Here is a 144,179-nt window from a genome sequence, read left to right on the forward strand (position 1 = left end):
CGTGAAACACCAATTAGGAAGGACCTTAAAATAATAATTCCAAGCAACATGACACTGACACTGGAAGATTAGTCGTTCCCATCTTTATAACCTGTCATATAAATTACCAGTGTATTATTTGCCTTTAATAAAACATTTTCTGCGTTGTTAGTAGCCCCTACACTAAAATATGGAGGGTCAGTATAACAACTGACCACACATATTTCCTTGAATTAAAAAAAATAATAATAAGGGGTCAGTAAGATAAATGGAATGGGGAAGGGAGGGCGGGTGGATGGGGGGGGGGTATCGCCTCGCCCCATATTATTCAAACTGACCCCGCCTATCCTGTGGAAGGTCACTAACAAACCTAGTCAAAATAATTAATTTGTTTATCAACCACGTGTATTTAGCCTTAACAGACATGAAAATCAGCTGATGTATAATGTACTAGATCAAATTCGATGTAACTCATTGCAGACTTGGAGCGGTCTTCTGCGCATGCCCGAAAGTGATTATCAATTGAAGCTCACGGCAAAAATGTGCATATTTTTGCATGTCCGCACGCATTTAGTGTATAATATGCATAATATACTGACTAAAGGTTAGGGTTAGCATCACCATGGTTACAAAATATATATATTTAAGATATTTTTCGTTCAATTTAGTTAATCCAGTATATACCGGAGTCTGTAATTTATACCGGCGCTCCAAGTCTGCATTGAGTCACAGTCGATCAAATTTGTTACTTCTGTTCATGCTGCCATCTACCTACATACTGATGATGAAGTTTCAAATTTGGACTGAATATGGTGAAAAACGAGTGGGTCATCGCTCACATGACCTGCCTATTACTTCTTTCAACTTCACCTAGCATCTCTGACGGTTTTATAGTAATATCTCAGTCAATGACCATAAACACGAACTTTTAGGCCCTGTCTGCATAGTTTTTATTAAATTAAGGGCCATAACTCTTGTTTTGTAGAGTGAAATAACAAATAATTTCATAGGTGCAGAACTTGCTGAATAATATTCCTGAAAGCTTTGCTGGCTGCAGGTCAAATACTTTTTGAGATACATGCGGCATAAACCTTTTTAGACCCCGCATATTTTACTACATCAATAAACGTAAGTCTGATCTGGCTAAATGAAATCCCAAACGATACCCAAGGAGCGAAACTTCACATGCTAAATAACAATCCTTTAATGGCCCAAGACTCTCGATCAAATGCTGTTTGAGTTACGCTATGTAACAATCATATAATCTTTCGTGACCCTGGATCAAATACTTGTTGAGAGACATGCGTCACAAACTTTTTGGCCCTTTATGCACATTTTAACTGTCAAGGCCCGGGTCATAACTCTGGTCTTTCTGTGTGAAATTCCAAACAAAATCCAATGTGCAAAACTTAACATCCTGAGTAGCAATCCTATGATGTTTGATGACTCTAGGTCAAATACTTTTAAAGATATCCACGATAAAAATGACAGATACATTGACAATCGGAATGACAGACGTACGGACATGGGCAAAACATGCAAGATGTAAGTTTCCATGACATCATAAAAAATAACCGTTTGATATAATTTCTGCAAACAGCTAGACCTGTAGGGACATATTCCGAAGTTATATGCGTAATGCCACCAAATGTAATGTACTAGGTCAAATATTGTTTTTTCATAGCTGTTTTGGATTGGTTGAAAAAAGGTATAAAACACGTTAGATTCAATGAAACATAAGCTGACTTGTTCAAAATATGTCGTCTTGGATGGTGAAAATATCTGTAAAATCTAAAATTATACGTTGTTTGTGGTGCAATTTGTAAGCTGCATGGCTATATGTTTGATTCTGAAATTTGCAATTTAGTACAGTAAGTACTAGTGGGATTTTCATCACTAAATTCCACGCACAGTTGAAAGTAGTTGTCTGGTTGTCTTTGAATGAAAATTAAAAAAAAATGGATCGGATAATCCCATATATAATTGAGCCGTGCCATGGAAAAACCCAAACATGGTGGGTTTTGCGACCAGCATGGATCCAGACCAGCTGCGCTTTCCGCGCAGTCTGGTCAGGATCCATGCTGTTCGCTAACAGTTTTCCCAATTCCAATAGGCTTTAAAAGCAAACAGCATGGAGCCTGACCAGACGGCGGATGCGCAGGCTGGTCTGGATCCATGCTGGTCGCAAACCCACTATGTTGGTTTTCTCATGGCACGGCTCATATCATGAATTCAAAGGCTATTTGACTGTAGAAATGACACCTCGTGTGTCAATGAATGTTTTGAGGGGGTCCTACAGTAATTTCTTACAACGTTTGGAAAAATCAATAGCAGAGTCTGACCACTACTAACAGCGTTGTTGACATTTTTTTTCAAATAAATGTATAACATAACAAACTGAATATTACAAGAATTAGTTAAAACCCTATACATTAATTGGACCTACCTTGGATATTCATCTTCAGAGACTGAGCCTGAGACCGCCAGAATTCATTTCTACTTTTTTCAGCTACAGATTACACTAAATTAATGTTTGGCACTCTCTTTTTTCCCCTATGCCACAATTCTCTGGAATGGTCTGCGTTGTTACATTGCCGTCTTAAGCACTGGCTGTCTTAGCAATGGGTGTTTTTACCACTTTTACTTTAACATGCAATCTGTTGTTACTTCACGTTCTACTAGGAATTTTCGCAGTAGTGTTTTAATACTTTTCCTTCACTTATCACTCCAAAAGAGGGTACTATCCCCCGTAGGCCTACACGTTGTTAACGACAGGCGTGATTGCGTAATATTAAAAAAAAAATAGACGTAAAAATTGGTGTAAGAAGGGGAGTAACTTTGTTGATCTTAATAATTGTGTTTACTTGAGTAATCTTCCATTGAACAGCTGGGTTTGTTGCTGGTTCCCGGTAACCGGAAATATGATAAGGGGTGATCTCAAACTATTATTTTTACATTCTTGATAATTTTTATCTAATCGGGATTTATTTATGTAAATAAATGATGGGGAAAGTTATTTTATATGCTTCAATAGTATTTGCATAGAATTACTTCTTTTCTATCGAATATTTATATATACCGTTTACGTTCAAATTTTTATATTGAAATGGTCCCTTATATGCAGTAAGTTAGACCCAAAATGGCTGCACTGGAAGAAGGGTTTCAATATGGTCTCTCTTCAAATTCAATTTCTGCTTCAAATAGAACTGTAGTTCAAGTTAAATTGACAGATACCTCATTAAGAATTATAGAGGAATATTTACGGAGAAAGGTACAGGTATTTTTCACTGACAAATTTAAAGCTTTTTGAGAAAACGTGCTGTCTGTCTTGTTTTTGCAAGCACTGCAATTTTCTCGACTTGAAAACCTTATATGGAGATGCTTACTTCGTATATGATATGCTGTTTCTGTGTTTACGTATATTTAGTTGAATGTGTTTTTAGTATTATTATGTCAAATAATTCAATTCTTCTTCAGAATTATATTTTAAACCTTCACATATGCCGAGTCTGTCTGTCAGTCTTGGGCAGCCAAATTATTTTGGACATATGTCAAAACCTGAATACCTTTTAAAGAATTGGTATTCAACTAAATAAGGTACTGCACATAATGTGATAGATAGTCTGACAGTATGTCTGTATTTTCAAACAGTTTTTAATCGGGTTATTGAGATCTATGCCTCCTTTTTTTACCAGCTTGGTTTATTTGGAGGTAGTGGCTAGGGGTCTGGTTACCGGACCTCTAGACAACCTGTACAGGGCAGGTTAGAGGTCCAGTAATCAAAATGAATACTGAGAATGGTATTTACAAAGAGCTAGGAGACTACATTTTATCTTTAAAAATGGGAGATGATTTAAAAAAATGTTTTAGTATTTTCTCGTTGTTTTGAATACATAGAAATAGAAGTATTTATAACTCTGAAATCCCAGAAAAAATATGATCGCAAGTGCGACAAATAATTAATAGTAATTTGTACACTGTAATCGAAAGTTTTATTGTTTTTCTTGTGTTTCTCAGGACTGATGAATATGAAAAAATAAACTGAATGTTTTCTTCCCAATTTAAGACAATAGATTGTGCTCATGAATTGTTGAATTTGTTGTACTGCTTGAGTAAATAGATAACGATGACTACCAGAAATCGCTGTTAAAATATCATATTCAATATGTATCAAACCCAAGTGAGAATGAATAGCGTTCTCAGTATTCATATTGATTACCAGACCTCTAGCCTGCCCTGTATGGGTTGTCTAGAGGTCCTTTTACCGGACCCCTAGCCACTTCCTTATTTGAAGGCAGTGGCTAGCCCGAACTCAAGACACAGAGTTTTGAATTTCCATTCCATTTGTAAACAAGGTTACATTGTAAATTGCACGCAATTTGTTACATTTAACATTAAAATCAGCTTCCCAGCCATTCTGTTCACCAGACTGAACAACTGCGATGTCATCTAAGACTAAGGGACATTCTCCCTGACTATAGTGGAAGTTCTCAAAAATAGCAGCCCATTATCACCAAGCTGTGTTATCACAACTTTGGCGTCTTTCCTTTTGCTGTTCATACAAAACAAACATCATAATTTTCAATGAAGCAGTTACAAAAAGCTGTATAACAGCAAATTTATATCGATTAATCATAGCTTTTCTCGGCAAATACCATACACAGCAGTAATACAGTACATAAGAGAACATGTTTATTGATTACCAGAGCTCAAGCAATATTGTCTTGTTGACTTTTGGTAGAGGTCTGGTTACTGGACCCCTAGCTACTTCCTTATTGGAATCAGTGGCCTATAGCAGCAAGTCCAGTACCTAGTTAATTCAAAAGGAACGTGAAAAAACAACGCAGACGTTTCCGTCCATTTCATGGAAAATTAAAGACCTTGAGGGATATTTTATTCGTTGATGAGTTTTTTTAAGCATTTTATGCTAGAATAGCTTTAACGTGTGTTCATTCTGTGTTGTAACATCTTCAGAATCCCTTTGGGGAAACGTTGGTACCCTCGCCCTACTGGGCACTGGCACCAACCAATCCCTCGGGATTCTGCAGAGGTTATAACACAAAATACATGCATTATCCCTACAAGCCACATGATCAACCACATCATATGACACAAGGTCAGTAACTCTGTCACCAATTTTTCATGAATTTTGTCCCCTTTTTAGCTTGACTTTTCGAAGAAAAAGTAAAGCTATTACACTTGAGTCAGCGTCGCCATTGGATATTGTTTTTAATAAAGTCAAAATTAATGCCTCTGTTACCATCAAAGCTATTGACTTGGAATTTGAAATAGATATTTACTATCAAAGTCTACACCAGGAGAAATAAGAGCTGTCACAGGAGACAACACACTCGACTGTGTCGATGTTGGATAGTGAAACTGGGCACATCTGAGGAAGCTGGAGGTGTCAGTGGAGTGTTTAATGACTCCAATGGTGGATGAAGATATTGCACAATAGTTTGAGTCTGTGTCAAAATACTAAGTTACAAGAGAGATAAAGATAAAGTGTATCAAAACACTAAATAAGTATAATTCTAAGCCAAAATGGGGCATAATTCATAAAATATTGGTGCAAGAATTATGTAGTACTACCTTGTGTCATATGATGTGGGTGATGATGTGGAACAACTACTTCAGGTTTGAATCAAATCCATTTAGTAATAACTAAGATATAGTGAAAATGCATCAAAATTAACCTTAATTTCTAAGTAAAAGGGGGCTTAATTCATGAAAAATTGGAGTTATGCACCTTGTGCCATATGATGTGGGTGATAAGGTGGAACAACTATTTTCAGTTTGAATCAAATCCATTTAATAATAACTGAGATAGAGTGAAAGTGCACCAAAACTTTAACCTGAAATTCTAAGTAAAAGTGGGGGATAATTCATTAAATACTGGTACCAGAGTTATGGACCTTGTGTCATATGATGTGGAACAACTACTTCCAGTTTGAATCAAATCCATTTAGTAATAATTAAGATAGAGTGAAAGTGCATCAAAACTTTAACCTGAAATTCTAAGTAAAAAGGGGGGATAATTCATGATAATTAATGTGAGAGTTATGGCCCTTGTGCCATATGATGTGGGTGATGATGAGGAATAACTACTTTAAGTTTGAAACAAGTCCATGAAGTAATTACAAAGATAAGGAGAGAAAAAAGAGAAAGTGTAAAAAAACTTTAACCCAGGTGGGGACGTGAAAGGACGCCACGCCGGGTTGAGAAGGATAGCTCTGTTGTTACTTAATAGATTTTTATATTAATTTTGATGCATTTTCACTACCAGGTATATCCCAATTATTACGATTCAAACATTTTACAATAATTGTAACACATTATCACCCACATCATATGACTCAAGGGCTGTAACTCTGGCACCAGTGTGTAATGAATTATACCCCCCCTTTTTTACTTAAAATTTCATGTTAAGGTTTTGATACACTTTAACTCTATCTCCATATTATCAAGTGGACTTGATTCAAACTACTGTCCAATAATTATATCCTCATTATCCACATTGGAGTCATTAAACACTCCAGTGACAACTCTGGCTTCTTCAGATGTGCCCAGTTTCACTATCCTGTATCGAAAAAGGGAGCACGCTGTCTCCTTTGACAACTCTGTTTATTACTGATATATTTGTTCCTACAATGATCTTTCTGTAATATTTGCTTGTTAAGTAATTATTTCACTAATATTTAATAGATTTATATGGAACTGTTCAACTGACACATTTATTAACCTTTAGCCTGCTGGCAGCAATTGTATCTGCCTTTGCGACCAGTGCAGACCAAGATCCGTGCAGTCTGATCATGGTCTGCACTGTTCGCTATTCAGTCAGTAAATTTTCAGTGAACACCCCTTTGAATAATAAATGGTATTGCCCAAATTGAATGATGGACCAGTCCATTTTAGAAATTTAGCAGGCTAAGGGTTAAAGTGTCACAAATATAATGGGATGCTAAGCCCATTGACTATTTGGAGCAGGGGAGCAAATTAAGTTGAATAATAAATGGTATTGCCCAAATTGAATGATGGACCAGTCCATTTTAGAAATTTAGCAGGCTAAGGGTTAAAATGGTTAGTATAATCAAGCGTTGGTTTTTAGCTCGACTATTCATAGAATAGTGAGCTATTGCACTCGCCCATGCGTCGGCGTCGGCGTCTGCGTCCGCGTCCCGATTTTGGTTAAGGTTTTGTATGTAAGCTGGTATCTCAGTAACCACTTGTGGGAATGGATTAAAACTTCACACACTTATTCACTGTGACAAACTGACTTACATTGCACAGGTTCCATAACTCTATTTTGTTTTTTTTACAAAATTATGCCCCTTTTTCGACTTAGAAATTTTTGGTTAAGGTTTTGTATGTAAGCTGGTAACTCAGTAACCACTTGTGGGAATGGATTGAAACTTCACACACTTATTCACTGTGATGAACTGATCTACATTGCACAGGTTCCATAACTCTATTTTGCTTTTTTACAAAATTATGCCCCTTTTTCGACTTAGAAATTTTTGGTTAAGGTTTTGTATGTAAGCTGGTATCTCAGTACTTACTAATGGGAATGGATTGAAACTTCACATACTTGTTCACTATCATGATCTGACATGCACTAAGCAAGTCCCATAACTCTACTCTCTTTTTTTTCAAAATTATGCCCCTTTTTCGACTTAGCAGTTTTTGGTTAAATTTTTGTATGTAATCTGATATCTCAGTATCCACTAATTGGAATGGATTGAAACTTCACACACTTGTTCACTGTCATGATCTAACATGCACTGTCAAGGTCCCATAACTCTACTTGGCATTTTTACAAAATTATGCCCCTTTGACTTAGCAGTTTTTTGTTAAGTTTTTGTATGTAAGCTGGTATCTCAGTATCCACAAATTGGAAAGGATTGAAACTTCACACACTTGTTCACTGTCATGATATGACATGCAGTACAGAGGTTCAATACCTCTACTTTGCATTTTACAAAATTATGCCCCTTTTTCAACTTTTGTATTCATTCAATTGACAAGGCTGTTGAATAGTCGAGCGTTGCTGTCCTCCGACAGCTCTTGTTGTACTAGTTCACCCATGTTATACAAGTTAATGCTGCATCATTTTGTTATAGTGAAAAAGGCTTTATTCTAATACATTGTACTAATCTACAAAATTAGTAGAATTCTTTTTTTCGTACATGTGAAACAATACAAGGAGATAAAAATGAAATCAAATTATTGTGTTGCTTTTATAATTATCAGTATAGATCTGTTACGTCCTGTTTATGATACTTCACCATAATTAATTCAGTGTTTCTTATTGTTCTACAGCCTAGCCAAGCTGTCAGTAGTGCATTGTCATATTTTACCACAGTATGTCATTGTAATATATTTTGTTGGAGGAATTGTTTTCATTTTACTGGTCCTTATTCACATGTAAAATCAGATGTCTGAATTTGATGTGTAAGATTTCTTTAACCTTTGCCTGCTAGCGGCAAGTGATTCTGCCTTTGCAACCAGTGCAGACCAAGATCATCCTGTACATCTGCGCAGGCTGATCATAGTCTGCACTGTTCGCTATTCAGTCAGGAAATTTTCAGTGAACACCCCTTCGAATAATAAATGGAATTGCCCAAATTGAATGATGGACCAGTCCATTTTAGAAATTTGGCAGGGTAAGGGTTAAAGTGTCACAAATATAATGGGATACTAAGCCCATTGATTATTCGGAGTAGGGAAACAAATTAAGTTAACAGTGAATTACATATAAAGTTTGGGGGACTGTCATTAACTTTGGAAGACTGCATGGCCGAGTGGTGAAGGTTGCAGACTTTGTATCACTTGCCCCTGACGGATTACATGTATATGTTCAACCTCACCTGGGGTGTAGAATTCTTCAGTGAAATAGCCCGCAATGTGGCCTGCGGAAGATCTATGGTTCTATTAAACCATGATCCAGCTCATACCAAAACAATGCCAAGAGTCTTACTCGACCATCAAAGCGGGGACCTACATTGTGTTGGTGCGACTTTTAACCCCGAACAAAACAAGACAAAACAAATCAGATTGAAACTTAACAAAATGTGAAAAATTCATACTAGAAGTAGCATGATTTTATCTTAATCTAAAAAGTTAGTTTGACAGGAAATTATTTGACATTTCTAAAGAAAGAAGTTTATTTCAGCGAAACGATTAAGGGGTAAAGCTTTTATGAAATATGGTTCCTGAAAAAAATTTAATGTCAAACTAAATACCCTGTCCAGGTGTATGCATTTGAACTTGGGTACAGTTGAAAAAGTTTTGCTTGCAATTACATTTAGATTTTTGAATAAATATTTTTGCTTTATACTGTCATATTGAAAAACGCTTTCTCGGTTTATAAAAATATTGGCATATCCTGCCATATAATTTGTGTTTTCCATATATTGGAAATCAAACAAATTAAACTTAGTCTCTTTTTGGGCTACATTTAAAAAAGGTCTAAGTTTGCTGTCTTCCGACCCTACTTTTTAAAGTTGGGTAGGTAGGTAGGCAATTCCTTTTTATTTTTGGTGGGGTTATACTTTTACCAGGATACATGATCTTTTCTTACAGAATATTTCTTCTGTAAAAATAAGATTAATCAGTATTTGTTGTATATTAAATGGATGAAATTTAATAATCCAATTTAAACTTTCTTACTCATTATTTTGCTTACTTGAAATATAATTATAGGCACTTGTCATATCGCAGTTTAAAAAAAAATCCAGCATTGTACAATAAAAACTTTTGGGGCGCAGCATTTTAAGCGGGTAGGTAGGGAGACAGCAAACAAACATATTTTTAATTTTGGCCTTGTTGAAATTTTCTGTTGAGAATGAAGTTCCATGTATAGGTAAATGAAAATTGTGAAGATTGACAGTAAAGTCTTTTGCTTAAGGCTGAGGTAAGCCTGTGGCAACTGTGTTTTATTTCAGAATCATATCTTAATGTGAACATTTTCATGTGTTTGTATACAGTGTTCAGCAATGAAAGAGGACAGAAATGGCCGTTGTAACTTTAAACATGTCAGATTAAACCCGCATGAATGAATTTTTAAATATTCAATAAAATAAGGAATAAAGTTTTGATAGAACATTATATCTATTGACCCCAGACGTAAAATTCAAGTTCCTTCTGGGGTGTTTCATGAAGAGGAAAGAGACATGTGCCTATCATTTCGAGCAAACTTTAGCTCAGCATTTTGACAAGGAGAACAAATGTCCAGATATAAAGTCACTTTTAGGGGGAAAACTGCATGATTTGAAAGAAATTGTTTTGAGGGGTTAAACAGCTCAAATACTGTATTAAAGTGCCATTTTATAGAAATTCACTGAAGCAGAGAGGTAACCAGAAGTACAAAATCAGTGGTGGTCCCACTGAGTCACTCTACTAAGATACAACTCTTATCATAGTAATAATATACTTGCAGTAATCCAGGCTACATAATAATAACAGGGGGTTAAATAAAATCTTACCATGCTGGACACGATTGATTCTGCCTTTGCGAACAGTGTAGTCTGATCAAGATCTGCACTGTTCGCCATTCAGTCAGTATCTGTTTGGTTACAAAAGCACCCCTTAAATTTTAACAGTTAATGGTACTGTTCAATTTGAAAGATGGACAAGTTCATTATAGAAATCTAGCAGGGTAAGGGTTAAATGCAGTAAGATAATGTTTCCTGTATTGTACTGTATATCCACATTCAAAATCTAGCATTATTTTAGAAGATATCCTTTGAAAAGACTTCGTACTTAATTTTGATGTTAATTTAGTAATCTGTCTGGTATTTTCTGTGAGCATATGCATGTGCTCAAATTACGAATGCTAAAATGCTGTGTTTCAAATTAAATATTTGAGCCGTGCCATGAGAAAACCAACATAGTGGGTTTGCGACCAGCATGGATCCAGACCAGCCTGCGCATCCGCGCAGTCTGGTCAGGATCCATGCTGTTCGCTAACAGTTTCTCCAATTCCAATAGGCTTTAAAGCGAACAGCATGGATCCTGACCAGACTGCGCGGATGCGCAGGCTGGTCTGGATCCATGCTGGTCGCAAACCCACTATGTTGGTTTTCTCATGGCACGGCTCATTTATGCTTGTCGTGATTGCACAGTAATTTGAAATAATTATATGAACAGATGTTCTGACAGAGAAAACTTTTGAATTTGAAATGTTTTCTGCTGTTTAATATGCGTATTTAGTATTTTTTTATGTAGAAATTCATTTTTAAACCAGATGGAGAATTTAGTCTTAGCTTTGCAATATTAGAAAAAGCTGGTTTCCAGGAGACCCCCTTATTTTGTGGTTAGACATTGTTGTTTCCTGCTGATATAGAAATACTTTATTTACAGAAACCATTTTCACAAGTGCTTTCTGATTTTCTCAAATTTCTGGTAGCATTATTAAAAAGCCCTTTTCGAAGCTCAGTTCTTACATGTTACTTACGGAGAACAGGTTTGTACTGGTACAGAATCCAGGAACACTGGTTAGGTTAACTGCCCGCCGTTACATGACTGAAATACTGTTGAAAAACGGCGTTAAACCCAAAACAAACAAACAAACAATTCTTACATACTTTGTATTTTCACCCAGAGGTTTTTAATGTGTTCATTTTTTCTCATTTCAGCCCTTACCTACACAGAAACCATGTATACAGTTCCAAGGAAATCAAGGGGTATGTTGCCACTCTTTTTCTTTTTGTTTTAACTTTAAAATAATGTTTGGTAATAATGTATAAATTTGTCCTGCAGATGTTTGTTCACAAAGTTGATATTTAAGTGAAACATTTTCTTTAATTTGAGAGATACGTAGAGTTAAAATGCTTAGACACATAGGCATGCAATTAAGTAAACTGGTGATAAATGAGTGCTATGGTTTATTTCATTGTTTGTTTCAGAGCATTCAGATTCCGGAGGGAGGGGACAGTTTGAGAACATTTCATTTCTCCCTCTCGGCAATGCAGGGTGATCCAAATGGAAGTTTTGATGCAGTCTGTCAGCCGAATACAAGGTGAGAATTTTTTTCAGTGCATAACACGTGTAACTATTTTATATAGGACATCTGCCATGCTATCTGTTGTATATTGCATGGCCATGTGTAATATGCATCCCAATTTCAGTCTTAAATCTAGGGAGGGGGTGGTGGGGAGGAGTTCTTCCGCTGGGAATGGGTCAGCCACAGGACCGCACAACAGGCTGAATGATCATGCCTAATGCTCTTAACCTCACATCTGCTTAGGAAAATTTTATCACCAGAAGCATATATTACATGTAAGTACTGGTAGTGGCCTAATCCGTAATAACAGACAATTTTACATAATTTTTTTCTGGTATTGGATCTATATAAATATGTAATACACAACCTTGATTCAAGGGGGATTGGTGGGAGTGGTGATGAAGAAAAAAAGCTGTGTATGCAGGGGGCAGGAGAGTGGTGGGAGGCTATACAGTATGATTGTAATGGATTTTGGTATAAGTGCTATGGTGTAGCATCACTCTTTCAAATATGTGAGTTCAAAGGAAATCTCAGGAAATCTTGAGTACTGACCAGGAGTCATATCTTAGAAGATATCCAGTATAATCCACTCATTGTAAATCAAACTGAAAGAGAAATAATTGAATGTGCAGCTAATGAGATACAGAGGGTGTGGTAAATTAAATATTCACATTTGTGCCATTTTTCATAAATGATTGACATATTTTAGTGCAAATCTATTGCAATGATGGAATGTTATTACATTTATGATTTACTTCAGTCATTAAAACAAGTCAGAAGATATGATAGGTATGGACAGACTAAAAACAAAGTGTTAACTCAGACTTAAAAGCCAAGATCTTGGTAAAGTTTGATGCTAGGCCAGGTTGAACTTGTAGATGCAGAGTTGTGGCCCTTCCATAAAAGATCAGTTCAGCACAAATCTTGCCATTTTATGCAGAATTAATATTTTCATTTATCAAAAACTGTTTGAACAGGTGACAGATTTAGATATAGAAAATAGAGGCATTAATTATCTGCAATTGTTCGCCATGATATTGTTATTAAAGGCTATTGTTGATTATGTATCCACTTTCTCTCACCAGTGGGGTCATGTCCTGAGTTGACCGATGTCCTGCCTTCAATGTTTTGAAATATCTTATCTCTGCTACTAGTTTGATGTCACTATTCACCTGAACAAAACATGTGATTTTGTTTAGCACTTGCTGTACATTCCCCTTTTATCTCTGGCATGATACTGTTCAAATCAATACGCCTCATTTTTAACCAACTACTCTAAGATATATATATATATATATGTAGTACTAACAGTAGCTTAATTTTGACTGTATCCATGAGTTTAAATTTGTTGGTTCAAAGTTTTTGCAAAAAATTGCAAGTTTGTAGAATATTCAAATTATTAATTCCCCCGCCACAAGTGGTGGGGGTTATAGAAGTGGTCTCCGTCTGTCCATCCGTACCAGTTTTCTGCACCATATAACTTAAACCCCTAGAGGGATTTTCATGAAACTTGGGTGAAATGATCACTTCATCAAGACAATGTGCAGAACTCATGAGTCAGCCATGTCCGGTCAAAGCCACAACTCAATGTCAAAGGTTTGAGCCTTCCATTTTTTGTCCACTCTGTATCTCCTAAACCCTTTGAAGGATTTTCATGAAACTTGGGTCAAATGATCACTTCAATAAGATGATGTGCAGAACTTATGATTCAGCCATGTCAGCTCAAGGTCAAGGTCACAACTCTAGGTCAAAGGTTTGAGCCTTCCATTTTGTGTTCACTCTATATCTCCTAAACTCCTTAAGGATTTTCATGAAACCTGGTTAATGATCATCTCGTCAAGACGATGAGCAGAACTCATGAGTCAGCTATGTTGGCTCAAGGTCTAAGTCACAACTCAAGGTCAAAGGTTTGAGCCTTCCATTTTATGTCCACTCTGTATCTCCTAAACCCCTTGAAGGATTTTAATGACTTGGCTTTAATATTTCCCTTATCAAGACAATGTGCAGAACTCATGTTTGAGCCTCCAATTTCCTGTTCCCTTCTTTTCTGCTTAACCACTTAAAAGGTTTTTCTTGAAACTTTGGTCAAGTGTTTTATTGAGATGGTTTGCAAAACCCGCGAGTCAGCCATGCAGGCTCAAGGTCAAGGTCACAACTTTAAGGTATTGATGTTGTCATACATGGACTATACAATTAAAATATACTTGACAATGTCAATGCTTCCACATAATTATATCAACACTTTCACTATCCATAACAGTGGAGGGGATTTAGCTGTCTGTTCAGTAAATGGTTAATGATCATGATGACAGGCTGATCATGACCTGCACTGTTCGCCATTCATTCAGTATCTTTTTGGTATGCATCCATTTTAACAGTTAATGGTACTGTCCAAATTGAAAGATGTACAAGTTCATTATAGAAATTTATCAGGTAAGGGTTAAAACAAGATTTTCACCAATTCTGGTCATTGTTATGTTTATATTTATAAGTTTGCCCTTTCATGCCTTCATAAATTTTGAATGTCATAGTCTAACACTTCCTATTGTTATGACAGCTGTGAAGTAACTTGATTGTATTTAGTATATCCTAGAGTTGACAAATTGATAACACTTCTTGCATTCATGGGAACACCAGTGACATTTTATGTAAATTTCCTGGTCTGATAGTCCAGGAAATGACATTTCAAGGAAATAGTTTACTTATATATTGTAGATTAGATATAATATCCAAATATTAGAAACATCTAATATATTTAAGTGTTTTAAAAGTGTGTGTAAATCTTAAAGTTCCATAAGGCTTTAAATTTTATGTTAAAAACAGATGTCGAAACAGCTGTCCAAATAGATGTTATGCATAATACTTTCAATACTGCACATGAACTTTCACAGCTAGAGTCATAAAGGGAGGTAATAAAAAACAATAGATTCAATAATACATTCTACTTTGGTCATCAGTATTCAAACCTTTGACAAATATTAGAGAAAACAATTATGGTAAATAGGATTTAACACAAAATTGATATATTTATGTTCATGATATATTTTATGTTCATAACGGAAAAAGTTGATATATTTATGTTCATTATATATTTTATGTTCATAATGGAAAAAGTTGATATATTTATGTTCATTATATATTTTATGTTCATAATGGAAAAAAGTGTCAGCCACATTTTAAACAGAAGGCATTATGAGCCTTTAAGGTAGTATAAATATTCTGCAATGTAGAATTTTACTTGACCTTTTTTTTTTTCAAAGTATCATTGTATTCAAAAGAAATTCAGCCAATAAAAAACAGGGTTCTGTTCTTGACTTATTGTTGGAACAATTTAAAAATATTGGTATTTCGGTCAATCTTCACAGTGTACTGTTTATTATGGCATATGTAGTAACTTTAAATGAAGCTTTTCATAGTTACTGTTGCAGATTTATCTATAATTTCTGATCATGTAGCCATATAAAATGTATAGGTCTGTGTGCTTTAAAATTAATTTTTCAAAGTTCCTAGCATATCAGTTAGAGTCCTTGCCTTGCTACTTGTTTTATGTTTAAAGCCCTGCTCCCATCCTACCTTTTAACCTTGAATTGTCGCTAAAAAAGCATGAAAATCCCGACTATGAACAGTGACGCCTGTCAAAATAGAGTCTATTTTATATAAAATTCTATATGAAATACTAATAAGCTTTGATAATGTGGCAGTTGAGTCCAATAAGTCCAGGGGTGTTCAAAGATAATCCGTCACACATCTGTTGTAAAAACAATTACTGGGTTTACCTGTATTGGAAAATAAACAGTGATGGTTGTATTGAGGTCAACTGCCACACTATCAAAGTTTATTAGTACCTGTGGTTTTGCGTGCTAAAGTGTGGCACATGGCCGTTAACTGTAACCTATTGTAATCATGGGTTGCATACACACAAAAGAATATGAATAGCCGCGGAGCAGGGATTTAAATATTGAAAAATGTTGTTAAGCCCAAAACAAAAAAGTTTAAATATTATTTTGAATTATTTTACATCTACATCTATTAATTGTCGAAATTAATGTTGACAGAGACAGTAATGATGATTGTTTACAGGATATATTAAATTCCCTGGCAACATTTATGTTCAGGCATTATTTTAAGTTTTCTTGATGCATGTTGTTACAATGTCACTTCTGATGTATTAAATGTACAGGACTTAACTTTAATAACATTAAAATTTTATATTCTGTTGGATAAGTTCAGTGATTTTTTTCTCAAAATTGTGACTGGGTCCGGTACCAGAAAAAATGTGAAAATTAGCGTCGTTTTTCTCAAAATTGTGAATTTTTCCCCCTTAATTGTGAATTTTTTAAATACTTTGCAAATCAGAATGTTTAATTATTGAATATGAATATATGGGTGTAAAAAGATAGGTATCTAAAACTTACATTTATATATTTATTCCAAAACAAATTAGGATATCATTTAAATGATTTGTACCTCGACACGCTATGAATAAACGTTTCGTACCAAAACGCACTATGAATTAACGCTCTAGGGTTGATAATATAGGGTGACGAAACATTTGATTCGTATAACATCTTGGTCAGAGAATGTTACAATATGTAGATTTATTACATGTTTTTCAGTGAATTATCGAAATATTAGAGTAAAATGTGTCTGGTATTTTCTCAGTGAAAAGTATCAAATTAATAGTATGTTTTTCACTGACCAGTAAGAATCTCTAAAATTGGTAAATTTAGTCAAAACATGAAATTAAAAGAAAATTTGTTTGTGTTACACAATTATATGATCAAAATGTCTTTCACTCATGAATGAACACAACCACCATATCTTATGTTTTCACTTGTGGCTATGCCACTTGTGAAAATATTGCATGACATTGTGGCGTTCACTTATTGAAATGAAAGATATTTCAATCTTACACTGAAACAAAGGAAAATCCTCTATTTATTGACCTGCGTGAAAGTAATAAATATTGACCTCAACATAAGTACAATATGTTCATTGTTTCAAAAAGTTAACATGGAAATTTTTTAAAATTCTGATAATATTTAAAAGGAAAGACAATACTTAAAAGGGAAACTCATTGACTGCCATTGCACAGTTTGATTTCTCATATTTTTAGGATTTCAAATTTGTTTGGGACATGCAATTTATGATGCAACTAACCATTGCTTAGGCCTCACCAAATTAAAAAGTTATTCATCGGATTTGCTGCTTGTATATTTTCAGAAACACAAAAAAAATATTTTTTTTTGTTTTTTGCTTGCGCTCGCCCCATTGAAAAAAATCAGTCTAAAATTTTTTGGTGCGCTACTTTTTACGGACGTAAAAGTGTATAAATGCTTATAATTCCAGTCCCAGATTGTTCTCAAATGGATTTTAATAAAAATAAATACATACTACGCACACATCGTCTATAAAAGATCATTACACCTATATTTAGTTGCATTAAATTATTTCCCCTTTATGCAGTTACGCCATTTTCTTCGAATGTTTACCAAATTACATGCTGTAAAAACCGATTTATTTCTTTGAAAACTGGATGGAGAAAAACATACTAATTCATTTGATAACATCAATCTCCATTATTTTGGTAAGGGTAAATACTTATTGATGCATGTCACTTATCAGTTTTCTGTTTTTCCTGTCCAAATCATCAGCATTTGCATACGAAAGTTGGTGGGGTAAGGAATTTACATTGTGAGTTTTCAGACCAGTTTCGATTTTCAAATTTTCCAATCATTTAGTAGACTAATGTTAATACATGTTAATCTCCATTTCAGACCTTAATTGAGACATTGTTTCAACAAATTCAATATGTTATGAAAGTTTAAAGTTAGAAATAAGACATCATACTCGACTTTTCTGAATCGGAGCTTTGCCAGTAAAAAAGGCATAATAGTCAGAAGCTTTGAAAGTAACAGAGCTATTGGTCATTATATAAAACTTGAATAAAAATATTCTATGTTAAAAAGGGACACAACTCTGTCTAGATTCAGACTTAAGACAGGGGTCTAGCTAGGTCCAAATTTTTGGGAGAAGTCACTTCTCCCTCAAGCTGATTTAGGGAGAAGTGGGGAGACTTTAGGGAGAAGTGGGAAGACTTTTTCTACCGCAATATGATGTTGAGTGATTCGAAAGGTGGCTGTAAATTTTCTTGTTTCTTGATAAAAAACATTGATGTGATCATTCATTTTCTTAGTTAGATCATTTCCAATACAGTGGTAATCCTTTCGTTACAAAATTCTGAAAAAAAGTAGTTTTCAAAATTCAAGCCGATGCTGTAAATGTAACCTGCCGAATTTTGGTTATATCTTATATGAAGTGTTTATTATTAACACCGAGCAAAGAAGTAGAAGTGTATTTATTTTTATAGCTCTTTGCACCGAGTTATTCACCGAGGAATGTCAGTATCTCACTCGAATTATAAAACTGAAAGTAAAATGTGTAAACTAGAAATACATAAATTCAAATAAATTCATCAATGGAAGTCAATTTAACGTAGTTAATACATTACATGTCGTTCTTTTATCATAGATAACAAATATTTGTGTACCATTTTCCAATTAATCGCATGGTTAATCAGCAGTTTCTTTAATAAAACATTGTGTTGTTGTTTTTTTTTTGCACTCGAACATGTTGACAATTAACGCGAAGTGTCAAAGACATAAATGCGGCACTGATTGGCTTAACACAATAGACTCTGGTGTACCGGATAATTTGATTCGCTTTCACACTTTTCGGGAAAATCTCGCAAGTACCTGAGGTAGGCGGAGCTTAAATTATGCTACCGGCGTGTGTTTGTGTATTCATTTATGACACCGTGCAAATTGTCAACGGTCCGGGTAGCAGTAATTAGCGAGTGCGGAAATCAAAGAAAATCGGGCGACTTGCATTTCGCTTGAGGTTAGATTTGAGCGAAGTTTAAAGTTCTAGAGCGCCTATTTCGCTCAAGTCGCCCACTCGCGAGAGCCCTGTTAAGAGTATTGTTTCTCCTGGTGTAGTCTTTGACAGTAAATAACTATTCTAAGTTTCAAATCAAAAGCTTTAATAGGTCTGGTAACACTTACAGAGATATTTGATGTATTAAACAAATGTTATAAACTTTGTAAAGTCAGCTAAAATGCTACATTTTCATAGCAGTAGATATTCAAGTCACATATGTATGTGATAAGTATGGTTTAAGGTTATGCATAGTTGTTTATTACATATTTTCTAACAGCATTTACAAAAGCATACATTATTTGATTACAGTGTACTGTATGCCAATGTTTTTACCTTTTTTCACGAGTTTGCGTTGTTGTGCGTCTGCAGGTCAGATTTTCTCAATCCCTGGGGACTTACTGTTTAATTTAAAAGGGCAATACATTCTATTTTAAGGTTTTTATTAGTCAGTCGAGAGCTGAATGAAGACAAATATATTTCTTCGCTCTTCGCTCGCTCCTGATTTTCTCAAAAACCAAAAAAAATATTTAAATTATTTTTTTGCTCGCCGCCTCAATTTTTTCAGAAAAAAATCCGATGAACAACTTTTCAATTTGGTGTGGCCTTAGCTTGATTGGCCGCAAATTGTAACATTCGCATAAATATTTTCAGATGCGTATATATTTTAAAAAACAAAATTTGTTGCATGGCAATTGAAGAATGCCTGTAAATCTTATCTGGCCGCATTGCATTAAATGCCGCCGCCCCCCCCACCCTCCAACCCACACACACACACACATACACACACTGAGAGTCTTCTAAAAAATTTTAATTTTTCAGAATGAGACCAAAAATATTTTTACAAGTAAATATAAGGTAACTAACAAAAATACCAGGACTCCAGGTATTGTTGAGTGTGTCTATATCCCATTAATTGTGAAAAATAGGCTAAATATTCACCTGATGTTACATAGCTGCAAAATTGATGTTTTTTTTTTATATCTTATTATGTAATATATTCCTGTCACGCAACTGTTTCTTTGTAATATTGTCATGAAAGAAGGCTACTTTTCTATTGGTCTGTTTCTAAATTGTCACCTAACAATGAAAGAATTTTAAAGAAATTAAAATATTAGTTTTAAACATGACTGCATTGCTATGCAATGAAAAAGAAAATGCACACAATTTTGAATGATAAAATAATTGATTTATTTTCAAGCAAATCTAGTGTAAAAATCAACATGCAATTTGCTGTAAATATTATCAAAGTTTAACCCAGTAAATTTTCATTGAACACCCCTTTGAATAATAAATGGTACTGCTCAAATTAAAAGATGGACAAGTTCATTTTAGAAATTTAGCAGGGTAAGAGTTAAAAAGCAGTTTTGGCTTCTTAGATGTAGTAACCTTCAACATTCACACGCACCCCACCGCCAGCCATGTTCAAGGTATCTTACTTGATTGTGCTCTCTTAAGGACATCTGATCTTTTAAGTTCAAATGTTCATGTTAAATCGCAACACTTGGTGCCAAACTACTCGAAGACAATATTTTGTTCTAGTTACACTTCAAGCTCACATTTCAAATAACTCCATTCTAAAAGCTAAGCTTATTACAGTAAACATATTCCATTCAAAATAATTTCATTAGTCAGGATCAACATAACATACATTTATTATATACACACAAAACATTCATTTTCTGTTAAATTGATTTCGACTAAATTAAATGAAATTATTTGCTTCTTAGTAACATCCTTAAATTTTTGCTGGATATATTTTTCTGCCATTCCTCACCACAAACCCTTTCGGCGGGAGGATACCAATTCATTGAATTTGCTTTTTTCCAATTCATTATAAGAGATAGTTGTCTTTATTTAGTATAAGGAAATCAGAGTGACACACTCCGATATGTTGCATGTGAGATAAAACCAGATCAAATTACATATAATAACCCTCTTAATTAAAGTAATAATGCATGCTAGAAATATTACACCAGTATTATATTTATATTGGCAAAAACTGAGGTTTCTTACTAGGCTGACTTTCTTGAAGTCCTTTGTTGCAGAAATTTATGAGAAGCTCAGAAAGTTCCCATTAGTCTAGTCTTAATAACCTAATACTGATGTATTTTCAGAAATGGTAAGCAACTTGTGCTAGAGGGCAGTATGACAAACAAAATTCAAATCCATGCCACCAATGAGTTGTTCAAAGCTACAAAAGACAGAGTAACTAAAGCTGAGTTGGACAGCAAGAAAGTTAGGTAAGTAATTTAGAAGGTGGTTTTGACAGTACCAGATTTTATCATTAGAATGTATATAGCTCATATTCTAACATGGCCCGATTTATTTTCCTGTTAAAGAAGAATGAAAATTTTGTTTTGTCATGCAACAATTCTCTGTACATCAGAATAATTAGTACCTCATTATCATAGCGTCAAATGTTATAGTGACCTGCTGGAAAAGAAACCCATACAAAACTGGCAAATATTTGGTGGATGTAATTAGGGATGTACATAATAATGTTAGAATCAAAATAATGATTCTCGAACAGCAACTGGTCCTGGAATGAAATCATTTGGTGTTCTGATGCTTATTATTATATCACGAGGACTGTGCCATCCTTTGCATCTGAACACCAAACAGTGCTTTTATTCAATAACAAATCTGTTTGGAATATATTAATTCTTAAGCAAAAACCAGTTGTGTAGGAGACTTAAACAGGGTTGTGTTGAAGCAATTTTGACAATTTAATACCATTCTTGTTTGATTGTCTCTTATGTTACAGCCATGTTTGATGTGAAGTTGCATTTGAGCCACGCCATGAGAAAACCAACATAGTGCGTTTGCCACCAGCATGGATCCAGACCAGCCTGCATATCTGCGCAGTCTGGTCAAGATCCATGCTGTTCGCTTTCAAAGCCTATTGCAGTTAAAGAAACCGTAAGCGAACAGCATGGATCCTGACCAGAATGCCACTTTGTTGGTTTTCTCATGGCGTGGCTCAGTTTTGGTGTTTTGTTTTTAGAGAACAAGTACATAGTGTAAGAAATTCATGAATACTTTAATCATTTTTACAGCACCAAAGAGATCAAACCAAGTGGACCTCATATAAGTCGGAAGAAGACAACAGTTATACGTAACCCACACCCTCCAGCCATACCAAGACATCAGCCTGTACAACCTACAAAACCAAAGCCATCTACAGCACCCCCTGTCAATTTTAGCAAACGACCTTCACCTTCATATGGGAGTCAAGGTCATGCTGTGTCTCCACACAATCCTGCGACGTCATCCAAACCCACATCACCAAGTCTGTCTTCTCATAATCCTAGTGCTAAACCTTCTGGTAACCCTGCTGTGATGTCTATGCCATATAGGTAAATCATTCAAATATTTATGAAGGTTCCCATGGGAGAACATTACCTTGATAATGGAGTTTCAAAATGATATACATCAAATATTTATAGCATTCTGTTCTGTTTGTGTGTTATTTATACTGCTTATGTTCTTTTACTAGACAGGGAGTGGAAATTGCACTTTTTAGCAAGACTTTTTGAAGAATAAGAGGAGCTATTGCTCTTGCCCATTTATCAGCATCTGTGTCAGCTTCCTGATTTATTGAAGTTTTCATATGTAAGCTTGTATCTCAGCTCCCTCTATTGAGAATGGATTGAAACTTCACACATTAAAATGTCCACTGTGATGAACTGACATGCATTGTGCAGGTTTTGAAATTGTCATGAGTGTTAACAAAACAGTACTCCTCATTCAATCAACTTTGGCTGTTGAATAGTCAAACATGGCTGTCCTTTGACAGCTCTTATTAAACCAAAATTTGCAACATTTTCTATGTTTGGTCATGTGCTGTTCAAATTCAAGTGTGCAGTTCTTCTTGAAATTTAGCGTATAAACTGTGCTATAAGTTCCAGGTTCTTGAAAGTTGTAACATTGCGTGGCTGAAAGAAATGGGTGTTTAAGAGAATAATCTGTAGGAACAAAGAAATCAAGATAACTGTGGTACAAAACAAGATTGATATTTCAGTGCCTTTGTTTTGGTACTGGTTTTTGTCGAGCCCGCTTGTCAAGGTAAAGACATAGCTGTCCAAATGGCTGTTCCGTGTATGTGTGTGTGAAGTGCATCCGTGGGTGTGTCAGTCCTGATTTGTTTGTCCGGACCATAATTTTGACATGCATAGAGCAATCTTGTGTATATTTGGCATGAATGTTAACCTCAAAGAGACGGAGTGTCCTATGCAAAGCCCAGGTTCCTATCTCAAAGTCAAGGACACAGTTAGAGGTCAAAAGTCTTGTCAGATCTTGTCCGGCCCGTAACTTTGACATGCATTGAGGAATCTTGTTTATATTTGGCATGAATGTTTAACTCGATGAGACGGAGTGTCATGTGCAAACTCCAGGTTCCTATCTCAAAGGTCAAGGTCACAGTTAGGGGTCATAGGGCGGGTTTGACATGTTGCTTGTGGGCATCTAGTTATAGCTCAGTTATTTGATCAGACAGATGGATAGATGGATTACATTAAACAGGTCTTATCTGCTTATATGGAAATATTGCACAGTGTTATAAATTTGCAAAATAACAGTGGCCACTCTGCACATAAACATAAATGTAAATTTATTTCATTTGATAGGCTTGTATTGTAATTTTCTATATTAGTAGCTAGAAGCAAACGACAGCAAAAGACAGTATTGTAATTTTCTGTATTAGAAGCTTGAAACAAACAACAGCAAAAGACAGTTAGTTACATATATGCAATAAATGACAGAATGATGAACATATTGCCTTTTGAAATAAAATAGATTATTCCGTGAGCTGTTGCGGCAAACACTTTCTTTAGCAAAGAAATGTTTTTTATGAAATCTAAACATTGCAGCTTTTCTTTGTATTTATAACAGTACTGAAGAAACGTCAATATTATATGAACATATTTTAACGGATATCTATTGTCGGTGTATTTTGATTATCTTACATGACTTTGTGTAGTCAATTTAATGAAAACAGCTGGTATTGATATTTCTTATAGCATGATTTGAATTCTATATCTTTCTGATCCTCCTCCTTCACCCACTTCCTCTTGCCCATGTCCAACTGCCTCTCTTTCACTCCGCCTTTGAAGAAGAAAGGATATGATGTTTTGCTGATTGTCGCTCTGTTGTTTTGTCGGTCCATCTAGACCATTTGGTTTCCATTCAATGCGTAGGAAATGCTTGGCCTTACAATGGTCAAATTTTCCAATCGTCAGTAGACCGTAATGTTTTATATATCAGTAGGTTAAAGGTCAAGGATACAGTGACCTCAAGGCTGAATACAGTTTCCAGTCAGTAACTAAAGAACACAGGCCTACAGTCACCAAACTTGACAGGATGATTGCCTGTGGTCAAAGATAACACATAATGTTCAATGTGTCAGTAGGTCAAAGGTCAAGGTCATTGTTACCTCAAGGTTATTATTATTTATTTTTTTTGGCCAAATTTCTGAAGAAGGCTTTGGTCTTGATATGATGATTGCCTATGGTCAGTATATGATTTCTATTGTTTTTGGAAACACTAGGTCAATATTACACACACAAAAAACATAGATTTTGGTAACTATCAACTTCTCTGAATGAAAACAAATTACTCTCAGCAGTTTCCAAATTCCACTAGTGTTGGTGGCATTCCCAAAATGATGAAAAAAGGCATGATTATGGGAATACCTGGTTGTAGTGGTTTTGAGTCGACAACATCAGCAAAATATCAGCTCTCTAAATGGAGCAGTTCTTATCCAATGATCACAAATTTTGGTCACAGTATAATATCTTGGTCAAGTTTGTTCACCAACTTGATCTTTACAAGTTCCTGGAGATTCTCAAAATTGTGAAAGTGCCTACTGTAATTTGAGCAGTTCTTATACAGTGTTTCGCCATCTCAGTTATAATGTTCACGGACAGTAATATCTACACAAAGTTCAATAACTAGCTTGATCCGCTGATTTTCTGGAGTTGTGGCCCTTGAATTACTCAAAATTTATAAAATTGACAGTGTCCGCCCTTGAACTTAGCACTTTTTGACCATACTTCACAAAACTTGGTCACAGTGTTTATGGGCATAATAAGTTGGCCATGTTCAGTAGCCATCAAGATTCTCTGAAATACTAAAAGTTTATCAAATTACTGCGTCTAATTTTAGATTGTCTGATCTAGTATTGAATGTTTATGGACATTTTATCTTGGCCAGGTTGGAAAGTTCTTGTCTCCCTGGCGTTATGACCATTGACTTTGTTGAAAATGTGAAAATTGGTAACTAGTCTTCTCTAAGCAGAACATTTTAAAATTCAAAAGAAATTTACTGTGACAAGCGTATTTTGTGACAGTTAGGCAAACTGATACTTTTATCATTACAAGATATTCTGTGAATTCATTTAGATGCAATAATTACTCAGTGCAATGTTTTCTTTTTTAGAGATCGAATAATCCATCTACTGGCTATAAGGCCATACAAGAAACCAGAGCTGATCATTCGTCTCAGAAAAGGTATCACACAGTCCTTCTTTTTATCTTTTACTACATTTATGACAAGGAATTCTTACTTTACATATTGGAACAATTTTAGCATATTTCTGTACTGTAAGGACCACAACGGAAATAAAGCTTTTAAGCTCTCTTTTTGTGTTATTCTCAGTATTGATTTTATAATTTGTCATCTACAATAAATATTGCACTTTCATATTTATTATGTTGACACTGAATTTGTATCTATTATGATATATTATCTGTTTTACCACAATAAATTCTGTCTATCTATTCTGTATGACTGTCTCTGATGGGACACATTTCATGCTGTATAGACAGGTGAATTGAAATCAGTATTCAACAACAGTTTAAACTCAGAGTATCTTTGTATTGATCTTTAAAAGCATTATACTTGCGTTTATCACTATTGTATGATTAAATAATTATCAGCAAGTTTGGTTATGAGTTACAGTTTTAGACATGGTCTAAATTGCTCAGAAGACTGTGTCCACACAGTAACATTACAGTTTTATACATTGTCAAAATTGCTCAGAAGACTGTGTCCACACAGTAACATTACAGTTTTATACATGGTCAAAATTGCTCAGAAGACTGTGTCCACACAGTAACATTAGTTATTCCAGCCAGATCTGAGTCTTTGGGGACTTTGATATCTTCATTTGCATCTCAAATTTTTTTCTTTTGTCTCTGAAAGAGCGGGGCGTATTTTGTGAACACCTGTGGCGGCAGGCGGGCGGCAGGCACCCAAAGCATGTATGCTTTCTAAGTCAAACACTTTTCATTCGATCTTCACCAAACTTGCTGACAATGTTTGTGGGCATAATATCTTAGCCAAGTTCGATAATCACCCAAATCACCCCAGGCATTCATGGGTTATAGCCCTTTAATAACTCGAAAAACTGTGAATTTAGCCTTGTCCGCTGTCTAAGTTGAACAGTTTTCATCCAGTCTTCACCAAACCTGTTGACAATGTTTGTGGGCATAATGTCTGGGCCAAGTTTGATAACCAACCAAATCTCCCCAGACTCTCTTGGATTATGGCCGTTGAATTGGGTCAAGTTCAATGACAGGCGTATTTAGTGACAGTCTTGCACTCTTGTTGATCAATATGTCCTGCTTAGCTCAATAGGGGGAGCGCTGATCTACAAATCGCGGGGTCATGAGTTCGATCCCTGGGCAAGGTATATGTTCTCCATGACGATTTGAAAAAAGACATTGTGTCTGATATCATTCATCCTCCACCTCTGATTCACATAGGGACGTTGGCAGTTACTTGTGGAGAAGGATCAACATAACATAGATTTATTATGTACACTTAAAACATTCATTTTCTGTAAAATTAATTTTGACTGATGAAATTATTTGCCTCATAGTAACATCCTTAACTTTTTGCCGGATATATTTTTTTGCCATTCCTCACCACAAACCCTTTTGGCAGGGGATACCAATTCAACGAATTTGCTTGTTGATCTATGATATGCTAAGCTTCTGTGAACATGGATAATTTTGGTCAGGGAAAATTAGACTTTGGTCAGGGAAAAGTCAGGGAATTTCATTATCTCTGCTTTGTGGGAACCCTGAGAACAGGTTTGTACTGTACAGAGTCCGGGAACACTAGTTAGGTTAACTGCCCAACTTTATATAACTGAAATATTTTGGAAAAATGGCGTTAAACCTAAAACAAAACAAAAGGAAAAACCAAAAAATAGTGCTGTATATTAAGTGAACATTGGGTGAATATGAAATGCCAGATAAATGTAGTCCATCACAATCGACCTTTAATAACGTTTTATCACTTTTCATTATATTCTGTTAAATTTATTTTACTTAAGGGACAAAATGACTGGGTATGAAGTGTTATATACCTATTGTAAAATAATGTAATTTTTATTGATTTTTAGCTTAACTCCCAGTATTTTGAATTTTTTGAATTCTAGAGCGGTTGTTGTCACAGTTTTACTTGTTAGCTGGTTTCTCTAAACCTATTAGGCCTTTTGCTTTCAAACTTGACACATACATTTGATGTCTAGAGCGACCTCACAGGACAAGTTAAATAGATGTCTGTAATTTTTTTTACAATATAAATCAAAAGGGAAGTTAGCTTTTGAATCCGAGGGAGATAAAAATAGCTGTTCAAATTTACTTTCAGCTGTATATGTGTAATTGTTAAAATAACCCCATCTTTGTTGGGAAGCAGGATAGGAAAATCAAATCCAGCAAATTCTTAACTTGTTTTAAACCTTAAGTGAACACAAACAAGTGTAAATGATATGAGCCGTGCCATGAGAAAACCAACATAGTGGGTTTGCGACCAGCATGGATCCAGACCAGCCTGCACATCCGCGCAGTCTGGTCAGGATCCATGCTGTTCGCTTTCAAAGACTGTTGTTATTAGAGAAACCATTAGCGAACAGCATGGATCCTGACCAGACTGCGCGGATGCGCAGGCTGGTCTGGATCCATGCTGGTCGCAAACCCACTATGTTGGTTTTCTCATGGTGCGGCTCATATGATGTTAAAAGGCACTGGCTTTCAGGTCTATGACAACAAAGAATTTTTTTAGATATTAAGTAGAGACCGTACCATAGCTTTTCGCATACTTTGATTTTTCAAACTAAAGTGATTTTTACAAGTGCACCGGTTACGATAAAAATGTAAACAACGGACTCTGTCTATGAAACTTTGAAATGAATGGATGACAGTCGATCTTAGTCATAATACTGATTGACAGTGAATGCTAATGACTCCATGTGTTGCAGAAAGGTATTTAGTTTGTAACTGTAATTTCCCATTAATTGAAATTCTCTCAAAACTGGTAAAATAATTACTTATATTTGGACAAATCTTATCGTCTTTGCCGTTCGGCAGCTGCAAAAAGGGCAATTATAAAATATTCAGTGTAAGTAATATTTCACTGGTACTGCCAGTTAGTAAGTTCATACTCTGAACTACACGTCAGAGAAATTTGGGCAGATTTGACCAATTATAACGTTGGTAGCATTAGATTATATTTTTTCTTTACACAAAAAATGCCGTTAGGAAACAAAGCGAATACGCCAATAATCCGGAGTTCACCGGTTATTGTTCCAGTTCACGCAATGTAATCCAGCAATTAAACTGCATAGCTATTAGCTACTGCTGTTATAGGGAAGTGGTAGAGTGTCTGCCTTAGGTGTGAGAGGTCCTGGGTTCGAATCCCAGTTGGAGCTTAACTATTTAGATTCTGCTAAAGCATAGTTTTTCTGTTAATAGACTGTTCCAGATGTTCTAAATTTTTAGCACACAGTATCATGGATCAGTATTTAGCAATCCAGATCAAAGTTGAATGTTAAATCAAATGCACCCAATTAGAAAATATTGACTATATTATGTCCCTTTGATGTTTATGCTCTCCATGTTCAAGAAGAGTTACATGTCCTTGATCACAAAATTTTGTTATCATGAAAATATTAAATGCTCATAACTCCGCAATTCTGGTTAAAATATTGTCTATATTTCTGTTTTTGAGAAATATATGGACATTTGTCTTCATTTCAAAGCTTTTTAACTTCAAACCTATGATTTGAAAAACTTAGGTACTATCTCTATATTAAGAAATTATTGCTATATTTCTTAAGAAAGTTTTGAAACTTTATTACTGACGGAAACACATGAGAATTTGTTGTATTTGATCATTTTTACACTGAAAATTGAAAAGCATTCGAAACACTTTACTCCTTGAACACAGTCTTAATTATTAATATCTATATTTAACATTCATTAAATACCATTCCTTTGTGGTGAATTGGTAAAGACATTGGGAATGTTTTTATGGCCTCCGTGTGCCAAGGTTCGTTTCCTGACTTGTGCATCTTTCTATGCCCCCGAAGGGAGGCATATTAGTTTTCAACTGTCCGTTGGTTAGTTCATTAGTTAGTTCGTTCGTTCATCACAACGTTAACTTTTTGCATGAAGACACTTTACTCCCGAACCACTGCACCCAGGACCTTCAAACTTCACATGCTGATAGTACTTATTGAATACATGACCCCTACTGACTTTGGGGTCATAGGTCAATGTCACCAGGTCAAAGGTCAAGGTGCTGCAGGGGCATTTGTCACCATTAGTGACAGCTCTTGTTTCTCTCTTGATTTCGCATTTTTAAGATAGTTTAAAACCAAAAGCTCATTTTCTAACATTCATAAAATGACCAAACTTCAATTTTAATGAAAAATCATTTTTATTAGCTAAAATCTGTAGGTCAGTGCCTTTAAAGTTACAAACAAACCTTTTACATGACCAAATATTCAAAGCAGTTAGATACAAAAGTCATATGAAGAAGTTGCTATTAATTGTAGCAGGTGGGTGAGCTGATCAGGGGGACACAGTGCTTTACAAATGTATTTCATGTTTATCACATTTTATATCTTGCGTTTATAAATGATTTGAATATGACTGCAAAAGTTATTATTTTGCACCTGATAAAAGATTATGTAACAAGACACCTCAATATAATTGAACGGGGGCATTCAGGTTCAACTGATTATACTTTTAACACTTGTCGCACTTTTTGAACTAATGATACTAATTATAATCAATTTAATGTGCTAACTGACTGCACATTGCCAATCCCAGTGATAATTCTCATTTCTTTAAAGACATTTTTAGATATAATTATGTCTTGTTTTGGGAAAATTTATTAAAAAATGAGAAATTTAATTTCAGTAATACAGTTGGTATTACCAGCTACTTTTGTTAAATTATTCTGTTGTAGATTGGTCAAAAAGTTCTGCTGTAATTTGTTGAGCCTTTTTTAACACTTGATTTTCACTGATAATGGTCAGTTTACACAAAATTGGTATTTTTTATTATCTTGTCACATTGGACAGTAAAATGACCACAACTCTCAGTGACAGTCGCTAATTGATAGGTCTGAACAAAAACACTATTACAGAAACCATTCCCTATACCAGGCCTGGAGTCCTTTAGACCTGTGAAACATGACCCAAGGCCGTAATATACAGATTGGTTGACAGCCCTACAAATTTTAAATGATCAAGTACATAGATTTACTTCAAATGGGCATCAATCATAAATTCACTTCCTTCATAATGATTCAGCTGAACAATTTCTCAGTTTTTAGCTCACCTGTCACAAAGTGACAAGGTGAGCTTTTGTGATCGCGCGGTGTTCGTCGTCCGTCCGTAAACTTTTGCTTGTGACCACTCTAGAGGTCACATTTTTTGTGGGATCTTTATGAAAGTTGGTCAGAATGTTCATCTTGATGATATCTAGATCAAGTTCGAAACTGGGTCACGTGCCTTCAAAAACTAGGTCAGTAGGTCTAAAAATAGAAAAACCTTGTGACCTCTCTAGAGACCATATATTTCACAAGATCTTCATGAAAATTGGTCAGAACGTTCACTTTGATGATATCTAGGTCGTGTTCGAAACTGGGTCACGTGCCATCAAAAACTAGGTCATTAGGTCTAAAAATAGAAAAACCTTGTGACCTCTCTAGAGGCCATATATTTCATGAGATCTTCATGAATATTGGTCAGAATGTTCACCTTGATGATATCTAGGTCAAGTTTGAAAGTGGGTCATGTGCTTTCAAAAACTAGGTCAGTAGGTCAGATAATGGAAAAACCTTGTGACCTCTCTAGAGGCCATACCCTTGAATGGATCTTCATGAAAATTGGTCAGAATGTTCACCTTGATGATATCTAGGTCAGCTTTGAAACTGGGTCACGTGCCATCAAAAACTAGGTCAGTAGGTCAAATAATAAAAAAAAACTTGTGACCTCTCTAGAGGCCATACTTTTCTTGGGATCTGTATGAAAGTTGGTCTGAATTTTCATCTTGATGATATCTAGGTCAAGTTTGAAACTGGGTCAACTGCGGTCAAAAACTATGTCAGTAGGTCTAAAAATAGAAAAATCTTTTGACCTCTCTAGAGGCCATATTTTTCAATGGATCTTCATGAAAATTGATCTGAATGTTCACCTTGATGATATCTAGGTCAGTTTCGAAACTGGGTCACGTGCGGTCAAAAACTAGGCGAGTAGGTATAAAAATAGAAAAACCTTGTGACCTTTCTAGAGGCCATATTTTTCATGAGATCTTCATGAAAATTAGTGAGAATGTTCACCTTGATGATATCTAGCTAAAGTTCAAAACAGGGTCACGTACCTTCGAAAACTAGGTCAATAGGTCAAATAATAGAAAAACCTTGTGACCTCTCTAGAGACCATATTTTTCAATGGATCTTCATGAAAACTGGTCAGAATTTTTATCTTGATAATATCTAGGTCAAGTTCAGAACTGGGTCACATGAGCTCAAAAACTAGGTCACTATGTCAAATAATAGAAAAAACGATGTCATACTCAAAACTGGGTCATGTGGGAAGAGGTGAGCGATTCAGGACCATCATGGTCCTCTTGTTTTCTGCTTAAATTGCTTTTCATTAAAAATGATTACCTTTCAAAACGAGCGATTTGAAATTTGATGCTTTGTATCTTAACATAATGTTGTAATGTTATGTACATCCCCTTGCATAGATAGCTTGGAAGGGAATAGCACAATACATCTAGAGGCTGTGGGTTTGACCTTTTGTTGCGGCATATGTTCTCTTCGATGATTTGACAGAACGCTTTTTATGGACATCGTTTTTCACTATCACTCATGAGGTGTAGTTGTAATTATAATCATTAACTCAAGAAAGATTTAGTATTTCAGCAAAATGTAGTGTAAAACTGTTATCAAACAAAGGGAACTAACTCTAATATTTTATATGTATTTTGAAGAACTTTCACCAGCAAGTCTATATAATATGTAAACAATAGTAAACAATGATTTGCTAAGAAGGTAGCCTATCATTGTCTCTTTTGTTTAACACATTGTTGAATCATCCCAATTGCTGATTTATGCATATTTATGGACATAAATCGTCATCGCATTGACAGATTTATCTTCATTCTGACGTAATTAAGTGTCAGGTATTTTCTTTTGCTGTAAACATTACTTTCACAGGTCCGCAAAGTACAAAAATCAAAATCATTATTTACACCATGAGTAGGTATATATTCCACATGTTGTAATAAATAATCTTACAATCAGTGTATTTTTTTGTTACTTAAATCTTTGCTTACTGTCAAGATTTCAAGTTGTTTTTGTTTGTTTAAGGCATGTTTACGAAAAAGCAAAAATAGGTCATCAACCGATTTAACTGATTTAAACCATTTCACGTCTCGCATGTTAATGTAAATACAGGCTTTTAGCAGATAATAAGACATTGATGTGTATAAAGAAAACACATTAAATGTATTACGCGAATAAAACCTTAAAGATGTATTGTTGTATATGATATAATAAAAAGTAATGTATTAGTGCTGTTTGATGCCCTCTGGATATTTGATCAAGTTTATTTGTCACTGCATTAATTTTGAAAGCAACTTAAACATTTTTGAGACATTATTTTAGACAAACAGGGGCCTCAATGGCCGACTAATTAAGGTCACTGACTTTAAATCACTTGTCCCTCACCGACGAGGGTTTGAACCTCACTTGGGGTGTTTAATTCTTCATGTGAGGAAGCCATCCATCTTGCTTACGAAAGGTCAATGGTTCTTACCCAGTTGCTCACCTGTGATGAAGTAGTGCAAGGATGGCACCTGGGGGTTTTCTTCCACCATCAAAGCTGGAATGTCGCCATATGACCTGAATTGTGTTGGTGCGATGTTAAACCCAACAAAACAAACAAATTATTTTAGACAAGTCATTTCAAAAGCGTTCAGACATAATTGTGTAGATGTACTGATTGTGGGGTCGTGTGTTTGATTCCTGGGCGAGGCCTATGTTCTCCATTAGGATATCCTGCACCTCTGATTCCTGTGGAGAAGATGGCAGTTACTTGAGAACAACAAGTTAATCCTAGTACAGGAAACAGGAACACTGTTTAGGTTCACTGCCCAATGTTACATAACTGAAATACTGCTGAAAATGGGTCTAAACACAAAACAAATGAATAACCATTACTTCAAATTGACCTCCTTGTTCACTTAACTTGATTGTCTTGCATTTGAGCTTAGTCGGGTGAGTTTTCTGGCGGACCCAGTTGCTGTCCAGATCCAATGTTGTTGCTTCTAACTTGGAGTTTGCTTGTGAACCTGTCACAAATCTAGGCTTCTTTCCTAAGACATGTTGTCAAGCTAACTGATGACATGAATTGATAAATTCTAATGAAATCAACTTCTGTCTTGCTGGTATAATATAGATCAAGGTCACACACAGAAATTGGGTTTTGCTTGTTATATAATAAGATGTTACTGCGGATATTGTTCATATTACTGGGGGCATGATCTACTGCTTAAAAGATTTTGATTTGATAAATTCTAATTAAATCAACTGCTGTCTTGCGGGTATATATAGATCAAGGTTACATTTAGACACAGAAATTGGGTTTGCATGTTGAACAATAAGATTGTTCATATTACTTTGGGCATAATCTACTACTTAAAAGATTTTACCCACATTTGATAAAGTATGTCTCTGTGTTTATGTATATATGACTTTCCAAATGAAAACCAGATTGTTAAATTGTAAAGCAATTCTGTGTAAATTAATATGCAGATGTAAGAAAAAGTGCTAGATGTGAAATTTTGTCTTAAAAATAAACCTTCCTTAGAGAAAAAAAAATTCTCTATAAATAACGTTAAGTCCAATGTGCTGGAGAGATAAATACTACTTTGTGTTTCATTTATAGAAAGTAATTATAGAAGGATATTATTTTTATGTATTGATGAGAAGAAAATTAATACCATATTTTTAACATCCAAGGTCAAGGTTGGTCTCAGCACATTCACCTCAGAACAGTTTCAATCAAAACAAAATTATGTTTCAATATTATGCTAAGGTTTTTAATCAGATCAGTCAATAAATGTAATAAATGATTCAAACATATTTATTAAAAGAAGAAAAAATTGGTGAACATTTTACAGAACCCAGTAGAGGCCCTTGATTAAACTTAAATTAAACTCAACCCTTACTATGCTGGGTATGATTGATTCTGCCTTTCGAACAGTGCAGATCATGATCAGACTGCATGGACCTGCACTGTTTGCCATTCAGTCAGTATCTTTTTGGTATGTACCCCTTTTAACAGTTAATGGTACTGTCCAAATTGAAAGATGGACAAGTTTATTTTAGAAATCTAGCAGGGTAAAGGTTAAACTAACAGCATTACTGTTTTATTTTCAGATGGTGTACGTGAGAAAGACAAAGATCAGTTGGGTGTTATATTGAACCAAGTGGCAGTTGCCAAAGATAATTCATTTACACTTGCCAAACATATATATGCAGATGTTAGAATGGACTGGCCATTCTATACTGACGAGGATAAACAAATTTTGAAAAAGTAAGTCTGTTCTCTCATTCTTTAACCTTTAGCCTACTGGCAGCAAGTGATTCTGCCTTTACAACCAGTGCAGGCCAAGATCAGCCTGCACATCCGTGCAGTCTGATCATGGTCTGCACTGTTCGTTATTCAGTCTGTATATTTCAGTGAACACCCCTTCGAACAATAACTGGTACTGCCCAAGTTGGAAGATGGACTAGTCCATTTTGGAAATTTAGCAGGCTAAAGGTTAAGTGAGGCGAGTGTCTTAAGGTACAGTGATGAAGTTTCACACTTAATGACAGAGATGCAAAGTGCTCCTACAGTCAAATATTCCATCTTCACTAAAGCAATTTGATAGCTTCCTCAGATACCAGGCTACTGTCTGAAGTGGTCAAAGAGAAGTAATTCAAAGTTGTCAACTATAACCACTGTCAGCTGTGGTTAGCTGACAGGAAAATAATAATAACTACAAATAAAGAGGTCATATTTTTTGGTTCATCCTAAACACTATTAAACCTAGTTAACAGTGACAACTACAAATATAGAGGTCATATTTGGTACATCCAAAACACTGTTAAGCCTGGTTAGCTCACAGGAAAATGGAGGTAACTACCAAAGAGAATCTGCAAGCACTGGTAACTTGACTGGCATTTGTAACCAAGAACAAATTCATGCTGGAGTAAAATATGCAGGCACTGGTAATTTATCTGTCATTTGTAACATAGAACTTTATTGTCAACAAGGTCATATTGGAGTAAGATCTGTAAGCACTGTAAACCTGACTGCCCTTTATTACATGCCCATTAAGCAGCTGCTTGTAGTAATTTTAAGCTTGAAAAAATTGTAACATTTTATATTTTCCCTTTTGACTTGCTCTTTGATGAAAGTTTAGCAAGTTGTGAGGTGTATGCTTGCGTAAATAATTTTACCAAGAATATTACAATCGAGAGAAATTAAACTCTTTACACCTCGTGGGAAAAAATCAAATTACAAGTAAAAGATGTGTATTTGCTATGGTAAGTTGTTCATTGCTGTAAGAGAGAATAGTGTGACACAAGCAGAATTTAAATGTACCGTAATGATTGCCGGTACACACTTTTGTACAAAATTTTTGTTATTGAAATGTATGCTTGTATTACAGAAAATTACAAAGTGCCTCCACGGTGTCACCATCCGCATCTCCTAATAGCAGAAGTCCAGATAGCCAGTCAACCAATCTCACACAAGTATATATTGTTTTTGTATCCATTCAAAATCTAGACAGGGGTGAAATTGTTTATGGAAAGACTGATAGCTTTCTGCCTAGAGAAACAACCGTTTAGTTTTTGCCACAGAATTGTACTGAATGTTTGAATATTCTGTCCCAGAGTCCTTTGATTCATGTTGATAGAAAACGAAGAAAATAAAACATTCTTAAATAAAACATTTTACTGCATAAAACTTGCATTTATGCAATTATAACTTCATAAAATTTTGTTTCTTATTAGATGTGGACATTTAATGCAGTGTAACGCAATTTTATGTCATTTATGTATGATGTTCATTTGGCTATGTTTCGCTTTTATTGCCATTTTTGCATGTTCGTCTTGCTTGTCACATAGCTGAGGAAATAATTGATCTGTGTTTTATGGGACAATTACAACTGTAGAGAATAAAATGTGTTTCCAACGATACAGTTGTGTGGCATTCACACTATGAAATACTGTTTTAAAAAATTGTTGAACAATGCTATAAAGTACATCAAACATTTTTATGTGATTCTAGAATATATAGGAAGTCTCTGTGTTATACTTTGACTTATATACTCTATCTTTTAAATTAAAACTCTATTTTTGAACTTTAAAAACTTTTTTAATTTTACAAGATACTTAAGTTGTGTGTTTAAGATTTTGGCATGTCTCTTTTTGAGGTACAAGTGATAAAAAAGAGTTAGAAAATTGTATAAAAAAAGACTTCATTGAACAAGTGAAATTGTAAATTGTCATCTAAATACATATATCTGTTGGAAACAGTAGGTGATGTTTTAATGCCACATGGTACTTGTTTAAAGCTTAAAGCTATTCCTTAGTGTATTTCAGATGTCATCTGTAATAGGGAGCTTGTTAATGGAAGCTCATTGAAGGGAACTTGTAATAGGGAATTTATAAAAGAGAGGTTATCAAAAGTTTGAGATATTTTGTTCTCAATACTGTTTTAAAAGCACTACATTTTATTGAGTCCACTCGGATTCAGTATTTTTTCCATGATGGTTGCTGGTTGCTTCTTCTTGTTTGGTCCACTCTGTTTCAAATGAAGTATGTTTATGCAAAGGTGACCTCAAAATATTTACTATATACCTATAAATATTCTTCAGAAGACATGGCTTGTATTTCACAAAGAGATACAAACTGATGATAAATCAAAAAATTGAGCCGCGCCATGAGAAAACCAACATAGTGGGTTTGCGACCAGCATGGATCCAGACCAGCCTGCGCATCCGCGCAGTCTGGTCAGGTTCCATACTGTTCGCTTTCAAAGTATATAACAATTAGAGAAACCGTTAGCGAACAGCATGGATCCTGACCAGACTGCGCGGATGCGCAGGCTGGTCTGGATCCATGCTGGTCGCAAACCCATTATGTTGGTTTTCTCATGGCACAGCTCAAATTTATTTACAGAAGATATCAATCTGTTTCTTTGTTTTCCCTGTCCTTTTGACTACTTGCAAACAGTTGTTTGATCTGAGACTTGTGTTTGACTATCCTGGCTAGGTCAGATGCCTTTTGTGATCAAGGCTTTGTAAAATATTATCGAGATTAAAGCTACTCGCCCACAGATTGGGTGAAATTTTTCAACATGTTCATTTCTGCCAAGTTTGGCATAGAATGTATATCTGACACTGAAAAATGCTATAGTGGGCAAAAATAAAAGTTAGATATTGGTAAAAATGTAAGAAGAATGTAAATTTTCTATGTTAGTTTATTACCTTCTGCACAATATTTTTGTTTATTTATAAGAATATCTTTCAAAGATCTTTTGTCAATAAGTTTGTTCCACTAGTTACCTTCAGAGTACTCACTTTTTATGGATTTTTGAAATTATTTTTGCGCATAAAATATGTGGGTTAGTCCCTTTAACCCTTATCATGCTGGACACATGCAGGGAATAAAATGTGTTTCCAACGATACAGTTGAGTGGCATTCACACTATAAAATACTGTTTAAAAAGTTTGTTGAACAATGCTATAATGTACATCAAACATTTTTATGTGATGCTAGAATATATTGGAAGTCTCTATGTTATACTCTGACTTATATACTGTTTGAAATTAAACTGTATTTTTGAACTTTAAAAACTTTTTTTAGTTTAACAAGATACTTAACCTTTATCATGCTGAACACAACTGATTCTGCCTTTCCGACCAGTGTAGATCAAGATCAGCCTGCACATCCATGCAGTCTGATCATGATCTTCACTGTTCGCTATTCAGTCTGTATCTTTTTGGTAAGCACCCCTTTTAACAGGTAATGGTACTGTCCGAACTGAAAGATGGACAAGTTCATTATAGAATTTAGCAGGTTAAGGATTAATAGAACAACCCAGGTTAAATCTAAGCTTGTTATGGTAACGTTGTTATATAAAAATGTATATAATTTTAGACCCTGTTCTGATAGTGATCAATTTTTTTAATTTCAGAAAAAATCTGAACCGTTGAAGCGATCAATAGAAGAAAGCCATCAAACTGTTCACCATAATGCAAAGAAGAAACGCATTTCCTTGTATGACAAAAATGGACACAAATCAGAGAATGGATCAAGTAGTACGGACAAGCACAGTAGTAATAGCAATAACGTTTCTTCCACAACAGATATATCGGATAAAAAGGAAAATATTGATGGTTTGTAAAATTGAATTGATTGTGGTTAACTTTGATAATATGCTGAAGATGCAATTATGTTATTGTAAATATTGATGGCAAATTCTATACAGTTTGTGTGTGTGTGAGTTTTTGTGAATGTATGCTATAGATATATATGTATATACAGTTGAAACTCGATATCTCAATTTCCTAATGATCAAACGTTTATTTCGAGATAAACGAAATTTGAATTAAAATAATATCTTGTTCATGTGTTTTTGGGATGCAACTTTAAAGTAATTTTGATATATTGATTTTCAACTGTATATATATATATGGATAATTGAGCCTCACCGTGAGAAAACCAACATAGTGCATTTGCAACTAGCATGGATCCAGACCAGCCTGTGCATCCGCGCAGTCTGGTCAGGATCCATGCTAATCACTTTCAAAGCCTATTGCAATTAGAGAAACTGTTAGCAAACAGCGTGGATCCTGACCAGACTGCGGGGATGCGCAGGCTGGTCTGGATCCATGCTGGTGGCAAATGCACTAAGTTGGTTTTCTCAAGGTGCGGCTAATATGATATATATGTATAGTTTTGCTTGATGCTCAGACAATTTATTGAAAGTGATTCTTCCTGCTTTTATCTTAATACCTTCTTAATTGCTTTACTTGCAAACAAAGCTTGTACATTCTACTGCTGTGCAAGTTGGATTAAGTGACTGATGTACTCTCGAAGGCAAGCTTAAAAACGTATTTAAAGAAAAAAAAATGTTTTTTTATTCATTAAAGAGAATTTTTCATGCCAGAAGAAAAACTATTGAAATCTGTTACTGTTTGATATTTCAGATACGGTTGATTCCACTTCTGATACTCCTGAATATATGAGGTAAGTTAAAAACACAATTGTATGTGTCCATATAAATGTGTTACTGCTCAAACTGGATATGATGATCTGAGCTCTACAGGGTTCACAGTCATCTGGGTAATGAGATTTTAGAGGGATTCAGACACTGGTAATATTAAGTTCTATTCAGTCATGCTTGAATTGCAATTTAAACAACTACGGTTGGAGTTCTTGGGCAGACTCCCAACTATTTGTGTAGTCCCAGGACATTTTAAGCTTGACTATTCAAAGTATAATGAGGGCGACTGTACTTACCCTGGTGTTGCTGTTGATACGGCTGTTGCATTCAGGTTTAGTTTTATGACAAACTTCTTAATTTCACTATAACTTCTGAGCTACTGCCCCATTATCATGAAAATCCAAATAAGGGTTGGTCATGGTAAGGGGTTAAGGCATAGGTGTACTAAAAGTCATGGTTACTCTGGTCAAATGGTGTAATAGTGCTGGTTAAAGTTTCATATGAAGCTTCTCGGTTTCACTGTATCTTCTTAACTACTGCCCCTATAATCATCCAACCTTGGGTAAGGATTGATCTTAGTTAGGGGCAAACATCTTTTGGTTTAGGTTCAGCTGCCTTCAAGGTCAAGGTCACTAGGGGGTTAGATTCTCTTGTACTGTTGGATAAAATTATAAGACCTGCTTCTAAATTTCACTTAAATAACATTTTTTAGTGCTAGTATGCCTCTTAACCCAGCTTCTAACCATACTTTTAAAAACCACAAGCAGGGCCTACTTGGCTGAGTGATTAAGGTTGCTGACTTGGTTCAAAAACTTGGCCTCAGTGTAGAATTCTTTCATGTGAGGAAGCCATGCAGCTGGTTTATGGATGGTCAATAGCTCTTGTGCCGGTGTTGCCCTTACATTAAGTAATGTCTAGAGGGGCACCTTGCATATTCCTCCTAGATCAAAAGCTGGGAAATTGCCGTACGACTTGTAAGGTATAATAGAGCAAAGGAGGCAATTATCGACCCCTTAAGACCATAATCTACCGTACATATTCTTACTTTCACTTTCGGAGACAAAGTGACACATATATTTGAGACAAACTATCATTGGTCGATTTCAACCAATGAAAACACTTGTTACATTACAGAATAAGGTATGGTCAAATATTCTGTCTCGTGACGTGTCTGCCATTATCGACCCACTTCTGCTATTATCGACCCCCTAGTTTAAAAAAAAAACACTGAAAACACTGAAAATCATGCATAATATTATTATTAAGTTAATTTTTATTTGTCCTTTATTGTCATAATTGCAATTTGAAATTATGCAACTGATCATATAAACAAACCATAACTTTACTAAGATTTCATGGAAAATATTATTTCATGTGTGCTTTTTTTTATTTATGAATTTGGTCTTTCATACTATCACAGTTTCATATTTGGTCTTTTGACTGACAAATTGTAAATATTAGATAATAGTTATTTGTAATATAACATTAGCCACACACAAGAGATAAATAATTCAAACACTCAAACAAAGTTGATTATCCATATTATCTACAGCCTTAACAACATATTTTAGCATTCAATTTTTATACATTTAAAATTAACTTTTTGTAAGTCCTCTGGAGTCAACAAGTGAAGTTCTGGTTGCTTAGTACATTTAATGTGCCACCATCCAGCGCATTCATCACAGCCTTTTCACTCATTTGGCTTCCCATTAAACTGACCACAACCCTGACATTGGTCTAAGCTGTCTGCACTGTTCATCATCATTTTGTCCATCAGAGGAATCGTCAAAATCGTCATAACTGTCACTATCATCATAAATGATAGAAACATCTGACTATGACGAACTTTCAGAGACTCTGCGCTTTTTTTTCTTTTTATTTAAGGAGAATTTTAATCCTTGTGATCAACTAAAAATGTGCATTCATAACTTTATCATGAGTCATCACAGAACATTAGGGGTTCTAACTGACCAATCAGAGAGCTGCATTTTAGAGTACCTGCCAGTTTCCACTTGGGTATAACAAAGTATATTTACAATGAACATATAGTGACTTTAGAAATAAACACTATTTTAGAAATCAAATCAAGATTTTTCACTGCACATGCTTCAGATGATGCTACAAACAACAAAACTTTGAAGTTTCATTGACATGTTATATTGATTTAATACCTTTATTTTAGTTAAAAGTTTGAGATTTTACACAGAGAGTCTAAGATAAAGTCCGAGTAAAATGTAATCAATACCCAGTTGAAATAAGTATCATTCCACAATGTTTTGGACATGTTAAAGTTATGAATTAAGTGCTTCCTCAAAGCAACAAGAAATTATATAAATTTAATTAGTTGGGGGTCGATAATAGCAGAAGGTCATATTTTCAATCTGCTATTATCGACCCCCACATAATCCCTCCAGAAGTTGCAAGAGACTACAAAAATGGCTGCTAGAAATGGGTTCTATATGTGTATAGTAGGATTAAATACAAAATTAAACTGATTTGATCCATAAAAACGGTAAATTTGATTTAACAGAAAGATACCTACCTTAACGGACCATGTAGTGGTTGGCACTGAAATTTATCTCATGCAGTCGCACTGTATGTAAACATTCAAAATGGCGCATGAAGAAAATTTGTGACGTAAAAATGACAGTGAATGACATGATCACATGATTTCTAGGAATAAATGTGATTAAGTATCAATTAAGGGTGGGGGTCGATAATAGAAGAGGGTCGATATTAGACTCCTTTGCTCTACTAAACCCAGCAAAAAAAAAAAAAAAAAAAAAAGTTTTTAAATCGGTGAGATAATAATAATTTTGACCATGAATATTAATGTTTTTTCAGGCAGTACCATACTATAGGAGATGATGATCAGCGGTACAAGTATAAACAGGCATTTAATGAAGAGTACGAGGAATACCGTGACCTACATTCTAGTATAGATCTAGTCTCTCGAAAGTTCTGCGAGATGCAAGAACTTAGAAGGAAAACCCAAAAAGGCACTTCTGAATTTCAGGTACAGTATATTTCTCTTTGGCAACAGTGTTGGTTCTGACTGTCATGGATTGTGGCCTGCTTTTTGATTTGCCAATGTTTGCCAAATAAGTTATGGAATATAAAAGATTTACAAATTAAAATAGAAATGAAATTCACGATTACCTTATTAAATGCTTCACTGTTTTTGGTTTTCGGTAAATGGTTTTAGAAACTTAAGGAAGAAAAGTACCAGTTTTACAATGAGTATACAAATTTTATATTTTGATTCGTTATAACGATTTCAACCTGATCAAGAAAGCTTTCCATTGATGCCTAAATACTTGTAGTTATTACAAATAATTTCCATATATATATATATATAAAGAAACACGTTTGAGCTGTTAAAACTCCGGTGAGCGTTCTAGGACCATCATGATCCTCTTGTATATATTTCAACTTTCATGTATTTTCAGGATCTGGAGGATAAAATCCGCAATGCATATATGCTACAAAAAAGTGATCCCAAGTTTATAGAACAAATGAAAAGATATAGGTACCTCCACAAAAAGCTCGCTTATATCAAAAGCCTTATTATGGACTATGATCAAAAGTTTGTGACAGTGTTGTCTTAGCAGTGACCTTTGACCTCAGACCTTGGATTCAGCTTTACCACAGTACAGGAGAAACCCAAATTTATTATTTATTGAAATCTCTTCCAAATACGGTACCATGTGATAAAGGATATGTGATTTTTGTCTGCTTTGGTGTGATTGGACATGAATTGATCATGTGACATTGCAAATGATAATCTTGACTGTGATTTTGGTTTGAAGATCTTCTTTATTAAATCTGAATGGCAAAGATCTATGTTTAATCCCCACTTTTTTTTAGCTGTGTAAAATTTTCATGAATCTGAATTAATTCCAGCGGGAAATTGTTGTTTATACCTTAGTGTATGAGATGTTCACACATAGTGAGAGCAGGAATGAGGTATAAGCAGATACGCGTATTGTTCTCTGAATTTTGAATCTCGTTACATAAATTCAGTGGAATTTTTGAAAGTTTACACTTTAACGTTTGCAGTGTCACATAAAGATTGACAGATGTTGATATAGAACTATAGCAGTGAGCTACTTGTTAACTTATTCTCAATTTTTCTCCCACTCCCTCTGTAGCTTTATGTATATGTAAATAGAAGGGTGCTAGTATATTGTACAGTTGAGATTGTGAAAATTTAGAGAAGCCATTGGCAATCCTTTGACTGTATCCTTCCTGTTGTTAACATATACTGTAAAATCATTTAATTTAGTGGTTTTGGTCAAAATGGCAGTTTCGTAGGGATATGAATTTATGGATTAAATTTTCAACTTTTGAATATAAAATGAATGGGAATTTTACTTGTTTATTGGGATTAAATGTCATGGATTGACTCTACCACAAAATCCATGAAAATTAGTCCCCCACGAATATTGATGATTTCACAGTAAGTAAACTTGACCAAAAGTCACAACCTGTCTAACATCTATATACATATGACAAACTTTCAGTCTCAGAAATTTCTGTTTTTGGAAGTCTAAAAGTAGTAAAATACTTCACCGCTGATGTAAGTTTTGGCCCTTTTTTTTATACATATTTTCATTTCCCGTAAGTAAAGACCTTTTCAGACATTGTTTTTACATTTGTTATAGTCTGTGGTAATTGCAGTTAGTCTCTTGTGGTATGTTGTGCATACTGAGAAATGTAGAACTTATTTTGATATGTTTACATCGATCACCTTCTGCTCACTTGTGATGTAGAAGCATTTATATATGGTTCCATGACAAAATACTGTCATGAAAATTATGCATACAATAAGATAGTGCCATAGTATTTACTTTTGTGAAATCAGTATGGTGTTGGAATGCAAGAGTAGCTGTTTTTTAAGTAATCTGTGGATACAGATTGAATTGAGAAAAAAATCCGGAAGCATCCATAACTGTCTTTCTCCACTATTAAAGCTAGGAAATTACTATATGACACTATAATTATGTTGGTGTAACTTTATGAAATGCCAAAAAAAAGAATAAGGTTAGGATTTGTGCCAAGTTTAGTACAGCTGCTCCTAGTTGGAATTTATTCTTGTGTTGTTATAGTCCCACCACTGTAGGTTGAATAAAGTTCAGGTTTTGAAGTAATTGCCAGTCTCTACATCCAATATTTATTAGGGGTATTTTACTTTAAACTTAATTGTTGATTCAGTGTAATGGGTAAGGTACCCCTGTTTATTTATTTACAAGTATTAAATTTTTTACTGTTTCTTGAAAGATAAAGCTTTTTGTCATTGTTCAGATCTAGTCGTCATAAAAAGTTATTTAATTTTCATCCGCTAAATTAGGATTTAACCCTGAACACTAATCATCGATGCTCAGAATAACCATGATACCATTGGATTTATCCAATGATTAATTGTTTATATATAAACTATTCTTTTTGCCCAGAAATGGCCTAATTCTTGTTCATTATAGTGTTTTCACACATTCCATTAGCTTACGTATTGTAGAGAATACAAGTTTCAGATTTGCTCCTTATTAAATGTGATACAATAGATAACCAAAATGCACTCATGTAAATATTTTACCCACTTGTCTGGTTTGGTTCCGTTTTTGTGCTTTTGACGTAATGAGTGATATATTGTAACAAATAATTTTTCAGTGATGCTTTAATCAAATACATGAAGGAAATGGTTCATGTTTCAGATGATTGGCTAAACAAATAACTGTTACGATACTTAGGCCTGTCTCAAGTTCAAAGTGTTGTTATTTCAGGGACGTGGTGAAATTTCACAACCATATTGCCTCGGTAAAAATGTATGTTCTAATTCATTTATGTATTCAGAAACGTACGGAATTATGTCGGGCTTTCCAGATGGTCAGACAGTATCTTCTGTTCAGTTAATAACATATTTTTGTCTGATTAACCTTAAGCCTGTCGGCGGCAAATGATTTTGCCTTTGCGACCAGTTCAGGCTGATCATAGTCTGTTTGCTATTCAGTCAGTAAATTTTCAGTGATCACCACTTTGAATACAAGTGGTACTGCCCAAATTGAGTTATGGACAAGTCCATTTTAGAAATTTGGCAGGGTAAAAAGGTTAAAGCAATAAATGCCACAGTTTTACTTTAAACAACAACATGCTGGCCCTTTAGTTCAGTTGCTCAAGAAAAAAAAGGATTCAAGTTTTAATTTTTGAAAAAGGCAATGTTACTGAATAAAATAAAGACTCTCCACCTGTGATTTGTGTACAGAAGTTGTTAGGTATTTATGGAAAATAGACGAGTTCTGATAATTGATAAAAAGAAATGTGTGATAGGTTTATTCTTTCGTAGCATAGAAGGATCTTATAAGATCTTATAAGATTATTGCCATTTATAATCCTATAGGATATGAGGCCTAAGTATCGAAACAAATAGCTTTAATTTGCTCAGATTTTAATTCCTTTTATTGAAATTTTAAAAGACTGCATATTTTTTTAATTCTGGAATTGATGCATTCAAGCTGTGATATTATTGGTAGTTTAAAGAGTTTTAGGTCAGATTTCTGTAGCTGATGTTCTTATTGCTACATTTTGGGGGCCATATTTCTAGGTCTATTTAAAACAAGGTAAAGAAAATACTACAACTTGAAAGATAAATATAGATTAAGAACACTATGGCCAAAGTTAAATAAATTTCTGTCTTTGGATATGTTTTATCCAACTAAGTTTTAAGTATTTCATGACATTTTGAATGTCGTTTTAAACTATATTGCTAGTTGTGCTTATGATGAGCATAAGACCACGTAAATATACACTTTGTGTCAAAAAAGCGAATACATTCACAAGTCTTTTTGTTTCCTCCCTCCATTGCATGTAGGGAAGTTTATAGGCACTTGCCTCAAAAAAAAAGCTTTGGTAAGAAATCCATGACTTACTTAACTGACATAATGGCAGAGAGTACTATTTCACCTAGTACAAAAAAATGATAAAACTTAGAAGTCTGTGTGTAGCAAGGGTGATAAGACCAGGATTTGTATTGCATGTAATAATTCTGTAATTTCTTTCTTCTTTGATCATGATGTAAACATTGTGTTTATAGATAGTTCACTTTGGCCAAGTCAAATTGTAGACAAAATGTAAATGCATAATAATCAAATTGGGCATTTATGGTAAGATATATCTGTGCACACAAATGTATGATATTTTGACTTAAATTCATGTAATATTGACATAGTTGCTTTCTGTTTTTGCTTGCAAATCTCTTGGCACATTGCCTGTGTTATTCTTATCTCAATATTCTAAACAATAAGATAAATAAATAAACAAACTACAAAAAAAAACATGTTTACAAAAAAACAGAAAAATGCTATTGAAAAAAGTCCTGTTTCACTCATTGTAATTGCTGTTTTTCCAGTTTTGATTTTTGTGAAGTTTATTTTCCTCAGGACATTGAAAGAAGACATTAAGGATACTGTCCAGGGTTTGATCTTTCAGGGGTTTAGTAGATGGTCATCAGAAAGTATATTTTACCCAGGACTAAACATTGAGGGTTTGAATCTTACTAGGTTTAGTAGATGGTTTAAGTAGCTGTAATACTAATGCTTACATTAGCCAGCCTGGCAAGCTGCTGTTATGTTTGAATTAACCCTTAGCCTGCTGGCGGCAAGTGATTCTGCCTTTGCGACCAGTGCAGACCAAGATCAGCCTGCACATCCGTGCAGTCTGATCATGGTCTGCACTGTTCGCTATTCAGTCAGTAAATTTTCAGTGAACACCCCTTTGAATAATAAATTGCATTGTCCAAATTGAAGATGGACCAGTCCATTTAGGAAATTTAGCAGGCTAAGGGTTTAGTAACAATTCTTTATGATAAAATGTAATTATGCATTTGCTGCGTGCGTATTTTCTGTTTATCATAAAGTCTGGATACGTTTAGTTAGCATAAACTTCCTTTAGACTGACATACTAAGTTTAGAAAGTCCAGATAGTGCACAGAAAATTGATGTCTTGTACCAAAATAAATTTTGGAGATGAATAGCTAATCAGGTACATTTTTGCAGTAGAAAATGTTTTTAAAAGGTTTAAATATGACCAGGGTTTGCAAGTGTTTGAAGGGTTCTGTCACTGTTAAGGAAAAGATGTTCTGATTCTGCCTTTGCAGCCAGTGTAGATCATGATCAGCCTGTACATCTGTGCAGTCTGATGATCTGCACTGTTTGCCATTCAGTCTGTATCATTTTGGTAAACACCCCTTTTAACATTGAAAGATGGACAAGTTCATTATAGAAATTTAGCAGGGAAAGGGTTTTCACAGAGTTGAAACAGGACAACAAAAAAATTCAAGGTAACTGTAAATTTCACTTATTTCTGCTTAATACATGGCAATATGATACAGTATTAGGCATAAATGATTGAAAATATATTTGAATCTACAATTACATTTATATTTAAACTTTCTTTCTTTTTATTTCTTTTGTTTGATTTCTGTATAATTTCTTTATATTGAAGTAACTACATTTCTCCTTGAGTAACTTCCCCTTGTACTAAATACTAAAATTTTAAGTGCAAAACTGAAATAATCAAATCTTTTTCGATAGTTTCAATTAAATGACCTGTGCATTTTTTTTCTGAAAACTCGGAACATTTAAATGATGTGATTCTCGTGTATTTTTGATGTTTTTCCATGATATATATATGTATTTGTGTTACTTAAGGAGAAATATAGTATACTTTTTCTTGTCTCTTGGCCTTGGGGTTTGTTTTCTTCATGTGGTGCTCATTTGTATTTATACCAAAACATATCAAGTCATGTTTCATCAAGTAACATTTGAGTTTTTTCCCGTATTTTAGATTTTGGTCAGGAATTGAAGTTTCCAGATGTTAAGTTATCAGACTTGCGGTTATTTCAGAACTTCAGGGGCCTGTAGAGCATAGTACTTTTTTTGCTAGCTGCTTGCATTTGGGTATATTTTCATTGATAGATAGAAATTGGGGTGTCATGTCTAGATATTTTGAAAAAATAGCAAGGAAATTTATAATGGGCATTATTTCTATTTTTGAAGGAGTTAGTTGAACATACGTGTATGCTTCATTGAAATACCTGAAGTGCGGAGCGACATTGAGCTAGTGTTGTGGATTAGATTAGCGGTAATAATGAAAGTAAATGGCGAGCAGAGTCAAATTTTTAACATAGTGTTATAAGAAATTTTTATTCAGAAGGACAGCTTCCTTAAGACGAAATGTTCTTAACGATTTTGAATTCTGATATACAGTCACAAGTGTACAAAATTACATAACCTGTTGCCTCCAACATGACATCTTTAGGGACATATGTGTATTACAAACAGCTCGTCCTTTTCCTGGGTTACATTTAACCATTCGCAGATTATGGATATACCTTCTCGTGACATTTTCTAGGATGTTTTAGGGATGTGATGCCTTATAAAGGTTTGTAGTTGTGGCCATCAATGATGTGATAATGAGCGTATAATCAAGCAGTTTTCCATTACTGTCTTCAAATGACTACACCATTCTAGATGGGTATATCTTATGTAAATAGTTAACAATATCAAAAAAAATTCAAACGTATAGTTTTCCCTGCAATTATTTCATTACTCGTATTGTTTTTAAATGTAATATTTTTCTTACTAGAAGTGATGATACTAAGTGCTTTCTAAATTTGTGTTGATAACTTTTGTGTATTTTTTTTTTTTTTTTTTCATTGAAGAACATGATGTTTATGATATTATATTGATGTTTCAAAAGATGCTCATGATAATGTTGAGGTGATAAAGAGGCCCTAGTGAGGTTTAGGCTAACTGTAGGTGTTAAATGGTTTTATTGAGGTTAAGACTGGCTGTAGTTGATAAAGGGTTTTATTGAGGTTGTGCCTGGCTGTAATTGATAAGCAGTTTTATTAAGGAGGTTGATGCTGACTGAATTTGATAAGACAGTTTTATTGAAAAGAAGGCTGGCTGTAGTTTGTGAACAGTTTTTATTGAGGTTGAGGATGGCTGTAGTGGATGAACAGTTTTACTGAGGTTCATACTGACTAATTGATAAGCGGTTTTATTGAGGATGAGGATGGCTGTAGAGGATGAACGGTTTTATTGAGGATGAGGATGGCTGTAGAGGATGAACGGTTTTATTGAGGTTGAGGATGTCTGGTAAAGGATTTTAGTGAGGTTGAGGAGGAAAAGGACTTTGAGTGGTTGACGAGATGCTTTGATGTGGTAACAGCCAATTTGAGGGGAACACAAGCTGTAAATGTTATGGATGAATGCAGTATGAATTGACCAGAAATGGAGTTTCACTAAGCAATTGTTGTTGTTGTTGTTTTTAAATATATATATATATATATACATGTATATATAAAAGGGAGCGTTTGCAATGTTGTTCCCCATTTTTTTTTGTCTGAAATGAGTTTGGAGAAAATGTACAAAAATGAAGGTGTGAAAATAGAGAAAGTAAAAATACAACTTTGTTTGAATGCAAAAAATGAAAGGTCTTGATTATTTAGCCCATAGAATGTAAGAGTGCCATCTCGAAAAGGACCATACATTTTTAAAAAAAAAATGAATTATTTGCACTTGCCTATTTGTAGAAGATTATTTCTGTGGAAGAAAACAAGGTTTTATATGCATTTAAGCTTAAATTTGTTAAAGTTGAATAGACTAAGTCCTCCTTAGATGCATGAAACTTATAGACTGGTAGAATCAGTGCTTGACATATTCGTAAATGCTACAAGTAGAAATTTTACTTGATATCCTGAAATAAAAGTTGTAATTAAATTATTATCTTAACGTTAATTGCAAATAATACTTAAGTTGTTTTTTTTAACAATCAATGAAAAAACATTTTTTGTCTTAAGGTATGAAAAAAGTACTCTTAGGTCTCTTAAATTAAGTCTAGATAATAAAAGTATCAAAAGAAAGCTCTGTGTTAGTTTAGTTTTGTACTAGAGAACCATTAAACTTTCATAGCCTATTCCACAGTTTGCTATAATGGCGATGCTTTTTAAATGACAACTTCATTGTATTTTCACTTAGCTCGGTAGTAAAATGACAAATCTGTATTTTTCAGCATCTCACCAACTTGATTTGTACATAACATCACCATCATATTTATAATAATCTATTTATTCTGTTGTACATAGATGACACTATACCTGTAATCTTGGGATGTGTTTTAATATTATTTTTTGTTTTCTCTTTGGAGGTGCGAAATTTTTTATTTATTTGAAATTCTGAAATCAAATTATTTAAGATATTACTTTTCAGATCACAGGGTTAATACACACCCTGTGATACAGTCTTGGTACAGTGAGCATTTTGATTGTATGTCAGTGCTATGAACTATGTGCTTGCTAACACATTTTATGCAAAGATTGATTTTTTTTATCATGCCTGGCTCACATACCATAGTCCTGAATGGTTTTATTTTCAAATTAATGGCTAATTAATGTAAATAAAAAAAAAAAACGTTGGTATTTTTTACATATAGTATATAAATGTAAAGGGTAAGAAGTGTTGTAATGAGATGCCATCATGTTTTATTTTTGCCCTATGTTTCACATCAAGAGTTTTTGCCCTATCATGTATTTCTTTTCTTTGTTTTAAATTGCCATCTCTAGATGTAGCATTGTCAAGAAATACCAAGAATTTCCGAAATTTGTTAACAAAACTTTTTTTTTTTTCAAGGAGCAGTTTAGACAGCATACACCAAGATTATAATACCATAACTTTGTTTGAAGGCCAGACTAAAATGAGCCTTGCCATTGGCAGTTTTTCAGAACTCATAAATAAACAACCAATCGTATTCTAGTTTACAAACGCAACATTATAAATTATAACTTGAGTGTTATCAAAATACAGTTGATGCTTCTGTTTTGTAAATAGAAAAATTTGGAAGCAATTGAATGAAATTATATATGGCTGCCATTTTATGTACTATAGTTTACAATTTTGAACATGGAAATATTTTTATGCCCCCCAAAGAGAGGCATGTTAGTTTTCAACTGTCTGTTCGTTCAATCATTCGTTCGTTCGTTCGTCACAACCTTAACTTTTTGCATGAAGGCACTTTACTTGCGAACCACTGCACCCAGGACCTTCAAACTTCACATGCTGATAGTACCGAGTAAACGACCACTATTGACTTTGGGGTCACCAGGTCAAAGGTCAAGGTCACCAGGTCAAAGGTCAAGGTGCTGCGGGGGGGCATTTGTCACCATTAGTGACAGCTCTTGTTTTTGTCTTTTTCACTTTGTAAAAAAAGGACACTAATGAATTTCGGCCAAATGCACTTTTTTTTTTTTTTTTTTTCCCTTATCATTTTGCCAGTCTAAAAAGAAAAAGTTGATTGAGATTTACTACAAATAAAATACAGAGCAACCTTTTCTTGTGTTTTCTAGTCAGTATAAAATAAACGAATGGTGTATTCCTTGTAACAGAATGCACTTTCTTTACACTTGGTGAGGTTGAAGTAGTATTTAAGAAGTAGAATGTACTTTTGTTACACTTGACAAGGTTGAAGTTCAATGTATTTAACAAGTATATTATTTTTTGGGCAGGAGCTGATACGGTATGTCACTTTAAAATATTTTTTTAGAAAGCATTTATACACTCGACATAGAATGTCTACTGTACACAGAGAACTTTTATATGAGCATGGAGCATTTAATTGGGGTTTTTTTTTTTTTTTTTTTTTTGCCAAAATCAGTTCAAAAAAGTCATCATGAATATAAATGTTTGATGTATACCAGGAGTACATGTTAATAAAAGTAATTGTCAAAGCTTTTGTTAAAGTGCATAGTGGTATAAAAAGTTGTTAAGCCTTAGTTTAAACATATTTATTCCTAAGAGTACATGACATAGATTTTTTATAATTACAGCAACAAGTTAACATATGAAAGACATGTCTTAAGAATTCTTCTCCGCCTTGAAGAATATAGAAAAGGTTAATTTTAAAAAACTAGATTTTGGAATGAATTTTTTTTTAAGATAAAGCTCATTTTCAGAGAATCATCAGGCAAAATACCATTGTGTGAAATAAAAAAATCTGCATTTGTAAATGCAGGCTGTGTGTTTGCTCCATCACGGTACCTAAGTAATGCCCCGCCTCCTGTGTTTTCAAGAAAACATCTGATTGATTTCATTTATCAGCTTATAAGTGTTCCATTTACACTATAATATGCATCAAACAAGTTTAAATTGATTATTATTTTGTTCTGGGAAAATGTATTTTATGTTGATTTTTTTTTTATTTCCTTTTGTATGCATGCTATTGAGTTTACATGTTTGTAAATGTGGTTTGTTTTATGTTATCATTACTTTGCATGGAAATTTGCTCAGTACATTTTACATAGCTTAATGTCGGGGAACGTATCTGTAGATAAAAAAACTATCGGTGGCAATCATTAGAATAGTCCGATTGTAAAACACGTATGTCAGAAAGTAATACACATCGGTCAGATAGTTACGTAGTAAGCTGTGTAAATCTGTTGTACGGACAGATATTCATGCATGGTTTTCCCTCGTGTTTTAAAGTTGATGATCTATGGACCAGCCCTACGGATTGTGAGTTAGAAATCATACTAAATACTGCTAGCATTGTTAAATGCAGCCTAATAAACAGCATTGCAAATTTTATATTGTGTTTTCTTATTCTTCTTCTTTTTACTTAACCCCACCTATTTAGCTGTATAGGGAGAGCGCAGATCTACAGATTGCGGGGGGTCATGAGTTCGATCCCAGGTCGAGGCGTATGCTTTCCATGACTATTTGAAAAAAGACATTATGTCTGAGATGATTCGTCCTCCACCTCTGCTTCATGTGGGGAAGTTGGCATTTACTTGTGGAGAACAGTGTTATACCATACAGAATCCAGAACACTGGTTAGGTTAACTGCCTGCCGTTACTTAACTGAAATACTGTTGAAAAAGAGCATTAAACCCAAAACAGACAAACAAATACAGTCAACTAAGGTAATTTAGTAGAAGAAAACAACTTTTTATGCCCCTGGTTGAAGGCCTAGGAGGCATATAGTGTTTGATTTATCCTTCTCCATCTGTCACCAGATTCTTACAGTTGAAATGAAACTTTGTATACTGTAAAATCATTTAATTTCGCGTGCATGAAATTTCGTGGTTTTGGTCAAAACGACAATTTTGTCAGGATATGAATTAGTGGATTTCAAGTTTTGAACATAAATGAACGTGAATTTTACTTGTTACTAGTCCCCCACGAATATTAATGATTTCACAGTAGATCAACATGAAGTGGACATGTTCTGTCTCTTTCTTTTCTTTTTCAGACAATTGCCTGTGGTCAGTAGATGACACTTATTATGCTAGGGGTCATTAGGTCAAAGGGCACCTCATAGATTGAAAATGGGGGTGTACATTGTATTTGTTTTACAAATGCATCTGATATGACTTTAAAAAGCTACACCTACATCTGTAATCCATTTGAATTGAAACTTTGTATACATCAACAGCATAAAGCGGCCACTTGTGTATTTTTGAGACTTCCATGTCAGATTTGTTTTTAAACTTTTATATTACAACACCACCACAATGCTGCATTCTGCACTGTTACAGTTTCTCTTCTGTTCAAATAAAACGTCATCAAGATAAAGTACACATGTACTTTTTGTCCGGAGTTTCATGTTCGACTAATTTTTCTATCTGACTTTCTATCTTAACTTGGCAGGAAGTACTTGTCAATGTGTAATAAGCTATTGTGATCACACCGCCCACGTATTTCTTCAAACAGCCTCTTAAACCTGCCGGTAGATGTTGAGTAAGCTTGGCTTAGATGTACCATGGATGGTCCTCTACCAGACTGATTAATAAAATTCCATTCCATGCAGAATTCTGGTTGCCATGGCAACCGAAAGGGAAAAAGCTTAGAAATCATCTCCAAAACAACAAGACCCAGAGCTTGGATATTTGCTTCGTAGTATTGTGTAGTGGCTGTCAACCATATTTTTCAAATAATGCCCCTTGGTCAGAATAGGCCCTACCCTTGGGTTCTCCTGTTTAAGTAGATTTATACAAGAAAAACATTCAAAATCTTTTACTAAATCCGTATTAGAATGTGCCATAATTTAGTTCTTCTTTACCAGTTTTTTTTTTTTCAAAACATGCCCATGGGATCAAAACTGAACCGACACTGAGCTTCACTTATTTTACATAGACTTATGTAAGAGGGAAAAAATAGATTCTTATTTAAAACCATAATGCCCCAGCTTAGCTGTTTTACATAGACTTTAGCCCGATTGCGGCAAGTGATTCTGCCTTTGCGACCAGTGCAGACCAAGATCAGACTGCGCATCCGTTTGCACAAGTTTGTTTAAATCCTACTCCTGGGGTCAAAACTGTCTGATTGCCTAAATGGCATGAGCATAGGTATTTGGCATGTCGCATTGTGTAGTCCCTCTACCGAGCCGTTCATATTATGTCCCAGGGGTCAAAATTGGCTCTGGCAACGTCACTTGTTATACATAGACTTATACTGGAGAAATGTTCAAAAGATGTCCGTCATTCATCCCCAATTTATTTAAAGAACAACGTTAAACCATAAAAAAAAATCTTCACAAGAGTGTTCCTTGGGTGGTCTCATACGAAGTCCAACGAAAGTTGCCGAGTGTCTTAACGGTCCATTAGCTTTAAGAAAATTTCCTATACCAACTATATTCCACAGGAATGTTCACTGGGTGGTCCCTTTAGTGATTCCTTCAAATCTAGGTCACCCGTACAGAATTCTGGTTGTCACGGCAACCAAAGGGGAAAGAAAGAAAAAGCCTTCTCCTCGGACACTACTTGTCGGATGCCAAACTAATTTTACTGCAATGTCCCTTGGATGAATATCTACCAAATACATTCAAATCATTCTATTTTGTTAAACCTATATGGCTGTATGGAAGTTGGAAAATCTTTTGTCGAACTGCTTGCCAAATTTTAAAATATTTTCACAGCAATGTTCCTGAAATAACCATCAAAACATTCCGCTTCGTTAAAAAAATTGGCCGTCAGTTGTTAGCAAGACTAGATGTAAAAATCTTGTGTGAAACCACTAGTCCCATTTTCAAAATAATTTTACAGCTTTACTAGATACAAGAATCATTTTGATTGTCGAGGATCAACGATTACAACATTAGCTATGAACTTAGCAATAATCCTTGGGTGGCCCTCTAACAAGTTCCTTCAAGCCATGTTGATTTGTTAAAAAGCATGGCTGCCTGTTGGCAAGACTAGGTCTCTAAAATCTCCTGGGAAACCACTGGTCCGATTTCAATATAACTTATAGCAATAATACTTGGGTGACCCTCTAACAAATTCCTTCATGTTGAATTACTATTTCTCGGTATCATGTATCTTTTCCCGCCTACCCACTCCCACCTCCTCCACATTCTTCCCAATTTCAATGATATTTTCATTGCATGATCCTTCACCAAATTTGTTCAAGCAAACTGTAAAACTCAGGTGAGCGATATAGGGCCATCATGACCCCCGTGTTCATGCATGCATGCATGGAAATTCAGCTTGACATAGGCCTACACTTTGTATGTCATTGAGGGATGAGTCTTTTAATTACTCAAACGGAAAGTGTGGTTTTCCTTTATCTATTATTGCTATCCTACTTAGATCTAATTAGTATCAAGTTGTCCTTCAAAGCATTATTATAAAAGGAAATTAAAAGAATACAAATTAAACAAGGATATACTCACGTAAGAGATTTTGTATTTTCATTGGAATATAAAACGACTTTGGTGGGAGTTTCCTTTGTAAATTATAACAATATCTTTTATAAATTCAATTTTTACTAGATCTATTTATGAATAGATGATCGCTATAAAACTTCCTGGATGTTGTTATTAGCATAATTTTAAGCAAAGTCCCCTTTAAAAATTGTTTTTTTTTTTTTTTTTTTTTTTTTTTTTTTTTCAAAATTAGCCTACGATTTTACACGGTTTTTATAATGCATTATGGAAAAATAGAATGTACATGGTGGCAACAAAATGTCATTATTAATTAAATATGCATTGAAAACTTAAAAAGATGGTTCTCGTAAAATGAAGTTGCAATACACACAGAAAACAGGAAACGCCTTAGATCTACGGATAAGGTGGGTCAAACAGTGAAAAATATAAGGACCTACAGGTAGAACACATTCAAGCTGAGCACCTCGGACATTAATATAATATTGATGATACCATTTACTAGATGTGCACGAATGAAGAAGGCCCTACTAATCTTTGAGGACGAAAATATTTTGTACCAGATTATTTTATTTTTTCCCGCGTTTTAAACTTTTAGAAGGGTTGTGTCATTTTAGTTCTAAGGCAACACATCGATAACTAATAACGGTGCAGACAAATATCCAGTCAATGTTTTTTTACAAACAAGTTTTGGTGTATTATCAGCAAAATACATGCATTTATGGTTTATTTTTGTACATACAATATGAAAATTTAGATTCAGACGTGTATCTAGAAACATTTCTTTCACAATACTTGCTGGTAAGTAGCCTTCGCACAAGATTTATGAATGTCTTTCGTTTTCGCGAGTCTTTAATATCCTGATCCGTAACTATTTGGAACAAACCATTCTTGGAAAAAGTGGGGCACTTTTTTTTCACTGCAAATATCTTTAGTGAAAATTACTTTTACCGCAGTAGGCCTCCATGTACCATTTCTCGACCCAGTTTTACACTATTTTGTGGTAATTATATAGGTTAAGAAATAATCAAAAATATCTTTTTTCAAAGCTGTGTATTCTATTTTGGGATGTTCACTTCTATTACATGATAAGATATCGACATTGACTGGTAGACTGGCCTTTTTCAAAGCTGTGTATTCTGTTTTGGATGTTCACTTCTATTACATGACGTAATACAGTAGTGTACATGAAGGTAGGTTTGATCGATAATTACATTCTACAGAGAACCAATTCTCGACCTTTTTTACGGTGTCATGACACCAAATCAGTCAAATATTTCAGCAATAAAATTTAATGCATTTATTTAAATAGTCCATAAGTTTATATATATTCTCATCAAAATTTGAACACATGTATGTGTTAGATCTGACAGACGGAAAACATATCAAAACATAAACAATTCGATTTTCTTGTAAATTTTATGAGGTCGGTGTACTTAGTCAGTTAGAAAAGGATATGAATAAAATATTCTATAAAACTCTTACCAATTCTTTGCTAAAACTGGCAAAAGACCCATGAAAATGCCAATAGATTAGTAAAGTACCTTTGCAGAAAGCGGTAATCCGGTGATATATTGAAATCGGTCGAGAGATGGTAGCGTTCGATAGTTGGTACAATGAGGCAATACTACATTTTTACTGAATTCAAAATACTGTTTAATCGCAGTAAAAGTAATTTTAAGTTCAGTGGCAGTAATAATGTATTTTAACGCAAATCGAAATTTATATTGCATATAAATTCTACATCTACATCTACATCTACATGTTACTTCCAACAATCATTAGCGATTATGACTGGAAGGCGCTTGTCTGGGCAGTGTTAAAAAATGAGAAAACTCATTAGGTGCAAAGAATAAAAATTGCTACAGGTGCTAAGTTAAAAACATAGTGAAGGAAGTTACTGCAGATGTACAGTAGCCAGCCGCTCAATTTGCTTATGTTTGTCTGGTGGATGAGCTTGGAACTTACAGATGGTGTAAAAGTATTTGAGCACAGTGTAAATCTTTAATTAATAGCGAGCTAAGTCATTTTGATTTTAAATGCTTTGCAAAAATATTTATTTTGTTGAGGATGACCAACCATACCCGACTTGTTGTCTCGTTCCCTCCACATAATACCTCTAGTACATTCTATAATTCGTTCCCAGGACGTAACATCACAGAGTTTTGTTTTCTATCTCAGACAGACGCATCCGCCTATGAGAAGGGATTTTCCCTAAGTTGCTGGATGTGATTTTGGACAGGCTAATAAAAAGTGGTATAATATAGAATAAGCACTTTCCCGTCTGGTCACCGCGGTCAAACTTTTAAGCGTACATACGTTCCTTCATCCAAATAATGGTTGCTTTCCTACCCTTTACATACGTTACGTATCTATGATTGTTTCGGACGGTCAACGTAGATTAAAATATATTCGGATTATTATGTTATGTGGTGGAAAAAAATATTTTTTTACGTAATTTTTAAGACGCCGCTACTATTGACATGCGAACGAAATTAAATGGGATTCTATGTAATTGGAAAGAGAATACAGTGTCGTATGGGAAGGTGGTGATTTCGTATGCGTGTATTAAAAGCTTAAATGCTTGCAATCATTACACTTGTTGCTGCCAGTCACTGAAAAAGTTACACCAACAAGCTGTTGAATGGTGACTATAAGGGAGGTTTCCTAAGTATGTATTACGTATATCTGATGTAACCATATGACCAATTGAATCCGTTTCATCAACGAATGCCAAAAAAGCATAAGAGACGTGGGTATTTCGTAGATTGTTACATGAAAATGCCTTTACTAGTCATGAATTAAAGAAAAACACCAACTGATGTATACATTGAGCAAGAAAAAACAAAAGAAGCAAGTATACTCTTTAAAAAACAATGGATAAAATTACATTTGCTCTATTTACACTTTCGTCTTTGAAAAATCAATTTCAGCTTCCACGTACAAAAACAATCTCTCTTATTTTTATACAACAGACCTCCCGATGGAAATTATGGCGAATTTTAACATCTGCTTTTAATATGAATGACAACATGGACAGGAGCGGACACAAAAGCACAAGAGATACTAGCAGTTATAGTGAAACTAATCATGAAGTTGATAGCAATGCCATCGAAGCGTTTCACACTAATGAGCTTGACAAAAGGCTACAACATGAGGCGAAAATAGGTCGGCGGCAGTATGAACAGTGCGTTACTACACAAGGTCAGTCTGAAGGTTCGGGTAGTTCTTGTCTATTTTGTTCTTTTCCAAACCATAGAATGGCAGTCATGTTCTCATGTCATTTTATTCGTAAACAGTAATATAAATATCGAATGATGATGTATGCACATCAGCATACAGCAATTTATGGCGTTAACTTATTCCGACCCGCCGCTACGGGTCGGTGTTACGATAGGATTGTTTCTTTCATAATAACGAAAAAGATCGAAGCTTTCGAATATCATGGAGGCTTTTTATCTGGCTTTCCGAGCAAGCTATTGCAAAATGCATTTGCAAGTTGAGAACCAGCTGTCGCAATATGATGAATCCAAAGAGACTCTTTCTAAATGAAGCTAGATTGTTTCAAAAATTACCTTTTTACGTAACGGTATACCAGTATATATGTACTTCCAAGATATTTCAGTCTAAATTATTTAGAACATACGTATAATAAACGAGCCAGTCTGACTAGCTTCTACACAAAGCTAACCATGTATAGTTATTAGTGTGGCATTGAGATGCTTATAAAGTTGAACACATTTTCCTTCTTCTTAGGGCCTGCAACAAACAAAGAGACAAAAAGCATACGTGATAGTTTAAGTTTGTTTTTCTTCTTGAATTGCAGAAGCTCCAAACAAATGTTACAGCACCGAAAAGATGCCTAAAGAACGCGACAGTATTGTAACAGAACAAGGAGAATATTCGCAAAGACAGAACGTTCATAGTTCACATAAAAGGTATTTGCTAAACATGCTAGAACATAAACATTGATATGTATGTGCTTCTTTCTCTTTAACCGACCGAACTTCTATATTTCATGTACCTTTTCACTTGAAATAATAAAACTGTTTTGTAACTGATGTTCATTTCAAATGATCGAGGTATGGTGAATGTTAGGATATTTTTGCTTCCTGATTTTTTGACATTTATCATTAATATCTAAAGTCTGTATGATTCAGGATTCAATATTCAAGATCTTGCGCCATTCTCTGTGCCGCCTATAATTTCAGGGATATAAACTAGCTATTTTTATTTAGGGGCCCAGACTGTCAAAAATAAATGTTTAACATTAGGTATATGGGCATTTTCTCCAACAATTTAGGGGCCATGGGCTACTGGGCCCCTGCTAATTTATATCCCTGAATTTCATTGAATTTTCTTTAAACAGTAGCTGTAAGTTAGTGTTCAGAGGAAGGGGGAAACTTTAGAAACGTATTACAGTAAGAGTTTCTATGGATCCAGTTGTTCGAAACTTTAACCGGCTGTTAAACTAACCGCCGGTTAAATTTGTATCCAAAATATTAATTTTTATGGGAAACACTAGTACTATAATGGTTTGATTTTATTGTAAGGACTTTTTATTGTTAAAAATACTTAACTTATAACTTTGTTTTTCTAAGTCTTCTAAAATGTGGAAATATAACCCTAAAAGTTGATCGACCATTAATCGCCTGCTCAAGTTTCGAACAACTGGGCCCTGGTTGCCTATCGTCAGCATGACGATTTTTTTTTTCGAAGTTACAAAGTTATAAGTTTCCGGACATACTTTTAGAAATACTTTTAAATTATTTCCGGTGTCCGTACAAAAAGGTGTGACATTTATACAGGATAGGAGAAGAACGTTTTACCAGTCATTCCGCTAATGCAATTGGGGATACGAGTACCATTTCAGAATTATGTCAATGAATATCTGCATGCCCAATTATTAAGTTATTATTCATTTTAAAATTAAGTGCTCTAATTTTACATCAGTCTTTCCAAATTTAAACCGTTGCGAAGTTATAATTAGGGATCCAAGTTTTACCACAGGATTGAAGAAAAAGAAAAAAAAAACAATGTGCAATGCAGTGACATTTACGAAAGAGAAAAAACTTCAGCATGTTGCTAATTTTATAACAACAACAGATATTGAAATTTCAGCCACAGGACTGACCATGCGAGGAACGATGCCAAGCAAAGAAGTCAGTATCATTTTGACAAATTCTATCCAGCCGAAGCGGGATTCTCTACCCAAATGGTATTATTTCATAACAGTTTAAAAGGGCTTTAGTGTGCAAGTTTCTGCTTACCTTATGACCAAGTTAGTTTCTTCAAACGGTTATATAAGCAGTGACCAGTTTTGTAAAATACCTATTTCATAACGCCGCGATTGTGACAATGTCTTTAGACACAAGCATTGTAATGATTTCATATATATAGCTTCCAGATTTATATCGATTTAGACGAGATCAGGAAATTTTAGTTCAAGGTATTAAATATACAAAAAAAAAAATATCCATGCAACATATACAATACAGTTTTCTTCTGTGTGAATACACCATGCATCTACTGTGTTAGTAATGCAGTAAAAGTATACAAAAAAAAAATATGTCTACACATTCGATTTATAATTATGAAGTACAAAAAATATATCGAAACACGCAATACATGTACAACTAATTTCGTAATTAGTATGAAGTAACTTTTAAATGTCGATTTCTGTTGTGTATATGCTCTATAAGTGCTAATACGTCTGGGTTTTTCAGCTTTCTCTATATTTATTCTATTTTAACTTGCAGTTTTACATGTTTTCCTCTACAGAACCGAACTTACGAATATTCTCAACAAGAGGACACAAGAGCGCCATCTCTTGGTCAGGCATACATAACCCGCCACCAGGGTCCGCCTGAACACACCGCTTTGTCATATGGCAACAGTCCAAACACACAACATAACGTTCGAACAAGAAGTACGGTGCAGACAAGCCGATCACCTGTGTCCATTCCTTCTCCCGGAAGCAGCAAATCAACCACGCCAAGGCAGCTGGAAACAAGCAGCACCTCGCGGAGTGGAACAAACAGGTCGTCATTAATACCGCCAGGTCTCAGTAAAACGAGTACACCATACAAGCTGCAGCAGACAAAGCGAGTACCACTGCCCATCGGCATGACAGTCAGTAGTAGCCAAACTTGCACGCCAAACAAATTTCCAAGTCATAACACGAGGTACTATTTCCTGTTTATCACTATTCATTCTACCTCATAATTAATCTAAGAATCAAACTTTACAAACATACTCATATGAATGAATCTAAGCATGTAGCTCCCAAGCAAATATAAACATGCAGTAGATACATGTATACTATTTTAATTGTACGTTGTGTATGTATTTTAATATTTATTTTATGATAAATCAACAAGAGGAAACCCGATGCGGGTGTTATATCAGGAGACAAAATCGTGCCCCTCCCGAACGTCCATGTATCTCCAACTCAATTTCAAGGTGGACACCCCATTTTCAAACATTCACCCACCTGCTCAGTTTGACAAAGGTGGAAACCCACTCGCGGCTGTCCAGCTCTCTGCTAAATTTGACCAAAGTGGGCATCCCCGTCCCGTACATCCAACCATCTCCTGCTCAGCTTGACCTTGACTAACTAAAGGTGGGCACCTCACTCTCGGACATCCACCCATGCCCGCTTAACTTGACCGAGTTGGAAACCCCGCCCAGTATTATTAAGTAAAAACCTAAGAATGTAACCTGAAAAAGTAATCACATATATAACAATTTTGAATGTAATAATGAATTAAAAATTATAGATCCTTTTGTTTTTGAAAAATAAAGAGGATATATTGCTTGCCTCGGCCAAACGTTTCAGCACAGGAGAGTTTGTCCGGGAGAAGCGGGCTTTCCCCTCGTGCGTCTAGTCCGTTACAATTTACTTCATTTACGCTTGTGTTTTCAAGCTGAAAAAAGTGAGAAATATTAAGGGTCCAGGTTTTTTAACTTACACGTCAGCAAAAGATCATTTTGTGGTTTTTGAAACGTGTTAATTGTAGCATGCAAAGTGAGGGCGTGGTCTGTCGGATCTGTCACGATGGGGATCAAACAGAAGTACTTATATCACCCTGCTACTGTGCCGGGTCCATGGGTTTGTTACACGTGTCATGTCTACAGAGATGGCTTGGCTCATCAAACAAGACCTCGTGTGAAATCTGTAATTTCCAATTCGCCTTACAAAAAAAGACGATGCCGATTTCGCAGGTACTGTTTTCAATTTCATATAAATGTCTTGTTTTGTCTTTGTTTTGTCTTTACATGATACATGAAATATACACATAAGGCATGTTGCCTTTATACAAAAGTAAGCCGGTGTTAGACTTGCATGCCAAATTTAAATGCTAGAACTGAAGTTTTAAAAAGATGTCCATCCTTCCGCCTACCTGTCATGATCGAAAACTGTTGCATTTACATAACATTTACAGTTACGTATTATCGTTTGTCGAAATGTATGTCAAACACGTGTTTCTTTCAGTTTTTGAAGGAACCTGGGACCACGCGAGATAAGAAAAATGTGAGATGTGATCTGTTGTCTTTCCTACTGATAACTCCGCTTACACTCGCCGTTACTGGGATCTGCATATATGGTATGAATTATTATTATTATACCAGATTTATATAGCGCCCTTTTCATGTTCAATTTCACGTTCAAAGGCGCTTTACATAGTTCAGCTGAATTGTATACACGTCTGCCATATTCGATTCGGCTTGTGGAAATCTCCTCCACCCAAATAACCGCCCCCATCCCCTCCCACCAAATAAAAAAAACTGCGTCACGGTTCTGTAGCTGTTTTCTTACGTAGCTTTAATAAATGCTAAATATAAGTATAAACAATTAACATAAATTGCTTCCTAACTGCTAATATATGATTATTTAATGCAGTGAATACCCTATATTTTATTGTCTAGAAAGACCTATAAAAACAACTTCAATCATTTAACCTAATGTTATCGCATAGTGCGGCAATTTTCCTTTGATCTTTGCAGCATGTTATACATAGTAACACACATTATTACTACAAAACTGTGCTGATATCTTACAAAACTGTTGCGATATATATCAACACGGAAATCTCTATGGAGTTTCATAAGAAAAAAAGTGTTCCGATATATATCAGCACAGTAAAACTGTTCCGATATATATCGGAACACTTTTTCTCTAGTGAGGTCCTATCAAGGGAGTATAATTTTTTCCTTTCAAAGAAAAGATGATTTTAGCTCCAATTTACAGTTCACAGAGAAAGAATTGTCACAAACACCTACATTTATAAAGTAAAAGAATACATAAACTAGAATATTTCAAAAACTTGATAGTTATTGCCAAATTCAGAAATACATGAAATATATGAAATTCTGAGATTTCTCAAATGTTTCTTTTTCTTTGATTTTTTTTACAAACAAAACAACAAGTTTTACAATATGTCTGGCCAATGAAATACAAATATTTAAAACCAATGCAGAAATTTGTTGGGTACTTTTATCTAGGGAACACATTTTCTAAAACAGAATTTTTAGTGTTTCAGTCAGCGAGGCGCAGAAAGGGAATCAAAATAGTAAAAATAATAATAAACAAATTTAAATGAAAATAATATATAAATTTTAATGATAAACTATGCGATAAAACAGTTATAATATGTAGTGCTCGTGTGTTACCAGGATATATCAGAGCTAGGGGTACATCTCGTTATTTTTCTCTTCACATATCTGTCTCGGCCTACCGGCCTCGACGATATGTGCAGAGAAAAATACCCTCGATGTACCCCTAGCACTGATATGTCCTGGTAACACACTCTCACACATACTATAACTATTACAGAAAGAGAGAGGTGCGATAAAAAATCATGGGGAACATAAGGCAAACAGTACATTATCTCGTGCTTGGTAACGTAAACGCATTTACCCGAGATTTCAAACTTAACACAGTCACTGTTGGCATTAGCATGCAGTATTCAATAGTACTTTTATCAAAATAGCAGTAAATTAAGTAGATTTAACTAACTGTGGATTTTAAATCATACCACCGTTGCGACGTTTGCTGACAAAAAAAATGAGGTGTCGGGGGTGATAGGTTCAAGCTGTAGAATCTGTTTCACCTTTGACCCGAACTAAATTACTACATTTAAGCCAATATTGATCTACTGTGTATTGTTTCAGGTGCGGACCATTATTATGCAGATAGAAAAATGGAGAAAAGTGGTCTGATAGGCCTTGCCGTTAGTCTTCTATTCCTCTATCTTGTCTGGCTTGCGGTAAGTTGCCAGTGGCTCACTTTGGGTGGCGCGTCAGTTGCTTTGTATTTTGTTTACCACATTTGTTGTGTGGTTTAAGATCATCTTAACCTTTACTATCATGAAAAGAGAATTATAAAACCCGAATTGTATTTGCGTATAATTGACACGTAATTTCTACGTGATAACAAATTTTTTTAGATGCATGATTTTCAAGTATTTGAACTCATTAAAAGTGAAGTAAAATTAGACTTAGGTACGGTTCCAACGTCAAACTCTTTTGATCGACCCTCGTATAATATATATGATGTAATGTCAGTATCGTTACAAAAGCTTCTTTTGAACTATTGAAGGTTGCTTTGAGACACAATTGGCGTCTGTGGAAGGACTGGAAGATGTTTCACCAGGAAGTGATCTTACTTTGTACCCCAAGTGACCCAGAAAAGCATGCACCGACTATTGTACCAGTATAAATGATATTCTAAAATTAAAACAATTTGATAAGATTAAATGTACATAGTAAAATGAGAGCATTCCCTTGGCCTTGCTGCATGGATTAAATTGTCAAATAAAAAGGAATTGATTATTAGCAAGCGTCACCAGAACATTTATTGACATCAGGATGTAGTATGACTTAAAAAATATTATCGATGGAATCGTATTTAAGTGACCCATTTAGTTCTGATGATTTTCTTTCATTTTGCTCACACTTACAAATTTGATGATTAGATGGCAAGAACATATATAACTTTCATCTGTTTCCATTTTTGCAACTTGCGGAATAAAAAATCTTTTATTTGACATAAACAGTTACTTTATAAAGTATGATTTGTTGATGACAGCAAAAGACTTAACATTTAATAACATTGTATTTCTTCAGCATAATTAACGTATTTGCTCTCCACAATTTTCGTTTTTTTTTCATTTTGCTCACTCACAGACACCAAATGCGCCTTGTTCAGAAAGTCTGGACTCTCGGTCAACAGTTGGCAGCATCCACTTGCAAAGTATCAAAGTAAGCGTGCAGGGTCCTATGACAAGATATAAAGGTAGAAAAACGACTAGCAGAACACAGCAGAATGAAGGACCTGGTCCAGATAGAACGTCAGATCGCGTTAGTGAATGCGCTAGTGATCGTAGTCGCAGAACGCAAGGTCAAGGCCATTCAGCCAGTCAAGCTGATCGCAGTAAAATACACGATCAAGAAGACCATTTCCCACAGTTCCCATGTGAAGGCCAACCAAAAAGACAACGTGTAGAAGGAAGACAGAACATTAAATATGCCACAAATAATAACTTCCACTATTATAACACAGAAGAACGCAGAGTTGACAAAGGAAAGAAACTTGGAAAGAAATATTTAGCAGAGCAACCTTGTAACCCTAGTGACAGGCAGAGTCGGCATTCAGGTAGATGCAGTTCAGGGAGTTCCAGTATTCTTACTGAAGACAGCCAAAGGCGTAGAAGACATAGAGCGCATATAGAACCACAAGAGCGATTCAGAGAAAGAAAGACATCTACTAATGAGAGCGGACAAAATAATATAACAAATACGGCATATATGTCTATGCATAGGAATGAATACAAGAAGCACAATCACACATTCTTAAACATCGAAAAGATGTCTAGCGGAGGCATTAAAACTGATCAAAAACAAGAGAAAATGGGTGCAGAACTTGATATATTCAGTCGTGGTGCTAGCCCTCCTGAACAAGAAAAATCGCACGATAATATACCATATGACGATTTCGTAACTAAATGGGTAAATGATCAAAAGAAGGTAATAGTTACGGAGAATCGACCTTCAAAATATCCGGAGTCTATGAATTCTCAACCTTCCAATGTACTCAGCGCGGAAGAACTTCCTAGCAAAAGAATGCATTCCCTGTGTGAAACTTCTCATTGTACTTACAACCCTAATCCATTGCAAAATCTTGAGACAAGTAAAGAAAATGAAAGGAGCGAAGTAAACATTCGGACGCCAGCCGCACTTTCAGTTAGTTCTTCAGATACATCATTTGAAAAAGTGATAAGAGAAAATAATTTAGATAATGAAAATGATAACCATTTTAATCAACCAGGAAAAAAAGTTTACCTCTAGATAGATTACTGACATGCATGCATTTGATTTTCAATTGACAGTTTTTGTGATATGCGAGTATCTATAAAATGATATTCTTTATATAAATCTGCATATTGTGTTCCAGTATGGACTTTAGGTTCAACAAATGTTTTGTGTTAAATATGGTTAATGTTTTGAAGATATGTTCTCTTATTCTTAAATGCATGTATGCATTAAAATTCATACACCGCACCTCGTGTTTATTTCGGTTGCAATACAAAGATAAAACTTGTTAAATATGAAAACTATAGACGAGTCATAATGACCTCAGAGCGTCGCAACTTAAAAGATTTTCTTAAATCTTGAAAAGCTTGATATTCTACACGGCCGTCAATCAACCTATTTTCTTAGAAAATGAGGAAAGAGTAGGGTAGTATGTTTTCTTCTAAGTTACGGGCTAATATCCCGTCGCCCGAGATGAGTACCTTTTATGACCCTTGAGAAGTCTATTATGTAATGTTGAATAGTTAAACAACGCTAGTTATTTGTTGTTTTTTTTTTTGTCCGTTCTTTACAATTTTGTTGCGTCTTGTATCTGTTTCGAAGGAACGACATAAAAAATACGTGCAAGTTTCCGACCAAAAAGCTAGATATGTTTCTTATTCCAGCAAAATCTCCGATTGTTCACATGGCGATGCACCTCAAAAGTATGATTTTGACTGTAAGCTAAAGGTATGCATGGTGCTACTGTTTCCTTAGTCTTTCAAAATAAACTAGGGCAGGGATAGCTACTATAAGATAATCATGGCTGCCCGATTATTTTTTCCTTCTTACTCTGTCCGTCTTGTGTATTCCATATCCTGTATTTAAGCACTTTTGAACGTGCATACGTGTATAACTTTAGAGTGCGATATAAAATGTGGTTTGATAATGATTTAATTTAGTTTATTTTGTTAGGTGAAATACTTGGAATTTTTACCTAAAGATACTTGAACATCAATGTACATCCCACCCTAGCCCCTAGAGCTATTCTAGTTTTCAAACTGTATCATGGAGGTATATCTACATTTACCTGTATAGTAAGTTCTGGTTGTAGGGGCCGAAAACCTCCCAGATATGGTCAAAGTTGTGTAAAAATGATAATTCTAAGTTTGAACACTACCCAGTCGCCTATGACCTCTCCTCAAAATCGTATCGGGTCGTATTGTGGATGCATCGTACATGCAATTTTAAGCGCAATGCTGATAAAACAAAAGATATGTGGTTAATCAAGGCATATATAATTCCAGGCACAATGCTTACATACCGAGGAATGCCAGTATATAACTATTATAAAATCGACAATCTCGGGTGCCAATGGCACAGTGACCTTCAAATAAGTTTATATCAAGTTGCTGATATAGGCTGGTGATATTATCAAGTAGGTCCTTTTAGATGCGAGTAAGAATTGTGTACTGTACGGTTTATCTCACGGGTAGCCAAAAGGGGTTCTTTCAATACAGGGATAGTATAACTATAACCGGAATTCACAGTTATAAAGACGGGTGGACAGGTCTTAGTTTGTCCAATGAGGTGCTATAAATGCCATTAAACAACTCGTTACAATAATGTAATCGTGTGAGGCAACGGCAGCCAATTCATAAGGTTTCATAAAGTTTGGTTGCATCACAGTTTTAGGTGCCGACTGCTCTGAACTGTTACGTGTAGTTGTAGATATACAGTACTGCACACAGAGTTGAACTATTGTTACATGTCCATGTTAAAACTTAGCGCTGAGAGATAGAGAGATAGTAGATAGAATCTAGATGTGGGATGCAGTCGGAACAATGTACGGAACAGTACAGCGAATAGACACTCCGCCATTTCCACCACATTAACTTCCGCTTTCGGTTTCGTTTTCATTTGTTGTTTTTCCCCATTTTTTTGCAGCTTCCTTGATTGTCATTCAACTATCTGCTGCAGGTACGTAGATTTTACTTAATCCAAATAAGAGGTTTCGATATGTACAGGAAAGAGGCCATATCTGGTAATTTTGAAGAGTAGGGGGCCTTTCACGGTGTTTCACAACTCCACTGAGCTGTAGTATATACTTTTACCACTCGTGGACATCCTTTTGAAGTAGAAAAATCATGCAAGATGAGCATTCGTAAACATTTCTTTTCCAGAGGATTATATCATCGTGGAACAATCTACCTGCACAAATTGTCACAGCTCTAAATTTATGAACACTTTTGATAACATGTTGGACAAATGTAATACTACTGGACATGACCTAGGTTCCCAATTTTGAGGGGGCTGTTAGTAACTGAAGCAGGTAGCGATGTCGGCAGGATAATATCATATAAATGTAATATACAGGAAAAATACCTTGCAGTATCTTTTTTTAAGTTTTGGGGAAATGGTGGCGGGGCCCAAAAGGAGGGGAAAATTGTACCTTAACCACTTAAATAGGGGGAAAATTGGGTCATGATATTAGCAGTATTTTTCATTATGATTTAAAAGCACATTGTCTCGTGTTTTAAATGGTACAGTTTACATTTATTTATCATGTACATCTAAAAAGGCATTTGTTGGTCAGGATATGTAATTTATTTTTCAGAAATTGGGGAAAACAACATGCTTTTAGGACAGGGGAACGGGCCTGAATTTCGGCCCCCAAAATGGCCAAAAAAACCACTGCCTTGCAGCTTTTGGTACTTTGGTGTAGGCTGTGTGCCTGTGTACTTTCTTGATTTACCTTGATTTACATTATTCAGTAAAGTACTGCGGGTGTATTGGGTATCTGTTTTATGAAATATGTATAAATTTTTCAGACCTCAATGAACATGGCTATTTTGAGTCATTTGTGGGTATTCTGAATAACTATGAGTTGCTTTCATTCATTTCTAACCATAGCTAGATTTCTATGTATGGGCACTAGTTAAGTTTAATGGGCTTCTTTATGCTATGTTTACTTTGCTACCATTCAAATTTGAACTTCATAAAATAACAAGAAATGCTTTAACTTTTTTAATTGCTTTAAATTGAACAGTGAAACAAACTATTATTCAGTGTAACACAGAGTAAGATGATTATAAAGATGATGATAACAAGTACACACTGACAGTGCTTTACAAACATACCTGAAGAAGAGACATTTTCAAATGAATGAGGTAGTACTGGTGATTAGTTAAGAGTGATGAAGGAGAACTGAGGAACATTTACTTAGTTTTGAACAAACAGCTGGTTACTATAGAATAGAATAGAAAAAAGTATGGTGATTCAGAGTAGCCCATGTCTAATGATTTTTGTTCAGTTTATCATAAATGTTTCAAAATCTATACACTTACAGTGTGATAGGAATGTAATTTATTTCATATTCATGCATTATCACCCACCTAAGACAGAGGGATATAGTTGGCATTGTCCATATGTCTGTCTTTCTGTCCATCTCTCTGCCTGCACATACAGTAGGATATTTATGTGGCTAAAAGAACAATATAGACCAGTAATTCTGTTCATTCCATTTCTTTTATGCGCCTAATATTTTTTTACATGACCAAAAAGAACAATAGAAAGAACAAAGTGGTTACCATATTGTATACATCTGCCCGTTGGTCTGAAGCCATAACTTTGACAAGGTTTGGTATATAAAACAATGGGTTAACTGTTGTAGGGAAATACCAGCCTGAAAGTCTGTGTAAGACAGATTTATGGCTTTTTGTACATGTATATGCATTACATATATAGTGCTTTTATGCTTCCCAAAGGGGAAGCATGTAGTCAGTGATCTGTCCATTGGTCCCTCAATTCTTGTCTGGAGTATTTTCTCAGCAACCACTGGTTGGAATTTAGTGAAACTTTGTAGGAAGCTTACCTATCAAGGGGAAATAGGCATATTGTTTTCATGTTCCGGTCTGTTGATTTTTCACTGAGTTATTGCCCTTTAATTTTTCAACGGTACTATAATATACTACTAAACTTCATAGGAAGCTTTAGTATGAAGAAGAGATGTGCATTTTGTCTTCATGTTCCGGTAAGATGCTTTGTCTTTGAGTTATTGCCCTCTGATTATTCAACAGTTGTATACTATAGTACTATTCATGGCTGGAGTATTTCTTAGCAACTATTGATTGGAATTTAGCCATACTTGGTAGGAAGCTATCAAGAGGAAATGCACATATTATCTTCGTTTTCTAGTCTGTTGATATTTCACTGAGTTATTGCCCTTTGATTATTCAACATTAGTATACTATAGTACAATTCTTGTCTAGAGTATTTTTCAGCAAACACTGGTTGTAATTTAGCCAAACTTCATGGGAAGCTTCACTATCAAGAGGAGATGTGCGTATTATCTTCATGTTCTGGATTGGTGATTTATCTTTGAGTTATTGCCCTTTGATTATTCAGCATTAGTATACTGAAGTTACATTTCTTGTCCGTAGTATTTCTCAGCAACCATTTATTGGAATTCATCAAAGCTTCATGGGAGGCTTCACGTATAAGAGGAGATATGTATATTGTCTTCATGTTGTGATAGGATGATTTTTCACTGAGCTGTTGCCTTTCTAGTACCATTTCTTGTCCAGAGTATTCCTCAGCAGCCACTGGCTGGAATTCATTGAAACTTCATAGGAAACTTCACTCCCCAGAGGAGATGCACATATTATCTGGTCTGATGATTCTGAGTTATTGCCCTTTAATTTTTCAACATTAGTAACGGCAACATTAAATCGCCACTATTGGATGTACGCACGTATTTAGTGTACTAATATACTGACTAAAGGTTAGGATTAAATTTAACATAGGTTTAATAGTATACATTCAATGCATGCGTACACTCAATGCGGGAGATTTAATGCCAACCACATTAGTAAACTGTAGTGCCATCGGATCCTAGTCTGAAGTAATTTTCAGCAACCACTGGCTTGAATTCAGTGAAAATTCACAGGCTATTTCACTTTCAAGAGGAGATGCGCATTATTTTCTTCATGTTGCGGTGGAATGATTTTTAGCTCACCTGTCACATAGTGACAAGGTGAGCTTTTGTGATCACCCTTCGTCCGTCGTTCATCGTCAGTCCGTGCGTCCATGCGTCCATCAACAATTTCTTGTCTGCACGATAGTGGTTTCATTTATGATTTTATTTTAACCAAACTTGCACACGACTTGTATCACTATAAGATCTTGGTTCTTTTCTTGAACTGGCCAGATCCCATTATGGGTTTCAGAGTTATGGCCCCTGAAAGGGCCAAAATTAGCTATTTTGACCTTGTCTGCACAATAGCAGCTTTATTTATGATTTGAATTTTACTAAACTTGCATACAACTTGTATCACCATAAGATCTTGGTTTCTTTCTTGAACTGGCCAGATTCCTTTATGGGTTCCAGAGTTATGGCCCCTGAAAGGGCCAGAATTAGCTATTTTGACCTTGTCTGCACAATAGCAGCTTCATTTTTCATTTTATTTTAACCAAACTTGCACACAACTTGTATCACCATAAGATCTTGGTTCCTTTCTTGAACTGGCCGGATTTGATTATGGGTTCCAGAGTGATGCCCCCTGAAAGGGCCAGAATTAGCTATTTTGACCTTGTCTGCACAATAGCAGCTTCATTTATGATTTGAATTTAATCAAACTTGCACAAAACTTATGTCACCATAAGATCTCGGTTCCTTTCTTGAACTGGCTACGGTAGATCCCTTAATGGGTTCCAGAGTTATGGCCCCTGAAAAGGCCAAAATTAACTATTTTGACCTTGTCTGCTCAATAGCAGCTTCATTTATGATTTGATTTTAACCAAACTTGCACACAACTTGTATCACCGCAAGATCTTGGTTCCTGTCTTGAACTGGCCAGGTGTCTTCATTAGTTCCAGAGTTATGGCCCCTGAAAGGTCCAAAATTTGCTATTTTGGCTTTTGCAGCCATATAGAGACTTCATTTATGGTTTGATTTGACACAAATTTCCAAAATATCTTCAACAACAATAAATCTTGGATTCCATTACGAATCTGTCAGGTCCAATTGTAGGTTCAAGAGTTATTTTATATCTGATTACCTCCCCTGATTGTAATCAAAATGGATTGATATCAGTAAGTACTTATTGGACTGTAGATAACTATGGACTGATTTTATGTCAAATTACCTCCCTTTATTTCAAATTAAAATGGGTATATCTCCATAACTAATGAAGATACTGATCTGAAATTTCATTTATGTCAAGAGATGGACTTGGACAATCAGTGAAAATACATATCGATTGAATTTATAACAAATTACCTCCCTTTAATTTTTATCTAAATGAATACACCTAAGCAGCTTCTAATGAGATTAGTTTGAAACGTTATTTATGTCTTCCATGGTAAAAAAAATGGTCATATTAGATAACTCTTGATTGAACATTTATCGATATGAATACTTTACTAATATATTGTTGTATAGGCTTGTACTCTGTATCTTCTACATGCATATACTATTGCATGATTACCTCCCCTGATTTTAATAAAAATGGGTTTGTCTTGGCAAATATTTATAGAACTCATTTGAAATTTCATTATTGTCTTTATTTTGACTGAGGCAATCAGGGTAGATAGCTATAGACATAAAATCAGTCCATAGTTATCTACAGTCCAATAAGTACTTACTGATATCAATCCATTTTGATTACAATCAGGGGAGGTAATCAGATATAAAATAACTCTGGAACCTACGATTGGATCTGACAGATTCATAATGGAATCCAAGATTTATTGTTGTTGAAGATATTTTGGAAGTTTGTATCAAATCAAACCATAAATGAAGTCTCTGATTTTATGTCAGATTACCTCCCTTTGTTTCAAATTAAAATGGGTGTATCTCGGTAACCATTTAAGATAATGATTTGAAATGTCATTTGTGCCATCAGATGGACTCGGACAATCAAGGTAGATAACTTTTGACTGAATTTATGACAAATTACCTCCCTTTATTTTATGTAAACAAATATATCTCAGCAGCATTTAATGAGATTGGTTTTAAATGTTATTTAAGTCTTCAAGGGTGAGGAATAGTCATGTTAGTACAAAAATGCAGCATTTGAGCCTAGGACCCTCAAACTTGGGATGGAAATTGGCCCTGACTAGGTCAAAAGGGACTGTTACAAGAAAATGTTTATCCTGATGATATTTAATGTGTATGCCTATGTGCTCTATGTCAAAACTTGATCATGTCATTTTGAGCAATGGTACTCAGGTGAGCGATATAGGGCCGTCATGGCCCTCTTGTTCAATGTGATATTGCCCTTTGATTATTCAACATATAATATGCCCAGTCTGTGAATTCTACTTTTGTTCTTTTAATATGCAAGAATCATACTTTGCGGAGCAGCCATTGGTTTAATCTCAGACTGGTTTGAAGAATTTCAGTCACCAGATCACCTGTTACCAAAATCTTCCATCATCATTCATCATCATTACTCATCTTATAAATATCATCAGCATAAATTGCAAGTTTTCATTCTTCAATATCGATCACAGGGGCCTCCGTGGCCGAGTGGTTAAGGTCGCTGACTTCAAATCACTTGCCCCTCATCGATGTGGGTTCGAGCCTCACTCGGGGTGTTGAATTCTTCATGTGAGGAAGCCATCCAGCTGGCTTACGGAAGGTCGGTGGTTCTACCCAGGTGCCCGCTCGTGATGAAATAATGCACGGAGGGGCACCTGGGGTCTTCCTCCACAATTAAAGCTGGAAAGTCGCCATATGACCTATCATGTGTTGGTGCGACGTTAAATGCAACAAAAAAAAAAAATTCAACATCGATCATTGTCACAGTTATTATTGATCTCCTTTATAAGCATCATTATCAACACTCACTTGAATCTGCCATAGTTAATCATCATCATCCATCACCATTTCTCATCTTCCGTATCAGCATCATCAGCATTAATCATCAGCTATCTTTCTTCATCAAAATTGATGATCAGCTTTTACCATCTTCATTCATCTACATTTATCGTCATTCAATATCATCAGTCATCACCATCACTCATCATCAGAAAGGTGTTAAGAACTAAATCAAATCATGTTTTATGTTCAACAGAGCTTCACATCATAACTTCAGTTATATGGCTTAAATGCACTCACAAGGTTTTTGAATTTACTACACTGTTTGCATTTGTCTCCTTCTTACAATCTCAAAACTTGTGGTTCCTACAATGTTACTGAGTTGTAAAAGTTTATGGAAGCTTTTAAGTTGCAGAAAACATGCAAACCTCGAATTTAAACTCTGTAAGTGCATCATTTTATAAGAGCGAAACATTATGATTTCTAATATGTACATAATTGAAACAAATACCGTACAGGGTTTTCACTTTTTTGTATTGACAGTGACTTAAAGACAGAAATGAGCGGGAAATTTTGCAAATAAATAAACATTTTTCATGCTAAAATGCATTTTATGGATTTGGATTGGCGCTGTCGATATGTTCAATGCATTTTTAGCTTATCTGATTTTTTGAAGAAAAAAAAAGATGAGTTTTTGTCATCACTTGATTGGTGTTGGTGTTGGCATTGCCTGGTTAAGTTTTATGTTTAGGTCAGCTTTTCTCCTAAACTATCAAAGCTATTGCTTTAAAACTTGCAACACTTGTTCACCATCAATAGCTGACTCTGTACAGCAAGAAACATAACTTCATTCTGCTTTTTGGAAGAATTTTGGCCTCTTTTGGACTTAGGTCAAACTTTAAAACTTGGAGCAGTTATTGCCATTAAAAGCTGACTCTGCACAGCATGTACGGTAATCTACATTGCTTTTTGCAAGAATTATGGCCCCTTTTGGACTTAGAAAATCAGATTTGGATTCTTGGTTAAGTTTTAGGTTAGCTTTTCTCCTAAACTATCAAAGCTTTTGCTTTAAGACTTGCAGCTTTTGTTCATCATCAAAAGCTGACTATGCACAGCAAGAAACATAACTGCATCCTGCTTTTTGCAAGAATTATGGCCCCTTTTGGGCTTAGAAAATATTATAAAAACACAGGGGCTGGACAAATTTCTATTATACTGATGAGCATCTGCACCCACAAGGCGGTGTCCTTGTTAAACACTTATTTTCATTTTTCAGGTAATGTCTGTTTAAAAGAATGAGAAATGGGAGGTCAGCAGTCTAAAGATAAACATAAAAGAGCTTCAACAAATGAAGGTAACTGTATGCATCCTACGCCATCCCTGTCATTTGCGCAGAGATATATTTATTTGTCATATATTGCCTTATATGTTTGTCGGTCAAAAAACTTTGTCTACACTTCTGGGTTCGATTTCAGCAAAACTTTAGAGGAAGGTTTAGTTCTGTAGGTAGTTTTGCATACTAATTATTGCTTGTTCAACATCATCTTTTTCTTGAGTAGAGCCTAATAGAGCAATTTCATCTCATAAACTGCTAAATGGATCTTATTAATAAAGTATATCAGCAATGACTTTCAAACTCTATGCAATGATCAAGTATTTCTTATAGAAGGTCCCTATTGATCTTGGGGGGTAGTGTTTCAGAGGTCAAGGTCACAGAGACAAGACTTAATTTCTGGTTAATTTTGTTTCATTCTAACCCTAAAGTGTGAAAGTATAATGGCAACCACCTTCAAACTTTACCCAATGGCTTAGCACCACTTGAAAAGGACCCTACTTGTTTTGGGGTCAGTAGTTTGAAGGCTAAAAATAGTTTCTGAACAGTTAAGTCATAAAGTGTAGTAACTATGGCTTTCAAACTTTACACAATGACTTAAATACCACTAGAGGAAAGTTTCTTGTTAGCTCGACTATCGAGCTATTCTACTCACCCTGGCGTCGGTGTACGTACGTCACACCTTCGTTAAGTTTTTGTATGCAAGTACATACAGCTATCATTTAAAGGCATATAGCTTTGAAACTTATGTTTTCTTTTTCTAGATCAATTACCAACCTCACTGGTTCAAGTTCCATAACTCTGACATGTATTTTGAGCAAATTATGTCCCCTTTTGGACTTAGAAAATTCTGGTTAAAGTTTTACATGCAAGTAAAATACTATCTCCAAAACTAATACAGATATTGAATTGAAACTTCACATGTGTCTTTGGGGTTATAAAACTAGTTGATAGCACCAAGTCCTATAACTCTGACCTTCATTTTGGCCAAATTATGCCCCCTTTTGGAAAATCCTGGTTAAAGTTTTGCGTGCAAGTACATACAGCTATTACCAAAAGGCATATAGATTTTAAACTTAATTTTTCTTTTTTTAGATCAATTACCAACCTCACTGGGCCAAGACCCATAACTGTGACATGTATTTTGGGCATATTATGCCCCCTTTTGGACTTAGAAAATCCTGGTTAAAATTTTACATGCAAGTTACTATCTCCAAAGCTAATGCAGATATTGAATTGAAACTTCACATGTGTCTTTGGGGTTATAAAACTAGTTGATAGCTTCAAGTCCCATAACTCTGACCTTCATTTTAGCCAAATTATGCCCCCTTTGGACTTAGAAAATTCTGGTTAAAGTTTTGCGTGCAAGTACATACAGCTATTACTTAAAGGCATATAGATTTGAAACTTATTTTTTCATTTTCTAGATCAATTACCAACCTCACTGGGTCAAGTCCTATAATTCTGACATGTATTTTTGGCCAATTATGTCCCCTTTTGGATTTAAAATATTCTGGTTAAAGTTTTACATGCAAGTTACTATCTCCAAAACTAATGCAGATATTGAATTGAAACTTCACACATGCCTTCGGGGTTATAAAACTACTTGATAGCATCAAGTCCCATAACTCTGATATGTATTTTGGTCAAATTATGTCCCCTTTTGAACTTAAAACTCTTGATATTTAACATTTTGGGTAATATTTTCCTGCTTCTGGGACAATATTTCGAACAGTCGAGCTTGGCTGTCTTACAGACAGCTCTTGTTTTTGGTTGGGGATGGGGGCAGTCAGATGCTCAGAGGTCAAGGTCAAGGAGACCTGACTTATCTTCTGTTGTTTTTTAGCTCCACTATTCAGAGAATAGGGGAGCTATTCTACTTGTCCTGGTGTCAGCGTCGGCGTGAGCTTTCTTGGTTAAAGTTTTTCGGCAACCTTTGATTTTCTGTCATATCTTTGTTACTATTGCTTATATCTTACTGTAACTTCACATAAGCATTGTCCAGCATACAAACAAAGTATATGCAGGGGCTGGGCCCATTATACCCAAGGTCAAGGTCACCAAGGTGTTATACTTTTAGTTTTTCAGCAACCTTTGTTTTTCTGTCATATCTTTGTTACTATTGCTTACATCTTACTGTAAGTTCACATAAACATTGTCCATCATATAAACAAAGTATGTGCAGGGTCTTAGCCCATTATATCCAAGGTCAAGGTCACCAATGTGTTATACTTAGTTTATTTTTAAGGTTAAAGTTTTTTGGCAACCTTTGTTTTTCTGTCATGTATTTGTTACTATTGCTTATATCTTACTGTAAGTTCAAATAAACATTGTCCAGCATACAAATAAAGTATGTGCAGGGGCTGGACCCATTATACCCAAGGTCAAGGTCACAAAGTTGTTATACTTGGAATTATTTTCATGTTAAATTTTTTTGAAAGCTTCGTTTATAGACATATCTTTTGTACTTTAAAAGATAATTACTTGATATTTAAAATGTTTCTTTATAATCATCATCTGCATGTGTGGTTACAATCCCCATGACTCTAATTGTATTTTTGACAGAATTTTGCCCCTTTCATACTTAAAAGCTTTTTGGCAATCTTCGCTTTCTGGATGTAACTTTCGTACAATATAAGATAAAAACTTGAAACTTAAAACGTATCTTTATCATTATCATCTGCATATGTGGTAACAATCCCCATAACTCAGATGCGTATTTAATCACCAAATCTCACAATTATTAATTCCTCACATGTTATTTTATCTCCCTTGACCCAGTAAAGACAGAGTTTTTCCCCTTGATTCTTTAGAAATACAGTCGAAACTCAGTATCTCAAACTCGCTTACCTCGAAATTCCGCTTAAGTCGAAGAAATTTTCAAGTCCCGTCAAAATTCCTTCTTTATATATGTAATTCAACTCCGGTTACGTCAAAATTTGACTTACCGAAACTCCAGTTGTGTTGAAAGGGATTTTCAGTCCCGTCAATAGAATTAAAGTGCATTGTAAACTCGGTAAGTCGAAGTGAGAAAAATTTGCGATAAAATTTCACACATCTCATTGTGAAGGTGGTTTGTTTTCAACACGTGTCCATGTTTATTGCCTAAGAAAGCCAAGATACCGATATATCAAAGGTGAGGTGATTATCAAAATGAGAATGATGTCATACTTGTTTGCACGCGCCATAATGATGATTGTTTGATGTAAACATTAGATTTCTTTAATCAGCTGTCATTTGTTTTTGAGACATTACGGAAACTTCTTTTAATTTAAACTAATGAATTTAAATTAGTTTGAACAGTTGCAATCTTTAGTAAGGATTAATTAGAGGTAATGGCAATGAGACTGTATAAAAAAATAAATTCTTGGGGGAAAGCATCATTCTTTCAAAATATCAGATCGAAATGCTGTCAATCATCCGGGAGAGAAACGTGGTACAAAAAGGAAACTTGACTGAAAATCATTTGAGGTTAGTTTAATTTTTATTCCTCGACACGGCATCAAGGAAACAGTTTTTATTTTTTATTAAATCTTTTCGTAATATGTACATTATATGTATATTAAATTTATAGTGTGCCCAATAGCAGGTAATTAAAAAGGTGTTGGAACCAACTTTTTTTTATCATTTAGTCCATATACGTCCCTCCTCATAACTCGAATTTCGGTTATCTCGAAATAAAAAGCACAGTCCCTTGAAATTCGAGATACCGAGTTTCGACTGAACATGTAAGTTGAAAATGCTTAGAATTTGCTCACATATTGTATTATCCCCCTTGGCCCAGTCAAAGTTGAGTTTTCCCCATTGATTTGGTAAAAAAAAAATCAAGAAGTATTTTGATTAGAATCACCAAACCTCACATAATGATTAATCAGCACATAACCTTTGCTCACATTTAGTATAATCCTTGACCCAGATAAGCAGAGTTTTTCTCTTGATTTGGTAAAAATATGGATTTTTGACTGTATCTAAGTAGCTCAAGAACTTTTTTTACATCATTGTATATCACTTTTGGGTGGTGATGCATGTGCAGTTGTGTCAGGATCACTTTATTAGGCAAAGTTATTGCTCTTTAAAATATTTTACAGTTCATAAATTCCCACATAACAAAGTAATCCATTGATGGGTCTCCATGAAATTTAACACAAATACAGATCACTATATGGCAGCAGTGTATGAATATCTTTCATCAGGATCTCTTCAGTAAATGCAGACTTATTGCCCTTTAATTGTTTTAAAATTCATAAATTCACACATAACGAAGTAACCCATTGATTGATCTTCATGAAACTTAATACAAATATAGATCACTATAGAGCAGTTTTTTCCCTTGATCTTGTTAAAAATAGGAACCAACAAGTCATTGCATATTCCGTTTGTACATAACTTGAATATATCTGGAAGTTAAATACCTTTCAATATAATCCCCTCATTCAAAAAACAACTTATTCGGCAATGGATATTAAAATTCTCTGAATTTGCATGTTTTGCATATAATTTAATAGATGTGATTAAACATAGATAAATACTACCAAAATATCCTTAAAAGGAGAACTTAACTTGCCTTTGGCTTTTACTAGTGAACTGACTTGATTTAAAGAAGCTGTGCTTTGATTTCTGCAAAAAAAAGTTTTAATTACCTTTCTGTAATGATTTATGGATTTATTCTGTGCTTCTATTGTTACAGACAATGAACAACATCAGCATTCACCAAAATCTGAGTCCTCTAAGTCATATGATGAAGGCACTTCAGTGGATATGGAGACAGGAAGTTTTACACAGGAAATACAGACAACTTCACCCTCCATAACTGAAGAGCATTCAGTTGAAGAGTCAGATCTTAGTGTGATGACAGGGCTTCCTGGAGAGGAGACCCCAGTACTGGATGTTTCTTTGCATCCAGAGGACAAAAGACAAACAGAAACACAAGAAATGTTGATTTCTAAGCCTCAGGGAAATTCTAATTATTCAAAAGAAACTAGTACACAGTTCAATATTTCTGTGAATCTTGGAGAAGATCCCTGTGTTTCCTGTAAAATTCCTTATCAGTCAAGTAGTATAGACAAGCAATGTCCAGAAAAACACAAGGAATTTGACAGTAATGGAATGGATGCAATCAGAGAACATGTAGAGAGAGCTGGTAACCCAAATTCTCGAGATAATGCTGAATTCAGTAATTGTGACAGTGTTTCTGGTACAGAAAAGTTTACTGTAGATTGTAGATATGACAGAATTGAGTCGGTTAAGTTAAAGGATATAAAAGAAGCAAATGAAAACTATCAATTACCAATGCATTTTGATTCAGGAGGACATTTAAAGAAAAAGGTGACTTTTGAGAATGAAGACAATAGATGTAAGTGTGATTTGGCTGACACTGATTGTGCAAGTAGTACTCTCCGTCAAACTATTTTCACAAATGTGATTTTTCTACCGGACAAAAGTAAGGGTGCTTCACCAAAAAGGTATGGTCCTAAAAGACTTGGAAGTATCTATGATGGAATGCCTGATGATGATAATGAGAATAATGATGATGAGGAGGAGGAGTTTAAAGTTAATCAGAACATTGAAATAACACATGATATTGAAAAAGGAGCTGATGTACAGAATTCACTAACTAATGCAGAAAGCAAAACGCATAGTGACATTGTAGAGACTTTTGTGTCAAAACAAGAAAGAAAAGGTGCAGATGCTTTTAAAGCCATTTCAGCAGCGGACAGAAGTGTAAAGAATTCAACTGATGAAGACATAAAAGCTAATATTCCAGATCAAGTAAATGGTAGTCTGAATTTTGTAGACGATCATTTTGGATTATATACAGGAAGTTTAGCAGAGGGTATATCAGAAGAATTTCAAGCACCGGGAGAAAATAAAGAAGGCAACATGAAGCCAAGCTATGGTGTGTTAGGTCAAGTAATTCCTTCACCAGCAAATGAAGTAAACAATAATAATGAAAACAAACTGTCAGAAAATAGTAAGCCCACTACCTTTTCATATGCATGTGAACACCACCACTCTTTACCAAGCCAAGAAGAAATTGATAAACAAAACATAAAATGTGTTGAAAATAATTCAAGTTCAAATATTCTAGCATTGCCAACTGCAAAAACTGACCATGAAGAAAAGCCATGCAAGAAAATGGATAAAGGTATAAGGAGCTTTGATGACAAAATAAATGAACAGGAAGAAGTTGAAATATGTGAGATTTGTAAGGAACCAAGAGATTTATGTTTTTGTTTGTTTTCAGGCATTAAGACTGTAATGTCTGTCAGAGCTAGTAGAACACCTTTTAGTTACATGAGATATTTGAAAATAAATGAAAAAGAAATCAACTGGCCAGTTTTGAAATGTGCACAAGCATGTTTCATTAAAGGGTTGAAGTCAAATAAAACTGACATTTCAGAAGACAACCGTGTTACCTTTGAGTTTGATTTACCTACCTTTAAAGGCTTTTTCGGACCACAGCAAAGCCAGTCAGTCTTAAAGGAAAATGACAACCTTGATGGAGAGTTTGAATACACTAAAGACAAGGGTGAACTTTTGATGTTTTCAATTGAAAAGAAATTTGGAATTGACCTTTCTGGCCAGAAGCTCTCCAGCAGTATTGATTCAAGTAGAAATATAATGGTAAATGACTTTGATGAGTGTAGTGATGATGATGAAGTATCAGTAAAAGACGATGGTAAGGCTTACAGTGATGAGAGCTCAAATAATGAAAATGACACCAAAGAAGATTTTGATAGTGTAGAAGAAAGTCATGAAAACAAAACACTGTTTGATGAAAATAAAGTGAAAGTAATTATGCCTGATGAAAAATCAGTAAGTTCAGGCAGGAATGAAAGTTCCGACTTGGAAAATAATGATTATTTAGAGAGTAATGCAGAACATCGTCCCGAGAAACAAGCATTTTACAGTGACTTTAATTCTGAGTTTACTGGGAGTCAAGACAGTGGTTTTAATTCAGGAAGAAATTCAGGAAATAATGGTTATAACCAAAAAGAGGACGATAAATCACATTTTGAGGAAAATAATGCCCACCACAGACACTCTGATGGTAATCATGTGCAAACTTTGAATAGCTCAGAAGGTTCTTCATTTCATGCAGCATTGAATTCACAAGAAAGTGATTGGCAACAGAATAGCAGTTATGCTCATGATGTGCTTGATGATAAACTGAAATCTGATATGCCAGAAGAAGAGATCATTTCAAAAACCAGAGTTACAAACTTATACAAAAATGAAGATCCACCAATAGGTTCATATAAAGGAGATTCCGATGCAATGAATAATGAAGAAAAAACTGATTCAGTCAAAGTTGAAGATGATGAAAACAATTTTCAGTGTGATTTGGCTGGTGAAGGGAAAGCAAAAGATCTTCCTGTTGAAAATGTTCAACAAAAATATGAAGATGAAAATATAGAGGATTCTTTTGAAAATGAAAATTTTTTCGAGCATGAAATGGAAAGTGATGGAAATGTAATTTCTGGTAATGAATCTGATGAAAATTCAGATTTTACTGATTTAGATAGGTCATTTGCAAAGGACATATATGAAGAAAGCAAGGCACATGAGGTAGATGAAGTTGTGAGTTGTTCTAACAGTGATAAGGAAGATGTATTATCAATTTCGTGTCCTGTGGTTGACAGTACAGGAAATAAAATATCTGGTAATATTACCAGGGAAATAAATTCAAGTGCAGGTGATATAAAAAACAGTATTATTTTACAGGAAGTAGATTTTCAAATCGAAAATGAGAGATTGTTATTGAAACCAGAAGTACCTGATTTTCCAGTTGAAAATAATATAAAAGATGATATAACAAACAGAAATAGGGAAAATTTGCTATCTTTGCATGAAGAGGACAAAATTGCTACTGAATCTTGTGAAAACCAAGTTGAAAAATTGAATATATCCGAAACTTCTGGAGTTCAAAAACTTGGTGATTCGGGATTTTTGTCTGAACAAGCAGATGTTGAAACTGGAATGGTTGAAGATCATGAAAAGCTAAAGGAACAACTGAAAAATTTTGAAATGACTCAAGCGGATATTTCAAGTCAACAGAATAAAAGTTTGGTTGATGATTTAAATGCTCGAGTAAATGAGATTGATACATATACATTGAAATGTGAATATAATGAAGACATGAAAAAGCATTTGGCAAGTGTGTTGAGAAGGAAGCTTACAGGAATTGATGTTGATAATAGATTTGTTGAAATTTCTAGTGATGAAGAAGAGGAGGCTGAAACAGGTGTCAAAACTCAAACAGGATATGTTTCAAATGTAAAAGAGAAGGTAAAATTTGATAAAAGTAATGTAAATGAAAGGGAAGTGGATGAGGAGGTGATACACATTCCATCTAGTGATGGATCTGGAATTTTTACTGTTATAAGAGGAGGAAGATCCTCCTCCTCACAAGATAGTGCTGGATCTTTTTCTTCTATAGAAAATATAGGTTCTTTTCTTTCTGGAGGAAGAATAGGATCTATGCATTCTGAATTAACAATTCCAGGGAATTTATTAAGTGAATTCTTGTCATCAGATGTAGACTTTTCATTACCACCTGAGGAATTGATGAAGCAGTTACATGAGAAGAGAGGTGGAATAGGTGGATTTTTAGAAAAGATGACACAAAAAAGGGACGGCTCAAGACAACGTCCTGTAAGGCGTCGTAATGATAGACGTCCTAGAAGACCGGAGAATGCAAAGTCTGATTTTGCTTCAAGCTTCTATGATAGTTTTGACAGGAACATAGACTTCAGTGATCTTGGAAACCAGTCAGAATCTGCTAGTCAAAACATGACTGTCACTGATGACTCAAATAAAAGCAGTTCAAACGACTCTGATTCTGAAAGCATGCTAAGGAGAAGTCTTGAAAGGCAAGCAGCAGAAAGGTAAATGTTACAAAGACTTAAGGGAACTCCTTTTGCTTATTTCGGTATGTTTCATTATGAAGTTTTAGCCTAGATATTTACTGAAATTTTATTTAGACTTATTTTTTGTACACCACAAGTTAAATCAATAGTTTTGAACAGTTATTTAGATCATTATAAAGAGCTCCTCCAGAATGAAATCTATAAGAAGACTTTTTTGAAGCATAGAACGCAACCAAGCAAAATAAAAGCACTCGGTTTGACTGCATCTGTTCATGAGAGGTAATGAAATGTTCAAAACCCTTCATGCCCCCAGGTAGCACCTGCTATAGTGGAACTCTATTATCTATAAACATCAAATGGATTTAAAACTTTTAAATACAGAAATTTCTAGAAAAAATCTTTTACATATTTTGACAGTATATTGTACAACCGACTCCCTCCTTAAATTCTAATTCTTTTTCATTATTTGTTTTACTGTGTGTCTCAAAGTAGAAATTAGAAAGCTCATTTTACATGCAGCACAAAGGTTTTTTATAAAAACTCCCGCATTTACTTTCTATTTACAGTTGAAAGCAAGATTTAACTTTTGAAAAAATTATGTAAAAATTTTTTAATCTGAAACCTTGTTGATTAAAGCGGGTGTAGAACAAATTTTTTTATAGCTATTCCTTACATGAAAGATATAAAGTAAAAGATATTTTTAAAAGATCACGATAGGGTAAAAGGGGATTTTTTTTAAGATGTGAGTAAAATAGCTTCATTTGCCAGTCAGCACTGAAAATTGACTGTTGACATAATATCTTGGTTTTGTGCCACAAGCCTGGATGACTGGCTTACTTTAGAATGTTGTTGTTTTTGAATTTACCATTGAACCATATTATTTTACATTTTATTTTGTAGACTAATTTGATAAATGCAGAACACAACTTTAGAAATTGGTATACTGTGAAATCATTAATATTCATGGGGGACTAATTTTCGTGGATTTTGTAGTTGAGTCAATCCACGAAATTTAATCCCAAGGAACAAGTAAAATTCCCATTTATTTTATGTTCAAAAGTTGAAATCCACGAATTCATATCCCCACAAAATTGCAGTTTTGACCAAAACAACGAAATTTCATGCCCACAAAATTAAATGATTTTACAGTATCACAAGATTTAAAAAAAATATAAGATTAGTGGCAGGATAAGAACTTGCTTGTAAGAAAACTGATCCAAATGTTAATAGAGGTTACACAGTCAGTACAACCTCATGTGAGGAAGCCAGCTGGCTTATGAAAAGTCATTGGTTCTACTCAGATACATGCTCGTTCAGTGCAACCAGCATATGGGGATCCATAAGAACACTGAAAATTGTTTGTTATATGAATGTTACATTGGAGCCAGTAATTTGATAAACTGGTCTAAAGGGAAGAAAATATTTTTATTTGTAGGAAGGTGTTTGCTGCTCAGGGGTGCTATTTATTGAGATTATACTGGACTGTATTATTGATAAGTGAAATAAGTTTTAATATTCATTTAAGCAGTTTTTAAGAATAAATTTCCTTTTTCACTAATTGGGTTTCCACTTAAACATAATCATACGTGTTTCACAGATAACATGGATAAAAGATTGATGATGTGGTTCTAAAAATATTTCCTCTTCAAATTTACAGTGTTTAAATTCAAACTTTGAAAGCCACTTAATTCTTTCGTTTCTGAACAATGAAGGATTTTTACCAATTGGTAATTTAAATACACAGATAACTACCTGCTAATATTGCAATGCTCCTGTTATATTTGTGCAATTTGTATAATAGTAATTTAATGGTTTATTTTGTTTTAATTTAACACTGTTTTTCTGCAGTACTTAAAAATAATGATCAGTTAATTTATTATATATATGATGTGGTCCAATTTTGCTCATCTGAGCACAAGTGCTCGAAGTGATTGCGATTGCTAACTGTTATATTGTAGTACAAAACATTGACTTTCACCACAAAGTGCTTGAAAAATGATGGCTCCGGACTTGATGTCTGTGACTCCTAAATAACATTAAGAATTAATTCAGAACCTAATTTAACCATTTTTACATAGATACAACAGAACATCATTGCTTTTTATTAACTCAAGTAAGATAGTCCATGCAGATTTTCCAGTGACATGCAGTTTGTAGCATCAAATGCCAAAAAAAATAATTTCATGTCATAATTTTTAGTGAAAATTAGATTATATAACACATATTTGTATTGATAGGTAATTATGCAGTGAATAATTTTCAGTACATGAATAAAATCTTTAGTGCCATTTAACTGCCTCATCATCATCATCACAAAATAAGAATGATTGTCTCTCACAATACATTTTCTCTGTCTAGGATAGTACACGAGTATGATGCAAGTAGTGTGTCAAGCAGCAGTGTTTCTCTACAAAGTTCAAGGTCATCCACTCCAGTTCCTAACACTGATGATGATAGCATGGAAGTGGTTAAGCTCAATGACATCTGGAACCCAGTCCTTGAAGAGGAAAAAACCAAATGTAAATCTTTAATATTTACATTCATGATATTATATTGTATGGAAAGCGTTTATTTTTGTATAAACAGCATTGGCGTAATGATATCTCTTTCCTTGAAATTGCACGCACAATCTGAGGTCATTTACAAAAAAAATCAAAATGGCGTCATTCAGAAAGTTCTTTCAAAATTTGACTCCATTTTTATACGCCTGTCACTGAAAGAGTGGGGTGTATTATGTGAACACCTGTGGTGGGCGGGCCAGCGGGTGGCTCGCTTGGTGTCAAAAGCATGTCCACTCTCTAAGTCAAACAGTTTGCATCTGATCTTCACCAAACTTGCTGACAATGTTTGTGGGTATAATATCTTGACTATGTTTGATAACCACCCAGATTGCCCCAGGCACTCTTCGATTATTCCTTGAATTACTCGAAAAACTGCGAATTTTGCCTTGTCAAACACTTTTCATCCGATCTTCACCAAACTTGCTGACAATGTTTGTGGGCATAATATTTCAGCCAAGTTTGATAACCACCCGAATCGCACCAGGCACTCTTGGATTATGGCCCTTGAATTTCTCAAAAAAACTGCGAATTTAGCCTTGTCCGCTCATTTATGGTTTGATTTGATAAAAACTTCCAAAATATCTTTAATAATAATACTGTTGATCTTGGATTCCATGATGAATACGTCAGATCCAATCATAGGTTCTGGAGTTACGGCCCCTGATTGACCCCAGAAAGAGTCAAAATTTGTTAATTTTTACCTTGTGAACACGATAGAAGTGACATTTTACATTCGATTTTAACCAAACTTACACACCACGTAAGTCACAGTAGATTCCATCATGGATTCTAGAAATGTTTTTGTTTTGGCCCTTGCAGCCATATAGAGGTTTCATTTATGTTTTGATATGATACAAACTTGTATAGAATGTTTATCTCGATGATCTCTAGGTCAAGTTAGAAACTGGGTCATGTGGGGTCAAAAACTAAGTTACCAGATCAAATCAAAAGAAAAGCTTGTTAACACTCTAGAGGCCACATTTATGAGCATATCTTCCTGTACTTGGTCAGAGTGTTTATCTTGTTGATTTCTATGCCAAGTTTAAAACTGGTCATATTGGGTCAAAAACTAGGTCATCCGGTCAAATCAAAGGGAAAGCTTATTAACTTTGTAGAAGCCACATTTATGACCCTATCTTCATGAAACTTGGTCAGAATATTTATCTTGATGATTCCTAGGCCATGATTGAAACTGGGTCATGTAGGGTCAATAATTAGGTCACCTGCTCAAATCAAAGGAAAAGCTTGTTAACACTGTAAAAGCCACATTTATGACCCTATCTTCATGAAACGTGGTCAGAATGTTTATCTTGATTCCAAGGCCATGTTTAACAGATAAGCGATATAGGGTCATCATGACCCTCTTGTTGTGATATATGTAATGCAGTCTTTTCATTTCTTTCACCGAAAAGATGACCCATACTTATTTAGAGAAAAGTTACTTAGTCTGGTCTCTACATGACTGTGATAACAATATATAGTTACAATGAATACAAAACATATTTAAATTTGCTGTTTACAAGAAACATTTGGAGTCTACAAGTTGTTATTATATGCCTGAAGAGATGTATTATGTTTGTCTGTCTGTAAGCAATTTCCTTTCTGCATTTTTTACCTATGATTCTGAAACTTTATGTGCAAATTGCTAATGGGCAGAGAATTACCCCTAACTACCCCTAATGATGTTGAAGTTTGCTAAAGGTCAAGGTAGTACAAAAACCATTACCATGCAGTATTTCGTAAAAATGTTGACCTACAATCTTCGAAGCACATTTCTCATTGGTAGTGCATGACACTTACAGATTTGAGGTTAGTGTGTTAAAGGTCAAGATCACAGTGAAGTTTTGTACACAGAACCAGATTCTGCTCAGTTTGTACGGAATCTATTAATCTATGGTCTTTAAACTTAGCATGCACATGGCTCATCGGGTATTGAATGACTTACTATTTTTAGATCAGTGGGACAAAGTTCAAGGTCAAAGTGTCAATAAACTGTTTCCTCTCAGTATTTTTGGATGCCATGATCTACGACCCTCAAACTGGATATGCAGATTGCCCATCTGAATTTAATGACCCAAACTTGAGAGGAATATTGCTTTTTGTGTATTTTGCTCCCCATAATAGTGCTCTTGTTAATGTTTCTTTTAAGGGGAGATAACAAACTTTTAACGTTCCAGGAGATACAAAAACTTTCTTTTGTATAATAGAAAGTAAAAAGAATTTCATTTGTAATGGAAAAGGATTGTTTACTTTTACTAATTTATAATCTTTCTCATTTTCATATAACTGTACATTTTGTAATTTTCGAAGAAATTCTCTCACTTATTCATATTTTTCTTATCATGCAGTTATATTTTCTATTTCAGGTCTAAATAGTACAAAGATACCACCCACTTACCGATGCACTGTCCTTTGCGTGGATGTATCTGCTAGCATGCAGGGGTTACCATGGCAACAAGTTAAAGATTTCATTCCAGAATTTTTGACAGGTTCATTTATAATAATTAAATATTATTTCATTTTCTTTATCAGAAGCACAATAAAATATTGGTATGCATTCACTAATTAGCAAGACAGTACAAAAAAGGGTAGTCTACTTATATTGGAGGATTAAAATAGTTTCCAGTATTCATACTCTGTAGTACATCTTCCTTTTGCAACATATTGCTGTTATCACTTTACAGGGTTTTGCTGGACATTTTTGAAGAATTTTCATCATGAAATGATGATAGTGTGAAACTCATTATGGAAACTTTGGTTATACACCATTACTGCAAGTTTGATCTGATTTTGACTGACAGAAAATAGTTTTTCTTGCATCAACTTTGACCCCCATTTTTCTTTTTTTAGCTCACCTGTCACGAAGTGACAAGGTGAGCTATTGTAACTGCTTGATGTCCGTTGTCTGTCGTCAGTCGTCCGCCGTCAGTTGTGCGTCGTCCGTCAGCAATTTCTAAAAAAATCTTCTTCTTGAAAACCACTGGGCAGAATTACACCAAACTTCACAGGAATGATCCTTGGGTGGCCCCCTTTCAAAATTTTTCAAAGAATTGAATTCCATGCAGAACTCTGGTTGCCATGGCAACCGAAAGGAAAAACTTTAAAAATCTAGCTTCTTGTCCAAAACCACAGGGCCTAGGGCTTTGATATCTGGTTTGTAGCATCATCTAGTGGTCCTCTACCAAAATTGTTCAAATTATGCCCATGGGGTTAAAAGAGGCCCCGCCCTGGGGTCACTTAGTTATTATGTGAGTTATATAGGAAAAATACTTAAAAAATCATCTGATCCTATTTCCAAGACTGTTTAATTATAATTACCTGATGACTCCAAGTAATATGATGTCACTTGACTGTGATCTTGACCTACTGACCTACTTTCTTGTTTTTTAAGATACAGCCTTGAAATTTTGATGACATACACAGTTTTGCACACAAATTGTAAAACTGAATTTCATTGACCATGAATGTGACCTACTGACTTTCTTAATATTTTATCATCATTTTGACATTTGAAACATGTAGCTCATATTACTCAGGTGAGCGATCCAGGGTCATCATGACCCTCTTGTTTATATTTAGTGCTGACTGTGTTCTTCAAAAAAATGTAGATAACAGGCATATATAAGAGGTCCTGGCATGTACTTTGGCTCATGGAAATTTGTTAATCTAACATTTGATAACAAGGCTTGCTTTTTAGTATGCTAATGCACATAATTGAGCCGCACCCTGAGAAAACCAACATAGTGGCTTTGCGACAAGCATGGATCCAGACCAGCCTGTGCATCTGCACAGTCTGGTCAGGATCCATGCTGTTCGCTAACAGTTTCTCTAATTGCAATAGACTTTGAAAGCGAACAGCATGGATCCTGACCAGACTGCGCGGATGCGCAGGCTGGTCTGGATCCATGCTGGTCGCAAAGCCACTATGTTGGTTTTCTCAGGGTGCGGCTCATATAATGATGTAGATAAATAGGGTCCTAGTATGATGTAGGAAGTTGTTACCAAGTTTTTGCATTTCAAGATTTGTTACTTTCTAAAATGAAAGCAAGGTGGTATGGAAGTTTCTCAGTTAGTTACGTTAATTTAAGCAACATTTTATGAAAGTTATCACTTCTGCTATATTCAGATGGATATATATTTAAGGAACAAAAGGACCCATTACACAGAGTTAGATCCCTGTTAGAAATATATATTTTATTTTGTTTCATAAAATTTCTTAATTACCCCTTTTAACATGAAAATATTAAAAAAAGCTGAATATTACTTAAAATGTCAATAGAATTTCTAATTTTACATTTGCCTTTGATTATAAGATATTGAGATATTTTAACAATTTTAATCAAAAGGCAAGATTTTTAAACTGTGTATATCTTGGGAATTCATTTATTTCTAATCTATCTTGGTCAACCAAGATAGGGGCCTCTGTGGCCGAGTGGTTAGAGTCGTTGACTTCAGACCATTTGCCCCTCATCGATGTGGGTTCGAAACCTCATTTGGGGCGTAGAATTCTTCACGTGAGGAAGCCATCCAGCTGGCTTACGGAAGGTCGGTGGTTCTACCCAGGTGCCCGCTCGTGATGAAATAGTGCACGGAGGGGCACCTGGGGTCTTCCTCCACCATTAAAGCTGGAAAGTCGCCATATGACCTAAAATTGTGTCGGTGCGACGTTAAACCCAACAAAATAAAAAATAAAAAAATCAACCAAGATAGGCAAAGGGAGGTAACAACAATTTTATAAACTTGCCTACTTATCTGCATGTAATTTCAGCTTAAGGAGGTAGGTTACCTTGTTACAAGGGTAAATTCAAATTAGTTGAACCGCAGCATCTTTTTGTATTTCGTGTAATATGAAGTTTTAACTGCTAAAATCTCAGTTTCGTTTGTCTCTGTCCCTTCAAGTTCAATTTTAATCCAGGTTTGAAGAACATGACCATCCAAAGGTATTTCATATTGAAAGAAGAAGGAAAATACGGATATTTAACACTTTTCGGTGTATTTTAGTTTCATTGATATCCGTAGAAGTCAACATAATCTATAATTTTACTAGTATGCACGTTAGCTTTCTAAGATAAGCTTAAAATGTATATGTCGCGGGGCTCGTGTTTCCATGGTAACGCATTTTCTCTCAGATTTAAACAACTATGTATAAAAATAGGAGTTTTCGACGGCTTCAGTGCCATTCTGTTAATGACCAACATGGAATATTTGGGTAATATTATTAGCAAAATACCAAGCACTATACATGGTACCCTATTTTTCTTAAAGTTTAAAGTAACCATGGCAACGGAGATGTTTAAAATGGCTTACATCTTGCTTTTTGTCGTAATTTCTTATAAAATAATATTGAATAAGATTATCTTTCTAGTTGATGTAGCTTTAAAACATATTATTTCTAACGTAAGTTATATTTTCGTGTTATCTGCATTTATTCAAACAAATTTCTAAGCTTAGAATACTTACAGCAGTACCCCTCGTCTGGCATTTTTCATGGAAAAATCGTTCAGCATGCTACTATTATTCTCATGGATATTGTTGAAATGAAAATAAAAAGCCGAAGCTGTGTTTCTTAAATAGACTAGTGTCAACGCTTTTGAATTTTACATTTAGATACATAGGTCACGGGCTTCGTTTCCATGGTAACATCAATTCAATTCAAGAAACCACAATTTTCTACTGAAATGTGAACAATTTTAGATCTTAGTTTTAGTATATAAATAACAAATTATCAACGGAACCTGTAAAATAGGTATTACAAATCAAACTGCTAGATTTTTTATTTGAAAATGGCCGTAACAAGTAACCTCTCACCCAACTATATTCCAAATAACATTGGTTACCATCATCCATTTTCTTACATTCCGCATAACATTTCAATATAACTACATAAAAGAAGCAAAATATTGATTATTATTCAGAGCAAAAGACTCATAAAAAATATTTCAGCAAATAATGGTTATTTGAAAATAGTTTGAATAAAGAAAATGCACAGAATTACGTACTTTCAAGATAAAAGCTGTTAATTTTGCGCGGTAACTGACACGTAACGTCATGACGTCAATGACGTCATTTTAAGGCAACATTGTTTTGAAGCGTTTCTGCGGCAATTTATTCATTATTTCTGCATTATTAAACCATAAAGCGTCAGATCGAAGACAGGTCTATGATTTGTTTTCAGAAGAATGAATATACAAAGACATTTAGTTTGTCGTAAACGTCGTCGTAAATCGTCACGCTAGCTTCCGGTTGGACATGCGCACATACAAATATAAAGGTAACCTACCTCCTTAATACATAGCCGTCAATGCAAAACCTTGACAAAAGTCAGCTGTTTTTATATTCATATTATTCACATGGGAAAGTATTTTCTTATCAAATTTATGCCTATGCTTAAACAAATTCACAATGTTTGGATAAGCAGGACAGGAAAATTCAATTGAATTCTAAAAATAACACCATGTGTTAAATGATGTTAACATTTTGAACAAATTCATTACATGACCTAAATCTTTTTAACCTATTTAAAATTAAATCCGCCTTTTTGTTTTAATCAGTTCGGAAACTGGTTCACAGAATAATGTTGTTTATATATAGGACTTGAGAAGAAGAAACAGGCTGAGAAGATAGAAGAGTATGTTGCCATGGTAACATTTGGATACAAGACAAGAATTGTGTCACAGCCAGCTAAAAACTATACACAACTTTCTAAAGACTTAAGTAAGTCTCAGTAGTAATAAAAAATGATGCATTATGGGTTAGAGACATTACATTTGTAGCAAATCTTTGGTGACCTTGTAAGTTGTTCTGCATGTTGTTTTTTCAGTACATTAATAGCAATATAACTTTGGATTATATTGGGGGAGACATATTGTTTTTGCCCAGTCCGTCACACTCTCATTTCCGATCAATAACTGGAGAACCAATTGACCTAGAACCTTCAAATCTAATAGGGTGGCAGGGCTTATGGAGTAGAAAAGCCCTACTGTTTTTGGGGTCACTCCATCAAAGGTCAAGGTCACAGGGGCCTGAATGTGGAAAATCATTTCCGATCAGTAACTTGAGAACCACTTGACCTAGAATGTTGAAACTTCATAGGATGATTGGTCATGGAGAGTAGATGACCCCTATTGATTTTGGGGTCACTTTGCTAAAGGTCAAGGTCACAGGGGCCTGAACATGGAAAACCATTTCTGATCAATAACCCGAGAACCACTTGACCCAGATTGTTGAATTTCATATCAGAAACTTTATAGGATGATTGGACATGCAGAGTAGATGACCCCTACTGATTTTGGGGTTTCTCTATTAAAAGTCAAGGGCACAGGGTCCTGAACATGGAAAACCATTTCTGGTCAGTAACTTGAGAACCACTTGATCCAGAATGTTCAAACTTTATAGGATGATTGGTCATGCAGAGTAGATGACCCCTATTGATTTTGGGGTCACTCTGTTAAAGGTCAAGGTCACAGGGGCCTGAACATGGAAAATCATTTCCAATCAATAGCTTGAGAACCACTTGACCCAGAATGTTGAAACTTCATAGGATGATTGTATATGGTAAATAGATGACCCCTATTGTTTTTGGGGTTAGTCTGTTAAAGGTCAGGGTCACAGGGGCCTGGACATGGAAAACCATTTCGGGTCAGTAGCTAGAGAACCACTTGACCCAGAATGTTGAAACTTCATAGGATGATTGGACATGCACAATAGATGACTTTGAAGTTCAAGGTTGCTGCGGACAGAAAATGGAAATCCATTTCCGGTCAATAACTTTAGAACCATTTGACCTAGAACCTTCAAACTTCATAGGCTTATTAGGACTTACAGAGTAGATAAACCATCAAAGGTCAAGGTCACAGGGGTCTGAACATAGAAAACACTTTCAGATGAATAACTTGAGAACCACTTGACCCAGAATGTTGAAACTTAGTAGGATGATTGGACTTGCAGAGTAGATTATCCCTACTGATTTTGGGGTCACTTGATCAAAGGTCAAGGTCACAGGGGCCAGAACATGGAAAACTGTTAGAGTTCATAACTTGAGAACCACTAGGCCCTGAATATTGAAACTTAGTGGGATGTAGATGGTCCCTATTGCAGCGAACCATCAGTGTCTCTTTGACTTTCACTTCTGTCCCCTATTGACGTTTTGCCTATATGACTATGCATTGAGGGAGACATGTGCTTTTCTACAAAAGCATCTTCTAGTTGGAGAATTCAATTCTTTTAACAGTAAAGGTTAATATAATACAACTTCACTGGTACTGAACTATACAGCTGAATATAAAAGAATATGAATTCAAATATGAAAATTCCAGGCACATTTCCGTTAATACACTGTTATCTAACATCAAGTGGACGTATTATTCGGCACCACAAAGGCACCGAGAAAGAGTGCTGTTATATTTGATCTACAATTTTATATGAAAAACTTCTGAATCAAAGTGATAAAATGGAGTAGTGTTACACGTAATTCATACACGCTGTATAGATTATTATGCATGAAAAACAACTCATTTGACGTCAGCGCGCTGCTATTAGTTACTCTGCGGGACGTGTTATTTCCTGTATTTAAACACTGTTAAGTTATATAGTGTTAAAGTTTTGCCAGCATTTTGATTTTTCCTTTCTTGTTGTTATGAAAGGGTTGAAGACAATTTCAGTCTATTTTTAGGCAGTTGTGAAGTAGGGTACACTGTAAGGGTGCTCTAATACTGACTTGCTTACAATGGAAGATAATGTAACAGACTGAAAATACTTCAGCTTTGACACAGAATCAAACTTGGGGCCTATTAGGTCTAAGATGGACACTCAACTGCATTGCTATGAAAGCTAGCTCACACAGCCACTGCGGAAAATGGTTCCGTATACGGGAGTGTACGCATTCCGTATACTCCTAATATACGGGCGTATACGGAAACATTTATCCCGTATATGGAACAGTCCATATACGGGAATCCCGTATTCTTTAATTTGACATTCATGTTTTTCTCACATGGATCCGTTCATTCATACTTAGCATAAATACGTTTCAACAGTTTATGTCAGTATTCAAAGTTAGGGATTGTCAAGGTCCAAAAGTATGTTTAAGGCGTAGGTTTTGATCATACTTTCAGGAAAGATACCTTTTATACGATATTCGTATATTAGACATATACGGGACCGTATACTCCCATATATGCACCTTTTTTTCGCAGTGAGCATGGCAGTTTAAGAGTGCACCTTTAAACCATACCTCACTACATTTACAGAAGTGTAGAGTTTTGTCAGTTCTGAACTAAGTCTTAACACTTCTTATCAACGGGTTTAACATTACCTCTAAATTTGATAAGTTGAAACAGTTAAGAATAAAATATTGACTGCTTTTAGGATTGATGTGTTTGAATGCTGTGATCTATGTCAAGGAGTTCAAAATTTTGAATGTAATTTTTTATTTTTATTTTAGATTCATTAAGACCAGAAGGTAATTCACCACTTTTACCAGGGATTGGTCTTTCATTGCTCATCCAGACTGTTCGCAAAGGTATCTGTCTTTATATAGTTGTACATTGTATTTTGCAATGCCCTTTTTCATATGTTATATACACAAGTATATAATATTTAACCCTTAGCCTGCTGCAGGCGAATTTAACAGCCTTTGCAAACAGCTTGGAACCAGATCAGACGCCGATTAAATCGGCGTCTGATTAGGTTCCAAGCTGTTTGCTACTCTGACAATATTTCTTCCAATTTTGGAGCAAATTGAATGAACTTCACAATTTTAGCAGACGACATTTGCAGCAGACGATAATTTATCTAGCATGCTAAAGGTTAAGTTATTACTGTATGGTCTACAAAGCCCACAGCAATTTTAACCTCTAAATCATTCCATAAGTTGTCAAAGAAATAATTCTTAATATTAGATTTGTATCTAGAAATATGCACAAATGCTGCAGTGAGATATTGAACAATTCTACGAGGCCTTTAATAATTTCACAAACAAACTCTTGCAAATGAGTTACATTTTTTCTTTAACTGGAGAAAAATACTTTGTGAACATTTTTACATGAAGATACACATGAAAAGAGGCCACAGATGGAAATATATTGGTGTCATATTGGCTCAACAGCTAGAGTTAAACTGTTAGTATGTGATAATATCCTGTATCCACCATTTGAATATTTTAACCCTGCTAGATTTCTAAAATGGACTGGTTCATCATTGGATTTGGGCAGTACCACTTATTTTTCAAAGTGATGTTGACTGAAAATTTACTGACTGAATAGCGAACAGTGCAGACCATCTTGGTCTGCACTGGTTGCAAAGGCAAAACCACTTGGCTGAATTTCACCAAAAGTCATGAGTGATTGTGAAGCGTAGTTGTGCATATTATTGTCATAACCCTTGATTTGTCAAATTCTTTGATCTGTGCTACTTCTCCTATACCACTGGTTAGAATTCCATCAAACTTTTCAGAAGTTACTTCTGCCAAGCCTAATTGTCTGTTTCATTGAAATGTTATGGTGTAGTGATTTTCACTGGAGTTATTTTACAGTTTATTCATGGTAAGTGGTAGGAGACATATTGTGTTTTTCATGAAATACAACCTCTAGAACTTTAAAATATTGGTTTCTTTACGATGTTTCAGAATTAGGCCAGAGTCATTGTAAGCTGCAGGATATTATTCTACGTCATCGTATAATCCTGTTATCAGATGGCCGACCTTCGCCCTTGTCACTTGTATGCACCTCAGATGACATTCCTGATCTGGTTCAGCAAGAAGCTTGCCAGGAACTAGAGACCAGTCTTCGGGACTGGAAGCTTCCATCAAAACACACACACATAGACTGTGTACCAGTCGGCGAGAATCCTAATACAGTAAATAGTACTTTTATAAATATTGGAGAGGTTTAGATTTCAAAATTTTCAATCTTGTAGGTACATATATAACTTTCTGGCATGACTTGCAACAAGCATCTGCTAGAAGTTGTCAGTTTGTTAATGTGATTTAGTACTAATATGTAAATAAATTAGATATACATCTATGAACAGTTTGAAATTCAAACTTTTGGAAAGACTGCAAATACAGTGTATGAGAGAAAACAAAATTATAACACAAAAATTAGGTATGCTAAAACTGTATATAAAAGAAACATGAGATGAGTTTTGTCCACTAACCTTGTGAAGCAGGGAGAACACAGGAGTATTCCTTTAAAGGTTGCAATTTTTTTCTGTGAGACGAGTCATGGTTAATTATGACCACTTAACATAACTAAACTTATATGAAGATATTTCTCTGTCTCTAATTCCCTTACTCTGATTCTCCAACTCTGATTTCCCACCTTTAATTCCCCACATATTTCCCTACTCTGATTTCCCAGCTCTGATTTCCCAACTCTGATTCTCCATCTATGCTTCTCCATCTTTAATTCCCCACTCTTCAGATTTCCAAACTGGTATTCCATATCTCTGATTCCCAACCTTTATTCCCCACTTCAGATTTCCCAACCCTGATTCTCTACCTCTGATTCTCCAACTCTGATGATTCTCCAGCTCTGATTCCCCGCCTTAAATTTCACACTTCAGATTTCCCACCTCTAATTCCCCACCTTTAATACCCCACTTCAGATTTCCCAACTCTGATTCTCTAACTCTGACTCTCCAACTCTGATGATTCTCCAACTATGATTCCCCGCCTTTAATTTCCCACTTCAGATTTCCCACCTTTAATTCCCCACTTCAGATTCCCCAACTCTGATTTCCTAACTCTGATTCTTCATCTCTGATTCTCCACCTTTACTTCTTCACCTCAGATTTCCCATCTATGATTTCTCATCTCTGATTCTCCACCTCTGATTAATCATCTTTGATTTCATATCTCTGAATTCCCACCTTTGATTTCCCATTACTGATTCTCCACTTTAGATAGCCACCTGTGATTCTCCACCTCTGAACCTTTGATTCCCCATCTCTAATTCCATATGTTTGATGTCCCATCTCGGATTCATGTGAAAGACACTTTCAGAGCAACAGTCCTAGTAATTCAGGACAACTGGGTAAGTTAACAGAATGCTGTTACGCTATTGAAACAAATAAGCTGTTAAGAAAAGTAGTATGTTAAACACATATCAACAGACAGAGTACTTTGAAATATAGGAAATATCTGTACCATCTTATTGTACAGAAATAATGAGAATACATGTGTATTTTTGTAGGACTTGCTGGAGTCAGTGTGTAAAGCTACAGATGGAAGAATAGTGAGCCTATCAGATGTACAAACCTTAGTCAACAGTACACATAATCATGTGAGTAGCACTTACATTCATTTCCATATTGGATTGTTAGTTAAACACTGGTTATCTTTTACTTAGTATTAAAATACTAGATGGAATTAAATAACAGAAATACACGCTTGCTGACAAATAATGTAAAAATAACAAATGAGGCTTGAGTTTCATTACTGAATTAATTGAACATGTTGAATTAAATTATATAATGTGAGCCTCTAGAAAGCATAAGTTTTTTATTCAACAAACTTGATGTATTAGGTAATGAAACTACATGTAAAAGATAATCTACTAACATCCTATGGGGGGAAAGGAATGTTTAAATTATATTTCAGTTGTACTTCAGTTGGCCGTTCAACTCCCCCACCCAAACTCAATACAACCTGTTCCTTTTTTGAAGTATTTTGAATACAGTGTGATAAACCCTAGAAAGGGGAAAATCCAAATCATTTGATTTTCATGATAACAAGCGCAGTGCCAGTTTGCAAGAACTGATGCCAATGGCCTTGTGAGTTTGGCACCTGATGAGAAGTAAACACAGTTAGTGTTACATAATTCAGTCCATAACAGTTGTAAATTTGAAGCAACAGGGGGGGGGGGAGGGGGGGTAATTGGAGTTGAAAAATTTATAAACACTGACTCATAAAACTATTCATTATACTACATAACATTTCTTTTTATTCCAAATGGAAAATATGATCTTGTTTAAGGGAAAATATAACAATTTTAGGGGAAAATGTAGCTATTTTGACCAAGGGAAACAGCCTGTATTTGGCAGTAAAAAGTAGCAAAAAAAGTCACTGCCAAGGTGTTCAATTTTAAACTTCCATATGTGATGTTGATATTCTTGCAACGGTGACATGTTGATGTTGCCCATTACGCTTCCCATGGCTCCACTGTTCCAAAATGGTTGAATGTTATTTGGCATTGTGGCATAACAATGTTTCAGTAAAAGATTTTTTATTTGGGGTACCGGTATGAGTAAGTTGACAAAGATGTTTAATAAAAATGTGGTAAATTTCTGAAATGTTGCACAGTTTTGAAGAAAAGTGGTACACATGTTTGTAATTAGATTTTACATACACATGGAGTGACATTCAAGAAGTGCACTCCATCTCTGTGAATCAGGAACATTTTCAGGTTAAGATATATGTATCGGTTGTTGTTGTTCAAGACATTAGCTTAACAGAATAACAACAACAGTTGAGTGCAACAAATTATTTAACCTGAAAGCTTATAATACTGAATGCAGCTTATTGCAGATGTTGAATATTTTTAGCATGTGTTGCGTACCTGGTGCTTTGTTTGGGATTTCATGTGACCAGACCAGAGTTATTGTCTTTGACTTAGTTGAAAATACAAGAAGAACTTAAAAGTTTAAATGCTGTTATCTTAAAAATATTACTAGAGTAAAGAAACCATATACTGTGACAGGAAAGGGTGGCATCAGAGTCGTATTGATGCATCTTGTTTTTAGATATACAATAATAATTACTATTTCTTTTACAGTATATAGCTGCCCAGGTGTCCAAACAGATGTTCCAGATGAAAACTGATCAACTAGATGTACATATGTTCAAATCCTTGGTCCTATCACTGTATCCTAGTTCAACACCAGCAGATATTGTAAGTATCCTAGTTCAGCACAAACATATATTGTAAGTACCAATAACCTAGTTCAGCACAAACATATATTGTAAGTACCAGTAACCTAGTTCAGCACAAACAGATATTGTAAGTATCCTAGTTCAGCATAAGCAGATATCATAAGCATCCTGCAAAAGGTATCATAGGTCAAGACAAGCAGATGTTGAGCAAGTACTTATTTCAACCATAGTTCAACTCCAGCAAATATTGTAAGTGTTCTAGTTCAACATAAGTAGTTGACTTGTAAGTAGTAGTTCTGCGCAAGCTGATAGTCAAACTGCTCTAGTTCAACAATATCTTAGTTCATTTCAAGCAGATCTGGAAGATTCTTAGTCCAACACAAGCAATAATTTTTTCAGGCTTTTTCCTTGCATTACCATATACCAAAACTGTTCAAGCAAGGGGTGTGACTCAGGTGAATGATTTAGGGCCATCGTGGCCCACGTGTTTCATGCAAGGGAAGGGACAGACTGTTAATATTGACCTTTTTTCTTTTGATAGGCAGAAATGGTAGCTCTTGTAGAAGCAGCCCACTCTAGGGTAGTGGCACGGCAGCTAGATAGCTCAGACAGCATGAGCACTGCAAGCGAAGATGATGTCCATTTTGAACCAACAGATTTGCGAGAATTGCCTAAAATTGGCACAAGAGTTGTCCTAGGACCAGATGTATCAGGCAGACTTTTAAGTCTTGCACCAGGGAAGGGAACTATAACTGGTCATAGCCGCAAACACAGAGGTATTGTGAAAAATGGTTAAAATAATTTTTGAAAAGTCATTTAGTTGCCTTAGGGTCAAGGTCAGTGTTACTGAAAATTGGATCATCAAAAAGGGGGTTTCTGATTTAGTTGGGCTTTAGTAAGGATTGACATACTGTCATCAAACTTTTGTTTTGCAAGTTTATATATAAAGAAATAGCTTTGAATTGTATTTCGGACCACTGCAATTAAAATTAGATTAAATGATTTTTACGCAGTTACTCTTAAACAGAAATGAAATATTGTGTGGGAACTTTGTGTATAGATAGCTTAATAGGACAGAAATGTTTGGGATTGTTTCTTTGGCCACTAGGGTCAAGGTCACCGTTAGGTCAAGATCACTGTTAATAAAACAGAAAATATTTGAAAAACCTGATTTTCGAAGAATTTCAACTTCTCTTGTTAGCCAACCATCATCAGATGATGGGCTATTCAAATCACTCTGCGTCCGTCGTCATTCTGTCCTTCCATCAGTCCGTCCGTTAACAATTTCTAATTATCGCATCTCCTCAGAAACTACTGGGGGATTTTGACCAAACTTTGTCAGAATGGTGTTTTGGTACCCTAGTTGTGTCCCCCTGAAAATCAGACTGGTTCAGCAATTTATGAGTGAGTTATGACCCTTTGTTTATTTTTATAATTTACATAGATTTATATAGGGAAAAACTTTGAAAATCTTCTTGTCCAAAACCACAGAGCCTAGGGCTTTGATATTTGGTGTGTAGCATCATCTAGTGGTCCTCTACCAAGATGATTCAAATTATTTCCCTGGGGTCAAATATGGCCCTGCCCTGGGGGTCACATGGTTTATATAGACTCATATAGGGAAAAACTTTGAAAAACCTCTTGTCCAAAACCACAGGGCCTAGACCTTTGATATTTTGTATATGACATCATCTAGTGGTCTTCTACTAAGATTGTTCACATTATTACCCTAGGGTCAAATATGGCCCCGCCCTGGGTGTCACTTTTAATTTTACTGCCTTGGTAGCCTATTTGTACAGTGCCCGCTTCGAGTGCAGGAAGTTGTGGGTTCGATCCCTGGCAGCGTCATACCAAAGATGTAAAAATCTTTAGTACTCTGCTTCCTCCCTTGCTGTTAAGCATTAAGAGGACTGGTCAGCCCGTTGTCAGTATAATGTGGTTTGGTATCATGTCTTATGCCTATGGCATGATATTCTTGTGAGGCAGCACTATAAAGTTGGGCATTGGGCACACTGCTACAAGTAGACACCGTAGTTTATATGACTAAACATTTGTTGAAAAAGACTTTAAACCGAAACACACATACACACTTTGAATTTAAGTGGTATTTGACATTCAGTTATCATTGTTGCAGGAAAGGTATTTGTACAGTGGGAGAATGGAGCAAACACGCTGTGTAACTGTGGGTTTAAGGACAAGTTTGAGATATTTCCAGAAGATGATAAGGATCAGCATAAAATAGACAATACAATAAAAGTTGGTTTCAAAGTTAGGAGAGGTATGCTGAAAGAAATTGTTTTTTCATTTTCGTTATTAACAATTTATTCTATAGAAATTTACTAGATGACATTTTTTTCACATTCATATCCAAACACAATATTTTGCTTATTAATTGATAATTGTCATATTAATTAAGCTTGTTTAACAGGCATTTTTGTGCCCCCAAAAATTTGGGGGAGGGGCACTAACAGTTGCTCTTGCCTGTCCGTCTGTCTGTCTGTCTGAATTTGTGTCCTGCATATCTCAAAAAGTATTTGACCCAGAGTCATCAAACCTCACAGTATTGTTATTCAGCATGGGAAGTGGTGTACCTGGTGTTTTAATTAGGATCTTACACAGTACAGCCAGATCAGAGTTATGGCCATTGACTTAGACAAAAATATGCTTAAAAAAGTCTAAAAGTTTGTGTCACACGTATCTCAAAAAGTATTTAACCTAGGATTATGAAACATTGCAGGAATATTATTCAGTATGTGAAGTTGTGCAAAGAGATTTCACTTAGCCAGATCAGAGTTATGGCCCTTAACTTAGTAGAAATATGCATAAAGGGCCTTAATGTGTGTGTCGCACGTATCTTAAAACATATTTGACTTATGGTCATAAAACATAATAGAAATATTATTCAGCATGTGAAATTGTGTACCTGGCATTTTGTTCTGGATTTCTTCTGGTCAGTTGAGAGTTATGGCCCTTTGTTAAATAAAATATAATATATACAAAGGGCATACAAGTTTTTGTCATCATAAAATATTACAGTGTTATCTGCTAACAATTATACAGTGTTCTAAGTCCTGAAGTACAGTTATAATGGTAAATTTCCATCAAAATTAATCTGTAGCAATTTTTATATGCCCGAAGGGACATATTGTGTTATACCCCCGGTGTCCATTCGTCCGTTTGTTATTTCTTGTTCGCTCTGTAACTCTTGATCCCCTTGAAGGATTTTAAAGAAATTGACACAAATGTTCACAACATTGGGACAACGTGCAGGGTGCATGTTCTGGATGGCTCGCTTCAAGGTCAAGGTCACACTTAGGGGTCAAAGGTCACATGAGTGTGTTTCGTGTCTGCTCTGTAATTCTTTGAACTGCTTGAAGGATTGTAAAGAAACTTGGCAAAAATGTTCATGACGTGAAGAATGCATGTGCTAGATGTCAAGCTTCAAGGTCAAGGTCACACTTGGGGGTAAAAGGCCATCACTCTGTAACTTTTGAACCCCTTGAAGGATTTCGAAGAAACTTGACACTAATGTTCACCACATCAAGACGATGTGCAGAGCTCATGTTCTGGATGGCTATCTACAAGATCAAGGTCACACTTAGGGGTCAAAGGTCATACCTTCGGGTGTATATTGCTCCACGTTGCCGTGCTCTTGTTCAAAGTTCTGATTAAATAACAACTCATAATCATTATTTCTGGCAGGTTCTGAATAACAATAAGAAGAACTTCTTCAAACTTGATATATTAAGTAATTTAAAATTCAAAACAAGCTTGATTTGCAGAAATTAAATAAAATGTGACATAATACCCGACATGTGAGCAATTACTGTTACAGGTCCTGACTGGCGATATGGGAACCAAGATGGTGGAGGGGACCAGATAGGTACTGTTTATAAAATAAAGACAGGTGGAGTTGTATGTGTCAGGTGGCCCAATGGTTACCGCCACAAATACAGGTACAATCGCTGTGGAGTTTTTGATGTGCTTATATCGTAAGTATATTTCGTAATTTACTGAAATCACTTACCTGGTGAAATATACAGGTAAGTGAGTTAACAATTTGAAAATTCCAGGCTTAAGATAAATAAGAAGATGGAAAAAATGTATTGACATTTGAGCCGTGCCATGAGAAAACCAACATAGTGGGTTTGCGACCAGCATGGATCCAAACCAAGCTGCACATCCGCGCAGTCTGGTCAGGCTCCATGCTGTTCGCTTTTAAAGTCTATTGGAATTGGAGAAACTGTTAGTGAACAGCATGGATCCTGACCAGACTGCGCGGATGCGCAGGCTGGTGTGGATCCATGCTGGTCGCAAACCCACTATGTTGGTTTTCTCATGGCACGGCTCATTTACAAAGAAAATATTTTCTAATGAAAAACGTGTATTTTGTAACAATCTTGTATGCCAGAGTAAACTTGTCCTCCATTCTCTATACTGCTTTTTGGATCAAGTGCCCTGTTTTCACTTCTGTTCACTGTTTGAGAATTGTCTTGGTATAAATTCTTTCACACCAGTTGAAATTAATTTCTATGTTTTAATGAGTACATTTGGTTGCCAGTATTTGCTTGATTAAGGCGTTATTTCAAATAATTCTTTTTTCTTAAATATTTTTCCTTATTGTGGTTTGAGCATTTCTTGTGGCATTGAACTCTTCATGTGAGGAAACCATCCAGCTGGCTTACCCATGTGCCTGCCTGTCATGAAATAATGCATGGAGGGGCACCTGGGGTCTTCCTCTGCTATCAAAAGCTGGAAAGACACATACTAAAAACAGACAAATGTCTGATATTTAACATGGATATTTGACCAAAATGGACTTGGAATGAATAGAACAACTTTTCTCCAGTTGTTCATGAAGCAGGTGTCTTATTTACCTCCCAAGCATCCAGTGTAAGCCAGTACTGCTGGAAATAGTATCAAGTTATGTAAATTAATAGTGTTTCAGCCATGACTGAGAATGGAACTGAAATCCCTTATGTTTTAGTTCAACCTGCTGACCATTGTGACACCAGCATTCTTACTAAGGCACCGCAGAGGGACAATTTTATTGAACTATCATCCTGTCTAAATGTAAGAAGATTGCCGTAGACTTTTCTCTTGTGTTATCATAATTAAATTCCTGACTGCACACAACTATGCAAGCTAGATTTTTTGATTCAGTATATATTTTTCATTTTTACAGAGACTCCTCAGATCCATTGGGAATCAAGATGTTTGAGTCTGAGATGAACAAAAGGAACAATGAAAGATCAAATACACCAGTGCCAGGTATGCCAAGTTTATTGCAGTTGCCAGAAGCTAATGGGGATGTTAACAAACAAGAGAAATCCTTGGCTGAAACACAGACATAAATCCACAGTAATTTTAAAGGGACTGGTCTTCAGATTAAAACAAACTGTAAAATCCTCTGTGGATATGATTTAAGTTGTAATTTTGCTATATGCAGCAAAGAACAGTGCAGCTAAAATTGTTACATTTTTCATCATAAATTTACCCCACAATTGATAGAGTATAAATATTTTCTGTACACATTTTAACTTCCAGACATTTAATTTTTAGCTCACCTGTCACGAAGTGACAAGGTGAGCTATTGTGACCGCTTGATGTCTGTCATGCGTCAACATTTTGTAAAAAAATCTTCTTCTTCAAAACCATTGGGCAGATTTACTTGAAACTTCACAGGAATGTTCCTTGGGTCGTCCCCTTTCAAAATTTTTCAAAAAATTGAATTCCATGAAGAACTCTGGTTGCCATGGCAACCGAAAGGAAAAACTTTAAAAATCTTCTTCTCCAAAACCACAAAGCCTAGAGCTTTGATATCTGGTGTGTAGCATCCTCTACCAAAATTATTCAAATTATCCCCCCTAGGGTCAAATGTGGCCCCGCCCCGGGGGTCACATGGTTTATATAGACTTTTATAGTGAAAACTTCGAAAATCTTCTTGTACAAAACCACATGGCCTAGGGCTTTGATATTTGGTATGTAGCATCATCTAGTGGTCCTCTACCAAGATTGTTCAAATTATCCCCCTAGGGTCAAATATGGCCCCGTCACGGGAGTCCCAAGTTTTACATAGACTTATATAGGAAAAAAAGTTTAAATATCTTCTTGTCTGAAACCACAGCACTTAGACCTTTGATATTTGGTTTGTAGCATTGTCTTATGGTCCTCAACCAAAATTGTTAAAATTGTACCCCTTGGGTGAAAAGAGGTCCTGCCCTGGGGGTCCCAAGTTTTATATAGACTTATATAGGAAAAAGCTTTAAAAATCTTCTTGTCTGAAACCATATGACCTAGGCTTTTGATATTTGATATGATGCATTGTGTAGTAGTCCTCTACCAAAAGTTTTCAAATTATGCCCCTGGGGTTAAAAAAGGCCTCGCCCTTGGTTCACTTAGTTATTATGTGAGTTATATAGGGAAAATACTTAAAAAATCATCTGATCCTATTTCCAAGATTATTTAATTATAATTACCTGATGACCCCAAGTAATATGATGTCACTTGACTGTGAACTTGACCTACTGACCTACTTTCTTGTTTTTTAAGATACAGCTTTGAAATTTTGATGACATACACAGTTTTGCACATAAATTGTAAAACTGAATTTCATTGACAATGAATGTGACCAACTGACTTTCTTAATATTTTATCATCAGTTTGACATTTGAAACATGTAGCTCATATTACTCAGGTGAGCGATCCAGGGTCATCATGACCCTCTTGTTAGAAAACAGACATTGTGTAAATCTCCCTGGATCACACTGTTTTGCATTTTTATCTCGACTATACGAAGTATATGAAGAGCTAACCTACTCTCCCCGGCGTTGGCGTCTTTCCGCGTTCCCACCTTGGTTAAAGTTTTTTTTACATTTTCTTTCATCACCCACATCATCTGGCATAAGGGCTATAACTCTCACTCCAATATTTCATGAATTATTTCCCCTTTTTAATTGAAATTTCAGGTGAAAGTTTTGGTGCACTTTCACTCTATCTCAGTTATGGCTAGATCAATTTGATTCAAACTTAAAATAATTGTTCCACATCATCACCCGCATCATATGACAAAATTCATAACTCTGGCACAAATTTTTCATGAATTATGCCCCCTTTCTACATAGAATTTTAGGTTAATGTTTTGGTTCACTTTCACTTTATCTCTTTTATTACTAAATTGATTTGATTCAGATTTAAAACAATTGTTCAACATCATCACCCACATTATATGGCCTAGGGGCCATAACTCTTGCATCAATTTTTCATGAATTATTCCCCCTTTTGACTTACAACTTCAGGTTAAAATTTTGATGCACTTTCACTCTATCTTTTATTACTAAATGGATTTGATTCAAAGTTAAAATATTTCTTCCACCTTATAACCCACATCATAGGACACATGGTGCATAACACTTGCATCAATTTTTCATGAATTACGGCCCCTTTTACTTAGAGTTTAAGGTTAATTTTGATGCATTTTCACTTAATCTCAGTTACTGAATGGATTCGATTCAAACTTGAAGTAGTTGTTCCACATTATCACCCACATCATATGACACAAGGTGCATAACTCTTGCACCAAAATTTTATGAATTATGCCCCCTTTTTACTTAGAATTATGCTTATTTAATGTTTTGATACACTTTATCTTTATCTCTTTTCTTACTTAATATTTTTGACACAGACTCGAGCTATTGTGCAATATGTTCATCCACAATTAGAGTCATTGAACACTCCAGTGACAGCTCTGGCTTCAACAGATGTGCCAAGTTTCACTATCTAGCATCAAAATAGTCAAGCGTGCTGTCTCCTGTGACAGCTCTTGTTGTATCTATTGCATAATAGGTATTTTTATACATTCCCAGCGAATAGGACCAAAGTTTCTTCCATTATCAGCATATTTTTACTGGTCTCAATTAATTCTGTTAAAGTAATATAATATTGAATTATCTATTTGTTACAATAAATCAGTACACATTTAATGCATACAGTAACTTCTGACTTCATCAGATTTGAAAATTCTGACTGATTCCATTTATAGGTAGTTTAACTATTCAAATTGCTTGAATTTCTTCCTAATTATGCAAGAACCAGATATGTCACACATTATTATGTAGTATTCCTGATGGTTCAGTCACACTACAGTGTATAGCGTTAACAGACTTCCAACATTTAACAAAATTTTCAATCCGTTCATGTCCATTCGCATGCATTTCTTTTCCATTTTTCATGCGGCGCCAGCTCTCAAGTTGTCCGGCGATGTTCGTCCATCCGGTGGAAGGCTTTAAGCATGTTCAAAATTTGAAATGTATACCACTGGACAAAGTTGTTTGTAGGCTGTATGGTAGCAATGTGCTGGTATGCATTTTGTTCATTACTTGTGCATTTCTTATTCTGTACTTGTCTGTTCTGCATCTGTTCTTGTCCGTAGGACCTGATTCACGGCCGGAATACTACCGGACATGCAACGGATGTAATGTATGTTCAACGGACGATAACTGACAAGGTTATGGTTAGGGTCACATTCATTAAACGTTCAAAGAACGTTTTGACAGTTTCTCATGTGTTGCGCTTTCCTTTTACGCGGTACATGTCCGTTACTAGTACGCTGATACCCGTTAATTGAACGGAGTTTGTCTTGTATATATGCATTGATAAGGGGGTCATTGTGCGTTTTGTTCATTTTATCGCCCCATACACTGATCGCAAGAGCACCGAGCAGCAGTGGTAGAAGTCTTTCGTCACCAGATAACTTTCTGCTGCAATTTTTCTATATGTTGGGCGTCTGTTAACACTATACGGTTTAGTGTGACTGATGCATGAAGTGGATGTAGAAACTATACAAAGTTTGAAGATACTTTAATTGAAAATATTTGTGTACATTTGTCTGTGAATTTCTTGTGATTTGTATTATATTAATTAATATATTATGAAAATTCTATAATTGGAAGGAATTGATGAATAGCCATGCAACATAATTTTCATCTATGTATATCTTATAGATAATGTTTGTAGTGCTGGATTTAAAACTTGTATTGTTTCGAATTACCATACAGTTGTATGGAACTTTTTTTATATGCTTTTATTCTACAAAGTGAAAATGTGGTAAATATTGTTGTCTTCTTTTAATAAGTGTGCCTTCTTCCACTTAATCTGTTTTATTAATTCATAGTCATATAAGTAATCATTTTATGATAAGCAGCATTGCAGGAAAATGTCCAGAAGCCCGTTTTTTGGCCTTCAAAAATCACACAATTTGCATTGTTGTGCAGTAACTCTATGCTAGTATGTTGTACTATTGTTCAGTTACTCTGTACTTGTATGTTGGACTGTATGAAGGAGAGTTAGATATGTTATCTAATTGTCATTGGAATACATTTGTATTTAGTAAAGCTTTGATAATTTTTTATCAGTTGTGAAGAGTTTTTTTAACAGTGCGTTTTAATGAAATATTTACATTAAACATTAATGTTTCATCTTGTGTCCTTGTAAAGTGGACCATAAGACCAGTTTAGTACATGTTTCTTCTTAAAGAGTTTTTGTAATGTACTTTGTACTTTACACTAGTGACAGTGTGAGCTCAGCTTTGTTAAAAATTCAGAAAAGTTTTCATAAGTAATCATTACAGGTCTAAACACTTTATTATAAATATTAATAGAAAAAAAAGACATGATCAGATTTTTTTTGTGTAGAGAAAATTGTAATTTTTCTCTTAGTTTTCTTTGTTTGATAGACGTCACAAGTCTAATACAAGCATAAGCAAACACTACACTTCAGTTTTATTGCTGATTTATTTTTTGTTTGAATTTTAATCAAATTTTAATTGTCTCAGACAAATTTGATCTTAACATGCAATTAATACCAAATATTTTGTAAAGCATGTTTAGTTGTTGACTTCTGTGATATTTTGTTGATAGGTGATAAATGAATATAGACTTGTGCCATGTGTTAGTTACTGCCTGAATAGGGATGATAACACTTGGCAGAACTGTAGTGCCATTTTCTTCTTTAGCACATTTTGTTCAAATGTGTGTATATTTATGTTGCAATACATTATTATGTCTCCAACCACTCAGTGGTGTGGGAGACATATTGATTTACTCCTGTCTGTGTGTGTGTGTCACAAAGCTTGTCTGCACCCTAAGTTGGACATTTCTCGTCCGATCTTCACCAAACTTGAACAAAATGTGTTTGCCAATAAGACCTCAGCCAAATTCGATAACTAGCCAAATTGACCCAGGCACTTTTCAATTATGGCCCTTGAATTACTGATCGGACCACTCACCCAAACCATTTTGTCGGAACCACTCATCCAAACCACTTTGAATCACTAAATGGTTATGCAGTTATGGGAGACATGTACTGTTCTCAAAAGCAGCTCTTAGACTAGTTGAATTAAGGATTTACCCCTTAGAGACATAAAAGATGACAAAATGTCTTGTGTCACATCTTTTATGTTGTTGTTGTTTTTTTGCATTCAGAATTATAGGCTGCAGCTTTTACTTTGTTTCTGAAAATTGAAAGCATAATTTTTCTATCGATCAAACTGTCCGTCTGTTTGTCAGTCCATATGACACAGATTTTATTGTTTCATATACAGCCCACATTAATGACTGGATTTAGTTCATACACTCATCCTTGTGGCAAGACCTACAAACTGACTTATATATAGGTGACCTTGTGTCTCATGATACCTTCACCTTTAATCGTGAAACCTAGAAACAACATTTTGGTTAACCAGATTTTACTGCTTTGCCTACAGCCCACATTAATGACCCAGTTTAGTTCATACTCACACACAACTGTTACAGTCCTTGCGGTAAGACCTACAAACTGACCTATATATAAATGACTTTGACCCTCATATGACCTTCACATTCAAACTTAAAACCACAGAAAAACAACTTTTTATAGTCCTACAGCCCCCATAAATGATCCAGTTTAGTTAAAACTCACACTTGAGAACCTACAAACTGACCACATATAATTTACCTTGACCTTCGTATGATTTTCACCTTCAAACTTAAAACATAAAAAAAAACCCCTCATCTTTGGTTATACACTCGGGGCATGATTTTGCATTTTAAGAATGCAGCCCTTTATTTCTCTCTTTCTTTCACACATAGATAGGTTAAGGTAGTTAAGCACATTTGATTAACTGGAAGTGACTGTGTAACTTCATTTATCCGGAAAACGTAGAATAATGCCTTGTTTGCTGTTATATATATAGCATAAATGTTGTCGTAATTTGTATATTAAGTATTAAACAGTCAGCTCTACTGTCTTTGAAAAAAAAAAATGACAGTATTTAGCATTTGATGTAAAATGGTTTAAAGTAATAACATAAAATAAGCATCAGTGTTAGGTCTCCAATTGATATGGGAGTGAAAAATTTAAGCACATAGGTCTATACATTTTGCTTGGCCATATGATTGGAAATAGTGATATCCAAGACAATGAAAATTTCCATTTTTATCTACATTGTGGATTTTTTCTGCATGCGAAAATGTCATCAAAGATGTGATAATCCCATAGAAGCCTATAGTGAAAACTGACGCAGTGAAGACCATTACTCGTACTTTCAAAATCAGTCTAATTAAAAATCAAGCTCATGATCCAGTCTTCTTTAATGGCTGAAGTTCCTTCCGGTACAATGATGCTCTGAATAAAATGTGGTTTAATAAAGATTATGCATTGTAGAACAGTATTTGTTTCAGTAATGCAAAACTACCTTAAAGAAATGGTTGTAATCAGTTTTAATAATCATAATTCCATGTTTTCAGCATAAATCTTGAAGCTAATCTTTCAGGTTATAGAACAAAATTGTGCAGGAAAAGCTCAGACATTCCTAGGTTTCCTATATTTCTTGGGGACATCCTACATGTATATTTACTTCAAACATGCAAATACTGTAGGACATTTGGTACATATGTTAGTTGCAGTTAAAGATCAAGGATATTTCCTTGTACAAATGTAAGATCAAACCTTGTTTCAAGCTGTTAATACCAGATGAAGTATTTACAAAGCGAATTTGTGGTTCTCACAAGTGAAGGATAGTATATCTTATATCAAACAAGCAGAATTTGATTTTCATTTTATTTCATGTCTTTTTAGTTGACCTGTCACGTAGTGACAGGGTGAGCTTTTGTGATTGCCCTTCTTCCTCCATCCACAATTTCTTGTGAACAAGGTAGAGACCACATTTTGCAATCAATTTTATTTCAAACTTGCACACAACTTGTATTGGCATATCTTGGTTCCTTTCGAAAACTGGCCAGATCCCATCATGGGTTTCAGAGGAAAGGCCCCTTAAAGGGCCAAAATTTGCTATTTTTGGTTTGTGAACATGATAGAGATCACATTTTGCAATCAGCTTTAATCAAACTTGCAAACAAATTGTATCGGCATAATATCTCAGTTACTTTCGAAAACTGGCCAGATCCCATCATGGGTTCCAGAGTTACTGCCCCTTAAATGTGAATGATTATCTTGATGATCTCTAGGCCTGGATCGAAACCGGGTCATGTCATTGTCAAAAACTAGGTCATCTGGTCAAATCAAAGCAAAAGCTTGTTTACAACCTAGAGGCCACATTTATGACCATATCTTCATGAAACTTGGTCAGAATGTTCATCTTGATAATTTCTAGGCCAAGTTTGAAACTGGGTCATATGGGGTCAAAAACTAGGTCACCCAGTCAGATCAAAGGAAAAGCTTGTTAGCACTCATTAGGCCACATTTATGACCCTATCTTAATGAAATTTGGTAAGAATGTTTATCTTGATGATTCCTAGGCCAAGTTTGACACTGGGTCATATGGGGTCAAAAAACTAGGTCAACCATTCAAATCAAAGGAAAAGCTTGTTAACTCTATTGTTCATTTGATGTGCATGAAACTTGGTCAGAATGTTTGTCTGCATGAAATATCGAATGATTTTTTATCTGGATCATGTGGGGTCAAAAACTAGGTCACCTGGTCAAATCAAAGAATATTAAGCTTGTTTACACCTTAGGGGGCACAATTTTGTTTCTGTCTTCATAAAACTTGGTCAGAATGTTTGTTATCATGAAGTCTTGCATGATTTCAAATCTTGGTCACATAGGGTCAAAAGCTAGGTCACTAGGTCAAATCAGAGGAAAAGCTTGTATACACTCTAGGGGCCACTTTTTGCTCCAATCTTCCCGAACTTTGTCAGAATGTTTGTTTTCAAGAAATCTTAGACAAGTTCGAATCTGGGTCATGTGGGTAAACACTAGGTCACCAGGTCAAATCAAAGAAAATGCTTGTTTACAGTCAAGAGGCCATGTTTTTTGGTCCAATCTTAATGAAAATTTGTCAAAATATTTGTCTCTATGAAATCACTAGGTAAAACATATTTACACTGTTATGGTGTGTTACTCAGGCGAGCGACCTAGGGCCACCTTGTTAAGTGGTTCTAACCAGATGAGTGTATATGAGTGTAAACATTATAATGACAACATTAGTTAGTGACAATAATTGACTTGACTTGGCTATTAAAACTAATCCCTTATAATTACACCCAAATGTGTTTGGAAATACTTATAAATACTAATTTAAGACTGCCATAACCACTGAACATTTTAAACATCAACCCAGAATTTCATTTTTCCCTGACTTTTCTAAACTTTCATTTTTCACTGACCATTATCAAGATTTCCTTGACAATTCACCGACCTTGAAAAAAAACACCTTTTTGTCCCAGACTTTTCAAGGAAAGTTGCAACCCTGGTTAAGGTAATTCTGCATGTTTGATACACCGGAAGTGATTTGGCATAACGTCATATTCATATATCCAAAGAGTGTGAAAAAAAAACAACTGGACTTGGCAGATGGAAATGAAAATCAGTTTATGAATAAATGGCAACCTGTGGGTAAAGTTATGAAAATGGCAACATTACTATCTTTCAAAAGATAAAAGATGATATTAAAACATTGTGTCTTAAAATCAGCCTGAAATGCTCATAATACTGTAAACATGCGCAAATATCTCAAAATCAAACACAAGGACCTATACATTTTATTTCACCATATTATAGATCATATGTTTAATTTCAACTGTGAGAAGTTTCAATAAAATCTACAATGTAGAAAAATTTCTATTCACAAAAATGTTGTCAAAACTGTGATTTCCCCATAGACTTCCAATATGAAAACTTCATAGTCCAAAATTTTCAAGTCAGTCTAGCAAGCAGTCAAGAAAATGACCTATCTTTTTCATTCACCCAATTTTCTCAGTATATTCTGAAGTTTTAAAAAATCAAGAGTTTAATCAAATTCTATATTGCAGAATCTTTTATCCAAACATGCAGATCTATATTAAGAAATAATGTACATCTGTACATCTTTACCTTAAGGCTCCATGTGGTTCTGGGACGATCTGTGTATGAAAAGAATAGGAACCATTGCCTTACCCTTGCATGATCCTAAGAGGCGACTAATAGGGTCTTAACACTTGGTTTTGCTGTAACTCTGTGATTCCAGCAGGTATGCAAATTTTGATTCCATAACTCATGTTTTTAGTTTGATGTAAATGAGATTTGAAACCAAAATTTGTAGTCCTGTTTGGTGCCATATAACCTCTACTGTGTTGGTGCGCCGTAAAACCCAAATAAAGAAATAAACTCTACCTTAATTAAGAAATAATGTACACCTGACTGTCAATCATGTTTCATCTATGGTGGATATTTTTGTAAAAAATATTGTTAATGGTCATACTGAACAAACTTACTGAAATAAGTGAATGTATCGGGATATAATATTATGTCAGTAAATCTCGCACCCTTCAAAATCTTTTGAGAAAAAGGGTATTTGACATTTTATCGTAGAACTTTAACAAATAGTTAAAACTATTTATAATATGTTATGTGAGATGTTTGAATTTTTTATGCATAATAGAAGACTAATTATTTATTCCAGGAAATACTGTTTTGCTATATTTGTTATTGATTTTTAAAATAAATGTTTATGAAACATTTTAAAGCTTTGATATTGATTTTCAGTTTTCTTTCTGCTGAGATGGCTTGCTACTAAATAATTTATAATTACAACAGTGTTCTTTGTGCCATGAAGCAGCTTCAAAAATCTCCTTGCTGTCAGTGTTAGCTATAAATACCCCCTATTGTGTTTGTCTTCATTGCGGGTTGGGGAGAGTGGGCAGTACACAGTCAAAATTGTCTTGATTACTGTTTGCCGGTTTAATTCCTGGCCCAGGCTAAAATTAATTTTATCCAGTAAATGCATTGAAAGGGCTTTGTTGACTTGAAATGTACACTTGAGAAGCAAGTGAATGAAGTTTTGCTAGAAGTACAAAGTCACCTACTTGTAAAGGGGCAGTGAAATTAAAAGAGGGGGCAGGATTACAATCTTTTAACCTTTTGTACCAAGTTACTTGAATAACCATCCTTGCAGAAAAGATATAAAAACAAGAGGGCCATGGTGACCCTGGATCGCTCACCAGGTTTATATGAGCTGCATGTTTCATACGTCAAACCGATAAAATATTAAGAAAGTAGGTCAGTAGGTCACATTCATGGTCACTGAAAGTCAGTTTTAAGATCGGTGTGCAAAACTGTACATGCCATCCAAATTTCAAGGCTGTATCTTAAAAACTAGTCAGTAGGTCAAATTCATGGTCACTGAAAGTCAGTTTTAAGATCAGAGTGCAAAACTGTACATGTCATCCAAATTTCAAGGCTGTATCTCAAAAAACAAGAAAGTCGGTCAGCAGATTAAGGTCACAGTCAAGTGATATCATATTACTTGGGGTCATCAAGTAATTATTATTCAACTGTCTTGGAAATAGGATCAGATAATTTTTTAAGTATTTTTTCCTATATAACTCATATAATAATTAAGTGACCCTGGGGCGGGGCCTCTTTTAACCTCAGGGGCATAATTTGAATAATTTTGGTAGAGGACTACTAGGCAATGCATCATACAAAATATCAAAAGCCTAGGCCATGTGGTTTCAGACAAGAAGATTTTTTCAAGTTTTTCCTATATAAGTCTATATAAAATATGGGACCCCCAGGGCAGGGCCTCTTTTCAACCCAGGGGTACATTTTGAACAATTTTGGTTGAGGACCATAAGACAATGCTACAAACAAAATATAGCAGGCCTATTAATTCGAACAATTTTGTTAGAGATCAACTAGGCAACGATACATACAAAATATCAAAGGCATAGGCCTTGAACTTTCAGAAAAGAAGATTTTTAATTTTTTTTTCCTATGTAAGTCCATGTAAAACTTGGGACCCCCAGGGCAGGGTTCTCTGGGGCGGGGCCTCTTTTCACCCCAGTGGCATAATTTGAACAATTTTGGTAGAAGACCACTAGGCAATGCAACATACCAAATATCAAAAGCCTTGGCCTTGCAGTTTCAGACAAGGAAATTTTTTAAAGTTTTTTCCTATAAAAGTCTATGTAAAACTAGGGACCCTTGGGGGAGGGCCTCTTTTCACCCCAGGGTAATAATTTGAACAATCATGATAGATGACCACAAGGTAATGCTACATACCAAATATCAAAGGCCTAGGTCTTGTGGTTTCAGACAAGAAGATTTTTAAAGTTTTTTCCTATACAAGTCTATATAAAACATGTGACCCCCTGGGCGGGGGCCAATTTGACCCTAGGGGTATAATTTGAACAATCTTGGTAGAGGACCACTAGATGATGCTACACACAAAATATCATAGCCCTTAGGCCCTGTGGTTTATGACAAGAAGGTTTTCAAATTTTTTCGCAATATAAGTCTTTTTAAAGCATGTAACCTCCAGCGCGGGGCCATATTTGATCCTATGGGGATAATTTGATCAACCTTGGTAGAGGACATATAGATGATGCTACAAACCAAATATCAAAGCCCTAGGTTCTGTGGTTTTGGACAAGAAGATTTTGAAAGTTTTCCCTATATAAGTCTATGTAAACCATGTGACTGCCAGGGCGGGGCCATATTTGACCCTAGGGGGCTCATTTTAACAATCTTGGTAGAGGACCTCTAAATGATGCTACATACCAAATATTAAAGCCTTAGGCCCTGTGGTTTTTGACAAGAAGATTTACAAAGTTTTCCCTATGTAAGTCTATGTAAATGTGACCCCAAGGGCGGAGCCATATTTGACCCTAGGGGGATAGTTTGTAAAATCTTGGCAGAGGACCACTATATGATGCTACATAGCAAATACAAAAGCCCTTAAGGACCTGTATTTTTGGACAAGAAGAGTTTTAAAGTTTTTCCTTTCAATTTTGAAAGGGGGCACCCAAGGATCATTCCTGTTAAGTTTGGTGTAAATCTGCCCAGTGGTTCTGAAGAACCCTTTTTAGAAATTGTTGACACACCATGGACAACGGACACTGAGCAGTCACAAAAGCTCATCTTGAGCTCACCGACCGATCAACCGACATCTGCAAAACAATATACCCTGCATAACAATTAATGAATACATAAAATAGAACAAGCATATACAGTGAATTGGTAATCGCTGCCAAATGAGATAAAGGTTTCACACTGAAACTTGCAGAGCTGCCTTTCCCTTCAGCATTAAATATGTATTCATGTATTATAAAACTACTGAACAAACCAGAAAGTACAACCTAAAATATTTGGCCTTCTAGTTTGACACTGACTGCACTAGGGCTCTGGGTATAGGAAAGATCGTGTTTGTACACAAATCCGTTGTATATTCTATTTCTAGAACTGACAAGAGCCATGTTAGACATGGCCAATCCCCCTGCCGGGTACATTATAATTGAAGGCTAAAGTTCCTGGCAAGTTAGTGTCTGAAAGTATTAATTTTGGGGAAAGCTTTGAAGAACCGTTTAGATGTGGTCCGCATCAGGGGTTTTAAAGATGTGGAAGAAAGAATAAGTCAGTAGTGAGGTGGTTTACTGCTAAATTTTATTAATTTTCATGAACAGTATAGCTATGATGTTTTTCTATATGGCTACTGTAAAAAGAAGGAATGGAAAGCTAACAGGGAACAAGAGTGCCAGAATGTCACAATATATGCCCGTCACAGCAAATTTCTTTACTCTAGCAGCTGTATTTGCAAATGGAATTTTAATTTTGTGGTTGTTTAGTAATCATTGTAAGTCTTTTGTTTTTCTAAGTCCACAAGAAACCTCCTTACCAGGTAGAGATATCTTAAAATACACCTAAAATTGGAAAGTAACATCTATGTTGTACCACAGAAAAGTAGTCTTGTTTTTTCCCTATGGTCAGTTATAAAAATGTTACAATAAAAGCTATTTAAAGTAACAACAAAGGGAAGTAATTCTAAAGAAGGGAACTGCGCATGACACTTCGTCTCATGATGGTGTATAATTGTGCCAAGTTACATCAAAATCCCTCCATGCATGAAGAAGAAATGCTTCGGACAAAGTCATTCTTGTATCTGACCTTTGGCCTCTAAGTGTGACCTTGACCTTAGACCTAGGGACCTGGATCTTGCGCATGACACTCTGTCTCATGGTGGTGAACATTTGTGCCAAGTCATATCAAAATCGCTCTATGCATGAAGAAAAAATGCTCCGGACAAGGTTTTCATTTTTGTATCCTTTGACCTCTAAAGTGTAACCTTGACCTTAGACCTAGGGACCTGGTTCTTGCGCTTGACACTCCGCCTCGTGGTGGTGAACATTTGTGCCAAGATATATCAAAATCCCTCCATGCATGAAAAAGATATGCTCCGGACAAATTTTTTTATAAAGGGGAATAACTCAAAAAATTGGCAAGGTAGAGTTATTGTTCTTGCACACTGCACTTCCTCCCAATGTGTTCTATTAGTGTATGAAGTTTGAAGAAAATCCCTCCAGTACTTTTGGAGTTATGCTCTGGACAAATTTTTTTAAGAAAATAAGATAAAGGGGAATAACTCAAAAAATAGGCAAGGTAGAGTTATTGTTCTTGCACACTGCACTTCCTCCCAATGTGTTCTATCAGTGTATGAAGTTTGAAGACAATCCCTCCGGTACTTTTGGAGTTATGCTCCGCACAAAGATCGTTGCGGACGCACGGACGGAGAGCATTTCTAATATCCCCTTTGCCTTTGGCGGGGGGATAAATAAGACCAAGATCAGGTGGGCAGGCGATGAGCGACCATGTTTTTTGTTAACAGTGATGTTTTTCCAACTGCTTAAATTTTCTTAAAACATAAATAATATAAATAATTTTTTGATCAATCGAAAGGATATAAAACAAGCAATTTACTGATAACTTTTAATTATTATTTCGAAATAAATTTTTTTTATTTTTTTTTGGTTGGGTTTAACGTCGCACCGACACATTTTAGGTCATATGGTGACTTTCCAGCTTTGATGGTGGAGGAAGACCCCAGGTGCCCCTCCGTGCATTATTTCATCACGAGCGGGCACCTGAGTAGAACCACTGACCTTCTGTAAGCCAGCTGGATGGCTTCCTCACATGAAGAATTCAACGCCCCGGGGGAGGCTCAAACCCACATAGATGAGGGGCAAGTGATTTGAAGTCAGGGACCTTAACCACTCAGCCATGGAGGCCCCTCGAAATAAAATGGATTAATTATGAACGCTTAACTTACAGTGTTTTTTCTAAAAGTTTGGAGCATCGCTACGCCGCTATTAAAATCATATGTCATTTTAAATGGTAATTCATTTTTAAAAGCTATTTGAATAAGAAAATATGAAAATCGTAAGCATTTCAAAACTTTTTGAATTTTTAAAATCCATATATGAACGAAAAAGTTATTAAAAATTAAAAATTCTGATCCCATACACAAATGATGTAAAAATATTTTGTTTTGCCCACAGCGAGATAAACAGGTGTTGATGCGTGACGTCAGGGCGATCTCTCCTATTGCATGTCACACATCGTCCTGCTTTCAGTGAAAATTTGTGCCAAATTATTATACCAGTAATATCCATCCATGCATAGCAAAGTTATTGACCAGACAAAAATGGGACAGACTGAGAGGGGTTAAACTTAATCCCAAGACTAACAACAGTACAGTTATAGTTAAACCTTTAAGGTTTAGGAGTACTAGTATATCATCAAGACAAAGAATTATTTGATAAATATACAACATCTTTACCAACAATCTACCTCACCATTACATGTTCTGCCATACTGTTCCGTTCAATGCATGCTTAAAATACTCTGAAAAAGTTGTTCCCCTTTAGAAATAAATGCCATTTGTAAACAAGAGGGCCATCATGGCCCTATATCACTCACCTGAGTAGAGTTGTTTGCTTGAACAAATTTCCTAGCTAAAGCTTTAAAAATGGCAAACTGATACTAAAATATCAGAAAGTCGGTCAGTAGGTCACATTCATGGAAACTGAAAGTCGGTTTTAAGATCGGTATGCAAAACTGTACATGTCATCCAAATTTCAAGGCTGTATCTCAAAAAACAAGAAAGTAGGCCAGTAGGTCAAAGTTACAGTAAGGTGACATGTAATCACTTGGATACAACAGGTAAATATTTAAAGAAATATGATCTGATAATTTTTAAAGTATTTTTCCTATATAAGGCATAAAACAAGTGACCACCAGGGCGGGGCCTCTTTTTGCCCCAGGGGCATAATTTGAACAATCCTGTTAGAGGTCCACTAGGCAATGAGCATACCAAATATCAAAAGCCTAGGCCTTGTATTTTTAGACAAGAAGACTTGTTTTCCCCTATGTAAGTCTATGTTAAATTTGGGACGCCAGAGGTAGGGCCTCTTTTCACCCCAGGGTAATAATTTGAACAATTTTGGTTGAGAACCACAAGGCAATGCAACACACCAAATATCAATACCTAGGCCTTGCAGTTTCAGACGAAGATTTTTAAAGTTTTTCCTTTATAAGTCTATGTAAAACTTGAGGACCCCCGATGCGGGGCCTCTTTTCAGGGTAATAATTTGAATAATTTTGGTAGAGGACCACATGACAATGCTACATATCAAATATCAAAGGTCTAGGTCTTGTGGTTTTAGACAAGAAGATTTTTAAAGTTTTTTCCTATATAACTATTATAAGTCTATGTAAAACTTGTCACCCCTGGGACGGGGCCTCATTTCACCCCAGGGGCAAAATTTGAACAATCTTGATAGAGGACCATAAGATAATGCCACATGCCAAATATCAAGGCTCTAAGTCTTGCGGTTTTGGATAAGAAGATTTTTAAAGTTCTGCATGGAATTAAATTCTTTGAACAGATTTGAAAGGGGACCACCCAAGGATCATTCCTGTGAAGTTTGGTGAAATTCTGCTCAGCAGTTTTGAAGGAGAAGATTTTTTTAGTAAATGTTGACGAACACATATTGAGCGGTCACAAAAGCTCACCATGAGCCTTTGGCTCAGGTGAGCTAATAAATAAATATTAAATAAATATAAACAATTGCTGAAAACTACTTTTCACCTAGTTATGTGAAATATGAACACTGAGACGTACGTAATTGCAAATGCACAGAAACGAAGATATGTAATAGTTCTTTGAAAATGGTGTTTTAAAGGTGTTTAACTGTCTGGAAGTGTGGCCCCTTTATGCAGTCCTTTTCTGGAATTCAATGTATACTTCAGTAAACTGACAATTGTTTTGTAGAGTAATATAAATATTTTAAATTCTGTTAAAAAAAATTTCATGTGAAACAACCCTTTTTTCTATGATTTGGCGTTGTTTGAATTTTCTCTCTCAAAATACAAGGCTTTAGTGTCATTTAGCTCACAGTAATCCCAGCAAGATGATGAAACAGTACAGACAACTTGTCCTGAAACTGAGTAATGGCTATTAAGGTTAAAATTTATTAACATCTAAATACAGGTAAATCAAATAGAAGTAGTTGGACTGTGCAGATCTCCGAGGATAGATGCAAATTACCAATTGAGCTATAACTCGGTAACACACAAAACAAGAAAATGTTTAGTTATAAACATACATATAACTTTATTTAAAAATGATGTTTTATATGTGCACATTACCCAGATTTACACATTGTTTACACATAAAATCAATTTTACAATCAATATCTGGAATATAATTTTAAATTAAAACATAAATTTTCTACTTCAGACTTGACTGCTCCACTGCAATCATGTTTATATTGAAAGTGTATCACAGTAATCAAATAAATAAATACACCACCCGTGACCACATCCACAATCTGATTTAATTCACTGTTAATTACTTATAAACTGTTAAAACTGAAAACTGAAGTAAGCATTAAAGGGGCAGTGTACATTACCACTGTCAGTGAATCTAGAGTATTGGCACTTTAATCTGATTACAATAAAAGCATCCATTTACTTTAATTTACACTATATAGATTCTGATCAACTAAAATTCATATTCTTCATTGTTTTAACTTTGAACAAGTGAAAAAAAATTGATCTAAAAGTTTGTACACAGTCAAACGTAAATATGCACTTGGAATCAAATGGACATTGAATTTCATAATTTATCTGAGTAGCTACATATATCAAGGGTTGAGCACAATACTGCTGTAACTCCTATTAAATAAAGACAGAGGCACGGCAGTATTGCACTCACTGTAGAAGAAAACAACATATAAATGTATGTAGAATAAAACAATATGTAACACCTTGAGATGTTCACAAAAACAGTCCAACAGCTAGTTCTGCTGAATGGAGATTAACTTAAACACATGTACATTTTCTTATGACTCACATTAATTAGCATTGATCAATTAATCATATCAATTACTACAAATTACGACAAAATCTCTTTTCTGGACTTTGGATAATTAACATAATAACTCTGGAATTATTATAAAAGGAACAATTCTGTCAACAGAATGGTAATTTTAATTTTTAAGGTGGTTGATCTGATTCTGATCAAATAATTATTCGAAATTTAAACATGTACTGCTTCTAAAAGCATTGGAGGTATTTCTAAAATTTGATTTTTCTATCATGGTTGCAAAACCAAGATAAAATTATTAAACATAAGTATATACATAAAGAGACCTTACCTAAGGAATGATATGGCTTTATGAACAATTATATCCATTGAAGACTTGCCTTGACAATTTATTATATAATTTTTGCTGAAATTTGTTTAAAATGCAAGATGAAAAGTTACTCAGCCAGCCCAGGGAGTCACACAATCTGACTGCCTAAATGACTACTTCGGTCGAACTGAAATTACAAGAAAACATCAGACTGGGAAGTTAGCAAACAGACAGGTTATGGCAACTGGATGGTTTATACAGGTGACTGCCAAAGCAAGTTTAACTGTACAAAACAGTGAAAAAATATCATGAAAATTTCCCTAAAAGATAGCTATGAAAATGTTGGTCAACAATCCGATCATGAATAATTAATCAGCACATAAGTAAATAAAAACAGAACTTAAATTTCTCAAAACTCAAATAAGAGTCAGTATTTGTACTGTCAGGCTGTTAAATTCATGCATGTTTCATAATAGTTCGTTAAATGCTTAATATCTGTTTTAAAGACCTTAATTAACAATACATTTTTTCATAGCTTTTTTGCTTTGTGGGTAAATGAGAAAGGTAAAGTATAGCTAATACAACTACATCTTTATCAATTAAGGCGCTTTATTATAAATCATATAACTACAGTAGCCAGTAGGTGTCCAATGGAATGTTCTAGTTTATTCCGCATTTAGTGAATTTAGAGTAATAAAACTTATGTAATCTGGAGCAGCTGTCTTTATCTGATGCTGAACAGTAACTGTATGATGAATCTACAGATATATGTTTTCTGTGAAAACTGTTGTCAGTCAACAACTGGTTACTTTGTTGAATCAAAATAATCTGACACATCGGTTTATCTAAGTTCTATAAATTTAAGTTATGATCGTGCTAAATTAGTCTCAGTCTGCATTCTAGACTTCTAGTAGGTGAAGCCAAATCACTGACAGAAAGATATGATGGTACATAATCCAAATTATCACAAACATCTATCCATTTATCATGTTATCCAGCCTATATAATACATGTTCAAAGCCAGTTCAATGTATGCTAATTAGTCTTTTTGTCCCCTCCTCCTACAGTAACTGCCTGACCATTGGCTACTGTCCCATTGCTATGGTTACTGTCTTCTTTATTTAAAGTCTGAAAAAAAAAAGGAAATAATCAGTGACTTACAAAATTACATGCAGTTTCTTTGCATTTAAAGCTGAAGCTAGTACCAGACATTCAGTTTTCATTTCTTTTCGGTGTACCAAGTCATCTAACATTAATTACACTTAACTATGTGATCAAAATACAGCCATGGTAAGATGCAAATGATACTAAATCAAGTTAAGTGCAAAGTATTGTGTAGAGATCATTTCTCGCGTAAAAAGTCACGTGCATCAGCTTTCTTGCTTGCAACCATTTGGTGCATAATATATTTTGTAAGTTTGAAATAAAATTAAGGCAATCACAAACCATCAGTCCGCTTTGTATTCGACTACTTTCAAAGTAGTGACATGTGTCAAAAAATTAAAAGAAGCAAAACACAATTAAGTGAAACATAATTATTGAGTAAATTGTAGCTTCAAAACAAGGTGCTACCCTTACAGAAGCAAGCCTCTGTGGCGTACATGCTGCGTATTTGCTGTGTATATGCCGCGAACACAGTAGTACGCCAGAGGAGTACATTTTACATACACCGCATGCCGCGTACATGCCGCGTACTATTTCGACGAGTACACAGCATGTACGCAGGAGGTCACTAGTACACTTCAAGTACGCAGCACAGACTCTGAAAATTTAAGGAGTACACTGCATGTACGCAGGAGGGACTTGTACAAGAAAACAGTACACTGCATGTACACCACAGATACTTTGAAATTTGTGCAGTACACATCATATATGCGGGAAAGACTTGTACAATTTCTTTTGGCATTTATACTTAGTTTTTTTTTATAAGTTAAAGTCTGAAGTAAACTTCATATACGCGGGAGGGACTTGTTCATTTTCTTTTGGTGTTTATACTTTGAATTTTTTTAGGTAAAAGTCTGAAGTACACTTCATGCAGGAAGGATTTGTACATTTTTTTTTTTTGGAAGCAAGAACTTGATTTCCGAGTAACTTTTATCTTAATAGCATAGAATAGTTCAGATTACCGGTATTCTGAATAATGAAAATTTGCCAAACTATTTGCAATGTTCAAATTTTGTGAAGCTTACATCTTAGTGATTTCTGAGCTGCACCTTGCATGCAGTGTAAAAATATATTCTTTTTCATTTTGAATTAATCCTGGAGCTTTCTAACTTGGATAATTGAAAAGCCTTATTTGAACTTCGTTGCATTACATTTTGTAATACATGAAATTATTACCAAGATAATGCCTCAACAGCGCCCGAATGAGAAGAATTAATAGCTCTCACTGTTATTTGAATACTCTTAAGAAAAACACCATTCTATCATGTTTTATAAAGGCTTTAATGCTCATTATGTTAACTCATTAGGGCCTCACCAAATTAAAAAGTTGTTCATCGGATTTGCCGTTCGTATATTTACAGAACGTTTTTGGCTAATTGCACTCATCCCATTGGAAAAAATCAATCCAAACTTTTTTGGTGCGCTATTTTTTACGGACGTAAAAGTGTATAAATGCTTATATAATTCCAGTCCTAGATTGTTCTCAGATGGATTTTAATCAAAATAAATACATACTACGCACAGATAGTCTATAATAAATCATAACACTTATATTTAGTTGCATTAAAGTTGTTTCCCCTTGATGCAGTTATGCCATTTTCTTCAAATGTTTACCAAATTACATGCTACAAAAATTGATTTATTTCATTGAAAAGTGGATGAAGAAAAGCATACTAATTTATTTGATAACATCAATCTACATTATTTTGGTAAGGGTAAATACTTATTGATGCATGTCACTTATCTTTTTTCTGTTTTTTTCTGTCCAAATGATCAGCATTTGCATACAAAAGTTGGTGGGGTAAGGAATTTACATTATCACAGCAGTTTCGCCACAAGAGTACACAGCATGTATGCAGTAGGAGTACACAGCATGTACGCCGCAGGACTCGGGCCAGGAGTACACAGCATGTACGCTGCAGGAGTACACAGCATGTACGCAGCAGGGGTAGTACACCGCAGGCTCATTTGCATGTGAAAAGTGTATGTGCCGCGTATATGCCGCGTACTATTTCCCACATACTAAATTCCTCCAGCGTACATCCTGTGTACTATGTAGTCCACAGCATGTAAGCAGCAAGTAGTACGCGGCAGAGCTCATTTGCATGTCAAATGTGTACTACAAACGTACTATCGGTGTATGTGCGGTGTATATCCTGCGTACTATTTAAAGCCCTTGATTTCAGTACACATCATGTACGCATCATATACGCTGTATGTACACAGCAAGAGTACGCAGCAGGCCTTTTTCTTCTGTAAGGGTATCAAGGTCATGTATTAATCAATCTAAGCTAAAAAAAAATTAAAGTTGGTCGGGCCACCAGAAACACAACTATTTGGACTCTGTGTCTAGAAACATAGCGAAACATAATTATTGAGTAAATCAGAGAGTCAAAGTGCAGATGTTGCAGTTTGACACTGGTTATGACAGTTGTGCCATACCTTAATGGACTCAACCATCAGAAAATAAAAATAGAGTCAGTTAAGTTATGGTAGCCAGATTTTGTGGTCCCTAAATTCTAGCTTAAGTGGCTAGAGAACCAGAATTGGTACCCTAGACAGTGAACTTTTTCATCCGGAACAGGTTCTCTAACCAAAGGCTAGGGAACCAGAATTTTATTTCTATGCACAATGCTGCCGAAATCCACTTTGTTTCTTGGTAAGCAATGGTAAGTGTCATGCATATTATTATCTTAATTAATTTTACCATGCCCTTGCATTTATCTGCGTTTACTAGTGTACTCAAAAGTGTACCCGCCGCATACCGTGTCCACCATATTGGAATGATATAAACTAGTACGAATGAATGCGTGAAAACTACTTTGCCACTTTTAAATGTTATTTGCTTTAAATATGTACAGTACTATGTTTATAAATTATTGATTTGTATAAATTTGCGTCATTACATGTTTATATTATAGATGTACAAACTAATTAATATAATTGCCATTAAAACTTCATGCGGATTCTTTGGTTACTTTAATTTCATGTTCAAAGATATGTGATCAATAATAATTAACAGAAATTACTTAATTTCTTTCTTTTATTTTATTGTACCTTTTAAGTTTAAATTTCAAGTTTATTTCGGCTTGCTCCAATGCCGATGATTTCAGCATTCGTACTAGTCTATTTTATCTGTTTATCATTCCAATATGGTGGACAGTATGCGGCAAGTACACTTTTGAAGACACATGCTGTAAACACAGATAAATGAAAGGACATGCTTGCTGAAATGGTAAAATTAATTAAGATAATAACATGCATGACTGCACTTACCAAAAGAAACATTTAGTGAATTTTGGCAGCTTTATGCATAGAAATAAAATTCAAGTTCTCTAGGCTAGCCTATGCAAGGTATTTTGGTTAGAGAACTGGTTTCAGACAAATAAGTTTGCTGTCTATGGAACCGATTCCGGTTCTCTAGCCATTGCCTAAATTCTACGAATACAGGTCTTTACTCCTCTGGGACAATACACCCCTGGGACTTTACACCTTGCAAACCTGAGACATTACTTCTCCAAAAGGGAGGTGTAAAGTCCAAGGTTTTATATATATATTTTTACAACTTTTTCATATATTTAATTATTTTATTCAAAATTATGAGTATAAAATCTTGTTTATTTTTTAAAAATCCAACTTTATAGCTGTAATAATACAAAAGTGATAATGATTTGTGTCACACAAAAGAAACAAAGAATATGACAGGGATATGGGAAAAATGTTTAATCTGACTCGGAGTCTGATTTTTATATGTGTCTACACTATTTTTTTCAATCAAAACTAAAGACAGGAAATTTCCAGAATCTGTTTCACTACAAATGTTTGACATTATGTTTAATTGAAAAAAAAATATTACCTTGCAGGAAGTACATGTATACTTATTTGGAAGAAATATAAATGAAATTTTCTTTTCCTACTGATACTTAATATTCAAAAATATACTTTTATGATTTCAAAACTCTGTGATAACCGTTACTAGTTTGTTTATTTATTCATTTATTTTATTTAATAATAGCCAACATATATATATTTTTACAACTTTTTCATATATTTAATTATTTTATTCAAAATTATGAGTATAAAATCTTGTTTATTTTTTAAAAATCCAACTTTATAGCTGTAATAATACAAAAGTGATAATGATTTGTGCCACACAAAAGAAACAAAGAATATGACAGGGATATGGGAAAAATGTTTAATCTGACTCGGAGTCTTGATGGGTGCCTTTGACCTCCGGAATATGAACATTTGAACAAACTAGAGAGCCAACCGTGAAAGTATAATGCGTACGGATTATTTTGATAAAAATCAAGCTGTTAATTAAGAAATATTCCATACAGCTCTTTTACAACGTTCCTTTTAAATTTGAGTTCAAGTGTATCACAAAACTCTGTGTAAGGGTGCCTTTTACCAGCTTTAGTAAAAACTCGCAAGACAAAAAAGTTATTGAAAGACAATGGAATCAGTAACTTTAATGGAGCGAAATGCATGCAGTTATAACCAAAAATAAATATAATGAAATTCTAACGAAGTTTCATGTCAATTTTTTTTAACGAACGAAGCCCCTTCCCTTCTTTGGGTCATGTGACCCAAAAATTGCTTTCATTTTACTGACAGAATGCCCTGAGTTTCTTAATTAAAACATTAAAAGTGCCGGACAATTACTGCATGCATAAGTTTAAACTTAAAAGTAATGATTGAATACAACCCACACTAAAGAAGTAATGACAGGGCAATTAACATGAAACAGAAATAGAAATAAAAAAGTGAAGGGAAAAATGAAATGTTACATTTTTTTCTTAAAAAGTTTAGCTTTTTGTTTTAAAAACTTACATGCTCTTGTTTTGTCTGACCTGAATCAAACATAATACAGTTGATTTAACTACATGTACTCATTATAGCGTTGTACTCTGTTCACATGACGAAACCTTAGAGGATTATAAAACAAGAAATATCACTAAAAATGATGGTCGGCGAATTGTAATAAGGAAAGAAGTTTATGAATTTTTTCATCTAACATTCATCTTTCATCTAACATTTTTCAAATTGCAAAACTAAATACCGCACTTTAACAATTTAAATGGTTCTCTTTTAATTTTTCGCAAAGGTTTCGTAGGGTTGCAATTTTGTTTCGTTTATTCTTAGACGAATAATTACAGCAGCAGTTTGATGAAGATTCATGAAGCGCTTCATGAGAAGAGGTCATTAAACGTGTTTATATTTTTAGCTAAATTGGTCCCTATCCCCATTTGTAACAAAATAGCAGGAGACCTTACGATATTGTTGCACATCGAGTTTGATAAAAATCCATTACATTTTAGTGGTTAATGCGAAGAACGGCATATCTACTTTTAGCTATAGTGGTCCCTAATAGGGCCCAAGTTCCTACATAAATAAATTTGGAAGAGGACCTTATAATGATGCTCCAGACCAAGTATGACAAAGATCCACCAAGCTGTTCATTAGACGCTGTTATAAAGGTATTTCTAGTTTTAGCTCTAGCAGCCCATAAAAGGGGTTAAATGTCCCAGCTGAACAAAGTTGGCTGCGGGCCTAATAAAGATGCTACAAATCAAGTTTGATTAGAATACATGAGAAAAAATCAATTAAAGGATTTTTATTTATTATTTTTATTTATTATTTTTATTTATTTCTAAAATAGGTCAACTGATCCCGCTTTAACAAATGCATATTCGCTATTCATGAATATTTGGACTATGACGTCACACCTATAAAAAAGTGAAGGTTAAGCAAAACATACAATTGTAATTATTTCTGTTTCATGAGCAAAGTTTAACCGTAGTCGTATCACATAGATAAACTTATGCAGCATACCTTCATTTCAGAGTAATGAGATTCAGTCATTATACAGCATATATATAATAAAACAGATTTCAACTGAGTTCAATATTTGCATACCATACTAAAGAAAAATCTTCATATATAATAAATCAGTTAAATAATTTATAACAAATATATCAAAGCAAACAAATACTCATTTTAATATGCAATCTGAATAAGTCACAAAAGCAAGAAACCTTTTCATATACAGACGACAATTGTAACAAGGAAAATCTTTTAAAAAGCACTTCTCTACATAAAAAAAGACTCTTATCACACCCTTATTCATGTGATACGCAGACCGTATTCAGCTCTTTCTTTAATTTGATATATGTTGGTATTTGAACAGGTTTTTATCATATTTATTAAACTTACTTATCATTTTGAGATATATCAATATTCTTGCTAAATATACTAAGCCAAAGTTAGCTTTAAAACTGTGAACAGCGTCGTTTAGGATAAACGCTTTGTCTACATTTCACTCAGCGTAGCACAATCAACAGAGTGAAAGAAATTGACACTCTCGTCCTATCAGGCAGAGTGTTGCATAAATCTTCCATTTTGATAAATTATCTATAATGCGTTATCAAGTACTTTGATTTGCAAACTGAAGTCACGTGGCATAGGTAACGAAAACGAATTTAGACGGCGTCGCCGAAAAATTCTCGAGTAGTCTCCCTATCGTAATTGTTTCTAGATTCGTAATGCATGAAACAATAATAAAAGCAATTAAGTCTAAATTTGGTTACAGTCCAACCTTGTTTACAAAACAATAAATTCCACTTAATATAACCATTAGAAAAATATTGAACACTATTTATCTTTTAATATTCAGACCTCGTCTCTGTCGACTGCATGCATATAAAACAAATATGAACAAGAGATCACAGAGTGATCTTGGCGCCCACCAATGTACCATTTTTGAGTGTTCCAAATTTCAAGACTTACTGACTAGCTCAAGGTCAATTTTCATTTCCGTACACAACACTGTGCATGTGGTCCAAATTCGAAAGCTGTAGCTTGAGAAATGTGAAAGTAGGTCACTAGATCAATTTCAAGGACAAAGTTATTTGTACACAAAACTATGCATGTGCATCAAGTTTGAAGGCTGTAGCTTGAGAAATTTGAAAGTAGGTCACTAGGTCAATCTTAAGGTCAAAGTTTAATTTGGTACACAGAACTATGCAAGTGGTCTAAATTTGAAGGCTGTAGCTTGAGGAATGTGTAAGTAGGTCACTAGGTCAAAATCAAGGTCAAATTTCACTTCAGGGCACAAATCTATGCATGTGGTCCAAAACTGAAGCCTGTACAAAAATGTGAAAGTAGGTCACTAGGTCAATATCAAGGTCAAAGTTTGTTTCGGTACAGAATCCTATGCATGTGGTCTAAATTTGAAGCCAGTAGCTACAGAAATGTGAAAGTAGGTCACTAGGTCAATCTTTAGGTCAAAATTCATTTTGAGGGGTATAATTTGAATAATCTTAGTTGAAGACCACTAGATGATGTCACATACAAAATATCAAAGCCCTAGGCCCTGTGGTTTTGGACAAGAGGGTTTTCAAAGTTTTTCCCTATATAAATCTATGTAAATTATAGAAATAAACAAAGGGCCATAACTCACTCATAAATTGTTGAACCAGTCTGATTTTCAGGAGGACACAACTAGGGTACCAATACATCATTCTGACAAAGCTTGGTCAAAATCCCCCCAGTAGTTTCTGAGGAGATGCGATAACGAAAAATTGTTAACGGACGGACGGACTGACGGACGGACGGACCACTGACGCAGAGTGATTTTAATAGCCCACCATCTGATGATGGTGGGCTAAAAAAGGAGAAAATACTTGCTATTTGGCAAACTCTAATTTTGCATGTCATAAAACAGCATGCATTGCAAGCTGATTTCAAATGTTTGAGCATCCAATAATATTTCAAGTGAAAAATGCAATAGCATAGTGCCTACAAATGAAAATCCGTTTTTAAGACATGTTCCCCGGCTCGATTGTATTTGTATTTTTTTTCTGACAGGCCGAACTATTAATTAAATTGAAAATAATTTCCATCACAGTAAGCACCATGTTTTGTTTTCTAGATGACGGTGTGTGTTAAAATAATTGCAAATTATTCACGCTTAAACATCACAAACGCCAAACATTATAGAGATAAGCATGATGTAATGCGAAGGTTATCTTTAACATTATGCAGAAACACATATTTTCATGCCACAACGTCAGATTTTTTTTATGTAGTTACAGACACTTTGAGTTGCTTTCAGCATCTAAGCTATGTTTTATACAACAATATTTAATTATCACGTCAAACATTTAAGCATTTTCCAATTAAATGTCACAATAACAAAAATGCACATATAAGCACTTTTTTATCGGATAAATTACATCTTTTATATACTAATACATTGTATCAATAATCTTAAAATTATAATGGCAAGATTTATATCTTAGTAATAATTCAATGTATTACCTTTAAAACAGTAAGGAAATACCCATTGATTGACTGACACTGATGAAACACCAGGACCATTGTGACATTTTCATAATTATATGCAGTCAGCGTAATCTTTGAATTATTAAAATTCTTTTCTTAGATGGAATTAAACATTCTACTTGTATGGTTAATTCAGAACCATGGAGAGAAAATGTAAGAAAAACATAATGCAATCTCTTGAAATTAATTTTTCCAGTAAGGTTCATTTTAATATCTTTGGCTTACTAGAAAACAGTATCTCTTACATTATGTATATCTAAAGGGAAGTGATAGTATATATAAAAAGAACCTATAAAACAGGGTATATGCAATAAAAAATAATAAACAAGTTTTTTTAGAGTACCCAATGTAATCAAAAATAAATACTTGTATATCTATGTTTAATATGACAGAAATAAGATAAAAATGTTTTGCAGTAATTGTGTCATAACTACAGCAATCACTTAACAACTATATTGCTCCATATTTACGCATATATAAAGCAAACACTTCGGAACCAGAGAATATAGTTTCACCAGTGGAGTGTAAAATATGCAACCAAAGAAAACAATGTCTGTGTTTGATCATGAGAGGTAATAGTATGCGTAGACATCGATTTAATCAAAAACATAACCGTAAGCATTCACAAGATTATTTTCTGTAACGTATAGACAAATATTGGTAATATCTATAGAGGGATGTCTGAAAAAAAAATCAAAACAAGAATTATATACTGGTTTAAAATATGTTTCAGTTAGAAGGCGTTTATTGCACACAAGGCTACATCTAGTCTGGTCCATGCGGGACTGAAAACTAATTAAAATTCCGTTCTACATCCTCATATCTAGGAAATAAGACAAACTAAGTACTGATCAAAAATGTGACGCAGTCTTTACAAATAGCGTGTATCTGAATGCAGTAATGTCAACTGGGAATGACACTGCAATTCCTATCACTAGAATCTGATCAGTATTGACCAAGCACAGCATGACCAAAGGTCAATCAGAGTACTGTATCATAACAAGTTCTTTCTACTTTGTTCGTGGCCAAACTACACTGATTGCCATTTTTAACAGTATTATAACACTGAGGAACTAAACGCACTGGCTAACAAATTCCTCCATTACCATATGAATTCCATTTTCGCTACAACTGTGGAAAAAAAAAGAGTTAAATTGACAAATTACATAATCTATTAAACAAAGGAAGATTATATCAATAGAATCACATATCCATTTTAGGAGAAACTGACTTTTTACATCACTAATGCTTTCATGGTTGGTGACTATTTATTACATATAAACCACTTCTCGTTGCCTATGAAGTTTTCAAGTTACAAGTTAAAGTCCAAGACACTTAAAATATGTTTTAATGTTTTGCTGTATTATAGAGATGTTTTGTTTTCCTTAAGTACAAAACTTACTATAAAGATAACAAACAGTAAGCGAGAGGTGAGGGTGCAAAAGACATTCAAAGTAATTGGTTATAGCTAAGAGTATTAGGACTTTGAAAGTGATAATTTCTACATGTCATTAGTCTTTCCGAGAGAAATACTCAGCCTTATTATGAATAAGTAGTTGTGATCACAATCTACGTCATCTAAGTCACAAAGTTCTCATTGGGGAAAATCAAGGAATGTACTTCAAAAGGAACCTCTGATCTGAAGATTACCCCTATCAAATCAGTTGGGAACATATTGCACGATAAACACGCACATCAGTACTGTGCTTTTATGATAACTTGCGCGTCGTCAGATGCGACTTATTTTCAAAGGTAAATCAGGTGAATAACATCGTCAAATTTTGCACACAACTTTCTTACTTCGTAATTAATGTAGTAGCTTACTCTTTATCAAAAGCGTTGCGAAACTGGTAGAGACATCATGTGTTTTTATACGTGATGACATACAAATATATGAATAGAGTGTGGTACAAATTATGGCTGAGATTTTCTTATAAAAGGAGAAATATGTAGTCACAGTAGGTAAACGCTTTTTTGTTGCGTTTTTGTTTGGTTTTGTTTGTTTAATGTCATACCGATATAATTATTGGTCATACGGCGACATTCCAGCTTTTGATGGTTAAGGAAGGCAATAGTTGCCTCTCCGAGCTTTATACGAAGCATTGATGAGCACCTGGGTAGAACCACAGACCTTCCGCAAGCCAGCTGGATAACTGTAGGTACATGGAGTAAGGTAGTCGATTCTTGCATACAAGCTTTAAAAATTGGCAACTATATACAATATATTTTATCATGCTTTCATAGTAGCTGTAAATCTTTAACAGAACAAAATGCAGCATATTCATTGAGGAACATCAATCATTCCAGTTGAAGAAATGCGAAACAAGCATTGATTTTATTATGAATTAGCGTCACCATGTTTGCCTTTTTGTTAAAATTTCTCGTCATTTCTTGAAAAACATATATATTGGTAATGCCTACAGCTTGCACTAGATGATTAGTTAGTATGAAATTCAAGAAAACGAATTATTTTGCGTATAAGGCTGAAATAAGACTCAGTAAAGAATATCACTTGAATTTAAATTCTCGGGCCTTTAATCGGGTAACTCAATTATGTTTTTCAATAAAATGCTTTTAAATCTCCGGGAAGATTCTTTGGATGCATTGACCTAGCAATGAAAAACAATACCAGACTTGGCTTGATCATGTTATTGGAGTTATTGAAATGTGTAAAATCCTTTTACGCCCCGACTTGACCGGAATTCAATTAAACCGATACATTGACTGGACTCTTCTATCCCAAATATAATCCTAGATTTAAAAGTAAATAATCAGAGGTCTACGTTTTCTGAGGTTGTTAAGATAAAGTTCATGTCGCAGAAAGGTACGATAAACCATATCTCAAATATTTGTGTAGTTATTAATAGAAATAAACCATCAACGGCGACAACTGTCACAGACATGCACTAACACACAGCAGGAGAAAATAGGTGAAAACTTGAGAAGTAAATAATTGTCGAAATAAATGTACACATTGGGGCATTTCAAGGTTGTCAAGAGGACGGAAACAGCAAACATTTCAGGTCATATTAAATATATGTAGCATTGCGAGAAAAAATGTGTTGCAATCCATAAGAAGATGCTGATTAGGTTTCAGGTTTGAGTTTGTCTTAACTCTGCTTGTGTGCATTTGAGCTATGTACAATCTTCAAATAGGTCCATGAGACCATGACAAAGATTGTGTCTAGCAAACATCGAGCGGTTTATGCAAACAGTTGTTTACACTATATTCTATTTAAGCTCATACATATAGACTTTGTCAATATAGCAAAGCCGAAATACGCAAGTAGCTAAAAAAAAGTGTTTTGTTATGTTTCTAGCCTGTTTAGATAACACCGTGCCAGACAATTCATGAAAAATTATCTGATATACACTATTGTAAAACATATTATCCTTTTGAAAGAAGTAAACCCGGCAGGAGTCTACTTGATGTCAATATAATGTTAAGAATTTAAATAAAGTTAGGTCTTTAGTTCAGTATTCTAACCGTTTTGATAATTATTTTTTGTTAGAAAATTCGATCTTTCCTGGTTCAGACAACTTCTCTAAGACACAGCCTGATAATAAATGTAACAGCGCAAAATGTGTTATTATTTGTTTTGTTTCCAGTTAATATTCATAACTCCCGCTAGTATTCTATCACCGCCATTTCAGTATTACTGTTTGTTTCGACTGTGCTTAAAACTGTATGTTTCATACAAAATCATAAATTCTGCTGGGCAAAAATCTATGGCCTTTAATTGTAATCGCTTCGCCCAGACAATCATGTTTGTAGATTTGCCAAAGCTTTATTCTGAGAGGCATTCAGTTTAATTACGAATTATCGTGGTTACATCTAGACACAATGTCATGCCTGTTTATGAATTTATCTAATGACAATAGATGCATGCAAGACGGTAACCTATTACGATGATTATGCCACCCGCCCACAGTTTTGGGAAAAATTTTCAACATGTTCATTTCTATCAAGTTTGGCATATAATGTATATATGACACTGAAAAATGATAACGTGGGTGAAAATAAAAGTTAGATATTGGTAAATATGTAAGAAGAATGTAAATTTTCTGCAGTATAATTCAAAAGCGTTGCAACGCTTTACTACCTCTTGCACAACATTTCTGTTTATTTATAAATATATCTTGCAAAATCGTATGTCAGTAAGCTTATACCACCAGCCACTTTCAGAGTATTCACTTTTTATGGATTCTGAGAAAAATGATTTTTTTGCCTTTTGCCTAAAATGTGTGGGTTAGTCCCCTAAAATGTGTGGGTTAGTCCCCTAAAATGTGTGGGACTAAATGTGTGGGTTAGTCCCCTAAAATGTGTGAGTAAGTCCCCTAAAATGTGTGGATTAGTCCCTTTAAGTGAACACTTACTAAAGGAGACTTAGGAATTTTTACTAACACTGTTGTGTAGTCAAACATTACGTATTTTTAATAAATAACTATTTCTCACTCGTATATCTCCTCACCAAATAATTCATATGGACTATTTCGTTCAAGCTGATTTAGGTTATAATTTCATATCTGACTAAATGACACAAAAAAAACAACAAGGTATCTAGTTAACCTAACCGAATATTCTGATGACAGTATTGACACTAACAATCAGTTATGTCCTGTAATGATTTAAGTTGGTAACAGGAAACTTCTCTACTTGTCAGATAATAAGTGAAATGAGTACGGAAGCCTATTAGGGACATTTTGTCTTAGTTTTTATGCATTACCTCTTATGTGTGATGTATTATGCGTTACGTATTATTTATTACCTCTTAGATTATACACGTAAGGTAGAGGTGAAGCGGGAAACATGAACTGAATCATTTATATGTGGATATATAAAGTTTTCTTTCACAAAGCTCGACCGAATAGCTCTGTTAACTGGAATCTACATTCCGCATGGAAAGCCTGATCTAATGTACTTTGTTACCAAAGTATGTGATCGGTATGATTTTGGCAAGAAAGTACGCTAAGAAGATGTCAATATATGCTGTGAAATGTGTGGTTCCCATAGGAAGATATATAGCCAAGACTCAGAATGTCTAGTAAGACTGCTCTTGTCTATAGTGTTCAAATTTCCATACATGTACTATAGATGCTATATAGAGAGCTATGAACACTAGTTGAACTAAAGTTTGATTTAATCACTTATTAACATAATGAAAATATCTTTCATTTCATCATATCAGTTTTCATTGCATCTGTGAAAATAACGGTACTAATGGATATGATACAGATTTGGTTAGGGGACACTTCTATGACGTTTGAACCAATTCCTTTTCCTCAGGGAAGTTTTATGTAAATTTAACTTGGGTTTACGCAGAACATTGATTTGTAGCAAAACTCGCACGTACACTTTCAGTACATTTTCATCGAAATTCTTAGCTGAAAAAGGGACACTAAACTGCCGAAGTGATATATGTTTTGTTTTCAAACGTTGATGTAAGGTGTTAAATAGCTTTTAATACTGATGAAGTTATAGATACCGTGGAAGAATACTTCAGTCTTAGTGCGGCGCGAAATGCGAATTCCTACTAAAGTTATTATTAATAGCTCTTAAATATATAAAATGTACATAATTTTGCATTAGGTATTTCATCTTATATCTAAGTTATTAGGCATTAGGTATTTTATCTTATGTCAAAGGTATTAGGAATAAGGTATTTCATCTTATGTCTAAGGACTTATATACTCTCTATTGTGGCTATCGTACTTTATAATAAATAAAGTATATAGTTTGTATAAATATAGTGTTCAGACATAAGTTAGTTCAGAGATTACTAACTGCGCAGTTAACAAAAGACAACGCACAAGATCTGTAATGAAATATGTAATGCAGCAAGACAACAAACCGAGAAAAATAAAGAAAAAAAAACAACAGAAAATAAGAAATGAATTTATTTAGTCTGTTTATGGGCAGTAATGAAATATATAATCCTGCAAGACAGCAAACTGAAATGAATCACTAGGAAATAAGAAATGGGTTTTATCGAGTCTGTTTATGGGCAGTAATGAAATGCATAATACTGCATATGCCCATTTGCGCCAGTTTAAGCCATTTTCTATTTTTAGGAACAGTCAAACCCCGACTTCCTGTTACATTAAGTATATTTTAACTAAGTCATGGCCATGGTCTGGCTGTGTAAACTCAAATCACAACACCAGAAGTACTACGTAACATGTTTAATAACAATCCTAGGTCTGGTGACTCTAGGTTAAATACTTTATGAGATATACTTGACATATATATCAGGACAGACGTACTGACAAGAACAATTTTAGGTCTCCCATAAAACAACAAGAAACAAAAGCTGTCGGTTGACAGCGCACTCGACTATTCGAAGAATTGATGGAAGCATGGGTTCAAAATATTAACAGAGATTTTCTAACAAAAGATAAAAAATAGATATGACAAACAATCTACCTGTATTTGCGGATCTGGATATATCTTGCACGATATGGCATTGTGTGGCCATGATGGTAAGTAAGCAAGTGTTCAAAGTTTCGAAGTTATATATCAAACATTTTAAACAAAATATAGAATTGTATGCGGAACGTAACTAATTTCTATGCCAAAAGAAAACGCCATAACTGAGCTAAAGACCAGTTATGTAGTCTTGCCTACATATGTATACTATGATGGTAAACAAGTGATCATCAGAAAAAGTTGTTTAAATAAAGGTACTTCTATTTCTGTCTCTAATGGCTTCGGAAAGGTATCAAATGCCCTGTGTTTAAACTACAGACAAGGTTTAATGAAAATTCAGCAAAAACATTCATGAAAAAGAAATGTTTAAACATATTTCTGTGTTTAGCTCTAGAGGATCCTAAAAGGGCACCATTGCGCGTTTTGAAACAAATTTGGAAATGACCTTATAATGGTGGTACAGACCAGGTTTGATCAAGATCCATCATGCTGTTCATATCATAAGTCGTTTCAAGCTTTTTTCTAGTTTTAGCTCTAGTGGTCACCAAAAGGGGTAAATTTGGTTTCCCTACTGAGAACTAGGCAAATCTAACTTTTGATAAGTAACATACAAGATATAACACCTTTGAGGTAATACGTAACATGTAAGAGGTAACTGATAACACGTAACACATAATATGTCATACATAAGAGGTTATGCATAAAAATTAAGACAGAATGTTCCTAATAGGCTTCCGTAAATGAGTGACATTTTTGAGAAAACAAATGAGATGAAATAAGTGGATATGCGGTTGGCAGAAATATGATACAATGGATGATACTTGTTTGTATATTGATAAGTACAAACCATGTAAGTACAACAAATCTTGATTGTAATGTACTAAACAAGGAGCCATAAATCTAATATAACATTATTCAAATTATACAAAAACTGGAAACTAAGTAGACAGAAGTGACCGATAAAAATTTGCAACTCGTTATTCATATAGTTCATTTCACTACAGGGGATAGTTTTAAGCGGCACTCCATAGCTGCGCTGATCATTTAAATGACCATAAACCAGTCAAGTTATATATTATTAACTGCCATAAGTCTTATATTTTGACGAAATCGGTCGATTTATTGTGAAATAAGGTATACGTTTAGTTAATATGCAAATTATTTTCGATTGGTAAAACGCTCTCGATTAAAACAAAAAATGAAGAAGAGAATAAAAGCAACTAACTTAAATAAATAAAATAGGAAGACTACACTAATTGTTCCGATAAACTATCATAGCTGGCATGTATAAACTTTGTGTATTTATGAACATGCACATCAATATATTATAGTCACAATATTACAAAGCAAATGTGTCGGACAACAAGCAAAGACAATAGATTAAACCCTTCCAAAATTCGCATAATTTATATAATTACACCTTATTATATGTAATATACTTAAATCTTCATCCACACATATAATAATAATAAAAATAATACTCACACAATAGATACTAGTTATCCAAAATGATCAGTCATGAAAATTTCAAACCAAACACTGGATATTTTCAATACTAATGGAAAAGAGCTCGTGCAATTTCTATAGTTCACTGTCTTCTCCTCATACTTTGATGCCAAGACTGTCCGATAAAACCTTTAATTTGAAATCGAGCTTTGGTCCGTGGGCCAAGGCCAAAAAATTTAAAAGTCGTAACCCAGAAATTAGGCAAAGGTTGAGCTATACCATGATGTTATACTATCATTCAGGAAACTTTTAAGGGTGGATGTCGGTCTGAGCGACATGTCAGTAAAATTTAATGACGATTTTAAAAACGTTGGTGTCTAATAAATACGATTTAGCATTGCATAGGGATATCGCTGATTTGGATGGTAAAAGAGACATTTATGCGACATTTCTTATAACAAATCTTATCATTTAATGCCTAAAATAATCAGTAATTTACTTTTGTTGTCAAAGAATGTTACGATATGTATTATATACTGAATAAAATGTAAAAAGTAGGGGTTGATGTACCCCACCCACCACATTAGTACATATATTTATGCGGGAAATCTTTAGAACTTTTAATCCTTTATAAAGGAACAGAATCCTAATGTTTACAGTAAAGAAAACGAAATGAATGAATAATTAACTAAAATTTCAGACACCTTTACACTTTAATGTCAGTTGGCTAAACCTATGGTTTATGTTTTATTTCTGGGCAAATTGCTTACTGACAGACCTATTCTTTGCTAGTGCAGTAGAAATGATGAAAGTATTGCAAAAACTAAAACGACCGCAAAAGTTTTATGGAAGTTCCCTATGGAGAACATCAAAATGGAAGCAGATCCAGCAATATAAGTCTTTATTAATTCAAGATGACAGCTATTTCAAATTAATCCAAAATTATTATACATATGAGTTGATGCAACAAAAGTTTTTATATTTTGATGACTTGAGTTCTCTTCTATGCTAGCTTAGGTCTTCTTAGTAGTCATTTTGTACGTAGTTATTAAATCACCCAAAATTTATGTTTGTTAAACTATCAACAAATTAGGTTATTTAGTTACGCAGACTATACAAATTAAGACGGCCACCACTTTCCAAATTTCTAAATAACTGCTTTAAATTTGATCAAACATGCACATATGAAAGAGGCGTAGCTCTTTAAAAGTCAAAACTATAACACGAATCACTTGATATTGATTGAAACATGTTACAGAGGATTTAACCGCTCACAGAATGACCACCTGAAATCGGCTACATGTACAAATATTGATGAGCTACTGCTGTTTAGATATTCAGTATTATAAAACAAACCAAATAAGTTTCCAAGGATTGAAGTTTGGTTATCCAGATCAATCCAGTGTTCATTCCAGGATTTTTTTAAGTGGGGTCAAAGGGCCCCATGATGGCAAAAAATTGGGGACATTTGAAAAAAATAGGGGCCATGAAAGAAAAACTGATTTACATGAAAGGAAAGGCTGTATTTCTAACAATTTTCTTACATGGAGTTCAAGGTATTATTTTCGCGGTTTGTAAAACATAATTACAAAGAGAAAAGTGGACACTTCACAGGTCGCTCAACACGACAAAAACGAAACAATTCATAATATTTTGACCGTTACCGAAACTTAACCACGGAAAGTCCGACAGCCATGAATGAGGATTTACTACGGAATGAATGTTTGTCGCCTGATTCTGGCTAAGCGGTTACGCTATTGAGCGGTCTAGCGGTCTCGAACATGTCATCTTTCTTTGGAAATTTGTTCTCCGTCGTCTGCTTTTTTCGACGTTTAGAGAAAAACGTAAAATTGGATTTCTTTTTTCTCCGATTCGCG

General features: G+C 34.8%; 3 protein-coding genes across 5 annotated transcripts; all 3 read left to right on the forward strand.

Moving 5' to 3' along the window:
* The first annotated feature begins 3,118 nt into the window (after positions 1 to 3,118).
* LOC123566432 (RNA polymerase II elongation factor ELL2-like) lies at positions 3,119 to 46,840 on the forward strand. The gene is made up of 12 exons (XM_045360491.2): positions 3,119 to 3,250; positions 11,616 to 11,663; positions 11,886 to 11,998; positions 21,037 to 21,162; positions 21,979 to 22,278; positions 25,358 to 25,428; positions 34,667 to 34,823; positions 35,947 to 36,031; positions 38,481 to 38,682; positions 39,496 to 39,535; positions 42,357 to 42,528; positions 42,962 to 46,840. The coding sequence occupies exons 1-12, from the start codon at positions 3,119 to 3,121 to the stop codon at positions 43,118 to 43,120; spliced, it is 1,605 nt and encodes a 534-aa protein (XP_045216426.1). The 3' UTR covers positions 43,121 to 46,840.
* Positions 46,841 to 56,112: 9,272 nt separating this feature from the next.
* LOC123566431 (uncharacterized) lies at positions 56,113 to 67,784 on the forward strand. Of its 3 annotated transcripts, none has more exons than XM_053549879.1 (10): positions 56,113 to 56,231; positions 59,198 to 59,438; positions 60,049 to 60,160; positions 61,344 to 61,440; positions 62,004 to 62,407; positions 63,242 to 63,446; positions 63,718 to 63,829; positions 65,397 to 65,491; positions 65,824 to 65,937; positions 66,411 to 67,784. In XM_053549879.1, exons 2-10 carry the CDS (start codon positions 59,243 to 59,245, stop codon positions 67,569 to 67,571), a joined length of 2,496 nt encoding a protein of 831 aa, XP_053405854.1. In that variant the 5' UTR covers positions 56,113 to 56,231; positions 59,198 to 59,242; the 3' UTR covers positions 67,572 to 67,784. The 3 variants fall into 3 exon arrangements, with proteins under 3 accessions (XP_053405854.1, XP_053405853.1, XP_045216424.2); XM_053549878.1 differs by lacking the exon at positions 56,113 to 56,231 and adding an exon at positions 56,854 to 57,023; XM_045360489.2 differs by lacking the exon at positions 56,113 to 56,231 and adding an exon at positions 56,854 to 57,023 and having other exon boundaries at positions 59,198 to 59,426.
* A 1,525-nt stretch (positions 67,785 to 69,309) lies between these two features.
* Positions 69,310 to 116,964, forward strand: LOC123566429 (uncharacterized). The gene is made up of 14 exons (XM_045360485.2): positions 69,310 to 69,494; positions 76,613 to 76,690; positions 81,357 to 85,557; positions 87,898 to 88,058; positions 90,467 to 90,589; positions 94,692 to 94,814; positions 97,543 to 97,620; positions 98,725 to 98,954; positions 100,292 to 100,381; positions 101,873 to 101,989; positions 102,512 to 102,746; positions 104,105 to 104,248; positions 105,806 to 105,962; positions 107,156 to 116,964. Exons 2-14 carry the CDS (start codon positions 76,639 to 76,641, stop codon positions 107,322 to 107,324), a joined length of 5,880 nt encoding a protein of 1,959 aa, XP_045216420.2. The 5' UTR covers positions 69,310 to 69,494; positions 76,613 to 76,638; the 3' UTR covers positions 107,325 to 116,964.
* Positions 116,965 to 144,179: the final 27,215 nt, after the last annotated feature.

The sequence above is a fragment of the Mercenaria mercenaria genome, chromosome 8 (assembly GCF_021730395.1).
Source record: "Mercenaria mercenaria strain notata chromosome 8, MADL_Memer_1, whole genome shotgun sequence".
Lineage (NCBI taxonomy): Eukaryota > Metazoa > Mollusca > Bivalvia > Venerida > Veneridae > Mercenaria > Mercenaria mercenaria.

What these genes read in the sequence shown, in the direction of transcription:
- LOC123566432 (XM_045360491.2), top strand. Translation starts at nt 3,119, where the DNA reads ATGGCTGCACTGGAAGAAGGGTTTCAATATGGTCTCTCTTCAAATTCA. An exon ending in TTGGACAGCAAGAAAGTTAG is followed by an intron (nt 21,163 to 21,978) that starts GTAAGTAATTTA and finishes TCATTTTTACAG; the next exon opens with CACCAAAGAGATCAAACCAA. An exon ending in GATCATTCGTCTCAGAAAAG is followed by an intron (nt 25,429 to 34,666) that starts GTATCACACAGT and finishes TTTTATTTTCAG; the next exon opens with ATGGTGTACGTGAGAAAGAC.
- LOC123566431 (XM_053549878.1), top strand. Translation starts at nt 56,892, where the DNA reads ATGTTTTTTTACAAACAAGTTTTGGTGTATTATCAGCAAAATACATGC. An exon ending in TTCTTTCACAATACTTGCTG is followed by an intron (nt 57,024 to 59,197) that starts GTAAGTAGCCTT and finishes TTTATACAACAG; the next exon opens with ACCTCCCGATGGAAATTATG. An exon ending in GTTCATAGTTCACATAAAAG is followed by an intron (nt 60,161 to 61,343) that starts GTATTTGCTAAA and finishes TTGAAATTTCAG; the next exon opens with CCACAGGACTGACCATGCGA.
- LOC123566429 (XM_045360485.2), top strand. Translation starts at nt 76,639, where the DNA reads ATGGGAGGTCAGCAGTCTAAAGATAAACATAAAAGAGCTTCAACAAAT. An exon ending in TCAACAGTACACATAATCAT is followed by an intron (nt 100,382 to 101,872) that starts GTGAGTAGCACT and finishes TTTCTTTTACAG; the next exon opens with TATATAGCTGCCCAGGTGTC. An exon ending in GTTTTTGATGTGCTTATATC is followed by an intron (nt 105,963 to 107,155) that starts GTAAGTATATTT and finishes TCATTTTTACAG; the next exon opens with AGACTCCTCAGATCCATTGG.